The sequence below is a fragment of the Leguminivora glycinivorella genome, chromosome 19 (genome assembly GCF_023078275.1).
Source record: "Leguminivora glycinivorella isolate SPB_JAAS2020 chromosome 19, LegGlyc_1.1, whole genome shotgun sequence".
Taxonomy (NCBI): Eukaryota; Metazoa; Arthropoda; class Insecta; order Lepidoptera; family Tortricidae; genus Leguminivora; species Leguminivora glycinivorella.
The window spans coordinates 9,400,225-9,544,403 of NC_062989.1; the positions used below are offsets into that span (position 1 = coordinate 9,400,225).

General features: G+C 37.5%; 8 protein-coding genes and 1 non-coding gene across 11 annotated transcripts in view; 5 read left to right on the forward strand and 4 right to left on the reverse strand.

Annotated features, from left to right (window-relative positions):
* Positions 1 to 4,263: 4,263 nt before the first annotated feature.
* Positions 4,264 to 29,896, forward strand: LOC125236595. 2 transcript variants are annotated; one of them, XM_048143454.1, is made up of 7 exons: positions 4,264 to 4,337; positions 4,498 to 4,606; positions 8,659 to 8,815; positions 10,740 to 10,857; positions 12,911 to 13,045; positions 28,236 to 28,449; positions 29,422 to 29,896. In XM_048143454.1, the coding sequence occupies exons 2-7, from the start codon at positions 4,537 to 4,539 to the stop codon at positions 29,574 to 29,576; spliced, it is 849 nt and encodes a 282-aa protein (XP_047999411.1). In that variant the 5' UTR covers positions 4,264 to 4,337; positions 4,498 to 4,536; the 3' UTR covers positions 29,577 to 29,896. The 2 variants fall into 2 exon arrangements, with proteins under 2 accessions (XP_047999411.1, XP_047999410.1); XM_048143453.1 differs by lacking the exon at positions 4,264 to 4,337 and having other exon boundaries at positions 4,362 to 4,606.
* Positions 29,897 to 40,026: 10,130 nt separating this feature from the next.
* Positions 40,027 to 44,536, forward strand: LOC125236763 (alpha-tocopherol transfer protein-like). Its single transcript, XM_048143687.1, has 5 exons — positions 40,027 to 40,192; positions 40,762 to 40,978; positions 42,880 to 43,066; positions 43,487 to 43,703; positions 44,382 to 44,536. Exons 1-5 carry the CDS (start codon positions 40,132 to 40,134, stop codon positions 44,534 to 44,536), a joined length of 837 nt encoding a protein of 278 aa, XP_047999644.1. The 5' UTR covers positions 40,027 to 40,131.
* Positions 44,537 to 44,930: 394 nt separating this feature from the next.
* On the forward strand, positions 44,931 to 53,454 carry LOC125236366 (alpha-tocopherol transfer protein-like). The gene is made up of 7 exons (XM_048143147.1): positions 44,931 to 45,186; positions 45,521 to 45,692; positions 48,891 to 49,102; positions 50,229 to 50,426; positions 50,956 to 51,172; positions 52,511 to 52,696; positions 53,254 to 53,454. The coding sequence occupies exons 1-6, from the start codon at positions 45,175 to 45,177 to the stop codon at positions 52,663 to 52,665; spliced, it is 966 nt and encodes a 321-aa protein (XP_047999104.1). The 5' UTR covers positions 44,931 to 45,174; the 3' UTR covers positions 52,666 to 52,696; positions 53,254 to 53,454.
* A 935-nt stretch (positions 53,455 to 54,389) lies between these two features.
* Positions 54,390 to 54,461, reverse strand: Trnat-ggu. The gene has a single exon. It is a non-coding gene; the product is annotated as a tRNA-Thr (tRNA).
* Positions 54,462 to 55,031: 570 nt separating this feature from the next.
* Positions 55,032 to 62,172, reverse strand: LOC125236369 (alpha-tocopherol transfer protein-like). Its single transcript, XM_048143151.1, has 7 exons — positions 62,086 to 62,172; positions 60,411 to 60,561; positions 59,387 to 59,546; positions 58,880 to 58,994; positions 57,281 to 57,412; positions 56,921 to 57,134; positions 55,032 to 55,469 (listed from the first exon to the last, which is right to left on the reverse strand). The coding sequence occupies exons 2-7, from the start codon at positions 60,559 to 60,561 to the stop codon at positions 55,324 to 55,326; spliced, it is 918 nt and encodes a 305-aa protein (XP_047999108.1). The 5' UTR covers positions 62,086 to 62,172; the 3' UTR covers positions 55,032 to 55,323.
* Positions 62,173 to 66,854: 4,682 nt separating this feature from the next.
* Positions 66,855 to 78,893, reverse strand: LOC125236764 (alpha-tocopherol transfer protein-like). The gene is made up of 7 exons (XM_048143688.1): positions 78,855 to 78,893; positions 77,467 to 77,611; positions 73,824 to 73,983; positions 68,927 to 69,041; positions 68,655 to 68,786; positions 67,694 to 67,907; positions 66,855 to 67,134 (listed from the first exon to the last, which is right to left on the reverse strand). The coding sequence occupies exons 1-7, from the start codon at positions 78,891 to 78,893 to the stop codon at positions 66,983 to 66,985; spliced, it is 957 nt and encodes a 318-aa protein (XP_047999645.1). The 3' UTR covers positions 66,855 to 66,982.
* A 3,674-nt stretch (positions 78,894 to 82,567) lies between these two features.
* Positions 82,568 to 91,404, reverse strand: LOC125236368. Its single transcript, XM_048143150.1, has 6 exons — positions 91,206 to 91,404; positions 90,402 to 90,558; positions 87,101 to 87,215; positions 85,469 to 85,600; positions 84,642 to 84,858; positions 82,568 to 82,869 (listed from the first exon to the last, which is right to left on the reverse strand). Exons 1-6 carry the CDS (start codon positions 91,366 to 91,368, stop codon positions 82,715 to 82,717), a joined length of 939 nt encoding a protein of 312 aa, XP_047999107.1. The 5' UTR covers positions 91,369 to 91,404; the 3' UTR covers positions 82,568 to 82,714.
* Positions 91,405 to 113,854: 22,450 nt separating this feature from the next.
* On the forward strand, positions 113,855 to 133,142 carry LOC125236367 (alpha-tocopherol transfer protein-like). 2 transcript variants are annotated; one of them, XM_048143149.1, is made up of 8 exons: positions 113,855 to 113,970; positions 127,399 to 127,574; positions 128,192 to 128,348; positions 129,314 to 129,434; positions 130,753 to 130,884; positions 131,745 to 131,958; positions 132,597 to 132,760; positions 133,023 to 133,142. In XM_048143149.1, exons 2-7 carry the CDS (start codon positions 127,406 to 127,408, stop codon positions 132,749 to 132,751), a joined length of 948 nt encoding a protein of 315 aa, XP_047999106.1. In that variant the 5' UTR covers positions 113,855 to 113,970; positions 127,399 to 127,405; the 3' UTR covers positions 132,752 to 132,760; positions 133,023 to 133,142. The 2 variants fall into 2 exon arrangements, with proteins under 2 accessions (XP_047999106.1, XP_047999105.1); XM_048143148.1 differs by having other exon boundaries at positions 132,597 to 133,142.
* Positions 133,143 to 138,044: 4,902 nt separating this feature from the next.
* LOC125236677 overlaps positions 138,045 to 144,179 on the forward strand; it is an 8,871-nt gene continuing 2,736 nt past the window's right edge. The window contains exons 1-4 of the mRNA XM_048143580.1: positions 138,045 to 138,129; positions 141,402 to 141,568; positions 143,249 to 143,405; positions 143,944 to 144,058. Coding sequence (XP_047999537.1) covers positions 138,128 to 138,129; positions 141,402 to 141,568; positions 143,249 to 143,405; positions 143,944 to 144,058 — 441 coding nt within the window. The 5' untranslated portion in view covers positions 138,045 to 138,127. The remainder of the gene's footprint in view (positions 138,130 to 141,401; positions 141,569 to 143,248; positions 143,406 to 143,943; positions 144,059 to 144,179) is intronic.

Below are 144,179 nucleotides of genomic sequence, written 5' to 3' on the forward strand. Positions count from 1 at the left end.
TATATTACTATTCAGAATCAATGTTTTTAGTATTTATATACATTATTCGTTTTTTATTCCGAGTTTAGGTATATTTAGATGACCCCCGTAAACTTGACCATCACATAATTTTTATTTTAATATGTAAAAGAACTTAAATGCACATAACATAACATCTGTATTAATAGCAATTGTCCTTTCCGAGGACTCCAGAGATAATTTTCGACAACTTCTGTACGCTACAGAAATATCTATGTATAAAATAACTTGTTTTCTGCGACAAGGAGCGTATGTTTTTGTAGTGCTGGCGATGTTGGTGGAATGCTGGTTATTAATTTTGGTTGGAAACAGTTCCTTCCGCACCAAGTTAACCGATAAATTTTGAGTCTGCGGATCAACTTTTCAAGCTTGGCCATTATTCCTCCAGGAAGACACTGTTCAGTATGACAACCAACAAGACTTTTTCCAGAAACTGTAGCCTGTTGATGTTATAAGTGTGGTGACTTTTTTTTTCTAAACCATTTACTTCCTCAGAGAACATTTAACTACTCTGCTATTTCAGGGTAAACCATAGGAACGTAACTGGAAGAAACTGATAGCCTCATTGTACCTCACGCAAAAGATATAGCGGAACAGGGACTCACGCGTATCATCACATCTTCCGATACAGATGTCTTGGTATTTAAATAAAAACCACTGGAGTCTTCGGGTGAAGGATAGACGTAAAGTCAGTGGCCAGATTCGGGTTTGGACCTAGCTTAGAGCCTCGAAAGGTCTTTGCCTCATGTGAGGCCTCGAGTGAGTTCAGGGTGGTAACGGATGCTAGAGTGTCCCATGCCCTTCGTTGAGTTTATCTCGCAGTTTGTAGCCGTGGAGGCTTTCAGGGCGTTACGTGCGAGATCGGACGTGATGTAAATGGAGGCAGGAATTTCAGCAAAACGACACTTTACAAGCCGCCAAACCATACCGGTAAACAGGCCTGAGTCCATGCTTGCTCACTAAAATATGTGTTAAGAACGGTCCCAATTTGGCATTTAAGCATGTGATCTATGGAGCTAATTATATTGGAAAATTTCAAATTCTTATCTAGTATATTTTCTTAATACTTCAAATGAGAATAACCTACCGGAGTATAAGTTATAAAGTAGCTAACACTTTGGATCTTAGAAGACCGACTGCTATTCATGGTTTTTACACTTTTTACGCCTTTACGTCTGACACCACTTCTTTTTTCAATACAAAAGGAAAAAATCATGTTCTAAAACATTGTTTGCACACACACTGAAGTTATACCAGCTTTGATAGAAACATCGCAGTAACTACAAATTCTTCCTGGAGGAATAATCGCCATGCTTGAAAAGTTCACCTGAACTTGGTGAGCAAGAAACTGTTTACCACCAAAAATTAATTAGTACCTAACCAACATCGGCAGCACTCCGTGTCGTATAACAACGCCCCATATTCTGGATATTACTTCTGTGCCTATGCCATCATCCTGGGGTTGGAAGACATACAATGATAGTTGGGTACTGCAGTGGTCTGAAAACAGGGAGATATGGTATGAATATGTATACTTGGACAATTGCGGTTGTGAAAAAGGCTGCGAAACAATACGCTGTACGTGTTGTGGGTTGTGGGTCTACCCTGCGCGGCGCAATGCAAATAATGCAATGTATTAATAATGTTATATTTGCAAAGGCATCTGCCAAAATAAAAACTATTTTGCAATTATTATGTTATTATGTTATCATTATTTCCTTGTATTTTGATATTATTTTGTATGACTCTTTTATCTTTCAGTATAACCTAGACGAGAAGCAAAAGGTATGTTTTGTATTAATATATGTTTCCGTAGGGGGCTACAGAAGTTGTCGAAAATTATTTCTTGAGTCTTCGGAAAGGACAATTGCTATTAATACAAATGTTATGATTGTAATGTTATGTGCATTTAAGTTATTTTACGTATTAAAATCAAAATTATGTGATGGTCAAGTTAACGGGGGTTATATAAATATACCTAAACTCGGAATAAAAAACTAATAATGTATATAAATACTAAAAACATTGATTCTGAATAGTAATATAGTAAGTTGTGTCCAAAATAAATAATCAGTCTTGCCTGTATAGCGGTACCAAACGATACGATGCATCACATATCAAGTGCAAAGACGTCTTTCAACCCGCGCGCTTCATTTTCAATGCATATAGTTCAAAAACTACTGAACGGATTTTAATGTTTTTTGTTTTATTTTGCAGATGTTAATATAACATTTTATTTAAATAAATAAAAATGTGTCCATATGGTAGAAAAACTATTTGTAAATTTCGTGAGAATAAAAAAAAATTAAAATTTGATTTTTTTTTTATTATTCGGCCGCCATCTTTATTTTTTAGATGATTTTAATTTTTATATAAATAAATGTTTTAATACAAACTGATAGCTACCCCAACCATTAAAATCGGTGCAGCCGTTATGATTCCAAAATTGTTTACATCACGTGCGAAAACGTCTTTCAAGTCCGGGCGCTCCATTTGAAATGGGTATAGTTCAAAAACTACTCAATGGATTTTCATGATTTTTATTTTATTATGTAGATAATATTATCAGGTTTAATTTAAGCATATAAAAATGTGGCCATATCATAGAAAATTTATTGGTAAATTGCACGAGGATGAAAAAAAAGTTTGATATTTTCATATTTTTCTTATTATTCGGCCGCCATCTTAAATTTTTTTATGACTTAAATTTTTATATTAATAAACGCTTCAGTACAATACGATAGACACGCCAACCATCAAAATCGGTGCAGCCGTTACGATTCTATAAATTTTTTAAAATATGCGGCCGCCATTTTGGAAAATGTCCGCCATCTTGAATTCTAGTGGATGAAAATCGTGTTTCCTCGGATGAAAACGTTTGTATTGGTCCCTAGTATCACTGTGCAAAGTGGCTTGCTTTCTGCATAAAGTGCAGCTTTTGACCATAATTTCGCCGTAAGCCCTATGACTATCTCTTTCGTAGCTATCTATCTCTATCACTCTTGCATATTGGCGCGACAGAGCCAAACTATATTTTCTGCGGCGTTTCGCATCGCAGAAATACCATTCGGCTACAGTGCCTGTTCCTGTATATTTGGCGCTTTGGACGTCACAATGTATTTGACGCTGACTGTATGTACGAGTATGAGAAGAGAGACCGTGCGTATGTCCTCCCCCCCTTTTTTTTAAAATGCGTATGTTTCTCCCTGCAAAAATGGCAGAAATATTTTTAAAGGAAGATAGCACTTGTCCGACTTCTCAAAAACATGTCTCTCGAACATAAACATTTATTTTGCCGTAAGTATACAAGTATAGTAAGTATAAAGTTGTACGAATTACGCCCTTATTAGGGCGAACCCGCAATACACGAAGATAGTTTTCAAGCCATGATAAAAAGCTATCAAAGTGTGTGAGTGAATCTTCTAATGTATAATATCATTATCTAGTCTGATATATTATCACCATGTGTACAAAACTACGAGTCTTATAATATATTATGTAGAATAACACAGGTACCTATCAACAAAATACGTAAATTAACTATTGCATAAAATTAACTAGAAGTAGGCTTTAAGACAACCTCTAAATAAAAACGTATTAATGAGGACTGAAAATTGCTATTTTATCGAGACCAAGGTGGCGAATTTATAAGCTAGTTCCCAAATATGTTCCCAAAATACAACGTTGTCACAACTCACCACTGTCACAACTCACCTCGGTCTCCCTATATCTATCAAATAAATTCTTCACGACGCTAGGCAATTTCCAGGCTAAATAGGTACATAATGAATCTACGGCTGTACTCACGTTATTATATCGCTATTGCTGCGACATGTTTCGGGCCAATTTGGAGGCCCCTCTTCAGGCATATAGTTCACGCGGCGGCTAAACTCCGTGGACTGTGTTAAACGTGTCACAAAAAAAGTGTGTTAAAATTTAAAGTGTCTAAATAGGTACGGATACCTATCAGTAATAGGAAAAGAATTTGAAACCTTCCTTTTTTGTTACCAGATTTCTATACATTTTCGCTAACAAAAAAGGAAAGTTTCATACAATCAACCTAGGACATTTTGGGAAACCTAGTGGATCTTGCTCAGCATCATGGACTCTTTCAGCCTTCCAATTTTTATCCAAATCGCAGACGTGATCCAAATGTACAAACTTAACGGGAATTGCTGATTTATTGATCTTATGTTAAATTTTATATAAGATAAATATGTTGACGTCTTTTTCATCAATTGCAGTGTTATTCAAACAACTAACGCGTGTGGTTGACTCATAATACCGGTCTCAAGGATACGTAAATAGGTATCTCATAGGTAAGCGTGATCCACCGTAGACCGCATCATCACTTACCATCAGGTGTGATCGTGGTCAAACGTCTACCTATTCATACTTAAAAAAAAAAAAAAAACGTTAAAAATCATGATAGAAGTCCCAGAAATGATCATGTTACATATAAATTCTTCCACTATCCAGGATGTTAGAAAAGAATATAATTTGGACAAACCGGGAATTATGGAACAGTCTGTGGATATTTTGTACGATTGGATTCAAAAACAGGAACACTTTGTGAAGAAGGATTTTCGTAAGTTGCTATACATATATAATATAAGAGTCGCTATTATGAATGTTATTCATACTTACTGATTTACCATATACTATTTAATTTAATATTATTAATGGGAAAGTGTGTTTGTCTGTTTGTTTCTCCGCCTTTTACGGCAAAACGGAGCGACGAATTAACGTGATTTTATATGCGGAAATAGTTGAAGGGATGAAGAGTGACACATAGGCTACCTTTTGTTTCTTTCTAACCCCCCCACTTCCTTTAAATGTGGGTGGAAATTTTTGTGGAGTATTCCGCAATTTTCGAATTTACCGAAAAAATGAAAGCTATCTAAATTTATGTAAAAAAACAAGAGTTTATCGGGTCATGTGCAGAGTAAAAAAAGATCTTTTTTTTTTTTCAAAACCCAAAAAACGGGTCCATAGAACATGTTTGCTGTTTTGCGGACTTCATACATCACATGGCGTTTTAAAATTTTTGTTAATATATACCGGGGTATTTACGTATTAAAATAAATGGAAAATCCCATTCCGCTAGAAATAAGTACTTAAGGTAACGGACGCAATCATGGAGAGTTTAAGAAAAAAATTCGCCTGTTTTTGATATTTCACTGATAAATGTAAAAATTCTACCGCTAAGCGTGTTAAATCTTGAATGTCCTATCCTTCTTTTACATTTCAAGCGTATTACCGAATAGATACTCCTATTGGTTTCTTCATAGTTAATAAATTAAAACTAGGTGTTTTTTCTCCAATCATGGACGGCAGTCATCCAGTAATGGATCCCCCATTATGGACAGTGAAATAAGTTTAAATTTTTACTTTTAAAGCCAACTGATACTCAATGAGTCAATTTTATGTGCCATAAATAAAATTAGTTTTGGTTATTTCAACATAGGATTGTTTCTTGTAAATTTTGGTTTTGTAAATTGTTCCTTGTCCATCATAAGAGGTACGCAGTTTTCCGGTTCCAGTAATGGACACTCGCAAAATAATGCTATTTCTTTATATCTTTGGAGCAACAAACTAGTATGTTTTATACCTTATCTCATGCTTAATGCAGTAAGTAAAACTCATTCAAGTTTACACAGAGTATTATTTTTTTATTATTTTTTACATGAACTCAACTCTCTTAGCAACATTACTAAGAATTCGTCTTGATATTTTTTTCAGTGAACTGGTGAATTTTACCTTGCCGCCAAATCCTTCAGAAATAACCGAATTAATTGAAAGTTCAAACTTAAACAGCTCTACAACTCTAGTTTATGGTACATTGCCGTCAGTTTTTAATGGCATCACCGTCCATTATAGGGTATATTACTTTTATACCTACAGTGTGGAAAGATAAGTCGGGCCCTGGAGGGAAAGTACCAAAACCCCCATATTCATAAACGTGCTCTAAAGTTATCAAACCGATAAAGGTCGTTTGTCCCTTTCCGACGTATTGGTGTGATAGAAAAGGACAAACGAACTTTATCAGCTTGATAGCTTTAGAGTACGTTTATGAATAAGGGGGTAAATCGATGTAGGGAACAAATCAAATTATTTTATTGAATATTTTTTGAATTGTTTTTTTTTTTAAGTAGTAACACTACTGTATATAAATTATAAACTAAAATAGATACCATATACTAAAGAAAAAGCGATCAAGCCCACTGGTGGCGAAGCCGGGAATCGAAGCCGGGTCTCCAGCTATCGCGGCTGACGTGTTCGACCGCACCACCACCCCGACCGCGAAGGGGGTAAATCTTTAAGCTGGATCATTTTACTTAAAGAATACATTCCATTATTTTTTTAAAGTTAAAAGAATCAACACTCTATTCAAAATTTTTGGTCATCTTTAAGTAAAATGAGCTAGCCAATGGATTTAAGGTAGTTTCTCTCCAGGGCCTGACTCACCTTTCCACCCTGTATATTATGTAGGTAGTAATATACTAGTCAAGTAGTTAAATAACTTGAATTTTTAAAGCTACTTCTAGACGTAAACATCATTATTTCCATTAACAATTCAATGTCACTTCTGTAACCGGTTTGTCTATAAAAAAAACTAGCATTCATTCCACCTACAATATAAGTTTTGCGTTATTTTTTGTATAAACTTGAACAGAATAATAGTTATTTGTTATACAAGAGGGCAAAGTTGTATTTTAACGCCGAGTGTGGAATTGAAAAACGAGCAAGTGAATGGATTCTATAGTTGAACCACGAGCGAAGCGAGTGGTTCGAGAATAGAATCCTGAACTTGCGAGTTTTTTTTTACACGAGAAGTAAAATACATTTGCACCCGAGTGTAACACAAAACTTTTCCCCTCACTATAGCGAGGAAACTACAACGCAAAAAATGCGTTTATCACCGCTTCCAGTAGTTCCACAGGTGGTAAATCATCTTTATTACTAGATTCACCTACTTTTATCAATTTTGAAGCAGTTAATTTGACTTTATTCAAGGTCAAATTACTTTACCCACTAGTGGATAAAATGCGTTTTTACCCGCTGGTATTAAAGGACAAAACACGTGTTTCCGAGCTAGTGAGAGGAAAATAATAAAGTTTAATTTGTCCGCATATTTTACTAGTTACAAAATAGTTCAACTAATCCAAAAATACGGCATGTCTTACACTATTTCCCCAATTTGGTCCAGAAAAGTTTGCATAGATTTACCCCCTCCCTTCCAATATTTTTTCATTACCATTTATAATTTAATTACTTGTTACCCTTTATTATTACCTATGTATAATTAATTAATTATTTATAGTCACATACGTCGAACGCGATTAATTAACATTATTTTACCTTTTTTCCCAACGTTTCGGCCAGGTTGCACTGGCCGTGGTCGCGGAAGACTGACGTCCCAGCAAAGTGTCACCGGAGATGTAAACACCACAAAACTACCCGATATTAATTTATATAAATGTTCGGGGTAGACAAATAAATATAATCTACCCGCTTTTAGTTAATGTTTATTTCCCACCGCACGACACACAGCACTCACAACATCCGCGCACTGGTCCGAAGATAGATCTTTTGGTTTGAACATTTGAATCACTGGCCCCATGTTGGCGATAATCTATACCCATCTTCCCTGTTAAAGTAAGTAAGTAAGTAAACACTTTATTGTACAGGAAAAGAATAATACAGCACATAATAAGTTTTTAGGATTTTTTTTTAAAGGTAAAATAATCTAATACTTTTAAACGAGCAATTCTTGTATATTTATTTATTTATTTATTTATTTATTTATTTATTTATTTATTTATTTATTTATATATTTATTTACACTGACGATCTCGGAAACCGCTCTAACGATTTCGCAGAAATTTGTTATGTGGGGGTTTTTAGGGGTGAAAAATCGGTCTAACTTATCCTTAGGTCCCGGAAAACGCGAATTTTCGAGTTTTCCTGCGTTTTTCTTCGCGCGCCATCTCGTGTGCAGTAGTTGTACTGTTAAGACAGAATTCTTTCGGTCGATGTAAGTACTATTTATTGCAAACACTAGATGGCGACACAGGTCTAGGTTAAAACGAATAGAAAAATACACTATTTGAGTTTTTGTAGCGAAATGCGCGCCATCTCGTGTGGAGTAGTTGTGTTGTTAACACTTTCGAAACCGGGCTCTACGCGGCGCTACGACATTTTCGCTACATACGGGGAAACCCATGTAATCGGCTACGCTTCTACGAGCGGTGTACCCGACAGTCGGGTTCTTGGTAGCGAAAGTGTTAAGGCTGAGAATTTTTTCGCTCGATGTAGGTACTATTCATATTTGAACTAGATGGCGACACATGTCAAGGATACGAAACAGAACCGAGCGAAGCTCGGTTGCCCAGATTGTTAATTAATCGCGTTCGACCAGTATGTGACTTTAAATATGTGTACCTACAAAGCGCGAGAACTTAAAGTGTTATATCGTCACTACTTTAAAAAAAACTTGTATCTTCGTTTGTCAATGAAAAGAAAATTGTAGTAAGTATATATGGAATGCATATAGACTTACTGCGTTTTAACTTTGAGGAACAGCGTGAGATACGAGATTTTTTAAAAGTAGTGACGATATGTATAATTACTTTCCAGATAGAGACCATTTGGAACGCATTATCATTTCTACAAAAGGATCCGTAGAAAAAGCGAAGAAACGAATGGATAAAGTTTGCACCATGCGGTCTTTGGTGCCTAACTTATTCCAGAAATGCCACGCAAAGGATGATTTTGCCCAGTTACATGATTGGTAGTAAGTATTACATTTTTAACCGACTTCAAAAAAAGGAGGAGGTTCTCAATTCGACTGAATTTTTTTTTGTATGTATTGTATGTTACTCGATATCTCCGAAAATCGTGGACCGATTTTCAATTTTTTTTTTTGATCGAATAACCGGTATAACCCCGAGATGGTCCCATTGGCACCAAGTCGGGTCGGGGTCTGATGATGGGATCTTGAAGAAATCGAGGGAACTCTTCAAATGTTATAGGCACATGTAATGTTTTTAGTGTATTTTTCAAAGGTACACCAGTATTTACGCCTGATGGTAATAATTTTATGTGGCTGAGCTGATGATGGAAGGTCAACTCCTCAATGGTTAGGAGTTAAAGGATAATTCTTTCACTATTGTACATATATTCGGACTGATACATATAATATCACTAGGAACCACTAAAAATCAACAAATAAATAAACTTTTTAACAAAAAATAAAACCGCCTTCAAAAATAAGCGTGTAACAAAACACGGAGAAACTAAAAAGCCAAAATTAGAATATTGCAATCCGATAAGAAATCTGAATTCAAAGGTTTATTATTTTTGGCTTTTTAGTTTCTCCGTGTTTTGTAACACGCTTATTTTTGAAGGCGGTTTTATTTTTAAATAGTGACTACACTCGGACAGAGAGGAGGGAATCCCCGCTCCGAGTCGTTCTTGCAGGGCGATTATGCTCGCAATTTTATCATTTACCGACGTGGATAAGCATCCGTCACGTTCTGGCAAGTATGTCAGTGTGAGAGTGACAGGTGTCTTATCCACGTTTTTCTACTCCCGAACTTAATATTCGTCATTTAGGGTCCCCCCACATCTAGCGTCTCGCGAGCGTCGCGTCGGGCCAACTGTATGGGCAAAGCCTGACGCCGCGTCGACGTCGCGTCGACGCGGCGTCTTTTTCCATACAGTTGGCCCGACGCGACGCTCGCGAGACGCTAGATGTGGGGGGACCCTTACAGGGTCGAGCATATTTAAAACCCTACACAATAGTCTATTCCCCAAAGTCAGCGTCCGCCGGCTTTCCGCACATGCGCGCAGTAACGAAAAAATTGAAAACGCATTGTTTGGATCTGTAACCATGGCAACGCATTGTTATAACAATACTGCGCGTGATATATTATATTACCAATAGCTGTTTTTAGAATCATTATACACAGATTTATAACTTCCCATTATTTTTAAGTATAAGATTGTGTGTCGTAATCACATTTCAGAATTGTAAACTACCCATTAAAGAATCACGGTTTTGTTATTGATCATCGATGTTTCAATAACAAAATCGTGATTCTTTAGTGGGTAGTTTACAATTCTGAAATGTAATTACGACACATAATCGTATACTTAAAAATAATGGGAAGTTATAATGATTCTAAAAACAGCTATTGGTAATATAATCTATCACGCGCGTGCGCGGGATGGCTTGGGCAGCTGCGCTGAAAATGCAAACCTTTGGCGTCTTTATTAACAATTTTCGGCTTCGCCTCAAATTGTTACCCACGCCACTAGTCTTTTTTGACCTCCTTTAAACGCCTGTTACATAAAATACTATTATAAGTGATAATTAAAATTGGAAGCATGATAGGCCGGCTGATGCCAAAGCTTTCCATAGTAATCCAGCGCGGAAATGCTGTGACTGCCATTGGCACCTTTGACCTTTTAGGACGCGTTCCTAGCACACATTCTAAGCTCGTGTAGGTAAATGCGTACAATTGCATGTGTGAGTGAGATATGACAGGTCGACTGTTGGCGTTTTTGACAGGCGGTAACTGTGAGGTAGCCGAGAGGGGGTGGGTGGCACTTTTTGCGGGGAGCGGGAGTGGCCATACTGTACGATAGTACTCTTTATTATATTGTGCTTTTACTGTGGAAGTGTGGTGAAAATATTTAAAATACTTATGTTTCAGCATCAATCTTCCCATGCCAAAAATAACTGATGACAATTACAGGATATACATTGCAAAAATAAGTAACAAACCACTTTCGGCATCGGTGTTAATGGACGCGTATCAATTTTCCGTTATAGTAAGTCATTCATAAACTATTTTTTTTTTGACGACCGGTTTGGCCTAGTCGGTAAAGACCTCGCCTGCTACGCCGTGGTCCTGGGTTCGAATCCCAGTAAGGGCTGTGTGATGAGCACAGACATTTATTCCTAAGTCATGGATGTTTTCTATGTATATAAGTATTTGTATATTATGTATATCGTTGTCTGACTACCAACATCACACGCCTTCTTGAGCTTACCGTGAGGCAATCTGTGTAAGGATGTCCTATAATATTTAATATCTGGGCAACCGAGCTTCGCTCGGTTCTGTTTCGTATCCTTGACATGTGTCGCCATCTAGTTCAAAAATGAATAGTACCTACATCGAGCGAAAGAATTCTCAGCCTTAACAACACAACTACTCCACACGAGATGGCGCGCATTTCGCCACAAAAACTCAAATAGTGTATTTTCTATTCGTTTTAGCCTTGACCTGTGTCGCCATCTAGTGTTTGCTATTGCATATTTATTAATAGTACTTACATCGACCGAAAGAATTCTGTCTTAACAGTACAACTACTGCACACGAGATGGCGCGCGAAGAAAAACGCATGAAAACTCGAAAATTCGCGTTTTCCGGGACCTAAGGATAAGTTAGACCGATTTTTCACCCCCAAAAATTCTACATAACAAATTTCTGCGAAATCGTTAGAGCGGTTTCCGAGATGGTCAGTGTAAGTAAATATATATATAAATAAATAAATAAATAAATATACAAGAATTGCCCGTTTAAAAGTATAAGATTTATTATTTATATATTACTAGCTTTTGCCCGCGGCATCGCTCGCGTTAGAAAGAGACAAAAAGTAGCCTATGTCACTCTCCATCCTTTCATATATTTCCACTTAAAAAAATGACGTCAATTCGTCGCTTCGTTTTGCCGTGAAAGACGGACAAACAAACAGACACACACACTTTCCCATTTATTATATTAAGTATGGATATCTATTTATGTAAAAGTATGTGTAGTCCATACATATACTTTGATTTTCTTCTTAGTACATCACCTTTTTCTTTTCTCTCTGCACCATTTGTATTGAATCTCTGTTTGGCCCTATGGTTGACTGGTAGAGAATGCCTTTTGGCATTAAGTCCGCCATTTGTACATTTTTGTGTATTTTTGTGCAATAAAGTTTAAATAAATAAATGAATAAATAATCTTAATATTTAATTACTACCTTTTTTATATTGCTCTACTTTAGCTAGAAAGAACCTAAGATATGTCTTAGTGGTATGTAGCTTTAATTCTAATAAATTCGCGTGTAACTAAGGCGTACTTACTTAGATAAGTATATAGGTTAGGTATGTATATAGGTTCTAATATGTATGTAGGTTTATTTATTGTATTTGTGTATATTTATTTTATAATACTTAGTAGGTATCGACTTGTATTGAATCATTACAATCTCATACTGACTTTATAATCTTGTGCACCAAACTAACTACTTATCTATGATTTGCCCAATGGTTGACTGGTAGAGAATGCCTTAAGGCGTTAAGTTCGCTATTTGTACTTTTTATTGATAATTTGTGCTATAAAGTTTAAATAAATAAATAAGTAAGTACCTTAATTGAAACAGGCCTGATATTACCTAGTCAAAGGCCTTGTATAATTCCGCCCTTTAGTTATTTTTGTAAACAAATGAGGTTTCGAATAGTACGATCACGATAAAATATAAATTCTGTGACAGCGGTCGTATCAGTACGTAGGTATGCGACGAACAACTCTCACGCATGCGTCACCGCTCGCCCGTGAGGCCCTACTGATTTGCCCCTCGCGAGGGGTACTTACTGTTCGACACGCGCGAATGGGACAGGCCTGGCGCGGGGTGTGCTTGTCAAACAATTGAAGCTCGTACAAGTTTAGTGTCCTTAGTCAACGTTGCGTAGGGTAGACGCACGCTCGCTCGCACCGCTGCACGCCCCGGCGAATGCTCCACTCAGGCCACAGACCACTCAAGGTGGGTGTTCTGTGACTCAGGCCATACACTAGATAAATACCTACATAAAATACTTTTTCTTTGATTTCAGCTGTCTGAATACATGAAACTGTACGATTATACTAAGGGTTACCATGTAATATGCGATTTTAGAGATGCCAATGTTTTGGATTTGGTCACCAAGATTGACTTAGTGGATCTCCGAAATATAATGACATTGTACACTGTAAGTATGTTTTTCTACATCCATATGAATATATTATAAGTTCTCTATAATATGCTTAGAAGCGGTAAACAAATTTAATGATGGTCTTTATTAAGAAATGTGATTATGAGTCTAAAGATGACGTAATGTTATTCAGATCTTCCAAGGTGGTTCAACATCTCCCATTTATTTAGTCACCGCACACAAGAACTAAATAAAAATATGCGCATACATCTTCTATAAATTATCCATCGTCGCGGTATTGAATGAAATACATTGTTTCATACAGAAATCATGGACAAATCCATGTGAATTTGTTATTAATTTTACGTAAATGTGCGTGCCAAATTTTGTGTACAGACACAGAGCCGTCATATTTCGCGCATTTTTAGTTGACATTGTCATCAGTGACACTTGGCTCTTGACAAGTAATTATTAAAGATATTGATTTAGTTAACTCAAGCAGCAGGCCTATGATGCTTGCAATTTTATCACTTACCAACGTGGATAAGACACCTGTCACTCTCACACTGACATACTTGCCAGAACGTGACGGATGCTTTATCCAAGTAGATAAGTGATAAAGTTGCAAGCATCATAGGCCGGCAGACTCAGAAATAATGACGCATTATGTCAATAAAGATACATATCGTGTATTTCGACACTGCTAGTGTAAATCGAAATGGCATCTCGGTCAAATGCACCGACTATGAAGCAAGAGATCCTGAGTTCCATTCCAAAGTTGTTTTTAATCAATTGAACTTTTTTTGTATTTATTTAGTTTTTTTTTATATTTTTTTAATGGAATATTTGCTATTACTTTATTGCTTCCCTATTTTTTTTTCATACAAAAATACAATACAATCCTTTATTATGCCTTTGTTGATAAAATAAAATATTACACGTCAGGTACATAGTAGGTCATAGTGTGGGCATAGTATTAGTAATGTGCTGTACTCCTTGCATTTACTGAGCTGGTTGACCTATGTTATTTTTGTGTGAATGTTTTTCTTCAACAACTAAATAGTTATGAAATAAAATTTATGGAAACATTGGAAACGGATTAAATCGCGTATAATAAATTTAAAATTCATCCCGACGTTTCGAACACTTTACAGCGTTCGTGGTCAACGGGTGACAGAGGAAAAATTACAAGAAATGTATGTATGTGGGTAGCTTTTGCATATTGTAATTTTTCCTCTGTCAGCCGTTGACCACCAACGCTGTAAAGTGTTCGAAACGTCGGGATGAATTTTAAATCCATTATACGCGATTTAATCCGTTTTCATAGTTTTATTTCATGAGTACCTATCGCGATAACCGTAGACAATATTAACTAAATGGTTACAAATAATAATTATCATCAAATTATCATCAATATAATCTGGTCCAGGAGTACTAGCTTTTGCCCGCGGCTTCGCTCGCATTATAAAGAGACAAAAAGTAGTCTATGTCACTCTCCTCCATCCCTTCAACTATCTCCACTTAAAAAACACGTCAGTCCGTCGCTCCGTTCGGCCGTGAAATACGGACAAACAAACAAACACACATTATCTTTGGTGAAACAATGAATTCTTCCACTTCAGATTATAGAGTAATTTGACATTATTATTTATATTTAAATAATTATGTATGTATAGCCTAATTTCGTCGGAAACAGCGTGTTATGTAATGGCGTCGTTGGTGAACAGTCGTCTGTCACGCCGTGAAGCTGCGTTCGAATCCCAGGTTTATAACATTTTTTGTATTTTTTTTTTAAATATAAATTTTCTATTTTTTTATTGATCGAGCAAGAAGGGAGAGCCGAAGGTATCAATTTTATCTTAGAGAACATATTGACTTTTTATTGTCATTTTGATTTTCCATCTACAATATTAAGTTAAGATATAAAACACAAGTTTTAATACCCTCGCTCAATATAACATTTTCTCGAAATTACTCGTTAGATAAAAAAGACAGAAGTCCACTTGAGTTTTTAAAGCATTACGTTACTCAGTTAACTATTGCATTTTCATTTACTAAAGCGATTTGAATACCCTTGCTCAATCGAAAATAAACAATTAGAAAAAAAATAATTTGAATCGTAGTTTCACAAACCACGCATTTATAAAACTAAAATTTATCTATACTTTTTCGAAATTTTTAAAATATCAGATTAGATATTAGATAATTATGTTAGAAATTCTGAGTTGGACGAACCCAAAATTTATTACGATTTAAGAGAATAGGTTTTTAATCTTTTTTGTGGAAAACGCTTAGTAACTACTGTACATAATATATATTTATGTATAATAATAAAAAAAAAAAAGAGAAAATACTGGATTCGAACCCACTCCACTTCCATGCAAATCTTGCGGTGCCACGTATTTACCGCAATGCTATTTAAACAAGCTGTCGCCGCGTGAAATTATCGACTAGAAATCATACAAAAACACTGTTTGCATGTGTGAGTGATACTTAAAAATAGTGTAAAATTGTGAATTAAGGGGATTTACGTTACAATAAAAAGTTTAATGTTTGTTTTAATACGTCAATTTTAATATTAAATGTTCGCGAAGCATACTTGAAAGTATATAAATGCCTGTACGACTTCACAAAAAAAATAAGACTGATAATTTGCAGATGTAACGCCATCTAACACAGCCCGAGCTTCGCGTAACCTAGGCGAACCACCTTAAGACGATACGGTAGGGGTCAATTCTCCATACAAACGCTCTCGACTATTTCCTCCCTGGTTTTTGAAGATAGAGCAATGATTTTGTCAACACAGATTGTTATTATTTTTATCTGTGTCGGACCGTTTCGATTTTTTTGATATTCTGCTTTTTAAAGATTCTAGAGCCAATCAAAAATTTCCAATAACGGCCTTTTTCATTGAGGCGCAAAAAAAGGTGTGATACTCAAGATTGGTAACAATTAACCAAAAAAGCTAAACGGTCTGACATAGATTATTTCATTGTTATTCAGATTCTCAAATTTCGTTCAGATTGATTAAGTTTTGAAGGAGGAAAGAGTCGAGAGCAGAACCTCGATTTTAAAGATTTTTTTGATATATCTTTTGACTGAGTTGTTCTTAATGGACAAATATTGTTCGATAAATCTAGTTAATAACACTTGTATTTTTAACTAAAATTCCCAAGTTGAAAGGGGGGCTCCTTTCCATTTTAAAATTTTCGCTACCGTATCCTCTTAAACTCTTCTGTCCTTATTTTTTTTCTATGCCTATGACCTAATTCTGCAATACCAGCACTAGAGTCTGTAGTACTATAGGGTAAAGAGATTTAAAGTTTACTTTGGAGAAATCGTTTATAGCCTTGTTATCGTTTTAATAATAAAAGAAAAGAGTTACAAATGTGGGCTGGCTACGAGAGGACCCGTGGTGCAAAAACCGTAAAAGGGTCTATCCGCGGCAAGAGTAACACGAGTCACGATTTTATGGCATGTTCCATTTAGTCACGACGCAAGTTCTAGCGATAATCTATCTCTAAATAAGTGTTACTTTCCCGATATAGGCATAGATCTTTTAATTTGCAGCTGTTGTTCAAATAAACACTCAATGAAGTGACTCACGTTACTTTTACGTGGATTCACCCAAAAGATAGTCTGTACTTAAAAAATCGTAATAAGTATCTAATGATATTTTTTTAATTTACCATGTTACTTCACGTACCTACTTAGGTACTTATTTTAAAAACTCTGAAAATGTCTATTGAGTTTCTGTCGCAGACCACCATGTGGCTTCTGCATATTCTGCGCTGTGATAGAGTTGCCATAGTAGGTATGTATACCTATCTTATACTTTTAAACGAGCAATTCTTGTATATTTATTTATTTATTTATTTATATATATATTTAATCTGGGCAACCGAGCTTCGCTCGGTTCTGTTTCGTATCCTTGACATGTGTCGCCATCTAGTTCAAAAATGAATAGTACCTACATCGAGCGAAAGAATTCTCAGCCTTAACAACACAACTACTCCACACGAGATGGCGCGCATTTCGCCACAAAAACTCAAATAGTGTATTTTTCTATTCGTTTTAGCCTTGACCTGTGTCGCCATCTAGTGTTTGCAATATATAGTACTTACATCGACCGAAAGAATTCTGTCTTAACAGTACAACTACTGCACACGAGATGGCGCGCGAAGAAAAACGCATGAAAACTCGAAAATTCGCGTTTTCCGGGACCTAAGGATAAGTTAGACCGATTTTTCACCCCAAAAACCCCCACATAACAAATTTCTGCGAAATCGTTAGAGCGGTTTCCGAGATCGTCAGTGTAAATAAATATATATATAAATAAATAAATAAATATACAAGAATTGCTCGTTTAATCACAAGAATTGCTCGTTTAAAAGTATAAGATTTACACTGACGATCTCGGAAACCGCTCTAACGATTTCGCAGAAATTTGTTATGTGGGGGTTTTTGGGGGTGAAAAATCGGTCTAACTTATCCTTAGGTCCCGGAAAACGCGAATTTTCGAGTTTTCATGCGTTTTTCTTCGCGCGCCATCTCGTGTGCAGTAGTTGTACTGTTAAGACAGAATTCTTTCGGTCGATGTAAGTACTATTTATTGCAAACACTAGATGGCGACACAGGTCAAGGCTAAAACGAATAGAAAATACACTATTTGAGTTTTTGTGGCGAAATGCGCGCTATCTCGTGTGGAGTAGTTGTGTTGTTAAGGCTGAGAATTCTTTCGCTCGATGTAGGTACTATTCATTTTTGAACTAGATGGCGACACATGTCAAGGATACGAAACAGAACCGAGCGAAGCTCGGTTGCCCAGATTATTGTATAATAGGCAATAAGAGGCAAAAAACATATTGTGCTAAAATATTTAAAATACCTACAGTCATTTCCGAAACGTGTGAATTCATGTCAATACTTTCTTTTATCAGTATTACACGGAGTAGGTAAACGTTTCGTGGCAGCGGCAGCGCACACTGCAGAGAGCGCACGTGGACACCGGCGCGGCGCCACAGAATATATAATAGCACAAGTAAAGAAGGCGCACTGCTTTGATGTTTCCGAAATGCCGCCTTTTTAAATACCTACAACATTCTTACAAAGAAACGAGCCGCACGTGCGCGGCGTCCGGTGATAGGGTTACCAATGGATCCAAACGAATTAATACTCACATTAAATGTTATATTATTATATTCAAGTCTTGAGTACTTTCTAGGTATAGGTACGCTGTATTTATATATTTTTGTTCAAGGTTCCAACATCACAAGCCTTATTGAACTTTTCCGTGGGACTTAATCAGTAGTAGATCTGTATAAGAATATCTTTTGGTATTTATTTTATTCAATATGTCTATTTAATTAAGTATTATTAGCCATTCCACCCGCGGACATCGCTTCCTCGCGACGTAAAGTAACAATAGAAAGTGCGAACGTGCATTCCGTGAGAATGTGCGCCACTCCTGAGTAGGCCGCGAACTCGCGGCCACAGCTCGCAGCCGCCAGGATATACTTGTAGCGCGGCGATAGGATAGCGGAGTGAGCCGCCCCTGGCGGCGCCAGCGGACGCGTCTGTGTGCGTGAGCTAGGTATGCATACAACTACAACTGCTGTAGGCACCGCCCCCCTCAGCGCGTCCTCTGCGGCGCGGCGATAATCACCTAGCCCTAAGGCCCTGGTTTCTCTGGCCCGTCACACGCGCCCGGCGGCGTTTGGAATGTTTGGATGTGAGCCGCATGTGCCGCTGTGCCACACGCTGTCGGTCGCGGGTGCGTGGGTTTTCTGACCCTTGGTCACCCGTCGTCGGCGACGGAACTCAGAAGCTCTGGTAGACTGATTTTTGAACTGTTGTGTTGTGCTCTGATCAAAATGAATGTAAAAATACTTACATTGTAATTCTTAGAGGAAGAAGATTATACGCGACTTAATCCGTTTCCATATAAATATTGATATTACCCAAAAAAGAGACAGTCAAACGATATTTTTGTATGAAACCGGCAAAAAGAAAGTGAAATTTTTAACTTGGTACTCAAAAAAGAAAGTAAAATTTTTAACTTGGTACTCAAACACTTTCATTGTAGTAAAGAAAAATTTACATCATATATTCGATTAAGTATATCGAAAACAGTTCACAGAAGTACAATTCATCCATTGAATTACTATGTACTAACATACTAGAAATTACACCCCAAACAAAGTCTGTGCTCCGGCCGGCAGCGCGCGGCGCATGCGTGGGGAGGTACCGTGTCATAGAGTAAGACTTGACCAATGACCACCTAGACGCGACACTCTTAGTGTAGACCTTTTTTATACTTTTTGTAAAAAATGCTAACCCCTTATTCATAAACGCACACTAAAGTTATCAAGCCGATAAAGTTCGTTTGTCCCTTTTCGGCGTATTGGTGTGATAGAAAGGGACAAAGGAACTTTATCGGCTTGATAACTTTAGTGAACGTTTATGAATAAGGGGGTAAGTAGTTTAATTTTAGCACTATCATACATTGTGCTATGTTTAAGTTCTACTAAGTGAAACAAAAATACATTATTGATTTTTTTCATATACCTACTTTAATTGCCCTTGAAGAAAATCATAGGTTATTATTGTATGAAAATATCGATTACAACTCGTGTTAGAACTGTGTAGTATTCATAAGTATAACGTGAAATAAATTTAACATTTCTCTTTTTACCCGACTACGGCAACGCAAAAGGAGGGTTATGATTTTGACCGGTATGTATGTGGGTATGTATGTATGTATGTATGTATGTTCATCTGTTCCCTCATAACTTCTAAAGTACTCATTAGAATTTGACAAACGATACGTCATTCGAATTGTCTTAATCGTCCGCTGGTTATAGGCTATATGACGTCACCGAAAAGGAAACATGGCGCCCTCTAGAGGTCATAAAGTAACGAAGCAAAAAAATAAAATGAAGTTAGGATGACATGTTGTATATCATTTGAAAGGTCTTGATTAGCACATTTCAAATATGTATATATTATTAGCTTTTATTCCCAGCTTTACTTGATTACACCTGATAATTCATTGATTTCTCGGAAAAATTGACTATTTGCAAATCCGCAACGCCGACTGCGTTTACACAAGAAGGCTTTTGCCAAATAAACAAATTTGCCTGCTTTGTATATTAATTTTATTAAAGATTTGCAATATTTTTCGACCTAAAGCTCAATTTCGTACAGCAAATTGTCATGATAAGAACTAGATGAAGTTTGACGCTGTTTTGACATTCTGACGTGTATCGTAGACTGCAGGAAACCCTAGACGAATGGTATGTTACGTCATCGTGCCAGAATGACTTTCTACTACGACCATATATTATTGAAAGCTAGTTAATCATCTAAAGTTATTATAATTTTCACAAAGAGAGAAAATACGGTACCACGATACTGATTGCCAGCTATAACTGTCTCTATCAGTATACGGTATGCTTTATGAGGTTGTACATACCGTAGACGCGGTCCTAAATCTACTTAACGAGTCCTTACAGAGTTACGTCCTAAACCAACTTAAAGAGGCCTTCGGCGCCCTCATAGGCTCATATTTAATGTGTCACGCAGTCCTAAGCTCTAACTTAAAGTGTCAGGCGAAGCCCGGCGCACGCGCACCTAAGCCGGGCGCCTTCGGCGCCCTCTAACTTAAAGTGTCGGGCGAAGCCCGACGCACTCGTGCCCAAGCCGGGCGCCGAAGGCGCCCTCTAACAAAGTGTCGGGCGAAGCCCCGCACTCACTCCCAAGCCGGGCGCCTTCGGCGCCCTCTAACTTAAAGTGTCGGGCGAAGCCCGACGCACGCGGTCTAAGCCGGGCGCCGAAGGCGCCTCAAACTTAAAGTGTCAGGTAAAGCCCGACGCACGCGGTCCTAAGCCGGGCGCCGAAGGCGCCCTCTAACTTAAAGTGTCGGATGAAGCCCTACGCACTCGCTTCCAAGCCGGGCGCCTTGGGCGCCCTCTAACTTAAAGTGTCGGGCGAAGCCCGCGCACTCGCTCCCAAGCCGGGCGCCTTCGGCGCCCTCTAACTTAAAGTGTCGGGCGAAGCCCGCGCACGCGGTCCTAAGTCGGGCGCCGAAGGCGCCCTCAAACTTAAAGTGTCGGGGAAAGCCCGACGCACGCGGTTCTAAGCTGGGCGCCGAAGGCGCCCTGAAACAAAGTGTCGGGCGAAGCCCGACGCACTCGCTCCCAAGCCGGGCGCCTTCGGCGCCCTCTAACAAAGTGTCGGGCGAAGCCCGGCGCACGCAGTCCTAAGCCGGGCGCCGAAGGCGCCTCAAACTTAAAGTGTCGGGAAAGCCCGACGCACGCGGTCCTAAGCCGGGCGCCGAAGGCGCCCTCTAACAAAGTGTCGGGTGAAGCCCTACGCACTCGCTTCCAAGCCGGGCGCCTTCGGCGCCCTCTAACTTAAAGTGTCGGGCGAAGCCCGGCGCACGCGGTCTAAGCCGGGCGCCAAAGGCGCCCTCAAACTTAAAGTGTCGGGCGTAGCCCGGCGCACGCGCTCTAAGCCGGGCGCCTTCGACACCCTATAACTTAAAGTGGCGGGCAAAGCCCGACGCACGCGGTACTGAGCTGGGCGCTAAAGGCGCCCTCCATCCTAAAGAGTCGGGCGAAGCCCGACTGCCTCCTTCCAAGCCGGGCGCCTTCGGCGCCCTCTAACTTAAAGTGTCGGGCGAAGCCCGCGCACTCGCTGCCAAGCCGGGTGCCTTCGGCGCCCTCTAACTTAAAGTGTCGGGCGAAGCCCGGCGCACTCACTCCCAAGCCGGGCGCCTTCGGCGCCCTCTAACTTAAAGTGTCGGGCGAAGCCCGGCGCACGCAGTCCTAAGCCGGGCGCCGAAGGCGCCCTCAAACTTAAAGTGTCAGGGAAAGCCCGACGCACGCGGTCCTAAGCCGGGCGCCGAAGGCGCCCTCAAACAAAGTGTCGGGAAAGCCCGACGCACGCGGTCCTAAGCCGGGCGCCGAAGGCGCCCTGAAACTTAAAGTGTCGGGCGAAGCCCGGCGCACTCGCTCCCAAGCCGGGCGCCTTCGGCGCCCTCTAACTTAAAGTGTCGGGCGAAGCCCGCGCACGCGGTCCTAAGCCGGGCGCCGAAGGCGCCCTCAAACTTAAAGTGTCAGGGAAAGCCCGACGCACGCGGTCCTAAGCCGGGCGCCGAAGGCGCCCTCTAACTTAAAGTGTCGGGTGAAGCCCTACGCACTCGCTTCCAAGCCGGGCGCCTTCGGCGCCCTCTAACTTAAAGTGTCGGGCGAAGCCCGCGCACGCGGTCTAAGCCGGGCGCCAAAGGCGCCCTCAAACTTAAAGTGTCGGGCGTAGCCCGGCGCACGCGCTCCTAAGCCGGGCGCCTTCGACACCCTATAACCAAAGTGGCGGGCAAAGCCCGACGCACGCGGTCCTGAGCTGGGCGCTAAAGGCGCCCTCTATCCTAAAGAGTCGGGCGAAGCCCGACGCACTCGCTCCCAAGCCGGGCGCCTTCGGCGCCCTCTAACTTAAAGTGTCGGGCGAAGCCCGGCGCACGCGGTCTAAGCCGGGCGCCGAAGGCGCCCTCAAACTTAAAGTGTCAGGGAAAGCCCGACGCACGCGGTCCTAAGCCGGGCGCCGAAGGCGCCCTCTAACAAAGTGTCGGATGAAGCCCTACGCACTCGCTTCCAAGCCGGGCGCCTTGGGCGCCCTCTAACTTAAAGTGTCGGGCGAAGCCCGACGCACTCGCTCCCAAGCCGGGCGCCTTCGGCGCCCTCTAACTTAAAGTGTCGGGCGAAGCCCGCGCACGCGGTCTAAGTCGGGCGCCGAAGGCGCCTCAAACAAAGTGTCAGGGAAAGCCCGACGCACGCGGTTCTAAGCTGGGCGCCGAAGGCGCCCTGAAACTTAAAGTGTCGGGCGAAGCCCGGCGCACTCGCTCCCAAGCCGGGCGCCTTCGGCGCCCTCTAACTTAAAGTGTCGGGCGAAGCCCGCGCACGCGGTCTAAGCCGGGCGCCGAAGGCGCCCTCAAACTTAAAGTGTCAGGGAAAGCCCGACGCACGCGGTCCTAAGCCGGGCGCCGAAGGCGCCCTCTAACTTAAAGTGTCGGGTGAAGCCCTACGCACTCGCTTCCAAGCCGGGCGCCTTCGGCGCCCTCTAACTTAAAGTGTCGGGCGAAGCCCGGCGCACGCGGTCTAAGCCGGGCGCCAAAGGCGCCCTCAAACTTAAAGTGTCGGGCGTAGCCCGACGCACGCGCTCCTAAGCCGGGCGCCTTCGACACCCTATAACTTAAAGTGGCGGGCAAAGCCCGACGCACGCGGTACTGAGCTGGGCGCTAAAGGCGCCCTCCATCCTAAAGAGTCGGGCGAAGCCCGCGCACTCGCTTCAAGCCGGGCGCCTTCGGCGCCCTCTAACTTAAAGTGTCGGGCGAAGCCCGGCGCACTCGCTGCCAAGCCGGGTGCCTTCGGCGCCCTCTAACTTAAAGTGTCGGGCGAAGCCCGACGCACGCGGTCTAAGCCGGGCGCCTTCGGCGCCCTCTAACAAAGTGTCGGGCGAAGCCCAATGCACTCGCTGCCAAGCCGGGTGCCTTCGGCGCCCTCTAACTTAAAGTGTCGGGCGAAGCCCGACGCACGCGGTCCTAAGCCGGGCGCAGAAGGCGCCCTCAAACTTAAAGTGTCGGGCGTAGCCCGCGCACGCGGTCTAAGCCGGGCGCCGAAGGCGCCTCAAACAAAGTGTCAGGGAAAGCCCGACGCACGCGGTCCTAAGCCGGGCGCCGAAGGCGCCTCTAACAAAGTGTCGGGTGAAGCCCTACGCACTCGCTTCCAAGCCGGGCGCCTTCGGCGCCTCTAACTTAAAGTGTCGGGCGAAGCCCGCGCACGCGGTCTAAGCCGGGCGCCAAAGGCGCCCTCAAACTTAAAGTGTCGGGCGTAGCCCTGCGCTCGCTCTAAGCCGGGCGCCTTCGACACCCTATAACTTAAAGTGGCGGGCAAAGCCCGACGCACGCGGTACTGAGCTGGGCGCTAAAGGCGCCCTCCATCCTAAAGAGTCGGGCGAAGCCCGACGCACTCGCTTCCAAGCCGGGCGCCTTCGGCGCCCTCTAACTTAAAGTGTCGGGCGAAGCCCTACGCACTCGCTGCCAAGCCGGGTGCCTTCGGCGCCCTCTAACTTAAAGTGTCGGGCGAAGCCCGCGCACGCGGTCTAAGCCGGGCGCCTTCGGCGCCCTCTAACTTAAAGTGTCGGGCGAAGCCCAATGCACTCGCTGCCAAGCCGGGTGCCTTCGGCGCCCTCTAACTTAAAGTGTCGGGCGAAGCCCGACGCACGCGGTCTAAGCCGGGCGCAGAAGGCGCCCTCAAACTTAAAGTGTCGGGCGTAGCCCGGCGCACGCGCTCCTAAGCCGGGCGCCTTCGACACCCTATAACTTAAAGTGGCGGGCAAAGCCCGACGCACGCGGTCCTGAGCTGGGCGCCAAAGGCGCCCTCCATCCCTAAAGAGTCGGGCGAAGCCCGGCGCACTCGCTCTCAAGCCGGGCACCGAAGGCGCCCTCAAACTTAAAGTGTCGGGCGAAGCCCGGCGCCTCGCTCCCAAGCCGGGCGCCTTCGGCGCCCTCTAACTAAAAGTGTCGGGCGAGGCCCGACGCACGCGGTCCTAAGCCAGGCGCCTTCGGCGCCCTCTAACTTACAGTGTCGGGCGAAGTCCGACGCACGCGGTCCTTCGGCGCCCTCAAACTTAAAGTGTCGGCCTGTCGGGCTTCGCCCGACGCACGCGGTCTTAAGCCGGCCGCCTTCAGCGCCCTTATATTTAATAAATAAAATGTAACCCCAAAGTAAGTCAAATAAAAAATAAGTTCAAAAACTAAAACCCGACTACTATAAGTAAAATGTGCTCTAAAAAGTATGAAACAAGATAGAATTACTTTATGAAATTATCATGCATGATATTCACAGATGTGTATTCTTTTCAATACGTTAATTCAATGTTATAATAAGTTTGTAAATTTTAAATATACTTGCAAAGATGCCGAAGATAACCGTGGTCGTATGCCACTTATGTACTTACCTTTATAATTGTGGCATACGACCACGGTTATCTTCGGCATCTCTGCAAGTATATTTAAAATTTACAAACTTATTATAACATTGAATTAACGTATTGAAAAGAATACACATCTGTGAATATCATGCATGATAATTTCATAAAGTAATTCTATCTTGTTTCATACTTTTTAGAGCACATTTTACTTATAGTAGTCGGGTTTTAGTTTTTGAACTTATTTTTATATATTACAAACAGAATATAATCACAATTACTATACTTCATTACCTACATGTCAAGTCTGTGCGATTATGATGCGATTAATCTATGATTTCGTTCAACAAAATGGCAGCGATAGCTTCGCGTTTGAGGAGCGCGTCCCTTCATTGAAATAATTACTTAAATAAAGATCGAATAACATAGCGTGTATACTAACCGATGAAATGTGACACGTCAGTTTTATTCGATTTTCTCGTATGGCTTAAACAGCATCTTGTTGCGCAGGAAGGCATTTTTACATTTTATTTGTGTGCAGGCAGAAACATAAGTCCAATGGACTTATGTTTGTAGCGCAAACGTTTTGCTCGCAGTGTCCTCTCTAGTATTATCTCAATGAGTTCATCATTATCTTTAGTGAAGTCAGTCATTTTCCATATCAAGACGCCACCCGCCTCGGAGGAAATATAGACTGGAGTAGCCTTCATGTTGTGTCTACGTACAAATAATTCTGCCAAGATTCGCGGGAGGTGAGGAAATAACACATGTAAAGGAGTACTCACAAATGCAAAAAATATTATTGTCAATACACACGCACATTATGATAAAAAAATAACACATGCTCATTATGATGCACACAGACATATCACACATGGAAATACTTCGTAGAAACACAGTGTATACGGACACTAAATGCGCACGTGTGTGTCTCAAACTATAGGGATGAGGCAGGCATCGATAACTGAAGTCGATAATAATTAATGAAGCAAATTATAATTTTAATGATGTCGTTGTTTTTTCTAGATCTGTTTAATGTTTGGCACTATTATAATCATATTAAGATTCACTAATGACAATCCTGGGTAGTAGGTATCACGCGGGTGGACTAGCGATGGATAATAGGATTAGTAGGTAAAGAAATATTTGACATTTTGATAAAACATTAATTTATTTTTCCAGACTAACTAATCAACAACGTTTACTGCGGTTGGTGGTACTAAATCATTATAGACAAACTTGGTTAAATAAATAAACTAGAAATGGTTTAGTCTTCATTAACTGTTTTCAATACTGGTAGTTCAAAGTGTAAAGTTTATTAAGTACATGTAATAAAACTCAAACCATTCTCTTTCGGAAAATTGCAAATATATTTCAAATGAATTGTGTGATCAAGGTTTGCAAATCATACTTTTTTATCGATAGTTGGTATTTCATCGACCATGCCCACATCTCTACGACGAAGTCTCGGTCAAATGATTTTTCTAATTTTCAATTTTATTATCCTTGTCAATATTATTATAATATATGCTCTATTCTAATTGAAATTAGGTTAATTCTTACAAAATATATAAATGAAGTCTCGTGGGGAGTGCGTCTTTTTATGAATAAATTGATATATAAATATCGACCCTATTGTAAACCACATTAGGTATCTTCTTAAACAGCAAAAAATCGAAGTCTCGTGGGGAGTGTTCGTGACGTAATTTCTACCCACCAACAAATTTCAAATCGATTGCATTCGATCACATAAATCGATATTCGATGACGTATGACAAAAATATTATCATTTAGAGAATAAAAACAGTAATATAACAATATTAAAATTAAATAAATATAAATAAATAAATAAATATTATAGGACATTCTTACACAGATTGACTGAGGCCCACGGTAAGCTCAAGACGGCTTGTGTTGTGGGGACTCAGACAACGATATATATAATATATAAATACTTATATACATAGAAAACATCCATGACTCAGGAACAAATATCTGTGCTCATCACACAAATAAATGCCCTTACCGGGATTCGAACCCGGGACCGCGGCGTAGCAGGCAGGTTCACTACCGACTGCGCCAGACCGGTCGTCAAAATTACTTACAAATGGAATATTATGCCATCTTTTTGCAAACTTGAGGTATTTGAGCGCTTATTACAAGTGTTCACAGCACACGCGGGCATTTTTAATTACCAGTGATATGTGTCGTGGCGATTCTGTGAATGAGCATGAATCGATTGTGAAATTGTATTTACGTGACTTTATGAACATTTGTTCAAGTTTTTTGGCAGAGGGGTAAGTAACTGAAAGGCTACTCCAGTCTATATTTCCTCCGAGCCACCCGCCGTCCGTTGCTATTGTACAAAACGAATACAGACCGTCGCGTGCGGCGTGTGACCTTCGCCCGTCGAACCACCCGCCACCGGCGACGTTTCAAAGAAACCACCCTCAAACATTTTCGAACAAAACATTCGAACGTCGTCAGTCGCGGACCCGCGTAAAAAACCACAACACGTTCTATGAACATTGGTCAAGTGCGAGTCGGTTTTCGACTTTTCCATACAAAGAACTCATGAGCGCCTGAACGACTGTGATGGCAAAGTTAACTTTTCTTTTCGCACTTTCAAGACTTTACGTATATATCTCGGAAACGATAAGAGATAGAGCAAAATGGACTTTAGATTTGGGCTGTCGTTGCCACAAATTCTATGTTTTCGTCAACAGAGACCTTTTTTTGGACCGATTTGAACAAAATTTTGCTCAGTCCACTTACAAACGGTCTTAAGCGCCTCCTTTTTAGTAGGAACTTAAGTCATTTTGGCAAATGAAAAAAAAAAATTGAACAATTTCTAAAAAGAAAAAGACAGAAATGAATTTCTTTCTACCTGTCCATCACGCTTACAAAATTTTAAGACGTTTAGTAACTGCTTGCAGCGTCAGTGAGTGAAAATCTTAATTTGAGTTTTTTCTCGTAAGTCCGACTTACGCTTGACTGTAGATTTCTAATAGGTTTTCCTGTAATCTACAGGTAGAGGGCTATCTCGTGTATTTTTTTGAAAATTTTACGCTAAGTAGTTTCGGAGATAAGGGGGGGGAATGGTCATTTTTTGTCTATTTTCTTAAATTACTTCTAAAGTACCAAAATTAAAAATTAAAAAAATATATATTTTAAAAAAACGAAATTGCATATAAGATAGATTCTAGGAAAAACATTGTTTCTCTTCTCTATTCCAGCTAGTAACCCTCGTGTCTCTTTTCAGGATGGCTACGGTTTCAGAATAAAAAACATATTCGTTTTATCGAACTCGTCCATGATTGGTACTTTCGTCGACATTTTGAAACAGATCGTCACTGCTAAGATCGGTCAAAGGATCTCCGTTTGCAAGAGTACAGAAGCATTGCACGAAAGTCTACCTAAGCATTTGCTACCTGAAGATTATGGTGGAGAACAGAAATCAATTTCTACAATTTATAGTAAGTAAAAGAATGTGATAGATGTAATGACTAATGACCTCTTTTAGTTAGTACCTAATTTATAATAATACAAGACATACCCAGGGTATTATACAATATAAATATCATGAGCATATCACAAAATAAGTAATACAGATGCTGGCAAGAATAGCCCAAAACACTGTTCTAATATGACGAAAGCCTCAAACGGCGCAAACACGCGACCATAGACTCTGGTTGCATGTTTGAGCCGTTTGGGGTAGAGACCCTTACACCCTGGGGACCCGGAGCACACTCTGTTTTCAAGCTGGGAGCTCATAGATGCTACGGGTGACCAGAGGGTTGGTTCCTTTCTTGCGCAGCGGATAAGCGATCCGACGCGGCAATACTACCAGCCTTCTGGGCACCCTACCATCCGGCGCCGAGCTTGCTCCTGTCTTTTATTTGTAAATATATTTATTCCGTGTTAGATTAAGTTTAGTTTACCTGTGTGGTGACGGGTTAAGAATTTCACCACCCCCTTTCTTCCCGTGGGTGTCGTAGAAGGCGACTATGGGATATGGGTTAAATTGTGGCGTAGGCGAGAGGCTGGCAACCTGTCACTGCAATGTCACAGTTTCGTTTTCTTTCAACCCCTTATTTGCCAAGAGTGGCACTGAAGCTTTCGCTGTTTCATGTGTTCTGCCTACCCCTTTATGGGATACAGGCGTGATTGTATGTATGTATTAAGTTTAGTAGTTTAAGTTCTTTTTGTGTTTATACAAATGCAATGATTAATAATCACAAGAAAACACCCTTGAAAAAACATGTGTGTTCATCAGTTTTATACACATAAATACATTTTCAAAGATTTAAAATGAGGCTATGGAATTAACAGGCAGGATCATCAATTGATATTTTTCCCAGTTATAGTAAAAAACTGAAGTGGCTAGAAGGGTTTTTTCGAGATGGGCCTTATCATAACCTTAAAATAAATGCATTTTTTTTTTTCAGATCAATGGGTCGAAGAACTATCATCAGACAAGCATGTGGCATACATGAAAGAAATGAGAGGAGCATGCACCAATGAAACACTGAGACGTCCGGACAAATTCAACGAGGACTATCTTGGAATGCCTGGCTCCTTCAAGATGCTGCATGTGGATTAGATACTAGATAGGGTCAAGTTTCTAAGCTATAGGTACAAAGAAAATTAAAAATATATGGGTTGGTTAAAGTATGGTGACCGGAAAGCTGGCAGCTTCCTGGCACAAGTTCGAATTAGCATTTGATTGCGATAAAACCAGGAGCCTCCATTATTCTTGTTCTCATGCCAAAAAATATGCCCTATATTTTAGATATCTGCAATAGGTACATATAATAAAAATGGTTAGTCGTATGCTTAGTTTTAGTGTTGGTATGTAAGTACGTTTTCTCGTTATCTACTTTTTGTGACTGTTAAATAAAATAGCATTTATTAAAGGGCTGATTTTTCATTTCATTTCTTAGATTTCGATAAAGTTCATAGATAAAATTCATAACAGCTCAGATTCCTACTTTGCCCTTCTGCCAATTGGGTATTTTAACGGCAGGAGTAACACGAGTCACGATTTTATGGCATGTTCCATTTATTCATGATGTAATTTCTAGTGATAATCCATCTCTAAATAAGTGTGACCCTCCCGATATATGCATAGATCCTTTCATTGGCAGCTGTAGTTTAAATAAACAATGAAGTCGTGACTCACGTTACTTTTACGTGGATTCACCCAATAGGATATGAACCCATAAAACAGATCACGTTTTTCGCTCGGTGGCAATGTCAAAATGAGTGGAAAATTGGTTAGCCTTGTAGCAAGGATTATTTATATAGGATTAACATAATTCATACAAAAAATGGTACCTCGATTTTTTAGCGCCACCTATTAAATACTAGCATAACTAAAAAACAAACAAAGTTCATCCTCACTTTCTCGACACGTGGCAAACCAAGAACAAACGGGCCTCCCGCTCGTTTTTGCCCAGAACGTGCAAGTTGTGGAATGAGCTACCTTCTGAGGTGTTTTCCTTGCGCTATGACATGGGGTTCTTCAAGAAGCAGGTATTTAGGGTTCTCAAAGGTCGGCAACGCATAAGTGGCTCCCCTGATGTTGCTTAATGTCCATGGGCGGCGATGACTGCTTACCATCAGGCGGCTCGTCTGCTCGTTTGCTGCCTATTTCATAAAAAAAAAACTACACTGATGATGCCTAAATTTTTTTTAATGTGTATTGACGTGATATCATGATTTTAAAATAAAGAAATATGCCATTTGTTCTTATAAAACATAAAAACACGCAAACATATTTGGGGAAAGTATGATTTTGGCCACTTTCAGGCAGCGACCAGCGCCATCTAGTTTTAAGCGTACAAGGCCCATACATTTCAGGGCCTTTTTGTCTGGGCTTTGTCAGTCCAGTAGGTATTAAATCGTTCTTGCCTTGTAGTTACCATTGGAGCGCATGAAAATTGTTTTAATTTCTGACTTATTTTAATGGTCCTTGATACTAATTTCTGACTTATTTTATAGGTATTAAGTAGGTACTTGATACTTTTAAAGAAATTGACATATAAGTATTTTGATAATTGACAGCATTTCATATTTTTGAATACTACTTTTTATTGTTTGGTTTGAAAGAACTCAATACTAAAAGATACACGTATTTTTTTATTTTTCCAAAAACTGCTATTTTAATGAGAAAATCCCTTCTTATTACTACTTCGAGCAGAAAGAGCGTAAGTTACAAACGTCAAGACACAGCTTTATGACGTCACATGTGTTGTTTCATACACCTAAGAAAACGACAAAATCATTTCTAAAAAAAAAGTTTTAACAGTCAGCTTAAACAGTCCGGTATGTCTGACTGTCAAGTGTCACTGTCAACCAATAGTGAATGACTACGAACCATAGACTAAGCCATGAAATTTTTAATATCTTTGCTACGAACTGTGATAAGTGTCACTGTCAAACTCAAGTGACATCCCAACTGGAAGATTTTTTTGTTATAGTGGCAGCTCTAAATCAGCTATTTGACGTCACTTCCCCTTTAAACTATTTTTAAGATTTTTTATACTAAAAATACGGAAAAAAAAATTAAAAAAATTATTTATGTGATCTACAAGCGTATATCTCGAAATGGTTTTCGATTTAGGGACATTGAAAATTTTGAAACGTTGTCAATTGCCTATTGCCTTATTGCAATTTTCTTAAATTGTAAAGGGTCTAACAATAGGTAGCCCTATACGAGTGTGCACCACAAGGTTTAAAAAAATAATACCTACTCGAAAGTTAAAACAACACCAACCTCGCTAATCGGCCCTACCGTATTACACCTCGCCTACAAAATTACGATCTTCATAGCGCAACTTCGGCAGTTCCACGTTCCTGGAAAACTATCAAACGTGCCGACTAGCCGGGAAACACTCTATTTACTGCCCAGACGTGAGCTTCGTGGTAAATAAGCTGGTAGGTTTAGCTTAAAGTTAGCACCTAAGATATGCTGACCGACTGAAATACTGTGAAGTTGGCATTTTCAGTTACCTACGGAGTGAAGTAGTGACAGATATCATGTGCAGAAATACTATACATACATACATACATACATAGATACATACAATCACGCCTGTATCCCATAAAGGGATAGGCAGAGCACATTAACTACTAAAGTTTCAGTGTCACTCTTGGCAAAAAGGGGTTGATAGAAATCGAAATTGTGCCATTGAAGTGACAAGTTGCCAGCCTCTCGCCTACGCCACAATTTAACCCAGATCCCACAGTCGACTTCTACGACACCCACGGGAAGAAAGAGGGTGGTGAAATTCTTAACCCGTTACCAGAAATACTATAAAAATGTATTATGACGTTTATATCTAATGCCTCTGAAATTGTTCAGGGTTACGTAGTCGAATGGCACAAACGCTCGCGAAACGAAACGCTCGCAGATATCTATCTCTATCGCTCTTGCATATTGGCGCGACAGAGCCAGACTACCTTTCGCGGCGTTTCGTTTTCGTTTCGCGTCGCAGAAATGCCATTCGGCTACGACACCTGATCAAGTCGGAATAGTTTGCTTTGATCAAGCTGTAAGGTATCAAACTAAATCAAATGAATGTAGTAAAGTAAATATTACATACGTATACAGTGTGGGGCCTGTAACAAAGGCGAAGAATTGAACTCTAGGCTATTCTCCTTATACTGATCAACTTTTGATCGGCGACTTTTAAAAATAACTTGTATTTTGATTTTTATCACCCTTGAAAGTTTTTTCTAAGAGGTAATGTATTGCGAATTCTGTTAAGTCTAAAGTGTGACAGACAACGTCAGTGACAACAATAATGGCGTACATTGAAGCTAATATTTATTTTGTATGAAAAATTAAAAATTTAAATACTTCATAATTTTTAAAAGTCACTGAACAAATGTTGATCAGTATAAGGAGAATAGCCTACAGTTCAATTCTTCGCCTTTGTTACAGGCCCCACTCTGTATACATATATTTATTCCTGTATTCTGTTAGGTTGGCATATAGTATGATACTGCTCACGGTTCAGTGGTACTCTTAAGGCCACTTAAGGGCACCAACGAAAATGGAGGGTTAAGCCGAGGGTTAACCCACCATTCTATATGGAATTTGACGGATGACAGCCCACTAACCCTGAGTTAAGTGGTCGGTGCAAGCGGGCGTTAGACATTAAGGGCCACTTGTACCAACGAAAATGGAAGGTGAACCTGAGGGTTAAGAGGATACGGTAGCGAAAATTCTAAAATGCAAAGGAGCCCCCCTTTCAACTTGGGAATTTTAGTTAAATATACAAGTGTTATTAACTAGATTTATCGAAAAAAAATTGTCCATTAAGAACAACTCAGTCAAAAGATATTTCAAAAAAATCTTTAAAATCGAGGTTCCGCTCTCGACTCTTTCCTCCTTCAAAACTTAATCAATCTAAACGAAATTTGAGAATCTGAATAACAATGAAATAATCTATGTCGGACCGTTTAGCTTTTTTGGTTAATTGTTACCAATCTTGAGTATCACACCTTTTTTTGCGCCACAATGAAAAAGGCCGTTTTTGTAAATTTTTGATTGGCTCTAGAATCTTTAAAAAGCAGAATATCAAAAAAATTGACCCGTACCGTATCGTCTTAACCCACCATTTTATATGGAATATAATTATGGAATTTTATATGGAATTTGACAGCTGACAGCCCATTAACCCTGAGTTAAGTGGTTGGTTCAAGTGGGCCTAAGGGGTTGAAAGAAAACAAAATTGTGACATTGGAGTGACAGGTTGCCAGCATCGTGTCTATGCCACAATTGAACCCCTAGATATCTCTCAGTCGACTTCGACACCTACAATTTATCATTCTACCAGCCAAAATAAAGAAACAGCTCAGGGGCCTTATTCGACTCGCATTAACTTTCAAAGCTACATCATTTCATCATACCTGTCACTGGAATCATACAATTTCGTTTACTTTCAACTCCTCAACTGATGAAACTGGCGTGTTGATGTATGTTTGTAGCAACCTAACAACGTCTGCCGTATAGTTCGTTTTTTAATACTACGTCGGTGGCAAATAAGCATACGGTCCGCCTGATGGAAAGCGGTCACCGTAGCCTATGGACGCCTGCAACTCAAGGGGTGTCCCATGCGCGTTGCCAACCCATTAGAAACTTGAACACTCCCCTTTGCTGTGTTAAGTATACCTACAGCAAAAAGTATTGTATAGAATTATCAATTTACTCGAAGCTAATTCAATACTAGTGTACTGAAAGTAGGTATTACTTATTCCCAAGCCCAGCTACAGCTACAAAGAAAGTATTATCGCACCCGAGCTTGCTGAGATGCATCTAGACAGAAGAAACTTGGCGTAAGTAATTGAATTTCATTTTCAGTGTTCCGTGGTGGAATGGAAAATCTCGAATTTACACTGTCGAAGAAGACTGTAGATAAAGCAACAGTCAACCTTGGAACCCTAGGCCACTCTACAACCATGTCAAAATGACAAACAGTAAGAGATTTCTTACAATCTCATTTATAACGTCACTTTGACATATTTCTACAGTGGTCTAGGGTTCGATTGGTTGACTGTACAATGATGTAAAATATTGTTTTCCTCTTACTAGCTCGGAAACACGTGTTTTGTCCTTTAATACGAGCTCGTAAAAACGCATTTTATCCACTAGTGGGTAAAGTAATTTGACCTTGAATAATGTCAAATTAACTGCTTTAAAATTGATAAAAGTAGGTGAATCTAGTAATAAAGATGATTTACCACCTGTGGAACTACTGGAAGCAGTGATAAACGCATTTTTTGCGTTGTAGTCTCCTCGTTATAGTGAGGGGAAAAGTTTTGTGTTACACACGGGTGCAAATGTATTTTACTTCTAGTGTGTTAAAAAACTCGCAAGTTCAGGATTCTATTCTCGAACCATTCGCTTCGCTCGTGGTTCAACTATAGAATCCTTTCACTTGCTCGTTTTTCAATTCCACACTCGGCGTTAAAATACAACTTTGCCCCCATGTATAACAAATAACTATTTCTTACCAATAATTTAATGAGGAGGCACACTGACATTTTACTTATCCCGCCACGCCATCGCCAGGCGGTGCCTGTGCAAGTGCCTAGGCATGTCACTGTCATTCATATGTGAGAGAAAGAAAACCACCACCATGCTGAGTCGGGACCATTTCGTGGCAAATATTAAAAAAAAAAAATAGGGACACCTTACACAGATCAACTTAGCCCCAAACTAAGCAAAGCTTGTACTATGGGTGCTAAGCGACGATATACATACTTTAATAGATAAATACATACTTATATACATAGAAAACATCCATGACTCAGGAACAAATATCTGTGCTCATCACACAAATAAATGCCCTTACCGGGATTCGAACCCAGGACCGCGGCTCAGCAGGCAGGGTCACTACCGACTGAGCCAGACCGGTTGTCAATTATGTATGTACCTATGTTTCTGTGTTATGTGTAAATAATTTCTGTTGTCACTTGTCACGAATAAATGATTTCTATTCTATTCTATTAAAAAATATATCAATTTTTTATCTGTGCTATCACTAATAAGGTGGCGCCATCTGTCATAACCTTTGAGTGTGCCTCCTCATTGCGGAAGGTGAACCATATATTCAATCGTTTTTTATGTTGAATCATTTTTATGGTTCCGTACCAAAAAGATACATAAGGAACCCTAGAGGGTTCAATTAGCAATGTGACTGGCAGATCAATCATATTACAAAATATATCTAGAACTATTTTTCACATTTGACGATAGAGGATAAACTAGTAGGTATATTTTTTTTTATTATTATAAACTGGCCAGTGATGGACCTTAGTCGTACCTGATGGAAGACAACGCCGGAGTTGTAACTCACTGGTTGACAGCAATATGGACAGCCTCGCCAGTGAAATAGTTATTTTAAACATTAAACATTTTTAAAATAATGACTTTTAGTAACCCTTACACATCCCGCTTAGGGATTGCAATCCGGTCTGATATCCAATCCGGCCGGATCCGGCCGGATTGGCCCTGAGGATTAAAAGTGCCCAAATAGTCAATTTTTTGCATGTTTCAACATAATATGAGAAGTATGATGGTATTTTGCTTAACGATTAATAAACCAACAGTTGCAAGCTTAGAAATCAACATTTTTACCAGGTAACAAGTAAATTTTACTATAATAATCAGTCGCAAATCAAATTCGTTTGTTCTTTTTAAACTTTCATAGGATAACAAAATTATTTTTACTGTATTGTTTTACAATTATACCTATAGAGCTTGTTAGATACGATTAAGAACGGACATTATAATATTTAACTAAATGCATCATGAGATCGGTGTTTAAAAAAAGATATGTATTGTGTAATTTTACAATTAACTTTACTCACATGCAAAGTAGAACAAAAAATATTACTTACTTATTACAATCATATATATTAAGCATAACTATTAAAAGTCTTTCTCAGTATGTATAAAAATATCCAGTCTCGGATTAACAAAACCACAGTAGCTAAATTGAAGTCAGCAACAGTAATTTACTATTATTATTTCCTTTATTTATCTTTTCTCTTAGATTAGGCTATTTTATAATATGATTATAAAAGTAAAATACAAAAGCACATACAAAACAATACAAAATATATAAACACATTATAAAAAACCTAACCTAGGGTGCCGCCAGCAGCGGGGCAGGGCCCAAGCTGCCGGTGGTTAGGACCGCAGAGAGAGGAACCGTCGGACTATACGCGCCGTGTCCAAGATCACCGCCTTCTGCATTTGGCCCTTGATCCAGCCACCTAGCGAGAGTCTCTTAAGATGTTGGTCGAGACTCTTCGCTATGAGACCGTTCGCTGAAACGACTATAGGGACAATGATCGTTGAATCAACATCCCACATGGCGGTTATCTCGTGAGCCAAGTCTAGGTACTTACTGGACTTGTCCTTCTCGGCTTTCACGAGATTCTCATCATGGGGGATGGTGATGTCAACGAGCACGGCCCGGCGTTGCGGTCGATCTATTATCACAATGTCAGTCTTATTGGCTACAATAGTCCTGTCAGTGATAATAGATCGATCCCAATAGAGCGTGGCACGACCATTTTCAAGAACTGGCGCAGGTAAGTACTTGTAGTACGGTACTTCGCGGTCCACAAGACCGTATTGAAGAGCAAGCTGTTGGTGAATGATCCGGGCTACGAGATTATGTCTGTGCAAGTACTCACCGTTAGCAAGATGAGAACAACCGGAAATGATATGTCTGAGTGACTCTCCGGGACGGCGGCATGCCCGACAAATGTCGACCGTACCGTCCTTCAGGATATATTTCCGGTAGTTGTTCGTCATCAGAACTTCGTCCGCAATTGCACAGGCAAAACCCTCGGTTTCTCCGAAGAGGTCCCCGAATCGTAACCAGTTCACCGATGCGAGCAGATCTACATCGGGTCCCGTGAGGGCCTTGTAGAACCGCCCGTGTAGCTGCTTGCTCTCCCATACCGCCTTGCGGTCCGCAGTATTTAGTACCACAGGTTATTATTATTATTATTTATTATTTATATGGAATTGACCTTAGTATTATTTGCTATTGCTGAATCCACAATCTTACCGGATACCTTTTAAAAATGTTCATCTTTAAGCTTTGAATTGTTGTTTTATTTCTTATATTCTCAATACTCCTCATATTATGCTGAAAACATGTTGTTGTTCTTGGAGTCCTATGTCACCACAGAGGTGCAAAGGGCCTTCACGAGCTCACACCACGCCTTACGATCTTCAGCTACCCTCGTGGCCTCGCTCTAGCTCGACCCGGTCGCTTGTAGTTCATCCTCGACGGACCGCTTCCAAGAGTTTACAGGGTTCCCGGAGCCACGGCTTACATTTTGCGATTTCCAGCCGAAAGCAATGGTTGCGTTATTTCGTTAGAGGGCACTCTTTCTTTATATCTAGGTCTTGATTTCGGATAGTGTTTGGCCAGAAGACGCGAAGAATCGACCTCAGTGACATGTTAACGAAAAGTTTTTTCGTATCGCGCTTTGTCACTCTACGTACTCCACATTTTGCATCCAAGTAAACAATTGCACAGATTTCACTACGGATTCAAAGATGGAAATGTTGACGCGTCACTTGAGCACATTATTTGACTACCAACGGCCTATAAGTGCAAAGAACATACGTATTAAATTATTTTTTTGATTGGAAACCAGACCGGATTGTAATCCCCTATTGAGCGACGTTCAAATGTTGGCGTAAATTTTAATTTCTTGCACAATTTTAACATATTAAGTTACACTACCGGATCCGGTACCGGATCCGGCGAATTTCACCGGATCCGGTAGCATGTAAAAAGCACCGGATCCGGCTGGATTACCGGATCCGCCGGACCGGATTGCAATCCCTAATCCCGCTATAAAAATCGCTGCCAACTTGGTAGGTACTCACACAACTATCCTGTCCTGAAACAACTTACAAAATTATACATCTCCAAGATTATTAGTTACATCTGTCGATTTAGATTAAATTGCCGGTTGTATTGTTATTTGCCAATTGACAGCGGAAACCAGCTATTGTTGGGTAATTTTCCCTAATCATCGGTGCCTCATTAGATAAACATACTCGCTGTCAAAAGTGACATTTATTTGAGTGGTGAATAGATTTTATAGACTGCACTGTCTAGCTAAAATATTGTCGTGAGTATTATACAGGGTGGGCCGCAATGGGAAAGGTTCAAATAAACATTTTTTTTACCGTAAAAAAACACTTTGAATGGAATGTAACACGTCGTTAATGTTGGGATGAAGAGTTACACAATACGTTAAACAGAAGTATTGACAGCTTCTTATTTTTGAGATATTCAATAATAAAATCAAAGTACCAATAATATTTATTTAAATCGATCAAATATCATATTATACAGCTTTGAAAAAAATGGTCCACCTAATTGTGTTGTGCCGATATCTTAGCGGATATAGGGTCTGGAACATACCTTATTTGACAGTAGGCAATCTCGATATTATGAAAATCTTTAAGTTCAGAATGAAAATCACACAAATTTATTATCTTATCGGAAAAATAGCGCTGAAAATATATGGAATAATTAACTACCCGATTTTTATATTGGGCTATGATTTAATCCGTAAATAAAGGGAAGAAACTGACCCCTTGTGCATTTTTTTTACTTCACTTAAGTCTAGGGTCAGCTTACTTACTTACCTGTACTAGTGTAGCTGCAAAATTGCATGAAGAAATTATGAATGTGAATTCATTGATAAATTCGCCATGCATTCTTGCAGCTGATAGTACAAGGAATTTCATTCATATTGAGGTGTATCGACCGTGAACTTCTTAGTGTAACATCAGATCGTAAACAAACATGTACAATATTGTAAGTAGACGTGTTATCAAGTCAAAGTGGTAGGACTTATTAGATTTGTGTAATAATTTCCTAAACCATTTATTTTAATACCACCAGGGTGATCTTTTGAACCGGTATACTCGTATTGACTTAATATTAAATTATGTGTAATAATGTGTTTGATTTATTTCAACACTAATAATAACAACATTTTGCAAAACATAATGAACAAAAGAAGTTTTATTACATTACCGAAAACCTGCGACCCCTTCGCTTCATCAACCCTTCTAGAATAATTTTATTTTTATATCAAAGTATTTATTATATACAATTCTACAATTACTCTGGCAATGTCTACTGTGTTGTTAGTACAAAAATATTACAAGATTACAAAATAATGTTATTTTAATTACATTATTTTGTCATAGGCTGCTTATGATACTGGCGGAAATTGAGAGTCAAACTATAATCCATACTAATATTATAAATGGGAAAGTGTGTGTGTCAGTTTGTTTGTCCGTCTTTCACGGCAAAACGGAGCGACGAATTGACTTAATTTTTTAGGTGGAGATAATTGAAGGATGGAGTTACTTTGACATAGGCTACTTTAAAATCTCTTTCTAATGCGCCCAAAAAGCGACTTCCCAGCCGAATGGGACAAAAGCTAGTATAATATAAATAGGAAGTTTAATTTTTACTTTACAGAAAGAACATAAAGATTTAGCAATCAACTCAAGATTACTTCTAAATTCTGACAGAGGGACCTTAGAACAACTTTTCCATGACCTTAGTGTTGACCCAGCCTCCGTTGACGAGATGTTGAGGACTGTTCATGAGTGGTACCAGAAAGAGCCGCATTTTCCAGCAGGACAGTTACGTAAGTTTTTGTTACCTTGAGAAAAGTTACATATGAACATTATGGTCGTGCTGAAATACTTCAGCTAGATTCAGATTTATGAACCATTTATAGGGTTTTAACCGTAGGAATTTATAAGATTGTTGCAAGCGATAATAATTCTGTGGGCCTAGTGAAAAAGGATATAACTCAAATTGACTCGGTGAAAAAGGGCACAAGGCACAAGTCCGAGGTGGAACTTATGCCCTTCTTCACCGAGTCAATTTGAGTTATACCCTTTTTCACTAGGCCCACAGAATTGGAGTCATGCGTGCAAAATGGCCCAATCACAGATACTAAGTATTCTACTAAAGATCGAGTTAAAAACACTCTGTCTCTTGTCTTAGAAGCTTAGAATGCTACTTGAGACCTTTCAATATTTTACATACATGATTTTGTTTTCAATTTTCTTGAACTAACCTTACTTTATTTAAAATATAATAAGAAACGGGAACCAACGGTGATTGTTGAAATTCACATTATTCTCAACAATCAAACAACAGATTCCCGTAATGTAAATAATTATACTAAATATTTATTACTATTTCCAGATGACCAGTTCATTTCCAGACTACTAGTAATGAGAAAATTCAGTATAGAGAAAGTAAAACAAAAGATCGACAACTACTACACCGTGAGGCCGAAGTTGCCGGAATTATTGAGTAAAAGAGACCTAACGGATCATAATTTGATGAAGTATATAAGAGACGGTTTCTGGATAACATTACCGCGAACAACGGAAGAAAAACACAGGGTTACCATATTAAGGTAAAATAATTATGTGTATGAGCGATGTACAAGATCAAGGACAAGATCGAGTTTATTATAATGTCTTTCTCATCACGGAACAATGGTATTCCGGACCTTTGGGAGGCGTGCGCGGAGCCGAAGCCAACGCGTAGAGGCCCTTTCGAAACTTTAATGAAATTTAAGGGGTACACCGAGCGGATGTTGCCCTTGCCTGTATCATGGGACACACGCAGAGGCGACAGCCGCCAGGGTGTAAGGACTATTTGAGAGTTAATGGAATCTAAAATGAACTGGTCTATTTTGATGAAAGTGATGGACTAAATACTGGGCTATGTATAAAAAACCGGACGCCTGCCTAATAAAACGGTATCCAATTTTATTTCCGGCAGACGGTGACTTGTCCCCACAAGATGGGCCCCCACAAAAAGCGACATCCAAGATGGCTCAAGGGCAACACCGCTGTGAGAACTCAAGGTCTAGCCAGCCTAACTCCGCCCAGAAGCGCAGGACCCTCCTGGTGTCTCCACAGGCTTCTCGGAGTGACCTCGTCGTTTTGAGGATTTGAGCCCGTTGTGTGTTCACTCCCTCGCATTACAGGATGACGTGGGCGACCGTTTCTTCGGCCGACAGGCACGCTCGACATAGAGGGCTGTCGGTCTTACCTATAACATGTAAATGTTTGTTAAGTGGGCAGTGTCCAGTAATATTGCCTACGATTATTCGTAGTGAAGAGCTATTCAGAGTTAGTAGGCGCTTTGTTAAGCGCGCGTCCGGGTGTGGCACTACTTCCCGGGAATGTCTACAGGTACTCAGCCCATTGCTCAGCGTGTTGTGTTCTGGTTTTTTGGCGCATCCATGACCTCAGTTGACCAAACGGTAAGGGAAGTATCGGGATTGGCCCAGTCGCTTTCCGGTCCGAACCTTTTCTGGCCAGCTCGTCTGCTGCGTCGTTCCCTAGAGAGCCGCTGTGCCACTGTACTAACTCGCGTCTTATGCAAATTTTCACTTCCACCCCTGGGGCATGTAGCCCTAACGACTCCACTCTAGACGGCCAGCCAAGGCAAGCCAGAGGTAGAGAGTCCTGTTCCACCCACCCGCCTTACGGGTAACAGAACTCCCCAGGAGCACTCGGGTACGTGGGGTCGCTGTTCCCCAACAGCTCGCCACAAGCTGCCCTGCGTTGACTGATTGCACTGGTAAAACCAATGGGCGATGGGGTCGTCACATCCCTACGCCATATTATAATTATTATTACAAAATTCCAAGGCCATGGGAGAAATAGTCAGCAAAAGGAAGAATGGAAATAAGAGAGTTCTTATCGTAGCGTCGTGGTTTTAAGGCTAAAAAAAAGTCATAACTAATATTCATTGTGAAATTTCTAGAATAATAACCAGGACAAAAAGTCCGTAAGCCATACCTTAATGGTAAATTTGACGAATTTGAGGAACGTACTGTAGGACGTACTTTATTATTAGCCTTTATCTGTGTATGATAAGAATCATTTTGATGTAGTCAAGGTGACGATCTTTGCGCTACGACAGCAAAACGCTGTCTGAAACACAAGTGAGATTGAAACGCAAACATATATTTATGTTCGATAAGGAGCATTAGAAATGTGAAGTAAAAATTGGTTTTAACCGGGCGATACTAGATGTCGCTAGTGGTATCTGTTTGTCAAGTAAACTTATAGCAAATATTTAAGTGTTCCCGTAGTCTTAAAATTCTAAAACCTAGTGCAACATGTGTTAACGGGTGCCTAGAATTTTAAGACTACGGGAACACTTAAATATTTACTAAGTTTACTTGACAAACAGATACCACTAGCGACATCTAGTATCGCCCGGTTAAACTAAACTTGTTTGCACTGATTTTATACAAATTTGGTAAACGTCCGCGTTATAGTATGATTTTTATTTCAGAGTGCAATACAGCGAAGGCGTCTCTGTTCTAGATTTGGCCAAAGTGCTAACAATGATTGTAGACTATAGAATGTGGAACGACAGTGTATTAGGGGAGCAAATCATTTTCGACTACACTAACGTCACTTTGCCATTAGCGATGCAGTTTACTCCAGTTTTCATACAGAAATCTGTTTATTATTTCACTGTAAGTAAATACTTAATCATTTAAAAACAAACTATATTTATTTAATCATGACCAAAACTTTTACCACGACTTTTAGGCGTCTTATACTCATTTAAATATTTATTATATTTTAGTCGGTAACGTAATAAACGTTACAGAAAATGTTATTTGTTGTATGGAGAAAGTTTTTGTCTCCACGGTAACGGTTTGGTTACTAGAATCAAAATATGTATACATAATAATATATTTACAGACTTTATCAACACTATCGATTAACTTATTAAAAACTCATGGTAGCCATAAATCTGTATTTCATTCTATGACTAAATTAATTTTACATAATTAAAACCAGTATTTTAATAGTTTAAAGATATAGTAGTTTTACATTACTGATAGTATATTTTTTACAAATGATCTATAAAACAACATTTAATTTTGCAGGAATGCCTGGGTCCTAATATAAAGGGTGTGCATATTATAAATCTACCCCCATTTGCCGAATTTATTCTGTCAGCAGTCAAAAAATTACTTAAACCAAAAGTGGTCCGAAGGATACACGTTTACAAAAACTTACAGGAGGTTTTAGAAAAGTTTCCAAGAAACATCATTCCTAGAGATTTGGGTGGTACTGACGATGTTACTTGTCAGGATATAGCCGGTAAGTAAAAATATATAGCAATATAATAAATAAACAAGTATGTTTTTTTTTTTTTATGAAATAGGCAGCAAACGAGCAGACGAGCCGCCTGATGATATGATAAATAAGTACGTTGGCAATATGTGTCATTCCATGGAATAATATACCTTATGGCGGTCAACACTTGAGTCGCATTGTACCGCATTAGTATTAAAACCACAACTGCAGAATCGCCATAAAGTAGCTTTACCCGAGAGACGTAACGTAATTATAATTATTTATTATAGAAAAATATTTTTTTTGTAATACTCGTCCTTTAACATCGTCTTATACTCGTATTATATTCTATTCTAAAATGTTCTCCTTTGACTTTGATACACGAAACAAAAACCTTTACAACATTATCAGCAACATGAACCTTAAAAAATATGTCGACATATTTTGGGACACCCTGTATGTTTATTTAGATCATCCTTTCGTTTAACCGACATATTGTAGCAATTAATGCCTGTCTCAAACCTATGATTAATCTTTGTTTTTATTTATATTTAAACTAATTTCAACACTTCGCATTATTTAGAAATTTCATCAATTTATGTGAGCTTTGCCAAACTTGATAGGACCATTACATTAAATTTCTGAGTGCACCGCACTATTCCTACCATCTTTTGGTTAAATTTTGTTAATTTTTACTTGCAGATGCTTGGGAAAAGACATTGTGTTCTGCCTCATGGAGAAATTACTTTAAACTACAAGACTCAATTCATACTGACGAAACCAAGAGAATTAAAAAGAAGAATTTCCAAGAAGACTTTGGTCTTGACGGCTCTTTTAAAAAACTAAACATAGATTAATCGTTGAACTTACAAAACGTTTTATTATAATAAAATTATGTAGATTTTTTTTTTGTAGTGGCATCATAATTGCTTTTGACTGAAAATGTTTTTACTTAATAAAATTTAGAAGTAGTTTTGATGACAGCAATTATGTTCAATTATTACGTGATATATTTTGCTATTACCCAATACTCATGTAAATAAAATTGATTTGGAGCTTTGACAAACTATTCTTATGACGCTTTGGTAAGCAAAACTATATTTTAACTGCCTCAGGGTGATTTTGCCTCGATGACTCAACAGTTCACAATATAGTTTGCGCGCTATTTAAATAGGCCCTAAATGACAGTTCAGCGGCCTCTTCATATTTTTGCTAAAAGGCGGACAGCCTAACAAAGCCTACATACAAACAATAGATTTTTTTTAATTAAAAAAAATCCAAAGTTGTTTAACAATGTTTATTGTAATGCACTATAATCACGATTGACAAAAGTTTTTTTTAATACTTACGGTGTTAAAAAAAACTAAACAAAGGTAGGCTTGGCAGGTAGGTTATAAATCTCATTATAATATTGTAGCCTATATTAATTAGGGGTACCTAATGATTTATTTTATTTAGAATTTTTCAGTCATGTGACCAACAACACCAAACAAACATGTACAATCTTGTAAGTTTTGTTATTACTTTCTTTATTTATCTTAATTCTCTTACTACTTTACTAATTAAATGTTACTTTAAAACACATTAAGTTTTATTTTTATTTTTTTATCGGCCCATCAGATCTACATCTCATTTTCTGTGTCGATCTCTCTCAAATTCAATATTTTAAAAACTCCTGTCTCATAAATATCAATCATTTTATTTAAATACTTACATTAAAAATGTTCAAATATAATGTGTGCTCATCGTTCAAAAATCTTTACCGGGATTCAACCACAAGGCCTTCAAGCTTCAATAAAATTGTAAGAATTTTCTTTTTATAAGAGTTTTCTTATTTACAGGAAGCAAAAGAAGATTTAGCCATTAACTCAAAGCTGTTGTTAAATTCAGACGAAGACACGTTAGAGAATTTTTTCCTTGAGCACGGTTTTAGTCCAGATTACGTGCAAGACATGATCAGGGCTGTTCATGAGTGGTACAATAAAGAACCACATTTACCAGCAGGCCAAATACGTGAGTCTCCATAAAATTTATTTATACATATGTGACGTTATCTGGGTAAAGGGACCTTATTGTCGATGGCGCTTACGGCGTTATGAGCGATGTTCATATACAAATACTACGCCGCGGGACGTAAGCGCCTTCACCAATAAGGTATCTTTACCCAGATAACGTCTCAAATTACTTAGCTACCATGAATTACTTCCTTCTAACTGGGCGATTGTTGTGGGTAGAATTTATATTTAATAAAATCTGTTGTCATTCAACCCGAGTTTAATTATTATACACAACATTGTGACAGCGCTGGGAGACGGCATCTCAATAATCGCCTTCACTTTAGTGCAGTCGATGATCTAAAATTGATCTTGGATTCCGACACCAAAGACCGATGCTTCCCTATTCGAAGCAGCTGTTTAAGTATTATGTCGGAAGTCGGAACTGATTTCACTAAGGTCTTTTAGCAATTCGTTTTTCCATCGATATTATGACGTCCAGGGGATCATTTGGCCATTTGAATTAGTACGGCAGACACCAGTTTGTTGAATAGTCCTTCTATATAGTAAAGAAAGGTAGGGCAATCAAAAATTTGGAAGAACCTAAGATGGGCTACCAATTAATCAGTAAAAAATTCCCTAGGTACCAACTTCATTTATGATATCATAACATAACATTTTATTTAATTGTGCATCTAAAGCGTGCAATACTTGGCAAGGGTACACAGCGCATTTACTTGGTCGGCCGACCTTTTATTTATTTATTTATTAGCTCAGGATACAAGTATATTTATTTTAAGCGCGCACACATACTATTTTTTTACACATACAGGCAGTTATTTTAACACACATCCTTACATCAAAACCTTCCATGTGTCCAAGGCGTCCCCACGATTGATACTCGACCAAATCATGGTCAGACGGCCAAGGATTCCGTGCCTGCCTTGTATCCTGGCGTACCCTTGCTAACCTAATCGCACAACACTGCCTCTCGGGCCATCGTTGATGCGATAGGCATATTTATTTATATTCACTTTATTCCTTTCGCATTCACAAAAAAAAACATTCACAACCCTAACATATAACTCAACACCGTGAAAGCTTTAACACACAAGAATTTCAACAACTCTAAGTTGATCAGGCTTATCGTTCTTTGAAAAACTTATCTGCTTCAGCTTGCCCAACCACTGCTATCGCACCATCTATGCCTTACAAATCCATTCTCCATAAATTAACGCTTCCATTCAAAATCCAACATTGTGAAAATTAAATCGTCTTTCTCTATAATATTTTCTCATAGTATATAACACACAATTTGAAACACAAAACCACTATCCATAAAATTCAACTTTAAAACAAACAACCAATTTCTGCATATACCGAAATTAAATTATACATAGTTCTCTTCAATTTTCATTTCTGTTATTCAAAATACTGTACGTTTTTTTAAATATATATTTCAATTCATAAAATCCAGTTCCGTTAGTAAAAAATCTCAAATCCGTTATATCAATTACAAATATTTGTCATTCTTAATAAAATATTACTCGTATCGTTAAAATTAAACCAATCTTAATTATCATTATTTAAACTAATCAATAATGTAATAGGTAGCCTAAGTAAATATTATAGGGTTAAAAGTGGCAACTGTCGGTCTTTTAATAAGAAATGTGATTGCAAAATTTACATTGTAATCTAAACAGGTGCATAATGATACAAATGTTTACTGTAATTTGAGCCGTAATTACAGACAGCGCATACCTACCAATCATGGTGGCAGCGTGACTAAGTTTCTGATGAAATTACTTGTAAGGAACTTGCGCAATGTATTTGGGATACTTTTTAAACAAACATGGTGTAACATCGAAATGAAACCGGATTACCAAATATATCTGAAATCAAAACAAAATAGCTATATTTTAAAAAAAATGACATCATATAGGTACATTTAACCATAATAGAGTTTCATCATCATGCGACGTACTTAGTATTCAACCTTACCCGCTAAATATTAATTACCTCTCACTAATATTTTCTAAGAAGACATACAAAAGCTTACTTTTCTTCAAAAATCTAGACACGCGGTAGCGCGGTAGCGTGTCCAACCAAGTTCAAGTAACATAATACTTTTTACCTGAATAACTACCACAATATTTTTTTTTTCTTGTAAATATTCCTCGATGACACTCATTATTTTAATTATCACTCAATAAGGAGTGACGCATTAGCGTTAAACTAAAAAATGTTTTTAATTTTCCATATAAAACACTATAAGAAACTAAATACAACCTTATCACACTAAACTGTCCTTTATACTCCGAATGTACCACTCCACTGGAATAGCTTCTGGTCCTTCCACCTGGAGTCAGGTGCACGAATTAGGGCCAAGGACACGAGCAATCTCAGACCGAGGCCTTTCCCAGCGACACGAACAACTCCCAGCAGCTACCATCATCACAAAAGTTCTCTAAGTCCCAATTGTTGTTTTATTTAGTCCATTTTCGCTTAATGCACTTTTACATTCACTGGCTGTTTTATTTGTCCTGACACATACTCGTAGTTTGTATACCTCACTGCCAAAGAAATATTATTTCGTAGTAAAACTGGATTGCGCAAAGTTTGTTTAAGTTTTGAGTGTGTCATAGTCAGTTATTTTAACTTATAATTATATTTAATCACCACAGCTTGTATATATGCACAGTAGGTATTTAGGTTTAATTGTCCAGTTGTTGCAGTTTTAATTGTGTCCACTGAATTTCACTATACTTTTTCACAATAATTGTCCAATAATTTATGAATAACTAATTTTCATCTTCTGACTGGCGCGCGCGCCGCCAGTGCAGCGCGAGGCCGCACTGGCAGGGTCGCCATGTGATGTGGGGACTAAAGGAGAACTCACTTATATGAGATATAGGTTTATTGTGTATAAGATTACAGTGTGCGATAACTTATATAGCATGGTTAGGAGTAGTAGTGTGAGTGTGGCCTGTCACACTACAAAGCGATCGCAGTGCTTGCGGTGGTCAAAATCGACACTGATTGTGGTTGTCATCTATCAAAACTCATAAAATATAATGGTGTAATGTTTGATAAATATGGGGTTGCAATGTTGTTTCGTGGTTAATTGTAAAAATAATGGCATAAATAGTCGTTATAGGGATAGGTATGTGATCGTTAGTGAAGAAATGAATTGCATTTAATTAATTTAACTTTACAGACGATCAAATGATTGCTAGACTACTAATCGCGAGAAAATTCAGTATTGAGAGAGTGAAACAGAAAATTGACAATTATTTCACTGTGAGACACAAAATGCCAGAACTTTTGAGGAACAGAGACCCAATGGCACCACATTTGAATAAAGTTTTAAAAAGTGGATTTTGGATAATATTGCCCCAGAAAACGCCAGAAAACCATCGAGTTACAATGTTAGCGGCATGAGGTAAGTTCATACAGTTTAAAATTAAAAAAAGTCACACACTCTTATTTCTTGGTTTTATTCCATCTAAAAATGTTAAAATAGATCAAGTAATCGCATTTTGTGTTGTTTTACGTACTATGCCTATACTGCCCTCCTAAGCTGAAAAGCGCTATCTCAAATGAAAATCCATAGCTAAGTTATATCCCATTTTCAAAATCAATTGGTTTTGAGATAGCGCCACTCGGCTTAGCAGGGCAGTATAGTGACAAACTACTTTGATCAACTCATACCGCTAGATGGCGCTGCTAAAATCGTTGCCGCTTCATTGTATGGGAAACGTCACAATCTGCACGTATTGTAAGTAAGTAAATATTCTTTATTGCACCACAAGGATAACAGTATTGTTTATATAGAATTTGATGCTAGTATCGATTAGTTGGTCATAGCAGGTGCGCGTGCTTCCTTTCGCTATGTCACGTTGGGGCGACGATAAAACACTAAAAATTTGTTACGTTATACCGTAACCATGAATGCCTATGGAATCCGCGTATACCGCAATATAAAAACAAAATGCAGCATTCATTCAGCAAAATGACTTGTTCAGTTCCATACGGATTTCTTCGTTTTCCATGTTAGAACTAGCAAAGAGCAAGCTAGCGAATAGCATGTGTATTGAAGTGTTTGCTTTGAGCATGCTTATTCGAAAGCATACTCAAAACTAGCCTGCTTATTCATAGCAAATGTAAACTGCTCGTGAGCATGCTCATATTGAGCATACTCAATAGCACGCTTTTTAGTATACTATTTTATTGTAGTAGGAAGTAAAAGCGCATCATGTTTTTTACTATTTTTATTAAAATATATAAGTAGATAGTTATTATTTCATTGCGACACTTTTACCTACATATTTTTTTTTTATATCCTGTGCGGTAAGGGGTTCAGAATTTCACCCCCTATCCTCTCGTGGGTGTCGTAGAACTCGGTTAGAGTGTGATCTAGCAATCAGATCTGTGATCAGAATTCCGTTTCAATTCAACTAAACTTGAGCAGTTTCATGGTGTGCCTTTAGACAATCTAGGCGTGAGTTTAAGCGAAGGTGTTTTAAATATATTTGCTGTGATTATCCTTTTTGTTTTTAGAGCACCGTATAGCGAAGGAGTTATCATATCAGATTGTTTCAAAGCGATCTTCATGATGATTGACTACAGAATATGGAACGACAGTGTGATATTTGAACAAATCATTTTTGACTATAGCAATGCTACATTTTTACCAACAGTGATGAAGCAGCTAACTCCAGCACTCATATGGAAAACTGTACATTATTTATCTGTAAGTTTTTACTCTCTTTCTGAACTTCGTTTAGTTTTAAAATAGAAATTTAACCCTTAGATGCATCGTATAGGTTTCACTTTTAAATGACTTAAGAATTGATATTGATCTCCATATCAATTTCAAACTTGATTCTGTATCAATTGACGTCAATCTCATATCTAGTTTTGGCATTTCAATTGTATCGTTTCTGATACCATGTCCATCTAAGGGTTATCGACCAGTCTGGCTGGTTTGCTAGTGTGGTGACGGGTTAAAATATTCAACATCCTCACCATCCCTTGTCATTTAGGTACTTATTGCATAAGGCAAGTATATAGGTAGGTATTTATCGATATGAGTAATTAGGTATGTATGCATATAATGTGTCATGTCTAGTTGAAGATCCATCTTTGTCGCTTACAATATGGATGAGAATTGCTTAAACCTTAAGACGATCAAGAAACATAAGAGAAACACCATAATCTATAATTAGTTTTGGCCTAAGTCGATCTGTGTTAGATGTCCCATAATATTTATTCATTTGCAGGAATGCCTGAGCCCTAATATAAAAGGCATACATATTATAAATCTACCTTCGATTGCCGCACATGCTCTAAATTTCATAAAAAAAATGATCAAGCCAAAAGTCGCCGAAAGAATACATGTTTACAAGAACGTCCAAGAGGTTTTTAATAAATTTCCGAAAGACATCATTCCTAAGGATTTGGGTGGGACCTATGATGCTACATGCCAAGACATCGCCGGTATGTATCTACAATACCTCTAGAATTATTATGTATGTATTTGTATAAGTTATACCTACCGCAATAAGTTTTGAGTCGAAACTCCGAAAGCATTACAGATATAATTATAAGACCAACTGCCATCGGTTCTTCAATCTTTTATATCTATTCGTAAGCGCCATATTTTGAAAAAAAAAATGCTTATTTATTATGATTTTTTTAAACATGGTCTAAAAAACACTTTAATCGAAATTTGATTTTAGTGAAGGAAGGAAGGAAAGTAAATTATACAATTTATATATGAAATCGACATATTTGGATTCACCTTTGACTTTTCTAAAACTTCGAGAGATATATTAATTTTAAAGTAATTAAATTGACCATAAGATTTTTCAACTTTGATGCCAAATATCACAGAAACAATGAGCTGTGAAGTAATTATGACATACTATTTTGCTTAAAGACGATGCTGTTAATATCACATGCTTTTGATGTGTGGCTTTAGAAACTATCATAATATCAGTGGATTCAAATCGAAGGTCATTGGCGTAGGGAACGCCCTTAAACGGTACGGTATAGTGGCTATGCGAGTCACATGAGAGCGCACCAATGAAATGCGCACCAAAAAAATGTTTTTCAAAGTTGTCCACCCCACTTTTTTTTTTGGATTTGGAAATTTTTATGTGGTTTCCACTCAGATCGCGAGCTCTTTCAATTCTAATAGGAGAAAAAAGTATCCCAAGGTTTTTTCCAATGTTTCCCATTCCGTTACCATTTTTTCATACATTTTTTATGGCGGTAACGGAATGGAAGGTTCGAAAAAATGTATGGAAATCTTGGGACATTTTTTTCTCCTAACAGGATCGAAAGAGCTCGCGATTCTGAGTATTAATCGCGTAAAAAATACCCATGTTACTAAAAAAGTGGGGTGGACAACTTTGAAAAAAAAATGGCCCAAATCGGTCGGGAAAGTATACGAGTACAGTGGTGCTCCAACATTGGCTATCCTAAGTTGATGGTTCATATTATGTAAATCATTGTAATTTTAATATCGAAATTATTCAAGTATAAAATGAGCTAGAGTAGAACAATTTTTAGTACACATGGTGTTTGTTCCTCTCACTAGTTCAAAAAGTAGTAGGTACATTTTTTTGTCAGGTGTAAACTTCAAAGGGCCATTTTGTACATACAAAATGGTGTACTAAACAACGTCGCATGATACACGTGGGAAAAGGGAATTTCTAACTTGCGTCTATTTAAAAAAATCTCTTCAGTCGTGTTTAATTTATCGCTAATCGTTTCTAACAATCAATATGTCGTCATTATTTTTTTAAGTTAATTTTTTTCTTTCTCTCACAGATGCTTGGGAAAGAACATTATGTACACCACAGTGGAGGAACTATTTTATACAACAAGATTCAATACATACTGAAGAATCCAAGAGAACGACGAAGAGAAATTTCCTGGACGATTATGGTCTCGACGGCTCTTTTACGAAACTTAATATTGATTAATTTCTATTTATTTATTATAAATGTAAATAAAAAAAAAACCGGCCAAGAGCGTGTCGGGCCACGCTCAGTGTAGGGTTCCGTAGTTTTCCGTATTTTTCTCAAAAACTACTAAACCTATCAAGTTCAAAACAATTTTCCTAGAAAGTTTTTATAAAGTTCTACTTTTGTGATTTTTTTCATATTTTTTAAACATATGGTTCAAAAGTTAGAGGGGGGGGACGCACTTTTTTTCCTTTAGGAGCGATTATTTCCGAAAATATTAATATTATCAAAAACGATGTTAGTAAACCCTTATTCATTTTTAAATACCTATCCAACAATATATCACACGTTGGGGTTGGAATGAAAAAAAATATCAGCCCCCACTTTACATGTAGGGGGGGTACCCCAATAAAACATTTTTTCCATTTTTTATTTTTTCACTTTGTTGGCGTCATTGATATACATATTGGTACCAAATTTCAGCTTTCTAGTGCTAACCGTTACTGAGATTATCCGCGGACGGACGGACGGACGGACGGACGGACGGACGGACGGACAGACAGACATGGCGAAACTATAAGGGTTCCTAGTTGACTACGGAACCCTAAAAACACAAACAATATTATAAGGCGTGGTGGCGGCGTCACAATCGCTTGGGATGTGGATGACAAACAATTGAATTTCACACAAGTGTCCTGACTGTCCTGCGTACGTAGCCGAATGGCACAAAAGCTCATGAAACGCTCACGAAACGAAACGCTCGTAGATATCTATCTCTATCGCTCTTGCGTATTGGCGCGACAGAGCCAGACTACCTTTCGCGGCGTTTCGTTTGTTTCGCGTCGCAGAAATGCCATTCGGCTACGGGGCCTGAGTAGACGCTGCATAGGGTGGATTAATTAGTGATGTGCAAGTTTCTTAAACTATCAAAAAATAAACTTAACTTTCTTGAAAAATTCACGATTCATTCACGAAAAATAAAGGGAATTTAAATTTATGAAATTGAAATTTCCATTCATACAATTGTCCATACAAAATATGGAACGTTTCCGAATTCTGTCGAGGTATTCCCGATGAACTACAGTATAGGGTTCTTCAAAGTAAGAGTGTACAAGTTTCTAATGGGTCGGCCACGCGCACGTGTCACCCCTCGAGTTGCGGGCGTCCATAGGTTACGGTGACCGCTTTCCATCAGGCGGGCCGTATACCTGTTTACCACCGACGTGGTATAAAAAAAAAGTTTTCCTATGTGAAAGTTTCAGAATTTTGGGAACTTTCCGTCGGCACATTAGTAAGGTGGACGCACGCTCGCCTGGGTGGCTAGCCGAATGGCACAATCGCTCACGAAACGCTCACGAAACGAAGCGCTAGTAGATATCTATCTCTATCGCGCTTGCGTATTGGCGCGACAGAGCCAGCGGCGTATCGCTTTCGTTTGGCGTCGGAGAAATGCCATTCGGCTACGGGGCCTGCCCCACTGCTCGCCCCGGCTAACCGCAAGTCCTTCGTAAGCGTATCGTTGCTAGCTCTCCCTAATCCCTATCGCTGTTATGTAGTGGGGCCATTTTTTTCAAAGCTGTCCACCCCACTTTTTTTGTAACATAGGTATTTTTCTAAGAACAAATTAAATTATTTTCATAGAAAATATTTTAATTTGTATTTTTTTAAGTAGTAACACTACTATTATGTTATAAACATTAAATAAATGTCATATACAAAGAAAAAGTGACCAAGGCCTCCAGTGCTCCGAGCTGGAATCGAACCAGCGTACTCCGCTTACCGGGCGAATGCCTGAACCACTCGGCCATCGGTGCACGAAGGCAATGGTCGAAATTTCCAAGTATATGACATTCCCGAAGGCTCGTGGCGCCCTCTGCCATCCCTGAGGTAGAACAGTGTGGCTCGACCTCCTAGCTGAATCAACTCAGGTGATTACAAGCTAGCGAATGATATTATGAGATGGGTATTTTTTACGCGATTCATACTCAGAATAGAGAGCTCTTTCGATCCTGATAGGAGAAAAAAAATGTCCCAAGATTTCCATACATTTTTTCGAACCTTCCATTCCGTTACCGCCATACAATATGTATGAAAAAGTGGTAACGGAATGGGAAAAAACCTTGGGACACGTTTTTTCTCCTATTAGGATTGAAAGAGCTCTCGATCCTGAGTGGAAACACATAAAAAAATCCAAATCTAAAAAAAGTGGGGTGGACAACTTTGAAAAAAATGGCCCAGTGGTGCGACAGAGCCAGGCTGTGTTTCTATCGCTACATAGCTCCAACGATTGTCACTTCGGCTAGGACCAGCCGCTTTTTCAGCAATTGGATGGATGCTGCAGCCAATACAAAACTTTGGGAGTCTATAAGGGAGTCAGCAGGAACATTTTAAGGAGGAAATTTATTAAAATATATAAATAATAAGCAGTTAATAAACAGTTAAGATTAATTGACAATTCATATATTAAAATCTTTTAATATCCATACTAATATTATAAATGGGAAAGTGTGTGTGTCTGTTTGTTTGTCCGTCTTTCACGGCCAAATGGGGCGACGAATTGACGTAATTTTTTAAGTGAAGATAGTTGAAGGGATGGAGAGTGACATAGGCTACTTTTTGTCTCTTTCTAACGCGTGCGAAGCCGCGGGCAAAAGCTAGTACTTAATAAATTCTCAATTAATCTAGGTTTAGTTGTTTGAACGTTCCCGCTAGTTCTTCGTTCTTATTAACACCAGGTCTCTTCTTCTCGTCTGACACTTTCTTGCAACTGTCCAGTAAATATTGCAAAGTTGTACCGCTTCGAAACTCGTTTTGATATAAATCTGCAATAAATCAAAATACTATCATGAATTCACGGTTCATGGAAGCCTGGGGTCCGCTCTGACAACTAATCCCAAGATTTGGCATAGACACTAGTTTTACGAAAGCGACTGCCATCTGACCTTCCAACCCGAAGGGTAACTAGGCCTTATTGGAATTAGTCCGGTTTCCTCACGATGTTTTCCTTCACCGAAAGCGACTGGCAAATATCAAATGACATTTCGCACATAAGTTCCGAAAAACTCATTGGGGTTCGAACCCGCGAGCTCCGGATTGAAAGTCGCACGCTCTTACCACTGAGCCACCAGCGCTTCAAAAAATACTATCATGAATATTTGAAATATTTTAGTGGGTCACTCACGATTCTCACGAATGAATTAAGTCGAAACAACGCTCGACTAGTTTCGGTCCATTTTCGAGGATCTTATTCAAGTACTTAAAGTATACAGCCATAAATAATTGCACATCGGCTTTTCGTCTTCGTAGAGCGTTGTCTCTTTCTTGCTTATGTGACGTTAATTGTCTCTTTCCAAAGACCGATGTGCAATATTTATGGTCGTTTAGTGTAAGTAATTTCTTTTAAGAGGATACGGTAGCGAAAATGCTAACTGCCCTTTCAACTTGGGAATTTTAGTTAAATATACCAGTGTTATTAACTAGATTTATCGAAAAAAAATTGTCCATTAAGAACAACTCAGTCAAAAGATATTTCAAAAAAATCTTTAAAATCGTTGTTCCGCTCTCGACTCTTTCCTCCTTCAAAACTTAATCAATCGGAACGAAATTTGAGAATCTGAATAACAATGAAATAATCTATGTCGCACCGTTTAGTTTTTTTGGTTAATTGTTACCAATCTTGAGTATCACACCTTGCGCCACAATGAAAAAGGCCGTTTTTGGAAATTTTTGATTGGCTCAGAGTCTTTAAAAAGCAGAATATCAAAAAAATCAAAACGGTCCGACACAGATACAAATAATAACAATCTGTGTTGAAGAAATCATTGCTCTATCTTCAAAAACCAGGGAGGAAATAGTCGAGAGCGTTTGTATGGAGAATTGACCCCTACCGTATCGTCTTAATATGTTTGATGAGTCTCACGGGAGTTTTATAGTCAAAACAACCCGCCCTAAGGGATAAAAAAAATATCCACCCCACTTTTTTGTAACATGGGTATTATTTACGCGTTTCATACCCAGAATCGCGAGGTCTTTCGGTTCTGATAGGAGAAAAAAAATGTTCCAAGATTTCCATACATTTTTTAGACCTTCCATTCCGTTACCGCCATACAAAATATATGAAAAACTGGTAACGGAATGGGAAAAAAACATAGGGATACTTTTTTTCTCCTATTATGATTGAAAGAGCTCGCGATTCTGAGTGGAAACCACATAAATTTTGCCAAATTAAAAAAAAAGTGGGGTGGAAAACTTTGAAAAAAATGGCCCAACTAACCTTTAAATTCATCCATACTGTAATCATCTCCCCCGTAGTCCTTAGGCAAATACATCTTTGGCAAAACTTTGTATAGTTCCTCTAAAGTTCCGTGCACCATCAGTCTTTCTAGTAACTTGGGCTTGATAAATTGCTTAAATAAATTATATATCTGTCGGCCGATAGACGGAACATTTAGAACGTGGATGCTAAATACTCTGAAGCCGGATCCTTCCTGAAATATTAAGAAAAAGCTTTTAGTATTTAATAGTAAAGATACAAGTGTGGAAATAATACCTTACGGTACAAAATGTGAAAAGTAGGAAGTTCGTAAAGAGAAGCGATAAATTAAAATAAAAATATGAAATAAAATATATTTACTTGAAACATTTGTGAAGCCCTCTGTACCACCATGGGGTTGATTCTCAGGAAATGGCCCAGTGTAATGTTCTTGAGGTCCAAAAGCCATATTTCACCCAGCATGTAATCGTATTTCAGTCTTAAGTCACCAACCTGAAATTATTAATTAATAGGAGGTGTACTTTTTGTAATAAAAATTACGTACAAAATAGGACTAAACAAACCAAGCAGGTATCGTCAAATGGGGTGAATCAAAACTGAGAACGTGACTTACCTGTACTCCTAGAACTTCATTTACATACTTATAGCAAAGAAGATCGAGTTACTGTCAAAGTAAAATGTGTAATCACAGTGCAGTCTATGCACCATCTCTCGACACAAGTTTAAAACTTTTGAATCTCAGTTTTGGCACAGAATATACAGCGTGTGTATTCCATACGGGCGAATATTTGAATAACGATTAGTATTGGACCTAAGGAGCCTAACTACATGGTTTTTATATTGAATAGATGAGATATTTTTTTCATACATAATAATTCAGCACGGTGGTCAGATTTAAAAAAATAATTACTCTTAATTAATAACACTTTTTAATAAAATGATTATCCTATATGATTCGTATGATTAGATACTATAACTGAATACATTATTCGCCCGTATGGAATCCACACGCTGTATAATAGTACAAGTGGTAAGTAGTGGTTTTGGCAATTTGACCCGTATTTTTAGCTTGATGTGTTAAAATGTCAAATATTAATATTAGCGCCATCTAGCCGAGCGTTCCCCAAAGGTGTAACGCCATCTAGGCCACCGTACTTTTTTCTTTAGGGCTTTGAGGTAGGTTTTTTTCTCTGACTTTTACCGTAAAAATACTATTTCTGCAGTAATTTGTAAAGAAATTGACAAGAAAATCACATTTTAAGGTTCGTCCCTACTGCACCCCAGCCATCCCTATTCACCCCATTTGAGATCTATAAATAAGTAGGCTATTAAATAGAGTAGAAAAATTAGTTGTTCTTTGTAGAATAATATCGAAGCCTTAAAATTCTCTTGACGTATTATATTATTGTGACATAAGGAAAAAACAACGAATTGTGTGCCGAATAGGTAGATAATAAACCTTGAGAGCAAAACCCACGACACACGTGTTCATTATACAGGTGAAATAAAAAGGACCGTTCAAACTTTGCATAGTGACTTTGGGGTCATAATGAACAACCTTTATTATGGGACCAATGCTGAAATCGCGAAAAAAAATTTGACTGTTCCATAGAAATGAGCGGCATCATGACAGTCGCAATGTAATGAATCAGCCAAAAATTTTTTCGCAATTTCAGCATTGGTCCCATAATAAAAGTTGTTCATTATGACCCCAAAAGTCACTATACAAAGTTTGAAAGGTCCTTTTTGTTTCACCGTGTATTGATACTCGCATCTGCGGGCCTAGCACACTAATGTGATATAGCTTATCGCGTCGATGCATCCCTTTGGCTACTAATACACGTGCAAAAAAGATGCACAAAGCTGGCCGCTCGAGTGTATGCCCTTAGATTTGACAAAACTTGTCGTCGTGATTGACAAGGTCTGATGTAACATACAAATCTTGTAGAATATACCTACCATGTAAGAATTTCTGAAAATTTCTTCAATTTTGAAAGAGCTTGGATTAGGATCAACGAACTTTAGTGTGGTGATTCTCTTTCCTTCATATAATTTCGTTGATATGGCTTGACGACTGAAAATATATTTAAAAAAAACATTTACTTATTTAACTGGAGGTATATCGAATTGTGTGAATAAAAGCGCTGGTAAACCTGGTAGCTTAGCGACATTGACTTTCAATCCGTAAGGTGCAGGTTGAAACCCTGTCTTGCAGTTTTATTTGATACTTGTCAGGTTTTTTTTTATTATAAATGGGCTTACTCTTGGCCACAGACTAGCCAAAGGTAAAGACGTGGCCTACGATGGAGTGAGCTCGCCCAGAAGATGCCTGTTCACTCTTGATTTGAAGGTTGCCGGGTTATATGAGCTCGGAATTATAGCCGCCGGCAAGGAATTCCACTCCTTTCTTCTCTTACAATATAAGTATTAATTTAATCATTGTGACATTAAATACAATTTACTTACTAAAAGGTGAAAAAGTCTTCATCTCCTTTTAACACTTCTATTCTGCTGTGTATCAAATCGGGAGACAAGCCTCTGTATTTGTAAAACTTATCTATTTTACTTTTGACTTTTTCTCGGGAACCTTTAGCCATTATTAGCATTTTGACTATAACTTCAGAATCTGAAATAAACATATTAAATTAAAACCTCTTTGAATAAGTTATCATTCGGCTAAAATAGAAATTAGATATGTATTGAATATGTCAATAATACAGTTTCAATCCACTGACGTTTTTAACCCCCGACGCAAAAACGACGGGGTGTTATAAGTTTGAGTCTGTGGCATCGTAGCTCCCGAACGGATGAACCGATTTCGATTTAGTTTTTTTCATTTGAAAGCTGTGTTAGTCGGGAGTGTTCTTAGCCATGTTTCATGAAAATCGGTCCACTATGTCGCGGTCGGGGGTTTTTTCAAAATTTTAAATTAAGGTTATTGTTAAACAAATGTCACTTCTAACTAAATCTGTCACGATTATTACTTTAAATAAATATGAAAGATATGCTTTTATTTACAAATTATCGTTGATACATCATTTTATCGACATTTCCAATCACTAGTAATTGTCTGGTTATATTTAAGCCAAACTTCACACGCTAAAAGGTTGATCTGTGTAAGGTGTCCCCCGGTGGCGTTTTTATTTTCTTTATTTAGGTCATTTGATAGAATCTTAGATATTAAAAACGCATCAAAGTTACCTAGGACCGATTCTACTCAAGCCAAATAATTTAAACAATTAGATTTTTCAGATCAATCATAGTTTTTTGATAAATCATCAATACTTTTCCATACTAATATTATAAATCGGAAAGTGTATGTGTCTGTTTGTATGTCCGCCTTTCACGGCAAAACTGAGCGACGAATTGACGTGATTTTTTAAGTGGCGATAGTTGAAGGGATGGAGAGTGACATAGGCTACTTTTTGTCTCCTTCTAACGCGAGCGAAGCCGCGGGCAAAAGCTTATAGTAATAATATAATTATCATACCTATTCCTGCTTCAACCAAATGCGGTTGTCTTTTAAACCAGTCCATGATTGCTTCTACATCTTCTTTTATACCATTTTCAGTAAAACCAAATTCTTTAATCATTCTTCTTCTTTCCTCTGCGGTGTATGGAAATATTCGTATTTGTTCCATCTGCAAAATTAATACACAATTAGACTGTTTCATTTCATTATAAGTTTAATATGTACTTTCCATCAGGTGCGACTAAGGTCTGGCCAGTTTTTAATTTAAAAAAAAAACGTGTGGATTCCGTCATCATCCTCCTTGCGTTATTCCGGCATTTGCCACGGCTCATGGGAGCCTCGGGTCCGCTTTGACAACTAATCCCAAGATTTGGCGTAGGCACTAGATTTTACGAAGGCGACTGCCATTGCCATCTGACCTTCCAACCCGAAGGGTAAACTAGACCTTATTGGAATAAGTCCGGTTTTCTCACGATGTTTCCTTCACCGAAAAGCGACTGGCAATTCCGAAAAACTCATTGGTGCGAGCCGGGGTTCGAACCCGCGACCTCCGGAACGAACGTCGCACGTACTTACCGCTAGGCTACCAGCGCTTAGCGTGTGGACTCCATACGGGCGAATAATGTATCCAGTTATAGTATCTGATCATACGAATCGTATAGCATAAGTATTTTTAATAATTTTAGAACAAAACGGGACTTATGTTCGTGGTGTCTACCCGTGACCACGAACATAATGTGATGTTCGAAACGTCCGCGATTAAGTCCCTTTTTGTTCTAAAATTATGAGTGCAAATCGTGTTAGTCTAAATCAATACATAAGCATTTTGTTAAAAAGTGTTATTAATTAAAAGTATTTTTTTTTATCTGACCAAGCAGCAATGTACGCCGTCCAACTTAATTTGATTTGACATAAACGTCATGTCGTAATGACGTTTAGGTCGATACGCTAATTGATGTGGACGTAATACATTGCGTGCTGAATTATTATGTATGAAAAAACATTTCTTATCTAGTAAAAAAAACATATAGTTAGCCTCCTTAGGTCTGATAATATTAAGATATACGCCCGTATGGAATACACACGCTGTATATTTAAGTCTACAACGCATGTAATTCGCATGGAAGTCTCTTTCTAACTTGTTATATTAGACATTGGGCCCATTTCTCGAAAGGTACAAGCCTTGTATTACAAGCGCGCGAACTGTCAAATCGTATGGGTTGTCATGGAAACACACTTGTAATACAAGGCTTGTACCTTTCGAGAAACGGGCCCATTGACTACCACTTGTAAATTCTAACTTGTAGCTTCGAGAAATAGGCCCCAGGTGAGCAATGAATAACATGCGTATTCGGATTTTAATTATTCGATGTGGATCTCATCTCATATGTCATTGTCACAAGTGATTGTGAAGAAACGTAACTCTTTCTCTAATCAGAACCATATCTGATACGTATTTTATAACGTACAAATAATATCCAAATACACGTGAAAGACTTTCAATAAAGTTATTGATACATTATCGAGTTGTTTTTGTTTTCATTATTACTTATAATTTGTACAGGCATTTTTTTATTGTCTTAATTTTGTTATAATAAAAATATAGGTATTTCCATACTTTTTAGAATGCTTAAACAGTTAACTCATAGGTTAAGTATCAAAAAAAAAAAAAGATAAAAACAAAATATTTTACCTTCCTTTCTGCGGCCGTCACGTCCAACCATCAAAACAGTACACTCACCTTTAAAGGACGGTTCAAAATGACCAATGATCTTGTTACAAAAACCGGTTTGGCGAACTGGTCAAGTTTTGCCATATAAACAGGAAATTGAGCTTAACAACGGTATAGCATGATGAACATGTTAAGGAAAATAGTTATCATCTTAGATTTGATTGAACTAGTAAAGACTCAATTCGAGATTTAAGATACGTTCAATATTAGCTCTAGATACGATATTTTTAAAATAATTATGTCAAAATCAATATTTACACTTGGCACCGACATATGATATGTATCGGAACGTCAGTGTCAAAAGTGACGTTTAATAAACGTATTTTAATGTATGTAATAAACTATGTATTTTTGACATTGACTTGACACATATCCGATTCAATGGGTTTTCCTAGAGCTAGTTTTTGAAATATCTTAAAGTTTGAATCGAGCCTTTAAAAGAAAAGTACCAAAAGGTTTTCACTTTAATTATTTATAGTAATTATCTAGTATTTAGAGACATTTCAAGCAAAATTACATTACAAATTGAACTATTCATGAACGAATTTTATGTAGACATTTTATGCATTACTGAACACTGGTTAAAAAACAATGAATTAATGCCTCAATTTAATAATCACCAGGTGGCAAGTTCGTTCACCAGACATAGTTCCATACATGGTGGGTCGTTAATTATAATAAATAGCCAGTTAAAATTTAAGGAACGTAAGGATATTGTTTCCATGTCTGTTGAACGGACTATAGAACTAAGTGCTGTAGAATTGGAGCAATTTATTGTTGTCTGTGTGTATAGGCCGCCATTAAGTAATTTTGAAACTTTTGAAAAAATTATGGAATCTGTGCTACTTAAAATATCATCTTCTAGTAAAAAAATACTTATATGCGGCGACTTTAATGTAAATATCTTGGAAAATTCAACAATAAGTATCAGATTGTTGAATCTTTTCAAATCATGTAATCTCAATCATATTTTTATGGAGCCTACTAGAGTGACTGCCACTAGTGCCACCTGTATAGATAATATTTTCACTGATATTTTTCCTACTACTAAAGATGTAATTAGCAACTTAGAATCAGACCATTTAGGCCAATTGATAGTATTTGAGACATTAAGGAAAAATACTTTGAGAAAACAAATAACTTTTGTACCAGTAACCTCCGACCGCGTGGAACGAATGAAGCAAAGTTTGGTTCAGGCGCTACCCTCCCTGTCTTCCGATATGAGTCCTAATAGTATGTATAATTCATTCTTTCACACTTTTCTGCAACATTATAATGCAATATTTACTTCAAAATCGGTCGTAGTTAGTGGTGCATCAGTTTTTAGTGAGTGGGCTACTGCAGAGTTACATCAACGAAGACGTGCATTGTATGCCTTGTATGAAGAACGGCGGTTTAATACGAGTGATGAATTTAAAGAACATGTTAAGCAATATTCGAAGAAGTTCAAGATAGATTGTCATATCGCTAAGCGAAATTATCTTAGTAATAAAATAAAAAATAGCTCTGACATTATTAAAGCAACGTGGAAAGTAATTAATGTGGAAACTGGTCGCTCGAAACACGCAGTAAAAGATATTAAACTGAATATTGATAACAAAATTATAGATTCCAATTTTGAAGTAGCAACAGAGTTCGAAAAATTTTTCACCGAGATACCAGCATTCACAACTAAGGATTTAAATTCATCACCCTTATCTGCCGTCACATTATTAGAGGAAAACGTTCCTGAGTGTTGTAGAGACCTTTATTTTGAACATGTTTGTACCTCAGATATAGTAAAGGCATTTAAATCAATTAATGTCAAAAAAACTAGTGACCTCTGGGGGTCTCCGTCCATGCCGTAAAATCCTTAGTTGAGGTTGTAGCGCCTGACTTAGCAGTTATATTCAACAACAGTGTTGACTGCGGCGAGTTTCCTGATCTAATGAAACATAGCAAAATAACTCCTTTATTTAAATCCGGCAGCCACTCTGACCCCACTAACTTTAGACCAATATCTGTGCTGCCAACTTTCAGTAAAATATTTGAAAAATTAGTTCTTTCTCAATTAGTACGACATTTTAACGTTAATAATTTAATGCATAATAAGCAATTTGGCTTCACACGGGGTCGCTCGACAACCGATGCTGGTGTTGAGCTAATTAAGCATATTTTCGATGCCTGGGAGGAGTCACAAGATGCTTTAGGTATCTTTTGTGATTTATCTAAGGCCTTCGACTGTGTTTGTCATGAAACATTGATCAGGAAACTACATTATTATGGAGTCAGAGGATCAGCACTAGATTTACTCAAGTCCTACTTAAATGGTAGAATACAAAGGGTAGATGTCAATGGACAGAGATCAACTGGGTCATTGGTCTCTATGGGTGTACCACAGGGATCAATATTGGGGCCTTTCCTGTTCCTTATCTACATAAATGACTTGCCATTCCTTGTAAAGACCCACCATGATATAGTATTGTTTGCAGACGACACCTCACTTATTTTCAAACTCAAACGACAGCAACAAGCTCACAGTGATGTAAACAATGCTATCTCTAAAGTAGTGAACTGGTTCAATGCTAATAATTTATTATTAAATGAAAAAAAGACTAAATGTATTAAGTTTGTCACTAATAGTAACGTAAGGAATGAGCAAACAAGTGTCGTTGTGAAGGATGAGGAATTAGAACTGGTAGATAGTACAGTTTTTCTTGGTATAACTTTAGATTCTAAACTTCAGTGGGGTCCCCATATTGTTAACCTCTCGAATAGACTTAGTTCTGCAGCTTTTGCAGTGAGCAAGATCCGTCAGTTAACAGACGTGAAAACAGCTCGATTAGTTTATTTTAGTTACTTTCACAGCATTATGTCATATGGTATTTTACTTTGGGGCAGTGCTTCAGAGATAAATACCATATTTATTCTGCAGAAGAGGGCTATTCGAGCAATATATAAAATGAACCATAGAGACTCACTTAGAGATAAATTTAAGGACATTAATATAATGACAGTGCATTGTCAATATATTTATGAGAATATTATGTATGTACATAAAAAAACATTTGTAATTTTAAGAAAAACTGTGATGTACATAATATAAATACTAGAAATAAACATAAACTCGCGGTGCCCTTCACACGGCTCTGTAAAATTAAAAAATCATTCATGGGTAATTGTGTTCGATTTTATAATAAACTTCCGAATCATATTACTGACTTGTCAATTAATAAATTTAAGAATCATGTAAAGCGTGTACTCATTTCCAAAGCTTATTATACAACACAAGACTACATGAATGATAAAACAACGTGGGATTAATTGTTATTCGAAATGGTTTCTTATTTTTACGTTTATTATTATTATTATTGTTGATGAAATTAATATTGTATTTTTTGGACATTGGATTTTTCCTAGAAATATTCTAGACATGTATTTTTATATATACATATACCTAATTATATATTTTTTGTTTAACGATTATTTTTATATGAAATTGTATATTATAGACTCAATATTATTATGAACAATAATTTACAACAATAAATTGCTCTGATAATTAGGTTAGATTAAGATCATAATATATATGTAATGAACTATTCATAAGAGCTTGTAACTAGGCCTACATGAATAAAGATATTTTGAATTGAATTGAATTGAATATTACATTCTGTTGGAATGTGATCGTAATCGGCAGCAAAGAGAAGCTTTGCAAAAAAAATTGTTTAAATAAGTCTATTTAAACAATTTTTTTTGCAAAGCTTCCATCCAGTCGGATGTAGGGTATGTTCAGAGTATTCTGAACAACCCTACATCTGACGCAACCTTGTACTTGTGTAGTTTAGTGGAGAGCCGCCAGTAGATACATAAGGGCTTCTAAATATTATATTATAAAATATAGCCTGTCAACCAAATTTTGGCAATAGCAATGTACATCAAACTAAAGTATGGTATCCCTATGAAACGAACAAAAACCAGCAATGTACGTCGAACAGCCACAGATTTTTTTTTTCAAGGGGCTCGCTCGGCTCCTTCCTTACGAATTAGATAATGTATTAAAAAGGGACGGATATGTGCTAGTTATTTCTCTTTTTGGTAGGGTGGAGATTTCCACAGATAAGATACAAATGACACGCGAATTTCCACCGATTTTCAAAACTAGTGTTGCTAGCCCGCGATTTTTCACATTTGCCGCCATTTTCTAGTGACAAGATTTGGTTGACGGTCTATATGTGTATGTCTAAAATCTGCTGATTAACAACTATTTTTGAAACGATGGAGCTGCCATGTCAAAAAGACAAAAGCTCCTAAATAAATAAAGATATAAAAAAAAGAGTTGTTGGTCGAAGCGAATATCATCGGCGTAACAAAATCCCACAGACTTCGCTGGTTCGGCCACCTACCTAATGGGAGAGGATCGGGCTGCTAAGAGGGCGTATCTGGGAAGACCAACTGGTGGCCGCCCGGCGGGTCGGCCCAGATACCGCTGGGGAGACAGCGTGATAGCGGATCTGTGTCAGCTACAACCCGATGATTGGCAAGAAGCTGCGCAGGATCGGTATAGGTGGCGTGCACACTGAGAGAAAATACAACCAGTTTTCATGTTCGTTCAACAAGTTTTTTGGTTAAAATAGCGCCTACGTGCTCTTTGGTTCAAACAACAAGCTACTTGTCATTTGAATCGGCAATATATTTGAATCAACAAGTCGATTTTATAAAAACAACCTGACACATATTGTTTTAAACATACGTTTGGCTGATTCAAACGAATAAACCGCAACAAGTCGAACTTGTTAAATTCACAATGCAAATTTCTCTCAGCGTGCTCTCGTTTCGGAGGCCAAGATTTTCTTTGGATCAATGAGAGCGATATTAGTTAGTCTATGTTTAGTTTCTTAAAAGTCCCAGACATATACTCGTAGTTGTTACAGTCGGAAGCTGGTCTCTTCTTTTCATTTGATACATGATTACACGCATTGAGTAAAAATTGCTTCGTTGCTTCACTTCGCAGTTCTTTCTCACATATATCTGCAACAAAATTAGATAATACGGCTAGTAAATCGGGTTTGGCAGAGCACATTAAACTGATCAGTGCCACTCTAAATTGATTGAAAGGAATTGAAAGAAAAGAAAATTGTAATACTTATTACAGTGATAGGTTATCACATCGCCCACATGTACCATAATGGAACCCATATCCTACGGAGTAATTCTCCGATACCCACGGCAGGAAACGGGGTTGTAAAATTCTTAACCCATCACCGTACATGTATCCGTAACCTTACTTATCAATACTTCCGTACTAATATTATAAATGGGAAAGAGTGTGTGTCTGTTTGTTTGGCCGTCCTTCACGGCAAAACGGAGCGACGGATTTTATTTTAGACAGACGTGATGTTTTTAAGTGGAGATAGTTGAAGGGATCGAGAGTGACATAGGCTAATTTTTGTCTTTTTTAGTCCCCCATTTCCCTAAAGTGGTTGGTGGAAGTTTTTATGGATCATTCCGCAATTTTCGAATTTAACCGAGTAAAGCCGCATGCAAAGCTAGTACTAAAAAATAGGTATTTTGATTTTTTGCTTGTTACCTGTATACTCTTGCATACTCCAGCTATCCCCTCCAAAATCTTTTGGCAGATATTCTTTCGGTATAAATTCGTGTAATTCTTCGACACTACTGTGAATCATAACCCTGTCCATGATTTTTGCTTTGACAAATTTTCGAAAGAAGCTTAATATTTGTTGTCCTATACTCGGGAAGTTTAAGATGTGGATTGCATGCACTTTGAACCCAAGTCCGTCCTGTAACATTTTTTTAAATAACATGTAAAAATATTATATTTTAATTATTAATTTATGCTAGACCGAGCAAAGCGGCGCACTCTTGTATTGGAGGCCATATCTACGAGCGGGTAATTTCAACTAATCGAAATATATTCCAAGTTTTATACTATTCACTTGAGTAATCGGGCCATTTTTTTTTCAAAGTTGTCCACCCCACTTTTTTGCAACATGGGTATTTTTTATGCGATTAATACTCAGAATCGCGAGGTCTTCGAGGAAAAAATGTCCAAAGATTTCAATACATTTTTTTCGAACCTTCCATTCCGTTACCGCCATACAAAATGTATAAAAAAATTTGTAACACAGTGGGAAAAAACCTTAGGACACTTTTTTTCTCCCATTAGAATTGAAAGCCGATTCTGAGTGGAAACCTCATAAAAATTTCCAAATCCAAAAATTCACCGAACACGCGTACCACGTATGACCAGTCATCATCATTCTGCTCTTATCCCATTCATTTGGGGTCGGCGCAGCATGTCTTCCGCTTCCATACCTCCCTATCATCCATCATGTCACACTGTGGACACTATTTTAACAATATGTTCATTGGAAAATATGAAAAAAAAAAATCAATTAATTGAAATTACCCACCAGTCCAAATCGCCTCCCTATACCTTAACTATTTCACACATACATATACTCAAATATTTTGTCTTACTTTTAGTATTTTTCATAAATAATAATTATATTATTTTTTAAGGTTACCTGAAATATTTGAGCTGATCTTTGAGCCATCATAGGATTTACTCTTAGGAGATGGCCGATTTTGCCATCTTTGAGATCAACAACCCATATGTCACCTTGAAAACAATCGTATTTAACTCTTATATCATTCATCTGAAAAAAATACAAAACACTTAGTTTTATATTATTATTTAACAAGACTCACGGATCACTTTTTACTTTTTATCATACAAATATAAAAAAAGCTTTAATACTATTTGCCCATTACATATATTTATAAAGAAAAAACTTACCATGTACAGATTCCTGAAAACTTGATCAGCTAAAAATATGCTTGGGTTTGGTTCGCAAAGCTGGATTATAGTGATACGTTTTCTTTGATAAAGTTTAGGTATTGCTGCATATCGACTGAAAACGTTACAGATAAATGATAATTAATAGTAAACTTAACATGTAAAAGCATAGATTAAATATAAAAAGATCATACCATCCCATACATTAAATGCGACCGCATAAGAACGCGCATACGCTACACCACAAAGATGCCTGTCGTTAGCCATCGATTATTTGTAGACGGCGATAAGTGTCACTTTCGAGACATAAATTTATGGCTCAAAAGTGACACATCGCCATCTACAAAATAATCGAAAGCAACAAAGACATTTTTTATGGCGCCATCTATGTGTGGTGTAGTGTATGCGCGTTCTTAGGCGGTCGCATTTTAATTAAATTAAAAAAAAAAAAATTAAAATTTATTTATTTTAACACAACTCATAATTTACAATAAAATATAAAAAACACAATCACACACATTAAAAACATATGGATGGAATGTATGGGATGGTATGATGTTCTTATATTTAATTTATGGTAAAAGACATAAACATAAATCAAACATAGAAAAAAAATACTAATTCTATGACCCTTGTCTTTCCTATCACAAGGTCACGACACGTAACTGAGCTATTAGTACATACATACATACATAATATGTACTGGCACTGAAACTTAGTATTCATGTGCTCTGCCTACCCCTTTATGTGATACAGGCGTGATTATATTATAATGGGCATGGCAAAAATGGGTTGTAATAAATCCAAATTGTGACATTGCAGTGACAGGTTGCCAGCCTCTCGCCTACGCCACAATTTAACCCATATACCACAGTCGACTTTTACGACACTCACGGGAAGAAAGGGGGTGGTGAAATTCTTAACCCATGACCACACGGGGCTATTAGTATACCTATTTATAGCTACAGAACCCTTTATTTTACGAATCTAATGCGCACTTGGCCGATTTTTTTACATTTGATAATCAATTTTGAAGAATATTTTAATAAATCAAATAATTCTGGTTTTTTACTTATTCATTACCTTATGTGTTAATTAAAACCTCCTTAGGTATTTAACAACAATAAAAGGGAGGTGTCATTGTCCCTGTCTGTCATTTATTGACGACCAGTATTTTTAAAACAATATATTGTTACAGTATTGTCTTTCCCATCACGGAACAATAGTGTTCCGGACCTTTGGGAGGCGTGCGCGGGGCCGAAGCCAACGCGTAGAGGCCCTTTCGACACTTTAATGAAATGTAAGGGGTACACCGAGCGGATGTTGCCCTTGCCCGTATCATGGGACACACGCAGAGGCAACACCCGCCAGGGTGTAAGGACTATTTGAGAGTTAATGGAATCTAAAATGAACTGGTCTATTTTGATGAAAGTGATGGACTAAATACTGGGCTATGGATAAAAAACCGGACGCCTGCCTAATAAAACGGTATCCAATTTTATTTCCGGCAGACGGTGACTCGTCCCCACAAGATGGGCCCCCACAAAAAGCGACATCCAAGATGGCTCAAGGGCAACACCGGTGTGAGAACTCAAGGGTGTCGAGAGGTGTACACCGCTTTCTGCCCAGTGGCCGTTAAGCCACTGTACCAACTCGCGTCTTATGCAAATTTTCACTTCCACCCCTGGGGCATGTAGCCCTAACGACCCCACTCTGGACGGCCAGCCAAGGCAAGCCAGAGGTAGAGAGTCCTGTCCCACCCACCCGCCTTACGGGTAACAGAACTCCCCAGGAGCACTCGGGTACGTGGGGTCGCTGTTCCCCAACAGCTCGCCACAAGCTGCCCTGCGTTGACTGATTGCACTGGTAAAACCAATGGGCGATGGGGTCGTCACATCCCTACGCCATACAGTATTGTTATTGTTATATATTGTTGTGTGTGTTATTTGTGTTCAGTAAATATGATTATGGTATGTGTGTATGGGTCAATAACATGAAGAACTAGTTGTTTGTCTTTATTACAAGCTTTTATTCAACTTGCTTACTGGCCTAGGCCACTGTAGAACTATGGCACAATGACGTTATAAATCAGATTGTAAGAAATCTTGCTTCAAAGATGACTTTTTGAAGCAAGACGATGACGCTTTGAGTAGTGACCTACTTGTCATTTTGACATGGTTGTAGAATGGCCTAGGGTTCCAATTGGTTGACTGTACTCGTAAATACATGTAGCTTTCCACTTATAGCACTGAAAAGTTGTGAGTTCATTACCTGACGCCACCATTTAACCCATATCCCATAGGTAGTTGAAGTCGATACACCATAAACATTAAATAAATGTCATATACAAAGAAAAAGTGACCAAGGCCTCCAAGTGTTCCGAGCTGGAATCGAACCAGCGTACTCCGTTAACCGGACGGATGCCTGTAAAACCACTCGGCCATCGGATCACGAAAGCAAGGGTCGAAATTTCCAAGTATATGACACAATTACCGAAGGCTTGGAAGGCTTGGTTTTTCTTTGTATATGACATTTATTTAATGTTTATAGTATAATAGTAGTGTTACATTTTTTTTTTTAGGTATTTATTAATTTTATTTTATATTGTATTACACAAAGTACACTAAAACATAATAAATATTAAACTAAAACTAACTTAAACTATAAATATATCAAAAAAACTTATACAATAAAAAAAATACAACAACTCAATCATAAAAACTACTTAAAAATACAAATTAAAATATTTTCAAATGAGAATAATTTAATTTGTTCTAAGATTCGATACACCATTTAAAATGGTCTGAATACATACATGCATTCAATCACGCCGGTATTCCATAACGCGTTAGGCGGAGTACATGAAACTACTCAAGTGTCAGTGCCACTCTTGGCAATTAAGGTTAAGGCAGTTAAGGGTTTCAAGAAAAACGAAATTGTAATAACATTTCAGTGACAGGTTGCTAGCATCGCGCCTACGCCACAATTTACTTAACCCATAATAGAATCGTACCACGATAAGTCTGCATAGATTTTAATAGCCCCGCCTCTGCAAGGGTTAAGACGATACGGTAGGGGTCAATTCTCCATACAAACGCTCTCGGCTATTTCCTCCCAGGATGGCTAGCCGAATGGCACAATCGCTCACGAAACGCTTACGAAACGAAGCGCTAGTAGATATCTATCTCTATCGCGCTTGCGTATTGGCGCGACAGAGCCAGCGGCGTATCGCTTTCGTTTGGCGTCGGAGAAATGCCATTCGGCTACGGGGCCTGGTTTTTGAAGATAGAGCAATGATTTTTTCAACACAGATTGTTATTATTTTTATCTGTGTCGGACCGTTTTGATTTTTTTGATATTCTGCTTTTTAAAGACTCTAAAGCCAATCAAAAATTTCCAAAAACGCCCTTTTTCATTGTGGCGCAAAAAAAGGTGTGATACTCAAGATTGGTAACAATTAACCAAAAAAGCTAAACGATCCGACATAGATTATTTCATTGTTATTCAGATTCTCAAATTTCGTTCCGATTGATTAAGTTTTGAAGGAGGAAAGAGTCGAGAGCGGAACCTCGATTTTAAAGACTTTTTTGAAATATCTTTTGACTGAGTTGTTCTTAATGGACAATTTTTTTTCGATAAATCTAGTTAATAACCACTTGTATAAATGAAAAAAAAAATGAAAATGAAAATGAAATATTTATTTTTCAAGTAGGCATATTACAATGCGCATATGAACGTCAAATAAAGCTACGCCGGCTCTAACCCTACGCCTCAGCCTCGAGAAGATTTCAGTCCCCCCTCAGTTGGGTGGGGGGTATCCACTATGGGACCGGCAAGAAACTCGGCGGGCAACTTCTTTTCAAAACATTACATCTTATAATTAACATGCATTAAATAACAAGATACAATTTAACATGCAAAAGTATTCATCAAAGAATATGAACAGACTAGGTACTCTATGGAAATTAATTTCAATAAATTATATTATTGCTTAATAATACGTCGTTCTTCTTCAGAGAAAACATATCAAATTGTCACAGAAGAAAAAGATAATATGAATCTCAATATCATTAAATATGTAATTTACCTACACAACATAAAATATAAAATATTTGATGTGCTTTCTTATCTGAACTGTGTCCTCTATACATAATACAATTATTTTAATTGCTATTCGTTTTTTGTAGTTTCTGGTTCGGGCCATGCATGTTTGTCTGTCAAATAGTCCTCGACTCTGTAATAAGCCTTTAACATCAATGTTTTTTTTTAAGTAGTTCTTAAGAGCTGGGAGGGGTAATCTCAAAGCAGTGTCAGGTAACTTATTATAAAAATGAATGCATTGCCCAACAAATGACTTCTGTACATTTAACTAAAATTCCCAAGTTGAAAAGGGGGCTCCTTTCCATTTTAGCATTTTCGCTACCGTATCCTCTTAAGTAAACGTCATAATTTCATCAAAGTCTGACATTTAAAATAACATCTGCACTGGATTACCTATAAATAACCCAAGGCAAGCCTATGTCACTCGCTCGCGGTCGCGTACCTACCCGCTAGCAGTTGCAGGCAGGCAATTATGGTCGCGCGATAAAATATCAGGCCGTCCCTATCGCACTATTTGTAAGTGCGATAGGGACGGCCCGATGTTTTGTTTTATCATTTATCGCGCGACCATGATTGCCCTGCAGGTAACAAGTGTCCGAGAGGCGCCACGCGCCCGCCTTGTGCAGTCGCGTGGCGTAGGTACCTACTATTTTTCTGAGTTTTACGTAGTAACTTATTAATAGGTATTAGTTAAATAAAGCTTAGGTATTTGTCGTTTTGCGGGAAAGTGAAGGATCTGTTACGTTAGTAACTTGTTAATAATCTGTGCCCATGGTCTGAATAATCATAAACTCACAATGTAGTCCAAAGTTTCTGGTCACTAGACAACGCTTGGATCCTGCTCTGAATCAACTCCGGTGCCAATCCTCTATATTTGTAGAAATTATCGATTCTACGTTTAGCTTTTTCTCTAGAACCTTTATTTATTAAGAGAAAAGTTCTTACAACATCCGGATCTGGAAAATAAATATAAAAATATATTACCAATCTAGCCGAGGCGAAGACGAGGCCTACGATGGAGCGAGCTCGCCCAGAAGACCGGTGTCTATTTACCCTTGATTTGAAGGTTGGAAGGTTTGGAAGGGTTACATGAGCTGGGACTTAACTCCTTTAATCATAAAAAAGTTATTAAACTGATTAGTTAAACAGTGTATTGTCCCTTTCTGTCATGTTGACCTTCTATTTGTGAGAAAGGACACAAACGCTTTTTAACTAATCTGTTCAGTAACTTATTATGAGAAAAGGGGTTAATTATATTAACTACTAAGGGCCAATTGCATCACCCGCTTAACTCAAGGTTAGTAGGCTGTCATCTGTCAAATTCCATATAAAATGGTGGGTTAACCTCGGGTTAACCCCTCATTTTCGGTGGAGCAAGTGACCCTAAATAATTGACAACATTTCATATTTTTGAGTACTACTTTTTATTGTTTGGTTTGAAAGAACTCAATACTAAAAGATATACGTATTTTTTTATTTTTCCAAAAACTGCTATTTTAATGAGAAATTCCCTTTTTATTAGTGCTTCGAGCAGAAAGAGCGTAACTTACAAACGTCAAAACACAGCTTCGTGACGTCACATGTGTTGTTTCATACAGCTAAGAAAACGACAAAATCATTCCTAAAAAAAAGTTTTAACAGTCAGCTTAAACAGTCCGGTATGTTTGACTGTCAAGTGTCACTGTCAACCACTAGTGAATGACTACGAATCATAGACTAAGCCATGTTTTTTTTAATATCTTTGCTACGAACTGTGATAAGTTTCACTGTCAAACTCAAGTGACATCCCAACTGGAAGATTTTTTTGATATAGTGGCAGCTCTAAATCAGCTATTTGACGTCACTTCCCCTTTAAACTATTTTTAAGATTTTTTATACTAAAAATGCGGAAAAAAATAAAAAAATGATTTATGTGATCTACAAGCGTATATCTCGAAATGGTTTTCGATTTAGGGACATTGAAAATTTTGAAACGTTGTCAATTATTTAAACCAAAACCCAACTTCACAGTAGGGAAATTGACTTTATACTTAAAATAAAATAAAACACCATGCACAAAATAAAACATCAGATAAATATAAGAAAAACACGGATAGATATTTTTAAATCCAATTTCTATTTAATAAGAGAGGTAGAAATATATAAAGTAACTGACTTGACCGTGACGTCACTCGATTCGATTTCATATTAATTCCTTATTGGCAACACGTTGAAATTCGTTTTGACAGTTCTTAAAAAGAAGCTGGTTTGACTAGGAGTCAAGGTAGCCTATACCAAAGAGGATCAAGTATTATAGAGAGTTACTGTCAAAGTAAAATATGTAACCACAGTGCATAGACTGCCATCTCTCGACACAAGCTTAAAACTTTTGGACCTCAGTTTTGACAATTTGGCCCATATTCTTAGCTTGATTAGCGCCATCTAGGCCACTGTACCTATTTCTATATGGTTCTGAGGTACGTGTTTTCCTTAGCCCTTAAATTGTTTTTGTCCGTTTTAAATGACGTCCTATAAAGTCTAGGCTAACTCAGATTCCTAGGCACTCTGGCGCAGGTGGCGTGATCCATACGGTCTAGCGACTATTCCTTTTATTTTTACGCACTTTCGCATCGCTTTATCTTATCAAAATTTGAAAAAAATACTTAGTTTAAAAATTACAACCGTGAGGTTTTTTTGCGCTTGTGACAAATGTCGTTGTTATGTAAGTATTTTAGTAATTTGTGCGTATTTTTCACTGAATTTTATTGAAATAATAATTAAGTTACTATTTAGTGTCATTCTTGTGAATAAATGACAAACATTTCATTATTATTTTTGAAGTTATAATATATGTCACTTTAAAGTGACACTGCCAGTTAGTACTAAATATTGTGTTTTTTCCATTTGTCACTTGTAACGGACATTGCCAACTTATTTAAACGAATATTTTTTTGTGTATTGTTAACATTAGGTGCATTTTTACAACAATATGGCTGGGCAACGTTTGAGGTCAAAGAAGATAATAGCTCTTCTACCACCTCCAGCTTCTAAAGACTCCGATTTAGAATCAGACAACGAAGAAAAAATAAGAATCTTAGCTAGAGAGTTTTTAGAGACGACTGCAGCAGTAAATCTTCTTCTCCTAAAAGTATAGGTACCTGTTTATTTTTGCCTGGACTATATTTTTATTTTATTTATTAGGAAAACTCACAGATAAAGTTACTATTAGGCTTATAACATAGAAACAACGAGCCAATAACAAGTTTCCACAGATAGAAACTGGGCAAAGTACATCCGTGCAAAATTACAGAAAATTGTGTAATTTATTTAAAGATTATGTAATACATATCTATATATGAGTTCAAACAATGATTGAGAGCAAACAATAAAAGAAAGGAAAAAAGCAGTAACTTGTTATAGTGTTATTTGAGAGTTAACAGTGGGTGAAGTCTTGGGTCAGTAGTTTGCGTACTGATATAAAACTGTCAGAGATCAGATCGATGGCGTCATGATCAAATCAAATTTGATTGAAATATTTAGTGGATCTTATAATAAAGGAGTTTTTTCTGAAGTTAGCATTAGTGGCGAGGATATGGAATATTCGTTTAGTGCGAGACGCAAGGCGTGAGGGGACTACAAAGTGGGAACTTCAAGCTAGACAGCAGATCCGGACAGTCAACATAGTTTTGAGCATTTTTCATGACGTAGATTACGTTAGAGATATTGCGCCGGACATAAAGAGGTAGCACGTGTAGTTTCGGACAATGTTGAGTGTAACTTATTAAGTTTACGTTTTATTCTTCTATGTTAGCAATGTGCATGTGTAGTTGGCAATGTCCGTCCAAAGTGACGTCTTTATGTTAAGCAGTAGTTGGCAATGTCATTTATAAGTGACGCTTAAAAAAAACCATTTCCAATTTTTTTATGTTTTTTTTTCACACATTTTCCCCTTAATCTACCCTAACTGAACCTAAAACACCAATTTTCATTATAAAAATCCTGCGCGATCATAGAGTGGCAATTTAAGGGTTAGACTGTAGCCGTCTACACCCTGTTTTTATTGAATTCCGCTAACTTTAAGGGAAGATTCATTACATCAAATACAATTAATTTCTCTAAGAAACTAGCGTCGTAACTCTTGCGGTTATCGAGTTATTAAAAAAATGAAGATAATTGCTGACTACGTGTGTCACAGCCTTTATCAGTTCCTAATGTTATTTGTTTTGACATGTGCCGTCAATCACTTGACACTAACTTGAATGTTATTCTTAAGGGTCTCTCACACTAATAAATTAATTTATTATGTATGAAAATGATGAATTTTTTTTTTTGCGAATTTAACTAAAAGTGATATACAGGGTGGTTCCTGATAATGAACCTAACAACGTGTCGAATTTAACGGAAAACAAAAAAACATGGTGTAGGTATACGGAGTTACATATGTCTTTGCCAATACTCACCTATTCCAGCATCAGCCAAATGCGGCTGTTTATAAAACCATTCCATGATGGCTTCCACATCTTCCTTCAGACCTTCTTCAGAGCATTCCAAGTTTTTCACTATCTGCCGTTTTTCTTCCTCGGTATGTTGAAATAGTTTCGCCATCTGAAAATGATTCGTTAACAATTTGTTTACTTATACACCGTGTTTTTATTTAATTCCGTTAACTTTAAGGGAAGATTATTTAGATCAAATACAATTAATTTCTATAAGAAACTAGCGTCTTCACTCTTACGGTTAGTTATTAAAAAATTAAGATAATTACTGAACTCGTGTGTTCCTGAACTCGCCTTTACCAATTCCTAATGTTATTTGTTTTGGCATTTGCCGTCAATCACTTGACACTATCTTGAATGTTATTCTTACTAATAAATTCATTTATTATGTATGAAAACGATTAAATTGTTTTTGCGAATTTAGCTAAAAGTGATATACAGGCTGGTAGTAGTAGTAGTAGTAATCACTTTATTGTGTACAACAGTTTATATACAATTTGTAGGTATAGAGATACAAAGGCGAGCTTATCCCTATAAGGGATCTCTTCCAGCTAACCTTGGAGAAGATGAGAGGATCGTTCCAGTACGTAAGATAGACAAACTTACAGGAGTACAATAAAGGTCAAAAGTAATCCAAAATATTGCTAACAATTATATAAACTACATAAATACAAAATGACACTATTAAATAAATTACATACTAGAGTACATAAATAAAATACAAAATAAGTACCTAACCAATATATAAATATATCAATACATACATAATATATATATAAAATTCCCAACCATTATCATACTTGTTCAGAAAGCCAAAGTTTCTTCAGATTCACCTTGAGTGATGTCACAGACTGAGACCGTTTGAGCGACAGAGGCACCTCATTCCACAATTTCACAGCGCGCACCGTGAATGATTTTGCGTACGTACGTGTATTATTCATAGGAATAGCAAGCGTGAGATTCGCACTTGAACGTAAACGGTGTTCACTGCCCTCAGCCAGATACTTAAATCTCTCGGTAAGGTGAGAAGGAGAACAGGGGTTATAAAGTACGTTGTAAAGTAAGGACAGAACACGCACATCTCTACGTCGGCGGATCGGCAACCACCCGAGCTGGGAGCGAAAATCAGAAATGTGGTCATATTTGCGGAGGCCAAATATGTACCGGATGCAAACATTCTGTAATCGCTCGAGCTTGTCCAGCAATTCCTCGTTGAGATCAACTAATGCAACGTCACCGAAGTCAAGAAGGGGTAGCAAGAGAGATCGTGCAAGAGTCAACTTGGTATGGAAAGGGAGGAAATTCTGCAATCGACGAAGAGAATGAAGGGACCCAAATATACCTTTACTCACTTCAGCAATATGAGGAGCCCAAGACAGCGTCTGATCCATGGTGATACCTAAATTTCGAACAGTAGAGGAGAGAGGGATAGTGCACCCATCAAACAAAATTTCAGGTATCACCATGTCTGAGAGCTTGCTTACGAAGTAAGGGCTGCCAATGACTATCGCCTGTGACTTAAGAACATTAATTTTGAGCCCAAATCTGCTCGCCCAATCCCGTATGGACTCTAAGTCACAATTCACTTGATGAATCAGCGAGGGAAGATCGTCTAAGCCAGCCGCTGCATAAATCTGTAGGTCGTCTGCGTAAAGATGGTATGATGACTTAAGTGCACTAGTGATACCGTTGATAAAAATGGAAAATAAAATTGGTGAAAGAATCCCCCCCTGCGGAACACCAGCGGAGAGCTCGCACCAGCAGCTCGCAGCTCGCTGCAGCTGCAGCAGCTCGGGCTGGTCCCTGATAATGAACCTGGCGCGTTGAATTTAACGAAATTAAAAAAAAAACACGGTGTATGAAATTAGAGTTATACTAAACTAGCTTTTGCCCGCGGCTTCGCTCGCGTTAAATTCGCGAAAATTACGGAATGCTCAAAGAGACAATAAGTAGCCTATACGTCACTCTCCATCCCTTCATCTCTCTCCACATAAAAAATCACGTCAAATCGTCGCTCTGTTTTGCCGTGAAAGACGGACAAACAAACAGACACACACACTTTCCCATTTATAATGTTAAGTAGGGATTATAGAATACGTACCTAATACTACAATATTTTTACATATTGCATGGGCAATTTATGTCAAAGTGACAAGGTTTAAAATCGAATATAGAATATTCGTTGTTCAAATTGAACTTTTATGATTTTGACATAAAGTGCCCATGTCGAATACTAGTTCAGTGTCGAGCAATAATAGTTTCACCATAATGTAAAATACCCTATAATGGACGGTGATGCCATTATGGACAAAAAAACACAATTCCTTAAAATTAAGTATCTAAAATTAGATTCTAAAAACTGACGGCATTGTACCATAAACAAGAGTCATAGAGCTGCTTAATTTTGAAGTTTAATTTAATTCGATTATTTCTGAAGGATTTGGCGGCAAGATAAAAGTTACCAGTTTACTGAAAAAAATATCACGACGATTTCTTAGTAATGTTGCTAAGAGAGTTGAGTTCATGTATAAAATAATAAAAAATAATACTCGGTGTAAACTTGAATGAGTTTTACTTACTGCATTAAGCATGAGATAAGGTATAAAACATACTAGTTTGATGCTCCAAAGATATAAAGAAATAGCGTTATTTTGGGAGTGTCCATTACTGGAACCGAAAAACTGAGTATCTCCTATGATGGACAAGGAACAATTTACAAAATAAAAATTTACAAGAAACAATCCTATGTTAAAATAACCCAAACTAATTTTATTTATGGTATATAAAATTGACTCATTGAGTATCATACATACATACAAACTATCACGCCTGTATCCCATGAAGGGGTAATCAGAGCACATGAAACTTCTCAAGTTCATTGAGTATCAGTTGGCTTTAAAAGTAAAATTTTAAACTTATTTCACTGTCCATAATGGGGGATCCATTACAGGAGAACTACCGTCCATAATTGGAGAAAAAACACCTAGTTTTAATTTGTTAACTTTGAAGAAACCAATAATTTTGCAATACGCTTGAAATGTAAAAGAAGGATAGGAAATTCAAGATTTAACACGCTTAGCGGTAGAATTTTACACGTATCAGTGAAATATCAAAAACAGGCGAAAATTGTTCTTAAACTGTCCATGATTGGGTTTGTTACCTTATACCTATGAAACTTTAAAAAAACGCGAATTACGCCAGCATAATGAATAACAAAATTAGATAAATCTATTATTCACATTAATTAAGTTAATAATTTCAAGTTAAATTTTATTATGTGTTATTTTATGTGTATGTTTCTTACAATTGTGTCGCTAAACTTCAAACCTGGGTAAATCCATTCTGTTTTAAGATTAAATATATATAAAAAATATAATATGATCTGAAAGATAATCAACCTTATATCAGAATGGATTTACCCAGTTTTGAAGTTAAGCGACACAATTGAGAGCACTAGTTCTATCACAATAAATCAAAACAAAACTCAACATTCAAATTAAATACACTTCCATTAATAATGAACAAGTTTGACCAGTTATATTGCTATCCATTTCTTGATTATTATAATAGATCTTATCTTTATACTAATAAAAATTGTAAAATAAACAAATTCTTACCTGTACCCGCGGATACGCGTACCTTCTCGTGTCAGTCACTATACTGCACACTGTATATACTTAATTAAGCAACAAACTTAAGAAAAACAAGTAGGTAGGTATTTTGTTACCGGTAGAAAACCTGATATATTGCTATAAAAACAAATGACAATAGTAAACTTGAATGAATTAAAGCCTCGCTGTTATAGATACACGAAAATAAAGATAAAGAGAATACAGCGTGTGTATTCCATACGGGCGAATATTTGAATAACGATTAGTATTGGACCTAAGGAGCCTAACTACATGGTTTTTATATTGAATAGATGAGATATTTTTTTCATACATAATAATTCAGCACGCAATGTATTACGTCCACATCAATTAGCGTACCTACTTAAACGTCATTACGACATGACGTTAATGTCATGTCAAGTTAATATGGACGGCGTACATTGCTGCTTGGTCAGATTTAAAAAAATAATTACTCTTAATTAATAACACTTTTTAATAAAATGATTATCCTATATGATTCGTATGATTAGATACTATAACTGAATACATTATTCGCCCGTATGGAATCCACACGCTGTATAAAATATAGGTACAAAAGCAATCGTACACATTCTAATTACTTAAAGTAATTATGATACAAAAATCTTTCGATGCGGCATGGTATAAATTAAATAAAGAAATTCATTTTTCACCACACCGACTGGTAAAGCCTCTCTTTGCTATTGAAAAACAGATAGCAAAGTTGCTTTTAATCCACAAAGAGAAAAGTAATTTTAACTTGATAGACGGCTGGTAGATTTTACCTATAAATGATGATTTTGAATAATAAATATTGAATAAATTGATGGATTTGATTAAGTTTGATGTTTTACAGTCAGTATTTCGTTGGTGTTGGTGTGGTGAAAAAAATTGTGTTTCACTCTGTGGCAGAGTTTGTTAAACCTTAATGCCTTGAAACCCTCGCAAGGCTCAAGATTCCACTTCTTGAACCACTCGCTACGCTCGAGGTTCCATATTGGAATATTTCGCTTGCTCGGGAATCAATTTTGGCACCTGCGGTTAAACAACAACTTTTCCCCTTGTAAAAAAATAACTATTTCTGTTATTTTATAATAACTAACTATTTTAGCTGGCTTCGGACTTACTTAATAACATTCAATATAAATGTAACAAATGAATATCGAATAATTAAGTACAGATTAGTCATATCAGAAATATATATTAATAAGATAATGGTTTGGTTTTCATTTATTCAGTTAAATGTTATTACAAAATTTGTTAAATAAAAAATGTTAAATGCAAGGGTTTATTTATTTATTACTTTAAACTAGACTTAGATACATCTAAAAAGTTATATATCCTAAACCATAACAACAAAATACAATACTATATCATTAAGAATGTACACCAGGTACATTACGCGGTAAAATGCAAACGACTAAAAAAAAAAGCCCACTTGACACTGCTCAAGATACAGTGCCACTTTTAGCAATTATAGGACTGAAAAAGAAATAGTGATTTTGAAGTGACAGGTAGTAAAACCCATATCCCACAGTCGACTTCTACAATGGCATGGCAACTCAATCTTGAAACTATGGTATTTAGTCTACGCACAAACTTTTGAAGGACCCTGGCATGCCGGAATACTCTTCATTGAACGAAGCCTTTATTCTCTGTGATTCAATGGTGACAGCTGCGTCGAAATCTTTCATCCGCGCTAGGTTCGATTCTGAGCAGAGTTCCTTGAAGTATTCATCTGTAATAGTAGAGTTATAGTTAAATAAATAACATAACTAAATTCAACGACAAAGAAGCGGGGACGTGGCAGGCCTAGGCGAAGATGGCAGAACGACTAGGACCTTTATGAGTGACTGGCCAGAAAAAGCACATCAGAGGGAGTAGTGGAAATCAAGCGGAGAGGCCTTTGCCCAGCAGTGGGACAGTACAACGGGTAAGTTAAAAAAAAAATCAAAAATAGACCTAAGTGAAATCGGCGCCCTTGAAAACGAGACGGCTTTGAATAAGTAGATAAATATGGCGATCTTTGATGCTGGAGGCCAAGATTAACTTCGGGTCTTCGAGCCAAAGCAATACCTACTTTAAAAATGATTTCATGTTTTAGGAAAACCGATATTCGTGAATGTATAGTATATGTATAGTAGGTCGTGTGTTGACGGGTTAAGAATTTCACCACCCCCTTTCTTCCCGTGGCTGTCGTAGAAGGCGACTGTGGGATATGGGTTAAATTGTGGCGTAGGCGAGAGGCTGGCAACCTGTCACTGCAACGTCAGTTTCGTTTTCTTTCAACCCCTTATTTGCCAAGAGTGGCACTGAAACCTGTAGTTTCATGTGCTCTGCCTACCCCTTCATGGGACACAGGCGTGATTGTATGTATGTATGTATGTATAGTATAGGTATATTATTATTCTTATTATTTATTTGTACATATATATTCCTCTTTATTTCTTTCAAATCTTAGGCTAGGTTATTTATAATACGAATATAAAAGTAAAATACAAAACCACTTACAAAACAATAAAAAAATATAAACATATTATAAAAAACCTAACCTAGGGGGCCGCCAGCAGCGGGGCAGGGCCCAAGCTGCCGGTGGTTAGGGCTGCAGAGAGAGGAACCGTCGGACTATCCGCGCTGTGTCTAAAATCACCGCCTTCTGCATCTGACCCTTGATCCAACCACCGAGCGAGAGTCTCTTAAGATGTTGGTCGAGACTCTTCGCTATGAGACCGTTCGCTGAAACGACTATCGGGACAATGATCGTTGAATATATATTATTATTATTATTATTTATTAATCAGGCAGGCAGTTATAACAACTGATAGTTGCCTGTATCCAACAATTCTTTCTTAAGATGTGTTCTTTAAATTTGTTAAGTAGTTATCTAGTCAGTTCTTAAACTGGTTAACATTCAGTGCTGAGATCACGTCCTCTGGTAGTTTGTTCCATGTTTTGACCACTCTGTTGCTGAGAAAATGTTTGCGAGGGTTGTTTTTAGACAGATATATTTTGTATATCTAGATTATAGATATATAAGTCAAAGCGGACCCCAGGCTCCCATGAGCCGTGGCGAATGCCGGGATAACGCAAGGAGGATGATGATGATCATGAAATTATATATGTACACACACTTATTATATCTATTACGCGAGTCTTTTTTTCTATGGAAATCGAATTATCAATCATAATGACAAAGGATTTTTTTCCTTGTACTCAACTTGCACTCAATTTGATTCAATTTTATCGATGATTGTTGAAATGTAATTATTTTCTTGCAAAGCGTGACAAAGAACAAGAAAAGTGTGTTTGAAGACTCATTTTTTGTGCCAAATTCGATAATTATGAGTCTAGTAGCCTATTATTTTTTGCCTATAGCAAATAGTACAATAGTACTCTTTATTATACTGTGCCTATAGTCACCTAAAGTACTACTACTCAAAATACTTCTTAAAACCTCAAAGATAATATTTTAAGACCTTTAAAAATATTAAATATTTGTAAGAGAGTTACCACATATCTCCTTTAGACTCTTCTTATATTCTCCACCAATTTCTACTGGCAGTACAGATTTGTCAAAAAATTGGGAGAGTGTATCATGAGAATGATGTATGTGTATCCTCTTGTTCATCTTATCGCTTAAACACTTCCGAAATAGCAACATAACTCCGTCTAAGATTTTGTTGGAGGATATAATGTGGATTGATCTACATCTGCTTCCAAAAGTTTGCTGGAAAGAAAATTGGACTTAGTATATATTACATGTGAGGTATTTATTTATTTGTTTATATATTTAAACTTTATTTCACAACCAAAGAATTATGTACAAATGGCGGACTTAATGCCAAAAGGCATCCTCTACCAGTCACCATTGGGTTAAACAGAGACATATATTATATGTTGGTGCAGGAGAAATAATAGCTAACACAGACAAATATAATCGTGACATGAAACATAAATTTACAAAACTACGGTTGAATAATAATACTTATGTATTTTTTTAAATACTTATAAATGATATAAAGGTAAGTAAGTAAGTAAGTAATTTATTTGCATAAAATAGTGTACAGTAAGATGGTCAAGAGGTACAATTTCGTTCAACTATTTTGCCTATAAAAAGCGTGCAAATATGATAGACTAATATATATAATTACATATACATGATGATGGTATAATCATGTGTAAAAATATGGGTGCACAAAAGTTGCTCAAAAATAATTATGTTCCATAGACCTTCTGTTGTTTTATGTGTTATATTAAAAACTAACTTTTCCAAACAAATATCATTTTCTAAACTTACTTAAACATCTAAAAGTACAGAGTTAAGTATTTTCACTTACCAACAGCATCGTTATTCCTTTGTGAAAGTCAGTAAAACTTATCGTGCTCAACATACTGAAGCTATACTCTCTCAAATCGACGATGCATTCAATTCCTGCGTAATAGTCATTGCAGAGACTGTACTGGAACATCTGTAAGAATATCCAAATTTTAAAATATTCAAAATATATTTATAAAAAACATTGTGGGGACACCTTAGATCAACCTTGCTTGTCCCAAACCAAAGACATATGCAACTCCGTATAGACGGATAGAATATGGACCAAATTGTCAAGATGGCAGTCTATGCACTGTGATTACACATTTTACTTTGACAGTAACTCTCTATAATACTTGATCCTCTTTGCCCCAAACTAAGCAAAGCTTATAATATGTGTGCCTGGCGATTATAATTATATATAGTACGTCTATGGATAAATACATTACTTATACTATACATAGAAAAAATCCATGATTCTCAAACAAATATCCGTGTTCATCACAGAAATAAATGCCCTTACCGGAATTTGAACCCAGGACCATCGACTTGGCAGGCAGGGTCACTACCGACTACGCCAGATCAGTTGTCCAGTTCGATAAATCTGCTCGTCATTGTAAATAAAGTAAAATCCATAATCCTACGGACCAAATTGACAAGTAAGTGTGAACAAATGTTGCCACAGTTTGGCCAGTGTCGTTCTTATCGATATTAAAATTATTATTATATCGTATATTTAAGGTGCACTCAGACGGCACAATAAAATTGGCAATTTGATCAGATAATCAATATACCAACTTTTTCTGTGATTTCAACAGATCAAAAGGTCTGTAGACCCCTAATTAGAGATATTTTTTTATTTCAAAGCAGCAATAGATATTTATGATATACTTTCCATGGCGTGACGAATACTTTATCCCCATAGATATGTGATAAAATTGAAAGCATAATACACCCGCTGGTAATGAATAATATTTTATAATAAACTAGTAAAATTATCGTCGGACATGGTATTTTATTTTTTACCTACAGGCTCGGAAACCTTTTTATGTTTTAAAACTAGTGGGTAAAAACGCATGGTGTACATGCACTACCTCGAATATAAAACAAACCAAAATGTGTACCACTTATTTGAAACTAATATATCTACTTATTCTTGATTTAAACTTGTCTGTTATATGTACTTTACAACTTGTCGATATATTGTTATCGAAATATACCCTTTCACTATTTTTATTTTGCTGTTCCTGGTAAGACTTTACCCGTCAGTCATTTGTCAATTTCGTCCGTAGGATTGTGGATTTTACTTTAAATAAATAAAGATTGACTGAGGCCCACGGTAAGCTCAAGAAGGCTTGTGTTGTGGGTTCCCAGACCACGATATATATATTATATAAATACTTATATACAGAAAACATGACTCAGGAACAAATATCTATGGTCATCACACAAATAAATGCCCTTACCGGGATTCGAACCCGGGACCGCGGCGTAGCAGGCAGGGTCATTACCGACTGCGCCAGACCGGTCGTAAATAACACAGGATCTGGCCATTTATTTAATATATGTTGCGTTCTCGCGAATAGAAAATTAACATTTGCACCGTCAATGCTGTTAATCTCGCTTTTAAGTTAGCTTCTTATAGTTTGCTCACCAGATATGTATATTTGAATGTATCCGTTACATTATAACTTTCGTCAGATTTAATGAACGATTCATATGTGATTCTGTAGTTGTCCTTTGTTGGTTTTGGGAGAACTCCGATTTGTCTGTAAAAATAAAAATAGTGTGTGGAGTCCTTCAGCGCATAAGAAGTGAAACTTCGTAATGTGGAAATGAAAATAGGAAGGGGTATTTCAAAATTCGAGTTGGCAACACTGATCGTTAAACGTTTAACGCTGTCAGTGAGAGTTAACGGTTAACGCTGTCAGTTGGAAGTTGCATTATAAGTTTCACTTCAATAATCAGTTATAATCCAGGATTACCGGTAAATAATAGCCGCCTTTACACAGACGCTCTATCGCGCGTGATACAGCAATCGCGTGTGAAAGAATGCGCGTGTAAATGTAAAGCCGACGGGAGGGGATCGCGCGCGCAACATGGCGGACATACGCTCGTGGACTGAAGAATTAGTGGCTGACTTATTTTCTCTTTACAAACGCGGTCTATCGCGCACGATTAGCTTTTACAGGCACGCTCTTTCCGTTCTCAAAAACTTCGACGCGGAATCACGCGCGAAAGAACGTGAACCTTATTATTATTATTATGAGCCTATTGTGTCCCACTGCTGGGCAAAGGCCTCCCCCCTCTTTTTCCATTCCTCTCGGTTTTGTGCGACAACTGACCAGTCTCTCAAAAAGGAGTCTAAGTTATCCCGCCATCGCCGACGAGGTCTGCCGGATCCTCGATTTGACTCGAGAGGCTCCCACTGCGTGGTATTCTTGGCCCATAAGTCATCCGGCATGCGACAGACGTGGCCAGCCCAGTCCCACTTTAACTAACAAACCTTAATTAACAAAAAATAAAACCGCCTTCAAAAATAAGCGCGTTACAAAACACGGAGAAACTAAAAAGCAAAAAATAATAAACCTTTGAATTCAGATTTCTTATCGTATTGCAATAATCTAAACATCCAAATTATAAACAAATCAATTATTTTTGTAGTCGGTACCAGACCTGTTCGTCGCCTTGCTATTGCCTGTTTGCCCCACCCAACCATACACAGGCTGGTACCGACTCCAAAAATAATTGATTTGTTTATAATTTGGATGTTTAGATTATTGCAATACGATAAGAAATCTGAATTCAAAGGTTTATTATTTTTTGCTTTTTAGTTTCTCCGTGTTTTGTAACGCGCTTATTTTTGAAGGCGGTTTTATTTTTTGTTAAAAAGTTAATTTATTTGTTGATTTTTAGTGGTTCCTAGTGATATTATATACATGTATCAGTCCGAATATATGTACAGTAGTGAAAGAATTATCCTTTAACTCCTAACCATTGAGGAGTTGACCTTCCATCATCAGCTCAGCCACATAAAATTACTACCGTCAGGCGTAAATACTTGTGTACCTTTGAAATTCTCGGAGATATCGAGTAACATACAAACATACAAAAAAAAAAAAAAACATTCAGTCGAATTGAGAACCTCCTCCTTTTTTGAAGTCGGTTAAAAACTAATAACATTTCGCAATCGCGCGCGATTACGCGCACAGGCTTAAGCGCGCGCTATTCTGTACGCTCTGGGAACGCGCGATAGAGCGACTGTGTAAAGGCGGCTAATGAGTAGGTACACTAAATAAAGGTAAATATTAGAGTGGTCCACGTTTGTATGGGAAAACTCATTTTATTCAATGGGCCCCTTTTTTTACAAATATCATGTGTATACCGGGTGACCTGTGTGGCGTAACAAGAATGGATAAGATAAAGAATGAGTATATAAGAGGAAGCCTGAAAATTGCACCGATCGTAGAAAAAGTAAGCGCGAATCGTCTGGTATGGGCATATGATGCGAAGGGATGAAAGTGACGAGAAAGGCATTGCGAATGAGTGTGGAAGGAAGTAATGGGAGAGGAAAACCGAGGTAAAGGTGGATGGATTGTGTGAGAGATGATATGAAGCGAAAACAAGTGAATGATGAGATGACTGACTATAGGGAGGTATGGAAGCGGAAAACATGCATGCGCCGACCGCAAATGAATGGGACAAGGGCAGGCGGATGATGATGATGATGAGTCATTGATGACCGGGTGTCCTGCAAACCAACTGTGGTACAGTCAGCAGCAGAAGTTCGTAGCGGGCAAGGTGTTCAAAATTAACTTGACACGATCTTGTTTTTAAGACAATAAGAACGTGTTAGGATCATTGTGAACACCTTGCCCGTTACGTAACTTCTGCTGCTGACTGTAGGATACCCCCCATTAGCTATCATACTTTGCGAATTTCATCTATAAGACAATACGGTACAGGTCAATTCTCCATACAAACGCTCTCGACTATTTCCTCCATGGTTTTTAATGATAGAGCCATGATTTTTTTCAACACAGATTATTATTTTAACTATAAAACTCCCGTGAGACTCATACATATTTAAAAATATTTTAAGCGGGTTACTCACGTATTAAGTCGATATAGCGTTCGACATGTATGCGTGAGTATGCGTCGCGCTCTCGACATGTAAAGGCGGGGTGTCGCTACTCTTGAGAAAGGCTCTCGAAATTGAGCCGAAACATGTCGAACGCTATATCGACTTAATACGTGAGTAACCCGCTTAAAATATTTTTAAATATATACAGATTATTATTATTTTTATCTGTGTCGGACCGTTTTGATTTTTTTGCTAATTTTATTTTAAAAGAGCTGGAGCCAATCAAAAATTTCTAAAAACGGCCTTTTTCAAAAAAAGGTGTGATACTCAAGATCGGTAACAATTAGCAAAAAATTCTAAACGATCCGACACAGATTATTTCATTGTTATTCAGATTCTCACGTTCCGTTTAAATAAGTTTTGAAGGAGGAAACAGTCGAAAGCGGAACCTCGATTTTAAAGATTTTTTCGCAATATTTTTTAACTGAATTGTTCTTAATGAATGTATTTTTTTCGATAAATCTAGTTAATACACTGGTATATTTAACTGAAATTCCCAAATTGAAAGGGGGGCTCCTTTCCATTATGGCATTTTCGCTCCCGTAGCGTCTTAATGAAAATGTCATGGTTTTTGAGACCTACTGCGTTTCGATTGGCACCTAGCGTGAACGATTGTCACTTCGGCTAGGCCAACTGGGGGGTAACCATGACGTACTAAAGACGTTCAGTTTAGGTTGAGAGAAAGGGACACAGCTATAGCAGTTACATAGCTCCGTCCCTCTCTCTCAACCTAAACTGAACGGCTTTAGCACGTCATGGTAACCCCCCTGGGCTCAATTATGTCGCCACCCTGTGTTTAAGTAATACTTACAAAATTTTATGTAAATTGTTAAAATCATTCAAAATGTCAATGTTGCACATAAATTCCGGCATAAGGTTCCGTAGAGTGCAGATTCTGTCCAGACGCTGCTTGGCTCTTTCTATAGACCCCTTGTTAGTAATAATCATGCGTTCTAGATACCCTCGATCTGTAAAAAAGGTTTTCAAGATAAGTTAAACTCAGGCTAGGATAAAGTTGGCAACAATATTGAGAGGCTCGCCCTTGCTTAAAATAAATAAACGACTTAAGTGATTTAATTGAAATTTTACCTTTAAAATAACATTAAATTTGCTCCGGAGAGACTGTTATAGTACATTACGGAATGTGCGGAAAAGAGAGATTCCGAAACTAGTGGCCAGAAATTAAACCACGACCGAAGAAATTGTTTTAAATCGACACGAGTTACGTTTGTTGCGAATTCCCTCTTCGGACATGTATCGTACGACGTTTTACAGACCATTTCAATTTTTGACATAGTTGCGTGTTGTGTAATGATCGGTAACATAACGGCATAATAGATCTATGTACTGTAAAAGTCGTTGCGAAAGTATCTTTGACTGACTGTAATTTAATCCGTACTAATATCATAAATGGGAAAGTGTGTGTGTCTGTTTGTTTGTTCGTTTTTCACGGCAAAATGGAGCAACGAATTGACGTATTTTTTTAAGTGGAGTTCGTTAAAGGGATAGAGAGTTACAAAGGCTACTTTTTGTCTCTTTCTAACGCGAGCGAAGCCGCGGGCAAAAGCTAGTAGGTAATATTCTAAGCGAAACCTATGAAAAAAAAAAAACTCACCATATTGTTTGACAGCAAAATGATTCTGCTTCTTAATCCAATCTTCAAACGCATCTATGGCTTGATTCATTTGTTTTGCATCTTCATAAACATTTATTGTTCTAACTTCCTGTAATTGGTTAGCATTAAATTCAAGCACAGGATTTGAAGGAATAATTTCCATGTCAACTTGACTTAAGAATTTGACTTAGGATTTGACTTAAGAATAACTTGAAAAGGATGCTTCTTGTCCGATAATGTAGACGTAAATGATCTAGGAAATGGTTTTACAAGGAATACAATTGTTATAAAAAAGATCACGAGTAAGAAATGGTGTGAGAAAATTATGACACGTTGAATATTTTGCAATGCATTGTTCTAAGACACGCAGAGAAGCAAGTAGTGAAATGGTACACAATGACAGAACTCTGGTTAGTAAGTACTAATATTGATTATTACATACATACAATCACGCCTGTATCCCATGAAGGGGTAAGCAAAGCACATGAAACTACTCAAGTTTCAGTGCCACTCTTGGCAAATAAGAGCACTTTTGACATAAAACGAAACTTTGACATTGCAGTGACAGGTTGCCAGCCTCTCGCTTACGCCACAATTTAACCCATATCCCACATTGATTATTCTCATTAGCAAAGTTATGCTATATCCAGGTACGGGAAAATAGAATGCTGCTAAAGACCGCTCAAGATCGAGCCAAGTGACGTGCTCTTGTGTTGGAGGCCTAAACTCATTTTGGGTTATCGCGACAGCCAAGTACGAGGAAGTATACATACCTTTTACTTACGCAGTTGATGTCGTTTAGAGAAGAGCTGTGTCCTACAGCCATGAGAGACTAGCATAGCGTCTTCCAAGCGTCGGAGTCTAGCCAACTTTATACTACTTAACGCAACTTTGGTGCCACTGCGCAGGGGAGATCTAAAACGCCCAGAAGACGAGACGCTCTATTAATTTATTTTAGAATGCATTTATTTTTTGTTTTTTCTCTTCTTGTATATTTTAAACTTTTATCTCTAGGTATAACAAACTCAGTGTAAACTACAATATGCAAGCATGTCGCTAGAACGAATGTACAAAAGGAAACATTTGATATTCCGAAGATCACATGACACTTTCTATAGAAATTGACATACCGGCCTGTCCTTTCTCGTTCTTTCGTCAGTTCATTCCGATAATAATCTCCTTGGCATTTGTTGGCTGCAAATTGTGTACAACGCAGCTTACGGCATATGTGTGAAATTGGCCAGGCGTTAAAAACAAGTCAATATTTATGATTTTTTTTTGAAATGACAATATGACATAAAAAAATGACAAAAAAAAAAAAAAAAAAAAAAAAATATGACATGTACCAAGTTTACAGTCGTTATCAGAAATATCGGAAAACGCCTCTATTGTCAAGACGATCCAGTGCGTTACCCGATATTTTGTGAAATCTTTGGCAACTCTGATATACATATCTGATGGGTTAACTTTTTTTTTGTCAGAGTGGGGAATGCGTTACGCACCGTCCCCCCAGCCGCGGGAAGGCCTTGTGTGGGACGGCTCCTTCGGCCCCCTCTCTTATCGTGAGGGAGGGAAAGAGGTTTACCCACTAAACCTCTACTGCTACTCTACAGGTGTTGTGGTGTACATGTAGGTAAATAAAGGCATTTACCTCTACCATATACATAAATAATAAATAAATAAATAAGAATCTTTTATTGTGCCAGAAAAAGTGCTTAAACTACTTACATTTTTATTTGTCGTAACTATTTTATGGTAAAAACCAAGACAAAGTTAAGTAAGTGTATTTCTGACCCCCGATATATCTTTAACGTCTTAGAATACGTTGCACGATAGCTTAACATCACAGAAAATGTATCTTATATTTGACTAGTAAGTAACGGTGCACCAAAGTGCGGGACGTGGGTGACGTCATTTCCAAACTCAAATGGAATTGGGCGGGACATGTTACCAAGCAGAGTAATGGCAGGTGGATGAGGTGCACCAAAATGTTGACCTAAGTGATCGACCACACCAGAGCGTCGCGTGTCTCGGGGCGCGCAACGGACGTCCGCGCCACGCCACCTGAGTGTAATTCAAAAAGCGTCTCCTCAGTACATTTTGTATAGGAAGGACGTAAGACGCGCCCCAGGTAGCGTGGCGGCGGCGTGACGCGCGCCGCGCCGCTTCTGACCGGAATAAATGGTGTACACGAAGGGAGGCCTATGATCAGCAGTGGGCGATTAAAGGCTGCAAATGCTGCAATGATGAAGTAACCGTTTGAGGGCGCTGTTCGCTTTCTCTCTATAATACACGATCCTCTTTGATGTAACTAATGTAACTTTATATTTTTCTACGATTACGTTAATATAGTTTGTCCTTTACCAAACATCAAAGTCGTCAAACTCGACTAGATTCGCAATAAAACGAGAATTTTATGGAAATCACCAGGATATAATCAATAATAATGATTAGGTACGAGTATATAGAGGTACAATTATAAAAACTACGTCACAGTGGTTGCTTAAAACCGGACACAACGGCAATATACACACGACAATATAATGACTTAATGACAACCGGTCTGGCGTAGTTGCTAGTGACACTGCCTGCTAAGCCGCGGTCCCGGGTTTGAATCCCGGTAAAGGCATTTATTTGTGTGACGAACACAGATATGGTGCATTAGTGTAATTCCGAATGACAAAAATGCTCTGGTAATTCCGAAAAGGGAATCTTGATATGATAGAAATAATGGTAGTTTTTATGTGACTTTCGTAATTAAGTAGACGACTTTAGGAATGTGTAACGAACACAGATATTTGTTCCTGAGTCATGGATGTTTTCTATCTTTTTATAAGTGTATATTTATCTATATAAGTATTTATATCTTCGCCTAGCACCCATAGTAGGTACAAGTTTTGCTTAGTTTAGGGCTAGGTTGATTTGTGTAAGGTGTTCCCCGATATTTATTTATGTATTCATTTATATGGAAGCCTATACATGTTCTAATACATTTGGAAAGAAAATCATCGTGAGGAAACCGGACTAATTCCAATAAGGCCTAGTTACCCTTCGGGTTGGGAGGTCAGATGGCAGTCGCTTTCGTAAAACTAGTGCCTACGCCAAATCTTGGGATTAGTTGTCAAAGCGGACCCCAGCTTCCCATGAGCCGTGGCAAATGCCGTGATAACGCAAGGAGGATGATGATCATGACATCTTCCAGTACAAAATACAAGGTAATATTTTGCAATATTTTTATTTTTGGAGTTTGTGGCGACGGATATCTCCAACATTTCGTCGTACAATCCGGACAACGTCGACGTCAGATGCTTGTTTAAGGAAATCGTGGCCCTAAGAACAAGTTTAGCCGAAATGAATACGAAGTTTGAAGCTAGCCTAATTACTATTTCTGAGTTACGTGAAGAAATAAAATGTTTGCGAATTGCCCCAACTCAGACAGCGGCTTCAAATTTCAAGTCTGATAATCGACCTGCGCTGACAAGTCGGTTTGTTTGCCTGTTGCCGGCGCAGTAAAATGTGTCGCACGCGCCGATCCGCCGCCCGCGCGCCCCGCGCGTCCGGCCACCACATGTCCCAACGAACTCGCGTCAGCGTGCATATGCTGACGTTGAAGGTGAGTCCGTCGCAACGAACGTATCACGGGCTCCTATTGTGGAAAAGTCTGCCCGCACCAATGTGGATGAGGAGGGATTCACATTGGTGCAAAAGAAGAGCAAGGCGCGCAGGGCGCCTCGTAAGACTATGTGTGGCAATGCGGAACCAGTGAATTCAGGTCTACGGATTGCTACGCCGAGTAGGGCGCTCTACGTGTCGCGCTTGCACTACTCCGCCGGGGCTGATGAGGTGGTGGAGTATGTTCGCCAGAAGACTGGCTACACGCTGAGAGTGTTCCAGGTACAGTCAAGCCACTACGTGCACTTCAGTTCATTTGTGTTGCGAGTGCCGCGGCCGCTGCAGGACACCATCGCGAGTGCAGACTTCTGGCCGAAGGGCGTGCTGTTTCGGCGGTTCCGGGGCAACCTGCCGAACCCTACGCCGTGTCAGACGACGCAACGGAGCCACGCTGTTACGTCGTCGCCTAAATAGAATATTGTTTTTTTTTGTCTGATTTTTACTGTTTTATGTGCTATACCTATTGTTTTTATTTTTTAGTTTCACAGTGCTTTGGTTTTACTGTTATGCTGTGTAACTTATTTGAATAATAAATAAATAATAAATAAATAATATTTTACAATACCAATACAAATGACCTGACTCAAGAATCCGTTAATACACCGTGTAACATGATGAACCCGAAAGATTTCAACTTCTCATTTCTGTGGCCCAGAGAATCCCCATGAAAAAAGCACGTAACGAATACCTAATAGGTTGTTTATTTTTAAATGGTATTAACTCTGAAACCGGGCGAAATGAAGTAATGATTTTAAATTTTTAATGATGTAACACTAAAACTAGGCTACACTGACCCTAACCGTGAATCATTCAAAACTTTTCACTTTTTGAACCACCAACGCCGTATTTGACCAACGCCAAAATCACAAAAAAAGCACCAGCCTTACACTTAACAAATAAAACAATCTTTCAACCCTTCTCCCCCTACCCTGATAGGTTTACAAGGGGAGATACAATTGTCCCATCCACAAGCCCATAATCATAATGTTTAACATTTTAACTTTTTCGAGGGACCCGTTCCTTGAATTTACACCTTTTGCTAATTAAGATAATGCCTGGGAACAAAGGTTCTTAACAATTCTTGTGAAATAAAAGGGTTGGAAATTTGTGTATTTTGCTTATTTTATCGACCATATCTGAACTTTGGACAAAAGTTAAGCTTCTTAGTGGAATTTACAGGTTTTATCACTGTATTGTTAATAGGTAGCGAGTATTTGATATTCTAAGTTACAGTTTGACGCAGTGATGTTAATTTGAAAAACTTGAATTTAATTTCATTGAAGTTAATTTGAATTTTCTTAAAAACTACATTTTTCGAGATGTTTCTTGACAGTTTTTGGAATTTATCAATAAATATTATACATTATTCCCTATAATGTCAACATCGCCATCAGAAAAACATCTTGTACTAAAAAATAATAATGAGTAGTTTTTTTTTTTTAATGGAGCTCTAAAACTAGCCAAAATCCAGAACTTTGTATATGACATTGAAATGTGCTTAGGATTACGCTATTAAAATTATTCGTTTTTCTAGTGTTACACGGTGTATATTATAATATTTTTAATGCGATACCTTTTAGGCTCATCCTTATAGGCTCACGTTTCCCCTTAAATATAAAATATTCAATTCCAACAAAAACCACAAAAGGCATTCGAAAACATAAAAATAAATAAAAGTAATTTACGTTTGTACTTCCAATATTTATAGTAATAACCTTCCTTTAAAATGATGTAATCGTTGGACTAAAAGGATGCTGAGTCGTTGAGAAACTTCCAAATTAATCATTGGCAGTGACATTGACCCGTACAAGATATGTACTTAAAAAATCTGGACCACTTTTTTTGCAATCTTACACATAGTAATGTTATATTTAGCAATGCTCTTAAGACGGTACAGGAGCGAAAATGCTAAAATGGAAAGGTCTTTCAATTTGGGAATTTTAGTTAAATATACAAGTGTTATTAACTTGATTTATCGAAAGAAATTGTCCATTAAGAACAACTCAGTTAAAAGATATTGCGAAAAAATCTTTAAAATCGAGGTTTCGCTCTCGACTGTTTCCTCCTCCAAAACTTAATCAATCGGAACGAAATTTGAAAATCTGAATAACAATGAAATAGTCTGTGTCGGACCGTTTAGTATTTTTGGCTAATTGTTACCAATCTTGAGTATCATACCTTTTTTTGCGCCATAATGAAAAAGGCCATTTTTGGAAATTTTTCGTTGGCTCTAGCGTCTTTAAAAATAAAAATATTAAAAAAATTAAAATGGTCCGAAATAATAATCTGTGTTGAAAAAAATCATAGCTCTATCTTCGAAAACCAGGAAGGAAATACCCCTCCTATATCGTCTTAAGAGTATTTTAAAAAGATCATACAATGTTTTCGGTAGTTTTTTCTGTATATTTTAATACAAACTTTCTTAGTTTGGGTGTTTATGACAATTAAGGAGTCCACTGAGCCCCTGACTATCTATTATCATCCAGCAACCTAAGCCTCCAATGAGGTTTTGACGTGTTAGGTTAGGCTGCGTTACCACAGAATTGTGCGTGGGGCAGAAATATTGGACACAAGAGCTAGTTAGATCGCGACGGCTCAACGAGACTAAATTTTACAATAGTTATTCTTACGCCCTGAGTTACACAAAATGTTTTTCGTCAAACTTGCAATATAACAAAAATGTAAAAAGATAAGAAAAAGTTTAATACCTACGGTACAAGAAATTTCATAATTACCTAGAGAGAAAAAAAATCTATAACTCCCGCTCCACCTGCGTGCAATTTGCACATTTAAACACAAACTGTTGGATTGAGATGAAAATAAGGTACGTACAGAAGGAACTCGTCCTACAAAACCAATGTTTAAGAGCGGTTCAGAGTCGAATAGTCGTGTGCTTTTCTAATGCATGGCACTATCCCTTTCGACTATTTAGGGTTGTTGAAAACCAAGTACTTATCTTATTTGAGGTAGCGCATACAAAGGGCCGCGACACGAAGGAACGAATTCAAATTTCATGGTAGTCGCTTTTAATCCGATATTAACACTTAAAGCTTTTGTAAATCGTTTAGTAAGTAAAAGTTGTGAGGCAAAATTCAACTCTGTACAAATAGGACTGTTTCAAGGGGAAGGTTGCTTGTGACGATATTCGACTCGAAATTCAACTTCCTCTTCTCTGCTCTTGTATCGTAAAGTACCTACTTTGTTTATATTTATGTGTCGATGACAAGACGACGAAAAGAGTACCTTTTCAACAGTCAATGACCGAAGAATGTAATTTTAATTTTGATTTTTTTTTATACCACGTCTGTGGCAAACAGGCATATGAATCATATGATCCGCCTGATGGAAAGCGGTCACCGTAACCTATGGACGCCTGCAACTCAAGGGGTGTCACATGCGCGTTGTCGACCCATTAGAAACGTGTACACTACTTTTTTGAAGAACCCCATACTGCAGTTCATCGGGAGCATTCCACAGCCGGAGCGTCCATGAGAGAAAATTCCTCTGAAACCGCACGACCATTTATTTTTTAGTGGGTATGTCATCTAAGTTCCTAAGACGCTACAGGAGCGAAAATGTTAAGGAGCCCCCTTTCAATTTGGGAATTTTAGTTAAATATACTCGTGTTATTAGTAACTAGATATATCGAAAAAAATTGTTATCGTATCGAAGCGCTGGTAGCCTAGCGGTAAGTACGTGCGACTTTCGTTCCGGAGGTCGCGGGTTCGAACCCCGGCTCGCACCAATGAGTTTTTCGAAATTTATGTGCGAAATGTCATTTGATATTTGCCAGTAGCTTTTCGGTGAAGGAAAACATCGTGAGGAAACCGGACTTATTCCAATAAGGTCTAGTTTACCCTTCGGGTTGGAAGGTCAGATGGCAGTCGCTTTCGTAAAAACTAGTGCCTACGCCAAATCTTGGGATTAGTTGTCAAAGCGGACCCCAGATAACGCAAGGAGGATGATGATGATCGAAAAAAAATGTTCATTCAGAACAACTCAGTTAAAAGATATTGCGAAAAATCTTTAAAGTCGAGGTTCCGATCTCGACTTATTCCTGCTTTAAAACTTAATCAATCGTAACGAAATTTGATAATCTGAATAACAATGAAATAATCTGTGTCCGACCGTTTAGTTTTTTTGGCTAATTGTTACTCATTTTGAATACCACACCTTTTTTGCGCCATAATCAATAAGGTCGTTTATGGAAATTTTTGAAAAAAAAAATCGTCTAAAAATGAGAATATTAAAAGAATCAAAACGGTCCGACACAGATTAAAATAATAATAATGTGTTGAAAAAATCATTGCTCTATCTTCAAAAACCAGGGAGGAAATAGTCGAGAGCGTTTATATGGAGAATTGACCCCTCCTGTATCATCTTAACAAACGAATATAATTATAATAAATGCCCTTTTACGTGACGTTTATGCTATATAATATAAGAGGTAGACTCTCAGGGAGAGAAAAAATAAAATTTTACGTGTGGTCATGACAATTTTGGTCCCCAAAGCATCACATAAGTATAACCACATTTTTACACGAACTAAAATCATGTATCCGTAATAGATGCTAAATCTTACAAGTGCGTATAATTATATTTACACAAATTGTTAGAAGACAATTATTTCTTATAGTCAAACACTACATAGTCTAAAAAAATGACAAAATGTACCTTATGCTTGTATTTTAAGACACAAAATGGAAATCATGTTATTACACTCAAAAAAAAAATTGGTTGCTCCTATCAATATTTTGATAGTCGTAGTCAAGCATCTTGATTCCATACGAGCCTGATAAGATCTTAGACAAATCAAATAAGGTAATTTTGATTGCTCTTACTTTTCCAACGTAACTGAATCGATTAAGATCTTGTTCAATAATTCCATGAAAAATAATTATGCTAACTAAATTACCTTAGTAAGTTCAACTAAGGATTGAATCAACCTTATTACATAGTTATGCCTAACAAGTTAATAATTGATTCAAGGCGTACAATGGTTAGGAATAACAAAACACCTAAGTTATTAGTTCAATCATACATTCCCTTGTTGTTTTTAGTAATCAGCTTTATTTGAATTATATAAGATCGTAATTGTAGTGATTAACTTAACGTCAACTAAGAGAAAACTGCTCTTAGTTGGTCTTCATTTTTTAGAGTGTATGTTTACCACCATACTGCGCATTTTCATCCAAGTGTGGAATAGAATCGACATACTATTACAACGTTACAGATATGATAATGCCTAAAAAGATACGACACTCACTATTAAATTAAGATTTCAGAGTAAATTGTTCGGTCCGTCAACCAAGCAGAGTAATGGCAGGTGGATGAGGTGCACCAAAATGTTGACCTAAGTGATCGACCACACCAGAGCGTCGCGTGTCTCGGGGCGCGCAACGGACGTCCGCGCCACGCCACCTGAGTGTAATTCAAAAAGCGTCTCCTCAGTACATTTTGTATAGGAAGGACGTAAGACGCGCCCCAGGTAGCGTGGCGGCGGCGTGACGCGCGCCGCGCCGCTTGGACCGGAATAAATGGTGTACACGAAGGGAGGCCTATGATCAGCAGTGGGCGATTAAAGGCTGCAAATGCTGCAATGATGAAGTAACCGTTTGAGGGCGCTGTTCGCTTTCTCTCTATAATACACGATCCTCTTTGATATAACTAATGTAACTTTATATTTTTCTACGATTACGTTAATATACCTAGTTTGTCCTTTACCAAACATCAAAGTCGTCGAACTCGACTAGATTCGCAATAAAACGAGAATTTTATGGAAATCACCAGGATATAATCAATAATAATGATTAGGTACGAGTATATAGAGGTACAATTATAAAAACTACGTCACAGTGGTTGCTTAAAACCGGACACAACGGCAATATACACACGACAATATAATGACGACCGGTCGGGCGTAGTTGGTAGTGTACCCTGCCTGCTAAGCCGCGGTCCCGGGTTTGAATCCCGGTAAAGGCATTTATTTGTGTGACGAACACAGATATGGTGCATTAGTGTAATTCCGAATGACAAAAATGCTCTGGTAATTCCGAAAAGGGAATCTTGATATGATAGAAATAATGGTAGTTTTTATGTGACTTTCGTAATTAAGTAGACGACTTTAGGAATGTGTAACGAACACAGATATTTGTTCCTGAGTCATGGATGTTTTCTATCTTTTTATAAGTGTATATTTATCTATATAAGTATTTATATCTTCGCCTAGCACCCATAGTAGGTACAAGTTTTGCTTAGTTTAGGGCTAGGTTGATTTGTGTAAGGTGTTCCCCGATATTTATTTATGTATTCATTTATATGGAAGCCTATACATGTTCTAATACATTTGGAAAGAAAATCATCGTGAGGAAACCGGACTAATTCCAATAAGGCCTAGTTACCCTTCGGGTTGGGAGGTCAGATGGCAGTCGCTTTCGTAAAACTAGTGCCTACGCCAAATCTTGGGATTAGTTGTCAAAGCGGACCCCAGCTTCCCATGAGCCGTGGCAAATGCCGTGATAACGCAAGGAGGATGATGATCATGACATCTTCCAGTACAAAATACAAGGTAATATTTTGCAATATTTTTATTTTTGGAGTTTGTGGCGACGGATATCTCCAACATTTCGTCGTACAATCCGGACAACGTCGACGTCAGATGCTTGTTTAAGGAAATCGTGGCCCTAAGAACAAGTTTAGCCGAAATGAATACGAAGTTTGAAGCTAGCCTAATTACTATTTCTGAGTTACGTGAAGAAATAAAATGTTTGCGAATTGCCCCAACTCAGACAGCGGCTTCAAATTTCAAGTCTGATAATCGACCTGCGCTGACAAGTCGGTTTGTTTGCCTGTTGCCGGCGCAGTAAAATGTGTCGCACGCGCCGATCCGCCGCCCGCGCGCCCCCCGCGCGTCCGGCCACCACATGTCCCAACGAACTCGCGTCAGCGTGCATATGCTGACGTTGAAGGTGAGTCCGTCGCAACGAACGTATCACGGGCTCCTATTGTGGAAAAGTCTGCCCGCACCAATGTGGATGAGGAGGGATTCACATTGGTGCAAAAGAAGAGCAAGGCGCGCAGGGCGCCTCGTAAGACTATGTGTGGCAATGCGGAACCAGTGAATTCAGGTCTACGGATTGCTACGCCGAGTAGGGCGCTCTACGTGTCGCGCTTGCACTACTCCGCCGGGGCTGATGAGGTGGTGGAGTATGTTCGCCAGAAGACTGGCTACACGCTGAGAGTGTTCCAGGTACAGTCAAGCCACTACGTGCACTTCAGTTCATTTGTGTTGCGAGTGCCGCGGCCGCTGCAGGACACCATCGCGAGTGCAGACTTCTGGCCGAAGGGCGTGCTGTTTCGGCGGTTCCGGGGCAACCTGCCGAACCCTACGCCGTGTCAGACGACGCAACGGAGCCACGCTGTTACGTCGTCGCCTAAATAGAATATTGTTTTTTTTTGTCTGATTTTTACTGTTTTATGTGCTATACCTATTGTTTTTATTTTTTAGTTTCACAGTGCTTTGGTTTTACTGTTATGCTGTGTAACTTATTTGAATAATAAATAAATAATAAATAAATAATATTTTACAATACCAATACAAATGACCTGACTCAAGAATCCGTTAATACACCGTGTAACATGATGAACCCGAAAGATTTCAACTTCTCATTTCTGTGGCCCAGAGAATCCCCATGAAAAAAGCACGTAACGAATACCTAATAGGTTGTTTATTTTTAAATGGTATTAACTCTGAAACCGGGCGAAATGAAGTAATGATTTTAAATTTTTAATGATGTAACACTAAAACTAGGCTACACTGACCCTAACCGTGAATCATTCAAAACTTTTCACTTTTTGAACCACCAACGCCGTATTTGACCAACGCCAAAATCACAAAAAAAGCACCAGCCTTACACTTAACAAATAAAACAATCTTTCAACCCTTCTCCCCCCTACCCTGATAGGTTTACAAGGGGAGATACAATTGTCCCATCCACAAGCCCATAATCATAATGTTTAACATTTTAACTTTTTCGAGGGACCCGTTCCTTGAATTTACACCTTTTGCTAATTAAGATAATGCCTGGGAACAAAGGTTCTTAACAATTCTTGTGAAATAAAAGGGTTGGAAATTTGTGTATTTTGCTTATTTTATCGACCATATCTGAACTTTGGACAAAAGTTAAGCTTCTTAGTGGAATTTACAGGTTTTATCACTGTATTGTTAATAGGTAGCGAGTATTTGATATTCTAAGTTACAGTTTGACGCAGTGATGTTAATTTGAAAAACTTGAATTTAATTTCATTGAAGTTAATTTGAATTTTCTTAAAAACTACATTTTTCGAGATGTTTCTTGACAGTTTTTGGAATTTATCAATAAATATTATACATTATTCCCTATAATGTCAACATCGCCATCAGAAAAACATCTTGTACTAAAAAATAATAATGAGTAGTTTTTTTTTTTAATGGAGCTCTAAAACTAGCCAAAATCCAGAACTTTGTATATGACATTGAAATGTGCTTAGGATTACGCTATTAAAATTATTCGTTTTTCTAGTGTTACACGGTGTATATTATAATATTTTTAATGCGATACCTTTTAGGCTCATCCTTATAGGCTCACGTTTCCCCTTAAATATAAAATATTCAATTCCAACAAAAACCACAAAAGGCATTCGAAAACATAAAAATAAATAAAAGTAATTTACGTTTGTACTTCCAATATTTATAGTAATAACCTTCCTTTAAAATGATGTAATCGTTGGACTAAAAGGATGCTGAGTCGTTGAGAAACTTCCAAATTAATCATTGGCAGTGACATTGACCCGTACAAGATATGTACTTAAAAAATCTGGACCACTTTTTTTGCAATCTTACACATAGTAATGTTATATTTAGCAATGCTCTTAAGACGGTACAGGAGCGAAAATGCTAAAATGGAAAGGTCTTTCAATTTGGGAATTTTAGTTAAATATACAAGTGTTATTAACTTGATTTATCGAAAGAAATTGTCCATTAAGAACAACTCAGTTAAAAGATATTGCGAAAAAATCTTTAAAATCGAGGTTTCGCTCTCGACTGTTTCCTCCTCCAAAACTTAATCAATCGGAACGAAATTTGAAAATCTGAATAACAATGAAATAGTCTGTGTCGGACCGTTTAGTATTTTTGGCTAATTGTTACCAATCTTGAGTATCATACCTTTTTTTGCGCCATAATGAAAAAGGCCATTTTTGGAAATTTTTCGTTGGCTCTAGCGTCTTTAAAAATAAAAATATTAAAAAAATTAAAATGGTCCGAAATAATAATCTGTGTTGAAAAAAATCATAGCTCTATCTTCGAAAACCAGGAAGGAAATACCCCTCCTATATCGTCTTAAGAGTATTTTAAAAAGATCATACAATGTTTTCGGTAGTTTTTTCTGTATATTTTAATACAAACTTTCTTAGTTTGGGTGTTTATGACAATTAAGGAGTCCACTGAGCCCCTGACTATCTATTATCATCCAGCAACCTAAGCCTCCAATGAGGTTTTGACGTGTTAGGTTAGGCTGCGTTACCACAGAATTGTGCGTGGGGCAGAAATATTGGACACAAGAGCTAGTTAGATCGCGACGGCTCAACGAGACTAAATTTTACAATAGTTATTCTTACGCCCTGAGTTACACAAAATGTTTTTCGTCAAACTTGCAATATAACAAAAATGTAAAAAGATAAGAAAAAGTTTAATACCTACGGTACAAGAAATTTCATAATTACCTAGAGAGAAAAAAAATCTATAACTCCCGCTCCACCTGCGTGCAATTTGCACATTTAAACACAAACTGTTGGATTGAGATGAAAATAAGGTACGTACAGAAGGAACTCGTCCTACAAAACCAATGTTTAAGAGCGGTTCAGAGTCGAATAGTCGTGTGCTTTTCTAATGCATGGCACTATCCCTTTCGACTATTTAGGGTTGTTGAAAACCAAGTACTTATCTTATTTGAGGTAGCGCATACAAAGGGCCGCGACACGAAGGAACGAATTCAAATTTCATGGTAGTCGCTTTTAATCCGATATTAACACTTAAAGCTTTTGTAAATCGTTTAGTAAGTAAAAGTTGTGAGGCAAAATTCAACTCTGTACAAATAGGACTGTTTCAAGGGGAAGGTTGCTTGTGACGATATTCGACTCGAAATTCAACTTCCTCTTCTCTGCTCTTGTATCGTAAAGTACCTACTTTGTTTATATTTATGTGTCGATGACAAGACGACGAAAAGAGTACCTTTTCAACAGTCAATGACCGAAGAATGTAATTTTAATTTTGAGGTTTTTTTTTAGCCGCCGGCAAGGTATACCACGTCTGTGGCAAACAGGCATATGAATCATATGATCCGCCTGAGGGAAAGCGGTCACCGTAACCTATGGACGCCTGCAACTCAAGGGGTGTCACATGCGCGTTGTCGACCCATTAGAAACGTGTACACTACTTTTTTGAAGAACCTCATACTGCAGTTCATCGGGAGCATTCCACAGCCGGAGCGTCCGTGAGAGAAAATTCCTCTGAAACCGCACGACCATTTATTTTTTAGTGGGTATGTCATCTAAGTTCCTAAGACGCTACAGGAGCGAAAATGTTATACTCGTGTTATTAATAACTAGATATATCGAAAAAAATTGTTATCGTATCGAAGCGCTGGTAGCCTAGCGGTAAGTACGTGCGACTTTCGTTCCGGAGGTCGCGGGTTCGAACCCCGGCTCGCAACAATGAGTTTTTCGAAATTTATGTGCGAAATGTCATTTGATATTTGCCAGTAGCTTTTCTGTGAAGGAAAACATCATGTGTTGAAAAAATCATTGCTCTATCTTCAAAAACCAGGGAGGAAATAGTCGAGAGCGTTTATATGGAGAATTGACCCCTCCTGTATCATCTTAACAAACGAATATATAATAAATGCCCTTTTACGTGACGTTTATGCTATATAATATAAGAGGTAGACTCTCAGGGAGAGAAAAAATAAAATTTTACGTGTGGTCATGACAATTTTGGTCCCCAAACATCACATAAGTATAACCACATTTTTACACGAACTAAAATCATGTATCCGTAATAGATGCTAAATCTTACAAGTGCGTATAATTATATTTACACAAATTGTTAGAAGACAATTATTTCTTATATTCAAACACTACATAGTCTAAAAAAATAATAAAATGTACCTTATGCTTGTATTTTAAGACACAAAATGGAAATCATGTTATTATGTTTACCACCATACTGCGCATTTTCATCCAAGTGTGGAATAGAATCGACATACTATTACAACGTTACAGATATGATAATGCCTAAAAAGATACGACACTCACTATTAAATTAAGATTTCAGAGTAAATTGTTCGGTCCGTCAACATCTCCAGTACTGTTTCCTGGGGATAGTGGGGATGCCTCGTAGGCAAAACACGTATCACGTTTTGTACTTTTTCAGTACTTATGGTGTTTTTTTACGCACTAGTGGGAGAAGTGGCTCATTATATGTCAGGTCGAAACTTCAGCTGGTCATCTGTACTGAAAAACGTCGTACGATACACGTGCGAAAAGGAAATTCGTAACTCGTGTTGATTTAAAGCACTCCCTTCGGTCGTGTTTTAATTTACCGCCACTCGTTTCGAACTTCCTTTTTTACGCACTTGTATCGTAATGTACTACTGCATGGCATAAAAAAAACTTTCAAGTATAATGGTTTAGCACAAGTGGATAGCACGTTATCTGTTCACGGATTACAAACGTAATTTTCTGGCTTTTGAAATTAATATTTTGTAAATCTCAATTTCTGATGATTTATAATCAAAACTTGATTATTAGTAGGATAGAGACAATCGTTTCTATGTATGGATAATTTTCCTCCCGGGCTATTGACATTACGGAAAATAGTTTAATCCATTTCATGTACTTTTGCTACGTAGGTATTTTTTTTTTCAAAGCTAAATTCAAGAGTTTGGGCATTTAAAGATTTGTCGGTAATCAGCTTTTCGCTCAATTATTTTTTATTATAAAAAATAATGAATTGTTTGTTTTTTATGGTATATCTACAATTTTCTTTCATCTGTGACAAATCCTTGCCTCTGTTGACACATTATTATGTTATGTACTACTTATGTAATATCGTGATTTCTTATTGTTAGTTTTCCTCTTAAACGCATACCTACTACAGGAGGTAGGGCATAGCGAATGATATTCCGCTTTGTGTGGTAGGGCACAGCACAGCGGATATCGTCTCGCTCGAATCTAGAGCAGAGCCCAACTGGGGTAGTACCTCCGCCTTACAGAAGACCACAGCCAAATAGCACTAGACCCTACTCATAGTGTTGTGTTCCTGTCGGTGAGTAAGGCTGCCAGAGCTCAACGGGGGTGCGGTGTGCTGATGACGGGAGGACTTAAGGAACTAACTTGTTCCGTTTATTGTCCTTTGAGTCGTCGGCAACCCGAACCCTCCTTGGAGCTTGTGCACTCCTTTTTGCTGTGTACTTAACACAGCAAAAGGGAATGTACAAGTTTCTAATGGGGTGGCAACGCGCATGTGACACTGTTTGAGTTGCAGGCGTCCATAGGTTACGGTGACCGCTTTACATCAGGCGGGCCGTATACTTGTTTGCCACCGACGTAGTATAAAAAAAAAAAAAAAAAATACCTACACTTAAATAATAAATAGTAATAACTTAGAATCTTATCCTTTATCCAATTATAGTTTTATATAAGTACTGAAACCACGGACATAATAATAATATTTTAGTACCAACAGTTATTTTAGCTTGACAATCCAGCGAGGAAATGCTGCCAGCGTCTTCGGTACTATGCCACAGGGCCCGTTTTTAGATTTACTTTAGTCTAATTTTAGTTTTATTTAGTTTAATTTTTTTTTTATTATTTTATTTTAAGTTTAATTTTAGATTTAATAGTTTAGTTTTATTGTAAGATAATTTTATGTCCCTAATGTTTTATTATGTTATAATAAATTAAATATTATTTCGTACCAACATAAAAATATTAATTTTTTCTTAAATGAAGAAAGGTTTGTAAAAATATAAATATCGAGTTTACAGAAAAGGTACAATCAGCATTCCAAATTCACGACATTTTTCCTTAAATTAAAAATAAGATATAATAAATGTACAGTCCGACAAAAAAAATTGAAAATTAAAAGCTAGCAAAATAATTATATGCGTATAAAAAACGGGACCACACTACAATTTTGCCACATTTTAATTTATTTTTATTGATTATTGTTAATTTTAGGGATAACCTATTTAGGTCAAATACAATTCATTTCTCTAAGAAACTAGTATATTAAATGTTACTGTAATTAAGTTATTGTAATCAATAAATTTAATGACAAAACAAATAACATAACAAACAACATTTACTACTTCCTAATGTTATTCAATCGCACATCAAAACTAAACTCTCCACCGTAGACCGCATCATCACTTACCATCAGGTGAGATCGTGGTCAAACGTCTACCTAATCAAACAAAAAGTTTTTTTTTTTATTTAAATAAAAAGCGATATTACCAGTTACTTAGCTTCTTTAAATGAGCCTAACGTCCTGTTATATTTAATGGAAATTCAAAAGCTCGGGGTATATAACGAGTTTTTTTTGTTTTCCGTTAAATTCGACACGTCGTTAGGTTCATTATCAGGAACTACCCTGTATATCACTTCTAGTTAAATTCGCAAAACAAAAAAAATCATCATTTTCATTTATAATAAATGGATTTATTAGTGTGAGAGACCCTTAACAATAAGATTCAAGTTAGTGTGAAGTGATTGACGACACATGTCAAAACAAATAACATTAGTAATTGGTAAAGGCTGTGACATACGTGTTTAGCAATTATCTTTTTTTAGGGTTCCGTACCTCAAAGAGGAAAAACGGAACCCTTATAGGATACATTTGCAACTAAGCGATCGGACACTTTTGAGTGTCGAATTTGTAGGTGACAGTGTATCTAGCCTCGTGGCGCCGAATGTACTTTCTAAAGTACATAATGGTTTCAATGGAATTTTAACTCTCATAAACAAATAAAATATAATTTCTTTTGTTTATAAAATTTTTCGAATAACTGAAATTGAATTCAATCTCAAGTACAATAAGAATCAAAATTCCCCAGGAAAAATTTTGTATGGTGGGCGCCACGAGGCTCGGGAAGTTTTTAAATTGATGTTATCGCATCGATCTACTGAGGGGGGCGGTGCCTACAGTAGTTGTTGTAGTTGTATGCATACCTAGCTCACGCACACAGACGCGTCCACTGGCGCCGCGCCGGTGTCTGCGTGCGCTCTCTGCAATGTCTCTGCAAATTCTATGCACTGCACAGCGCAGAATATGCAGAAACCACATGGTGGTCTGTGGCAGAAACTCAATAGACATTTTTAGGGTTTTTAAAATAATTACTTTAATACCTACTACCTAAAATTTTAAAAAGTGTGAAAATCTCGAAAACCAGGCGACTTTTACTAAACCTTAATGTCGATTTTCTGTAAGGTGCCCTCTTGGTGGTTAAAAGGTCGTCCACTAATTACCGGGCACGTGCACCCGATATATTTGTCAAGCAATTTCTGACGTAAGAAAGCGCGACTCATTCGCGCAGTCGGCAAACATCTCTCGTTGTCGTACAATCTGACATTATTCAGCTACCTTTTATCGCTTGGCTTTAGTTCGCATATACAAGAGTACCTATAGGTACTACAAGGTCCAAGGCAAAATACAACAATAGATAATGTATTTAGTAAATAATATTTTTAAATTTAAAAGTGGAAAATGTCTGCCTTAGGTGAGACTTGAACTCACGGCCTCTGAATCGATACTCCAGCGCAGACGTTTCTGCTAATCAGAAGTTAAAATTTAAATAATATTTATTTAGTAATTTCCCGCTAGAAACTTGCGTTATACAATTCTGTATACTTTTTCAGCTACCATAACCAAATTTGGATTAGATTAAAAAACCTTTAAGTAGATAAAACTTAGAACCTTTCAGATTGTTTTACTCACCCTTTCTGATGTTTACCATACTTATACTTACCCAGTTATTCATAAACGTACACTAAAGTTATCAAGCCGATAAATTTCGTTTGTCCCTTTCCGACGTATTGGTGTGATAGAAAGGGACAAACGAACTTTATCGGCTGGATACTTTAGTGTATGAATAAGGGTGTTAAAATTTATAGCTACGAAATTTTACATAAAACACCTACTTTAAAATAAAATAAAAAATGTTGAATTTGGTTAACATTATAAAAGACCTCACGCAAGCTGTGCTAATTAGTTCGCGAATTCGTCGAGAGGTGGCGCTAAACACAATTATGCTATTTATGCTCATTAGAGAACCTATACTTCTAGCCTAGCCCAGTCTTTAGAATTATGTGAGTAACGTAAAAGTTTTGTAGGTACTTTTTTTTTAATAACTCGATAACAGCAGTTTCTTAGAGAAATTAATCGTATTTGATGTAATGCATCTTCCCTTAACGGAATTCAATAAAGACCGGGTGTATATTTTTATTACACTGCATGTACATCGGCGTTCTCAAGTTAATATTATTGTTCGTACTTGACCCTCACTAACATATTATTATTTTCCATGGGCATTATATAGTGCAATTAAAAGCAAAGGTATTAAAGTCAATGTCATTGCATTTTCTTTGTTTATTTATTTTCTTTAACCATTTTCATCACACTTGCACATATCATATAGGAGAAGGTTTTTTTAAAGCGTTATTTTTTTTAATACTTTCGTTACTTTTGATGCTGATGGTACAAAAGTACACGGTAACAAAGAAGCCCAGCAATTTTACCCATCAACTGGTTAATTATTTTTAAAGCCATTTTAGGTACCATATTTGTTTTTAAAGAAAATGTTTAATGATGTCTTAACAGTTTTGCCATAAATGTCATAATTATCGTTTTTTTATGTATCTTCATTTATCTTTTTAAATAAGTATCGGTTATTACTGTAGTCAAAGTTGATGACTTGGTAATTTTAATAAAGATACTTTATTTCACTTCAATTATTTTGTCTTTTCCGCATTTATCTAAAGGTTAGCGTTCACTTGCAAATTATTTTCGAATATGATATTAAACTTTTAAAGCTGTAGGTAATGACACCATACAACTTAACTTTAGTAGATTGTACATAAGTACAACGTGTTTCCTGTATCACTCAAAACCTCAGACACCCCAACTGATTTTTATTTTTTTAAACTCAACTAGAGTATTTATCTTTTAATCTGATGGTTATTTTTTTTATTGTATTTTTAATTTTCTGTACAGCTCTACTTGACTTTTAGCTCTACACTCAATAAAATAATTGCTAACTACCATCATAAACCATTAAACTATTTATTTGTGTTTGTTACTGCAACGACACAAGGTTTACCAATAGAAAGCTAACATGTCACTGTAAAACACTTTAAAGCTTTGGTCACAGTAAACTTCAAATTGGACAGGTAATCGCAGTAAGCAAATTTAAACCCAATATTCAAAATGACAAGGTTGCAATTAGGTACGAGTTCCATTTGTTATGACTTATGATAAACATTAAGATTGAACTGACAAACAACGTCGTAGCGGAAAAAATAATCGTCCAAGTAACCAGCCAGTATTAATACCCCTAAATACTGAAAAAGGTAAACAACCTCTAGCAATGCGATATACACAATGTTGTATTATGAATACAATAGAATAGGCACATAAAAAATAACTAATAATACAAATTTAAATAAAAATATTACCCCCATCAAGATATAGCTCAATCGATTCTACTCTTGATTCTGAACAAACGGTTTTCAGGTTTTTAGTGTTAAGTGAAACACGGTGTATAAGTAATTAAATCTGACATGAAAATTTAGGCGAAATCATACGCAAATTGAGTGACCCCTTAACATCTTTAGTTTTTAAACAAATAATTATACTTACTATGGGTCTGGGTACTGGGTGACGGTATAAACATATCCACACATACATAACAGATATATATATATATTTTTACATAATTAGGTACCTACTTAAAATTAACCTAAAACCAACCACACAAGAACAAATGGGACCTTTTTAAATGGCATCTTTTCCCTTCATTTGAGTTTTTAAACAGAATTTATGCTTATTTTCTCAGAATTCGTAAAAATAAAAATATTTATAAATTACCAAAATCATAATTTATGTAGGCAAAATTAAAATGTTTTGTAGAAAAATAATAAGTAGGTACCTACACTTTACCAGTTTTCACCGACAGTGATAGTATTGGACTATTATAATAGTTTGGTAGGTAATTTTCGGGTAAGTGAACTCTAGCCTTTAAGCAAAATGAGTCGTTGAATTTTATAACTTTTACCTTTTTTATGATTCAATATAGGCAGTCCATTGCCATTCAACGCGGTAACGCGGCGAGTGTAATGGGCACCTTTGCACCAGTAAGTTTTCTTTTTTTTTATATATATAAGTACTCGATGTATGTTTTTTAGTTTTAGAGTTATTTAGGTTTTTAGATTTAATTTCATTTTATTTGTAGGCTAATTGGTACCCATTTTATACTTTAAATTGAATAAATTAAGTATATATAACCGGCATTAAAACATATATCAGTATTGACGTCAATTTAGTCTAAGAAATACTGTTTTTAGGATTGTCATATCGTCGTGATGAAACCATATCATCAGAATGATGAATTAACATAACATGTATAGCGAATTTAAGCATTCTAAGTAACAAAAAAAAACCGGCCATGTGCGAGTTGGACTCGCCCACCGAGGGTTCCGTATCCGTACAAACTTACAAAAGTTAAAATAATCTCCTGTATCTCATATGTACAACTTTAAAGATTTGACTATAATTACCAACAGGTACAGCGCCATCTCTCGGCGATTTCGCTAAGTTGCGCGACCTGTTTAGTACGTCAGTTTTTCAGGGATAATTCTTTATAATGTTAACCGGTTTGGACAGTTTTTTCTTTATTTAAAATAGATTGTTTTACGTTTATTACACTTATATTGACCGGGATATAGACCGTGATTACTCCAAACGTGATTATTCAAAACTCTTATTGTTTTACGTTTAATCTTGTATTAATTTGAAGTTCGATATAATCCGCAAGAGTGGTTAAGTTGAAAGTTAAAATATGAAAAGTTTTTTGTGAGTTTAAAAAAAGTTTCCAAGGTACGGACACGATTTTATTTTTCCTGCAAAATTTAGCATAAAACCAATATTTCGTAAAAAATCATAATTTTTCGTTGGTAAACTTCGGAGAAAAGGGGGGGGCGTTATTTTTTTTTTACATTTTGCTTCATAATTCTTTTTTTTTTTTTACCAACAAAAAAATTATGAAAAATAGTTTTGATATGTACAATTTCAGCTCTTTCTAACGATATCCCACTTGACCTAGTGACTTGACATTTACAGTTTGCCCCACTTCCAATTTGGCCATTTTCTATAATTAATATTAATATATTTCAAAAATAATAGTTTCAGCTTATAGAGGTTAAAAGTGTTCATAACTGTTCCAAATTTTAAATCGATAGCCTAAGTAGTTCTCGAGATATTTAGAGATGTAACAGACAGACAGACAGACGGACAGAGCGTCGCCATAAGGGTTCCTTTTGTACCTTTTTTGTACGGAACCCTAAAAAGTTTTAATTTTCCAACGATATGTAGGATAACCAAATCCAAAGCAATATTTGATGACGATAATTTATAAGTAGGTATATGCATTTTATTAATAAATAATTGACGGTCGCAAAATTAATTAAGTAGTAATCGATGATATATAATAAAGTTTTATATTCCAAAATAAATACACAATAACATTTTCACAAAGATGAGAAAAGAAATCCCGCCATCAATATACCATATGACGCACACTGACGTCACAAAGCGGGAAAAACTAGTTTCCGTAATATACTGGACTTGAACCATCGTATCATATGGCATTCACTTGTGTTATCCTCGCGCGGATAAGGCCACCACCAGTCTGTTACAAAACGTCGAACTGTTAAGGTTTTTTATAGGTAAAGTGTTTGATAAGTTACGGGGAAAGGATAAGCTTAATAGATCGGAATCGAGGTAATTTAGTTTAGTCATGCTTATTTTTTTTTCTTTTTTAATTTCATTATCTCAGTTTCGTAAAGTATCGCACATAGGGGTATTTCACTAAAAATCATATTTCGATTGAGAAAATGGAACTAGGTACTTATAGAAATGTATATAAATAATTTTGGCCAGCTTTTTTAATGAAATACCCCTATATGTGCCGGTTTGAAATTAATTATTTTGTTAACAACTGTTTAACAATTTGTTTTTTAGTTTTGTTCATTTTAAGAAATGTTTGTGCAACTGTAAAATATTTTGTGTTCAATAACTGTTTATGAAGTAGGTACATACATTTTTATCTATTTATAAAATTACCTACTCAATGCGTTTGGTTATTTTTTTTACCACACGCCATCGACATAAATACTAATTGTTAATTGTGTCGCTTAACTTCAAAACTGGGTAAATCCATTCTGCTATAAGGTTTATTTTATTTTATTTTATTGATTAGGGAAACAAACAGAATACATAATTTCTTATAGTCTACAACGATATGTTAACACATTAGCCAAAACAGTTTCCACTGAAAGTTAGTACATACAATTTTGCTCTGAGAGACAAACATGCGATTAGATATGTTTAAGTTTACATAAATGTAACACAAGGATGTAAAAAAAAAAAGTAGGAAAGAAATAGGACTAAACAATGAATTACAAACCAGTATAAGTAGCTTGTGCGCTCTAACTGCTAATTCTAGAATGACTTACATTAGTTTAACATTAACCAAATGAAGGAGTACCTATCAGATCATATTATATTTTTTATATATTCAACTTTAAAGCAGAATGGATTGACTCAAGTATGAAGTTAAGCGACACAATTGACAGATTAACTTTAATTTGATAAAGTTTCTAAAATATAAAACACAAAATGATCTAAGAAGTACTCTGACAAACCAGCGGACATCATCATCCTCCTTGCGTTATCCCGGCATTTGCCACGGCTCATGGGAGCCTGGGGTCCGCTTTGACAACTAATCCCAAGATTTGGCGTAGGCACTAATTTTACGAAAGCGACTGCCATCTGACCTTCCAACCCGGAGGGTAACTAGGCCTTATTAGGATTAGTCCGGTTTCCTCACGATGTTTTCCTTCACCGAAAAGCGACTGGCAAATATCAAATGACATTTCGCACATAAGTTCCGAAAAACTCATTGGTACGAGCCGGGGTTCGAACCCGCGACCTCCGGATCGAAAGTCGCACGCTCTTACCGCTAGGCCACCAGCGCTTCCAAACCAGCGGACATACCAGTTCGATAAACTTTATCGCATCGGTTCGTCCCTATCGCAATTACAAATAGCGCTAATTGACGGCCGCGTTTTATATCGTTTTCATCACATTTGCTGTTTGAAGGTATCATTGCGTCTACGTGTACTGAAGCATAATGTACTATTTTATTCCCAAGGGAATAATGGATTTAGTTTTAAAAATTAATATAATCCGTACAATACTTCAGGCAAAGGATGTTTCAATCTGCCAAGGATTTTTATTGCACAACCAAAATTTTACTATTAAGCTGTAAAATATATTATACGGTATGAAAAATGCATTTTATTTATGTTTTACAATTATTTCAGTGTGTTTTGCATTTATTTCGTAAAATTTAACTCAGATAAATTGTTATAATTTACAATCTGACAATATGCTCTCTACTCGCGCTTGACCGCGGGCGTACGCGAGGCACCCACCATTGCCTATCAACGGAGAGTACAACAGATCAAAATAAAGTAAAATTTTAGTTCAATTATATGATTTATATGCTTTTTTGAACGTTGCATTTAATTTATATGCAGTATTTTGTGGTTAGTATTTCGTGTTTGTTTTCGTTCAAAAAGTGTTTGTTATCAAAAACAATGGATTTTTTTTTTTTTTTAGGTATTATAAAGGTAGGTTTTTATTAAAAACAATCAATAACACATTAAAACAATAAAAACACTTATACTAAAACCTTATAAAATATAAACACTAATGCTAAAACCTTATAAATAAAAAATTTGGCTTAGGTCCTCGCCGGCAGGTAAGGTGCCCAGAAGGCTGGCCGCATTGCCCCGCTGGATAGCAATGCTGATCCGCTGAGCAAAATATTGGCCAGCCCTCTGGTCGCCAGACGCCTCTATGAGGCGCTTGGACAGCTCCTCATAGAGGCGACACGCACTAGGCCCCCACGGCCCCAGGGTTTCAACCCCAAACGCCGCAAACACGTAGCTGCTGCCGAGGGTGACATACTTGCGACGTTTGAGGTCTTCAGCCGAGGATGCAGCCGCACCAGCAACAACTTTGGTGCTTGGAATATGGGACGGCGCTAGGGTATCTACACATGTAGCATCCCAGACAAGTGGCCGACCCATACTCCAAGGCACCAGCGTCATTCCATCAGGCCGCTTGCCATCAACCCTGACCAGGCCGTTGGGTTCGAGGACGGCCGGCACTTTTGCACTAGCAAGGGCCCTCCGGATGACGTCATTGAGGCTGGCGTGGCGAGGAAACCTACCAGCACTTCGGCTGCACGAGAGGCCGTGGTGGCCAAGACTGTTCACCATAGCTCCGCACTGACAATGGATTTAATATGAATAATCTGATGTAGATCAAGATACACTACTGGTCGCGCCGCCGGTTGAAGGTTTTGCCTTATGACTGTTTCCTCTGTATTTTTCTCTCAAATGTGATGAAAAACATTGTGTGTAACTCGGAGAGTATGAATATTACTAACTCGAGTATTTAAATCGCTCCGGCAAGCCGTCGCGATTTAACTTACTCTCGTTAGTAATATTCAACTTCCTCCCCTTGTGGCACAATGTACTATTATCATGCAACCATGCTTCCCTGCCTGGATTAGAAAAAAAACATTGCCACACTCTATGGCCATCTACTTATTTATCGTATTCCTTCATTCAAGAGTCAGCATATAGATTATTTTTGGCCGTTATTTATTATCAGCTATTTTTTAATTTTCCTGTCACAGTTTTCTGATTTTTTTTTACTTTTTTATAATTACGATTCTTGTGATCATTACTATAGGGGTCCGCAAACTTTTGATAATAAGAGCCAACAGCAGGAAAAATCAACAATTTTACAAATCTCAAATAGTTTATTGATTTGAGGGATCTAAGTGTTAATTTTCGCTCTCTAATGGCAAAAAGTTTTGATCAATTTGAAGAGGACTTTTCCTCCTAAGAACACAAAAAGTACACCCTCGGAAAAGTACAAATGATTATTTATGGTATTAAATTAATGACATAAAATTTTCATTTATTAAATTGCAACTATTTTAGAAACTTAAACTTAACCTCCTTACGTAATGCTATCTTTAATGTCAGCAATCATGTGAAAGACGAAAATAATACAATTTTTTTTACTTTTTACAAACCATCAACTATAATATGATCTTTAAGTGAAAAGATATTAAAATATATTCGGAATGGGTACGTGTTATATTACTTAAATAGGCACTATTTTGACGAAATCATTAGCATTCGTGTCGTCAAACTGTTACGTGATGAAAATAGAAAAAGTACTTAGTAGATCGAACAGCTTTGTTTTTTCTTTTTCGGTGACATTGTCCTTAAACAAGGGACAACAGGCTCTCTTTTCACTCTTAAGCGTTCTGTTTTTTGCTTGTATAATTATTATCTTGATATGATATTGATTGGACGTCAGTGTTAAAATGACGTCAGGTAATACCTATTTGTCCATAGAAACATAAATTTTATTACTAATATCGCAGTGACATCTTAGTTACAGTTAGAAATAATTTTCGAATACGATAGCCACAATAATGTACGTAAATATAGTTTAGTTTAGTTTTATTTATTTCATAATGAAGTATGACATTATAAATCATGCTATGTTAACCTACATAAATTTAATTATGATTGTCAATATAATTATAATTATTTCACATGCATTCATTCAATTACATAATGTCAATAATAATAATGAACACAAAAAGAGTTAAAATAAAAACAAAAACTATCAATTCACTCGATCAACTGCACTTACAGATAGTCAAACTAAAAATATAAATATATAATGGAATACAATACATGTCAAATGAAAAAATCTAATAGGTAAGTACCTATAGGTATCTCATAATGATATTACTTGAATTAAATACTGATCAGATCGGGTTACCTTTGCTTACACTGCGGACATCCCGGCGTCAAGACCTCATTGAGGATATGATAAGAGTCTTCTAAACTCCCAAGTGCACAAAAAAAATACTTACACTCTGTTTGGCCCTTAATACGTTATTTCTACATACATATGTGTAAATATTGCTCTTAAATATTTAATCAATCTAATCTTTGCGACTTAATTGATCGCACTAAATAAAATAAATAGATTTTTACGTTTATCTTTGTTTAACGCGTTAAGGTTGACAAAGACAATGCGTTTTTATCCCATGATCCATATAATTGCTATATCATGGACTTTCCGGGCAATTATCCAAATACCGGACATTATACGGAAATACTGAGTCACAGGTAATACTTAGATAAACTGTATGTCCTTTTGTTAAGTAAATACTTGTAATGTTTCTTAATATTATGTTGTTAAGATAAAAAACTCTTTTTTTATCATCTTTATATTATGGAAATACGCATAAATGTTGGCATGTTTAAATGTATACCTATGCAAATACATTTCATTTTAGAAACCCCTAAATAACAGGTTGACGTCATCATGATACCAGCTCTTTTCGTTACGACAATATATATGAATGATATGAGCCAGTTGCTCACAAAATTCATATAATTTTCTTAAAGTTGGAGAGGAAAAGCGGTATCATTGTACCGATTGTAAATCGAGTAGAGTAGCTATTGTATATGGAACTATTTTATTTTATTTCAACTTTCCACAATTTTGCAAAATTGCACGACACAAACTTGTATAAATGGCGGACTTAATGCCTTAAGAACATCCATGAGAACATTCGCAATTTTGGAAACCTCTTCCATTAAAAAAAAAAATATGTTTATTTCTAAGAAACATACATGCATTTATGAACTTAACTGCTAATCTTAAATTAAAAAGATTATTTGAGTTAAGGAGTCTAGGTAGGTACATTCATTGCTAGCACGGAGCACCGCTTCATGTGATTGTGTAGGATAGGGTGACTTAAGGATACATACACATTTGAATTGGGCATAGTGCCTTCGTCTAAATTTTTTTCATACGTTTAAGCTGTCTTGTCTATAGTATGTCGATATACATTGACTTTACTAGGTGCCGGTTTTGGACCACGGCCAAAGGTTCAAGTCTAATGTGGTCTAACCGGAATATCGATTGACGCAACCGGTACCAATTTGAATATTGTCGAATTTTAACATTCGAATAAATTTTAATCTTCATATTCATTAATCATAATTTTTTCGACCGGTCAGGATTAGCGGGTAGTGACCCTCTCTGCTTAGCCGCGGTCCCGAATTCGAATCCCGTAAGGTTATTTATAGTTTTGTGTTATGAGCAGATGATGTAATCTAGAGCAGAGCCCAACTGGGGTAGTACCTCCGCCTTACAAAAGACCGCAGCCAAATAGCACTAGACCCTACTCATAGTGTTGTGTTCCTGCCGGTGAGTAAGGCTGCCAGAGCTCAACGAGGGTGCGGTGCTGATGACGGGAGGACTTACGGAACTAACTTGTTCCGTATATTGTCCTTTAGAGTCGTCGGCAACCCGAACCCTCCTTGGAATTTGTACACTCCTATTTGCTGTGTACTTAACACAGCAAAGGGGAATGTACAAGTTTCTAATGGGGTGGCAACGCGCATGTGACACTGTTTGCGTTGCATGCGTTCATAGGTTACGGTGACCGCTTTCCATCAGGCGGACCGTATGCTTGTTTGCCACCGACGTAGTATAAAAAAAAAAAAAAAAAGCATAAATATTTGTATTATATCTGTCGTTGTTTGAGTAGGGTAAATCTCACCTCATTCGGTGACACGCCTAATTCGGTGATACAAGCTTTACCCTACCCATAAGTTTACCCTACCCATAATCCCCCTACCCCCTACCCTTCTTGAGCTTACCGTGGGACTCGGTAAATCTGTGTAAGAATTCTAGAAATGGAACAGAACTACACTCCTAATCGAGCACTTACTAGAACTAATAAGTTTTTTGCAAAAAATTCATTTTTGGCACAAGCTTTTATCACCGACTGCACCTTTCTTTCAACGCTCATCTACTGCTCTTCGAGACGTTTCTAAAACCCCTTACTCGATGCGGATACGACATTTCAAAACAGAGTTCCTATGACCATCATCAGATCAGCTCCATGATACCATAATATTGCATTGTCACGTGATTTACATATGTGTGCAAATTTTCAACTCAATGGGAAACCGGGAAGTAGGTCAAATTTAGCTTCTACGTTTTGAAGCACACTAACATACTTTTTTTTTGTAATGATCTGTGACTTCCGAGTCCAGTCCCCGCCAATGATACGGGCGGCTGAATTCAATGAATCTTTTAACTACGAGTAACATACTAACAAGACAAGTTGAATAAAAGCTTGTAATAAAAATTACGAGTAGGTATGTACCTACAGGTACATAGGTACTTTTTCCATAACGTTACATACACGAACACAAAACAAACATTTTACAAAGTGACAGTGGAGTGTATTTTGGTCTAAAATAATATGATACCATCTAGAAAAGTTAATTTCCTTGACCTGGCCGTGAGTCTAACCTGCACAGGGTCATATAACATCTGACACATACTCGTACGTAACGATGTTAACGCAATTATGACACCCATGGGCGTGTGAGCGAGACAACACGATGTACATATAGCGATAGCCTGCTTACACGCATAGTTTGCAGTTCTTCGTAAACGTGCCGTGTCCTCCCTATAGCCACACCTCGGATACAGGCGATCAAATATATGAGAGGCGCGTTCCTAGCACAGTCTAAGCTCGTGTAGGTGACAGTGGCGAGGCGTGAAGATTTTCATTGGTAAAGCTGGAGGAGTTTTTGGTATCTGTTTTGTATATATAAATAATAAAACGGTTGGTGTTGGGAATCGAGTTGTATCGAAGCTACGCCACTGGTAGGTGAACGCGTACAACGCTTGTATGAGTGAAATATGACAGGTCGACTGTTCGCGTTTTTGACAGGCGGTAACTGTGAGGTAACCGAGAGGGGGTGGGCGGCACTTTCAGCGGGGAGCGGGAGTGGCCATACTGTATGATATTACACTGAGAGAAATTTGCATTGTGAATTTAACAAGTTCGACTTGTTGTGGTTTATCCGTTTGAATCAGCCAAACGTATGTTTAAAACAATATGACTGTGTCAGGTTGTTTTTATAAAATCGGCTTGTTGAGTCAAATATATTACCGATTCAAATGACAAGTGCCTTGTTGTTTGAACCAAAGAGCACGTAGGCGCTATTTTAAACAAAAAACTTGTTGAACGAACATGAAAACTGGTTGTATTTTCTCTCAGTGTACTCTTTATTATACTGTGGTAGTGGCGCGACAGAGCCAGACTACATTTCGATTGCCACGTAGCGTCAACCGAACCATAGATTAAATATAAGAAGATCATACCATCCCATACAATAAAATGCGACCACCTAAGAACGCGCATACACTACACCACACCTAGATGGCGCCGTTTTTTAACTAACAAGACATTGTTTATTTTCGAACTTACGTCATCGGCTAATGTATTGTCATTGTCAATAAGAAGTGGATACATGCGTCCAAAGAACACCCACGTCACAGTATCTGTCAAGTGCAAAATAAATGAATAAATATTAACATTTGTATATTGTGTCCATCTTACGGCCCGGCCACGACATTGATGTAAGCGCGACAGCGGTGAGCGGCGGCCATACAGCGCGGATCCAGCTTCGTGCCCAGAAGGGGGGGGGGGGGGTCACGTTGTAAAGGCCCAGGCCCCAGACGGGGAGTCACGTGGTCTATTTATATGACCAACCTAGGCTTCCTATGACCCCCATGACCCCTCCTGGAACCGCGCATTGAAGCGAGACACAGCGAAGGGACTTTTCATTCGCAGAGCAGTTCCCGAATATTTTGTACATAGCCACGTCAGCAAATTTAAGTTGATCCTATTTTTAACCGACTTCAAAAAAGGAGGAGGTTCTCAATTCAACTGAATTTTTTTTTTTTTTTTTTTGTATGTATGTTACTCGATATCTCCGAGAATCGTGAACCGATTTTAAAAAAAATTTTTTTAATCAATCGGGTACAACCCCGAGATGGTCCCATAAGCACCAAGTCGGGGTCTGATGATGGAATCCTGGAGAAATCGAGGGAACTCCTCAAATCTAAAAGGCATAAATATAGTGATTTTTGTGTTTTTATAAGAACAGGATGCATTTACGTCCGGAACAGTGACATTTGCTGCAGTGAAACTGCTGATGAAGATCAGAACGGAACTCCTTAAATCTGAACGGCACGCCTATAATGTATTTGGTATTTTTATAAGAACAGCTTGCATTAACGTTTAGAACAGTGGCATTTGGTGCAGTGGAACTTATGACGGTGATCAGAATGGAACCCCTCAAATCTGAACGTCACACTTATAGTGACTTTGGTATTTCTAAAGAACAGCTTGCATTTACGTTCAGAATAGTGACATTTGGTGCAGTAGAACTGCTGATGATGATAAGAACGAACCTCCTTAAATCTCCACGTCACACTTATACTTAGTGACTTTGATATTTTATAACCGACTTAAATAATAAAACCGACTTCAAAAAAAAACCCACAAAATGATTTACATAAAAAGGGTTCAGAAACAAAATAAACCTGCCCTAATCAAAAACACACAAAAAAGAATCTGCCTTAAACACTAAAAAGAACACAAAAAAACCCCACAAAATGATTTACATAAAAAGGGTTCAGAAACAAAATAAACCTGCCCTAATCAAAAACACACAAAAAAGAATATGCCTTAAACACTAAAAAGAACAAAATATTTTTTTTCACACAAAATATTTAAGCTACGATAATTTGAATCTGTGCTTATGTTATATATTTACAACATAAACAAATAAGACTTAACCGCAGACTGCTTTTTCATCAATAATATTGTACACGTCAAATATATGTGCCTAATCTTACGCTTAATTATTATTTACCTATAAGAGATATTTACAATATTTATTTACATAACAGTTCCGACTGCTTAGACGAAAGTATTACAATTTAACACGTATTTACATTTTTACAATCATTATTTATTTAAGTTTGGAGTCGGTGCCAGCCCGAACCTGAATTTACGCGAGCTACGGCCCCGCTCCCGCGCGCGCGGCCCGCGGCGTGCGGCGCGCGGCGGGGGGCAGATCCCCGAGTGTTTGACCCGAACGCGGGCAGACGCGTGAGGGCAGACGTCGTTGACGGTAGTCTCTAAATAGCGAATTTTTGTATGCGCTTATCCAAATTGAATTTGTCGTTTCTTGGTGTAGGATTATAGAATAGGTTTTGAAGTAGTTATTTGTGTTAAATATTTTGTAGTTATAGTTAGGTCTTTTGTTATTAAAGTATCTGAATTACGTATACTATCGTATCGTACTAATTAAGTATACTAATTTCTTTTTTCTTAGTTTGGCTGGCACCGACTTCAAACATAAATAAATAATGATTGTAAAAATGTAAATACGTGTTAAATTGTAATACTTTCGTCTAAGCAGTCGGAACTGTTATGTAAATAAATATTGTAAATATCTCTTATAGGTAAATAATAATTAAGCGTAAGATTAGGCACATATATTTGACGTGTACAATATTATTGATGAAAAAGCAGTCTGCGGTTAAGTCTTATTTGTTTATGTTGTAAATATATAACATAAGCACAGATTCAAATTATCGTAGCTTAAATATTTTGTGTGAAAAAAATTATTTTGTTCTTTTTAGTGTTTAAGGCATATTCTTTTTTGTGTGTTTTTGATTAGGGCAGGTTTATTTTGTTTCTGAACCCTTTTTATGTAAATCATTTTGTGGGGTTTTTTTGTGTTCTTTTTAGTGTTTAAGGCAGATTCTTTTTTGTGTGTTTTTGATTAGGGCAGGTTTATTTTGTTTCTGAACCCTTTTTATGTAAATCATTTTGTGGGGTTTTTTTTGTTACCAACATTTAGTAATATAAGTCGACTTTCGTAAGATATATACAGGATAATTGTTATAATTTCATCCGTTGTACATGCCGACATTGTGCCCATACTTTACGGAGCCAATCTAATTGCCTTAACTAAAAAAGACGGTGGCGTGAGGCCGATCGCAGTTGGTTCAACGATTAGGCGTCTCGCATCCAAAATTTCTGGTAGACACATAATTTCCAAATTGCAGCGCAGGTTTGAACTAGTCCAGTTAGGTTGTGGTTTGTGGTACTAAAGGCGGCTGCGAGGCCGCTGTCCACGCACTTCGTACTTTCCTCAAGAACAGCCAGTGCCAAGTTTTATTAAAAATTGATATCAAAAACGCTTTCAACTCTGTAAATAGAGAGACGCTGCTGACGGAAATCAGGAATAACATCCCAGAGCTTTATAATTACCTCCTTCATTGTTATGCTGATCCTTCCAAATTAATGTATCGTAGCCATGAAATTTCTTCAGAAGTTGGATGCCAGCAGGGAGATCCCTTAGGTCCGGCAATTTTTTGTTTAGCAATCAACCCCATTATTCAAAATTTATCCTCAGATTTCAACGTGTGGTATCTAGACGACGGGACTTTAGGAGGCAGCTTGGCATCAGTGCTTTCTGATCTCTCTCTTCTTAAGTCTAAATTTGAGTCCATAGGGTTAGAATTGAACAGTAATAAATGTGAATTATATATTCACGATCCATCTGTAATACACTCGGACGTAACTGCAAAATTCAATTCTATAACACCTAACATTGCCACTGTCACAAAAGATTCCCTTAGCCTCCTAGGCACTCCAATTTTTGAAAATTATTTTCCATCTTTCATCAATAAGACTGTATCAAAATTTCAAAATCACGCCGATCGCCTTCTAGAAATCAGCCCTCATTCAGCCTTAATTATTCTAAAATTCTGCCTTTTCATCCCAAAATTAGTATACGTGCTTCGTTGCAGCCCGCTTTGGAAACATCAAAATTTACTGCTACCTATAGATACCATGATCCGGACTAACCTAGAGCAGATTCTGAACCTAAAGCTTTCTGATCAATCATGGGTACAAGCGTCTTTACCCGTACGGTACGGTGGACTGGGGTTGCGCAAAACCTGTAGCGTGTCACTGCCGGCATTTCTATCATCTGCCCACAGCTCTGCTGATCTCGTAGGAAAAATCTTAAGGGTTTTACCCATAAACTACGAGATCTCAGACTTGGGTGATGCTAGAAATGCCTGGCTATCAGCTTGCCCGGGCCACGACCTTCCACATAATCCCAAATCACAGAGGAGCTGGGATAATGTTTTGTGTAAAACAATTTATACCTCCTGTTTAGATAACAGCGAAGGAGCTGAACGCGCTCGGTTGCTCGCAGCCGGCTGTAGGGAGGCCGGCCATTGGCTTAACGCTTATCCTTCGCCGAATTCTGGTACACACCTCGATGGGAATACCCTCCGAGTGGCGGTCGGGCTGAGGGTTGGGGCTGTAATTTGTGCTTCCCACAAATGCCACTGCGGGAGCGAAGTGGACCAGCTGGGGCGCCACGGCCTTTCTTGCCAGCGAAGTGCGGGGCGTATGTCGCGTCACGCCGCGCTTAACGACATTATCCGACGGTCTCTTACCTCTGTAAACGTGCCCGCAATATTAGAGCCGACCGGTATAGCGCGGGATGATGGTAAGAGACCCGACGGAATGTCGCTGATACCGTGGAGGATGGGACGAGTGCTGGTGTGGGATGCAACCTGTGTGGACACACTGGCCCCGTCTCATCTTCACAGTACCACAAAGAAAGCGGGCGCGGCTGCAGAGGCTGCAGAGACGAATAAAAGACGTAAATACGGAGGTCTCGACGCCAATTACAACTTTGTTGCTTTTGGCGTCGAGACCCTCGGTCCGTGGGGTCCGGGCGCCCAGATTTTATACAGGGACTTGGCGAAGCGGCTGACTGAGACTACGGGGGACAAAAGAGCTGGCAGCTTCCTCGCTCAACGTATAAGTATTGCGATTCAGCGAGGAAATGCTGCCAGCATCTTGGGCACTATGCCTCAGGGGCCCTCTTTAGACTTAGATTTTTAGTTTTATTATTATTCTTTTTTATTGCCTAGTTTATAATATTTATTGTACCACATTTTTATTTGAGTGTTATAAATAAATGAATTTCAAATAATTCACAATTCAAATTAAAACATTAAGAAAATATAGATATTAGAGAACCTTAATGACGAAATAAAACTTACTGAAATCTCAATTCATCAAAAAAATGTTGGTAACAAAATACGAATAACAAAAACAAATTTAACTTTTTCCTTAAGTTTTGCAGAAACTTTTCGAGAACTGCTGACGTATGGCCGTCGCTAGCCACTGTCGCGCTTAGACCAATGTCGTGGCCGGGCCGTTAAAATAGGTCTTAAATAAACAGTTTTATTTAAACGATTAGCCCATGATAAGTGCCTCATACACATTAGTCTCTCTTTTCCATGAACTTTGGACGTTTTAGAACACTATTTGCTAGCGTAAATGTCAAGGGAAGATATTATTTGTATGGAGAAAAATAACAGCGCAACTAATTTGTTACTAAAACCAAGAATTACATACGTACATATTCCGTTATATTTAGGTACGTTATGGAGTTGCCTATTTTAAAACATCACAAATTCTTGATAGAGGCTATAAGAATAAATTTTAAATTCAGCATATTATTATTGTTTTTTAATATTTTTCACACCGTCAGAAAAAGGCAAAAATCCCTGCATAATCACAAATACTACGAGTTAGAACATTGATTTATTTCGATGCTAGCGCTATCTAGCGAAGGGGTTGCATACTAATATGCCAAGCCATGAAAACGCAAAAACGAAAATAACATATGAAAAATAGAAATTAAAAATCAATAAACGCAGTAACGAACGGTCGCATAAAAAGCATCTGATATTACATTAGTTGTCTATGAACCGTATTTTTTGGAATATCACTTGACGTCACTTTTGTTTACAAGATAAGACTCGTAAGGATGATAATAGATTTTTCCAAAAAGTCCTTACTGTTATTGCTGGAACTTGGCGTGCGCACTACCGTGCGCTTAGATTACCCAATGTGGCAACAGGTTAATAATTTTACCACCACCAAATCTCCCGTGAGTGTTGTAGAAGTTGACTGTGAGTTATAAGGTTCAAACCAGTCAATGTAATTTCAAAGAGTTGGCCTGGAACTTGGATTCTGCCTGCCTCTTTAGGGAATATGGGCGTCAGTTTATGTATGTATCTTATTCCTTGAATTTAAAGACATTATCTACTTGTCCACAGCACAAAGATGGCGGAAATAACACATATCAATCCATTGCTGTACGTCACGGAGAAGCAAATACAAGGTGTTCGTGCGTACTGCGACTTGGACGTGAAACAATTGAGAGAGTCCATCGATGCAGTTCTGGAGTGGTGCTCCAAGGAGCCACATCTTGAAGCAGCTGTGCCGATATTGAGTAAGTATTTTTTTTATTATTATAAACTGGCCAGTGATTGACCTTAGTCGCACCTGATGGAAAGTGACGACAAGACCGAGGTTGTAGCTCACTGGTACTATACACCCAGATTGTATTCGCCCGGGAATACAGATGAGGAAAGCATGTTCCATTCCTTAGCAGTTCGCATTAGGAAAGAAGAGGCAAACCTCTTCGTGCGAATGAAAGGCAGGTCGACAACGTAAGGGTGAAACCGCTCCCCACGCCTGGTTGGGGGTACTCTAAAACGCTCCTTGAAACTAGGTACATAATATATTAGTCTTGTGCCGATTGTCCGCGCGGTTGGCCCTCGTGGCACTAAAACCAACCAAATAGTTAACATTTTTTTTATCAGGTGTGATCGTGGTCAAACGTCTACCTATTCATACTCAAAAAAAAGCTCACGAGTACTCTTATAGCGCTGCTGTAAGTAGCAGATTCTTTCGAGGCGGCCCTATTTTAGTTATTCCATGTTTCCGATAAGATAATGATCATTCAGTGTCAAAAGTAATGTTTTGGTTGAAAAATGGTTCACTAATGTCTGTATACGTTAAACTTATTTTTTATTGTGACTGAAAATATTTACCATTGTTTTCCAGAAAAAATCCGCTTGATCGAACGAACTCTGCTAATCACAAAAGGGTCCATAGAAGAAACCAAGAAGAGAATAGAAGCAGTCCTGACTTCAAGAGGGATGATGCCTGAACTGAGTCACAATCGGTCCGTCGACGAATTCAAAACTATCCTGGGATGTGTGTAAGTAAATTTGTTATTGTATGTTATAAAACGACAACGACAAATAGCTCTAAATAACCTCAATATGTTTTTTCAATATATAGTACATGTGTATATTTTTTAAGATAAGCGAGCAATACATATTTAGTAATGGAGTCTGTACGGAAAGAAAAGAGTCGTTAAATCATAATCTTCTCATTCTCATAAACTATAAATGGTAATGTTGACACGGAAGGTAAAGTTGCCACGTGTTAAGATACCTCAATGTACAATGAACGTATGCAAATCAATTAGGTCGATGTAGGGAATAAGAGCGCCAAATAAAAAATGCGAATGAAAAACATTGATATGTTTAATTTACTTAGCTACATATTGTGGCTAACGAGATAAAGCGAATATTACTAACACAAGAAAGTTTTTTTTTACTTTTTCAAATTGTGAAAAAAAAAGATACAAATGATGAACTGTAGACTGTAGGCCCTAGGACATGAGGGGTTTTAAACGTTGTATCCAGTTTATGTAGTTTGAAAAATGAATACTGTATCATCCATACTATAATATTATAAATGGGAAAGTGTGTGTGTCTGTTTGTTTGTCCGTCTTTCACGGCAAAACGGAGGTGATTTTTTTAAGTGGAGATATGTACTCGTACAACTAGGGAACAAATCAAATTATTTTATTGAATATTTTTGATTTGTTCTTTTTTCAAGTAATCACACTACTATATATAAAGGTAGGCGGGCGTGTGGTCTAGTGGTAAGGACGTTAGCCGCGTAAGCTGAAGACCCGGGTTCGATTCCCGGCTCGGCCACCAGTGGGCCTTGCCGTTTTTTTCTTTCGTATATGATATCTATTTCAATTTATGGAGATATGTAGTTGAAGGGATGGAAGACATAGGCTACTTTTTGTCTCTTTCTAACGCGAGCAAAGCCGCGAGTAAAAGCTAGTAGTAAAATATTGTTATTTGATTTAATTATTTGTTACAGAAATTACGTGACCTTACCAAAATTATGTCCATCAGATAACTCCAGAGTGGTTCTAGTAAATTTCAATAAGGAGAACATCGACGATTTCACTCTTTTAGCTTACTTCAGATACGCATTTTATGTAAGTGTTATATTTGTTCATACCTATACAGTGTGTTATCACCATGCGGGCATTTACTGACTTAAGTACTTTGTTGGCGCGACGACCCAAAGTGAGTATTGGCCTCCAACACAAGAGCACGCTACATTATGCGGTCCAGAGCAACATCTCGCCAGCCCTTAACGACGCTGAGTTCACAGAGATCTCGGGGTGGGGCTCGTAAGAGATGGTCAAACTGTGTGAAGAAGTCGACTGGCGGCAGCCTATATCGTGCAGTCCACATGGCTTATGACCGCGTTCAATGGAGACACGCTACTTGTGGTCGCGATTGAGGGCATGAGGAAGAAGAAGAAGCCTCCACTCTATCCACTCAACAATATTTAGGATGGCCAGCAGGACGGCGTCTAGTTGGACAACCCAGATAGGCCTGCTTGACTGCCCGATCCTCACCCATCCGTATAAGATGGCCAAGCCAGCAGAGACGATGTGTCTTGGTCTCACGTGCGGGCATTTATTAAAACCAATATACCGATATGTACACTGAAACATATTGGTTCTCTATGTCAATGTGCTGGTTCGCATCTGCCGGGACGCATCAATAATATTGCACTCATCCCATCACTGGTCAGAGTTCTGATTGCATGTATTAGCTCTAGAATTACCACAGTTATCCAAGTAACCGAGTAAGATCTAAGGAACCAAAACTGATATATTGAGCCATTCGCGGTATCGCCTTAATACGGCTTGCACTGAGACATGCATGGCTTAATCTTTGAGACAAGCATATAACTACTGGCAGGATCAACCAGGGAGCTGCCGTGTTTTCGTCGCGTGTGAGACACAACGACAGAAATACACTAGCGCCGACACGCGTGCGCCGCCCTCCCTCTATCGAAATCGTCGTTCGTCAGAAGGATGACACCGCACGCGCGCAAGACACGAGTCCTATACGAACACACACCATTCGGATATACCGAAATTGGCATGGCGTATCGTAGTAGTAGACACTAACAGATACGTGTTCCCACCAAAAAGATGAGACTCTGTTTGTAAAAGCGCTCTCACACGCACACCGTGCGTGCAAAACGCGCCTTAACCGAACGTTCTTTTTAAACCAGACGCGAATGTCACATATTTATTTAATTTTTATTAGTTTCATTTAACATTGTCGATTTGAGACAAAGTCGCTCGCCCGGTTAGTTAAATGTTAAAGAATTGCTTGTCAAACATGTGAAGTATTTTTTGAGTACCTACACAATTCATGCCCTTGTGTAGGTATGTACTTATATTTTTAGCGAAGTATGTATATTTTTGTTAATATTACTTTTTTTCCTTTCAGATAGGAGAATACAGATTATACGATGACTACTCTATAAACGAGAGACACGTGATTGACCTTGAAGGTGTTAATTTAGGAGTACTTACTAAAATTAACCCAATTCTGTTGAAAAAAGCAGAACTATTGGCCACCGTAAGTATTATGAAATGCTTTCGGAGACATTTTTTTATTAGTAAGGTACAGCGGGGTAAATCTCGACTGGGGGCCAATTGTAACTGATCCATTTTTTCCATTACACTATGATGTTGAGTTCTACGTGTACACTGAACACGCCCACCATATATAACTTGTGAACACTCTATTTAATAATGCAAACATTGTAAAACATGGAAAACGGACCAGTTACATTTGCCTCCCAGTCGAGATTTGCCCCGCTGTACCTTATTAAAATCCGGGCGACCACTGCACCCGAGATCCTAATTTGTCATTTTTATTTCATGCTGCATTTATGAACATAATATTATGTATATCTGTACAGATTTTTAGCGTAATGAAATCGGGAAGTGTCAACTAACTTAAAATCGTCGTCAATAGAAATTGTCAACAATGTAAACAAACCATTCTATAAAATATCAATATTCTAGCACATTTTATTACTTTAAAGGTTGAGGATCATAATGTGATATGAATTGATTAAAATAACACATGGATTTAGCCAGAATCTGATGAGTTAAAATAAAAACTAAAGACATTTTGACTACAAGGTTTGTTTACATTGTTCACAAGTTCTGTTGACGGCGACTTTACACATAACATTCTTTTACTAAACTTTTAGATCTGCCGATTTCAAAATTGAAACTACGTTGAGTATGAAGTCAATTAATACCATACACATTTAAATATTTAGAATGAAAAATTGCAGAATTATTCCAAGGGGTCATATTTAACGCCTATAATTTGTGAGAGACTAGACACTGTGACAATTTATGTGTTACTCTTCTTTACTATATACACCCTTCTAACAACTAATACATTTAAACGTTGTATTACAGGAAGGCTATGGCACCAAAATTAAAGGTATCCACATACTCAACGCCCCAACTTGGGTAGACAGATTCGTGTTCATCATAAAACAGTGCATGAAACCCAAGGTGGCAGGTAGATTGCACGTGCATAACTCCATCAGTGACTTTCAAAAACACGTGCCTAAAGAAATCTTACCTAAGGAGTATGGCGGTGATGAGCAGTCTGTCAAAAAGATAGCTGGTAAGTTCTTGGACAACCTTTTTGCATTTATTGGGTAGTTCTTTTAAACTCTAAGGAGTAAATTATTTTATGACATCTTCAAAGATGATCACCAGATCCACCACAAAAGCAGAGAAATGTAAAGACGTCAAATATATTAGTAGAAGAGTTGTACGAGCATTTGTATGGGAGGGGTCATAATAATTTCCACAGAACCGACATTTGTTTCTTTTTAGTTCTTTGTGTGTGTCTTGTTGACATACCTACTAAAATATAGTAAAATATATTTGTGCAAAATGCGTTTTTTCGACCGCCAAAAGTTGTATGAAAAAGTACTATGAAAAAAATCCTAAAATTTAAAAATCGTCTCTGTTATCAACTTATGGGGAAAAAGAGGAGGCAAAAAATTTTATAGCGTTGATGTTTAGCAAAAATATAGCGTTTTTACACTATTTTGATAAAATGAAAACTGATAAAAATATTTTTCTCTGTGGCCACAGCCAATTTTCTCCAAAACTACTGAACCGCATAACTTGAAATTTGTCACACATATTTTTATTAATGTATGACTTTCAGTTCAAGTTTCCATAATTCATTTATAACATTATTCTATTTATATTAAAACAATACTTCCACTCAATTTTTTTTTAATATTTCAGACGCCTGGACTGACTTTATGAGCAATGAAGAGACAAAGCAAAGAATAAAGGATCTAGACCAACTCGTCGCTGATGAGTCCAGAAGAACAAACACCAAATTCAATGACGAATACCTGGGCATGCCTGGCTCTTTTAGAAAACTTAGTGTTGATTAGATTATGTATTTGTATACATGGGTGAATCAACTTTTTCTTGCCTGTTATTGCCATGGTTACGTTACGGTCCCCTGAGTCACGCTGGTTTTATGCAAAAAATATGCTACTGAAATTATACAAGCATGCATGCAGTCCATGTTTGTACGTGGCAAATTAAGGAAAGGGCTTGTTAACACTAGAAAAATTCATGTTTGCATAGTTTAAGTAAAACCAGCGTGACTCAGGGAGCCGTAACCATGGCAATAACAGGCATGAAAAAGTTGATTCACCCACATACATTTAGATCTGGATAGAAGGATTACTTTAGTTTTAATTATAATTGTAGATCTTTAAGTTTTATACTTTTATGGTGGTATTTTGTCAATAAAATAAACTAATCTGTATCAACAACTTTACACATTTTTTTTTAAAATGTTACAATATTTTAGATCTACTTATCTATGCGTTTCAGTATTCTTCTTTTTTTTTGATATCTTTAATTTGACTGATGAAACAGTCAGGAGGTATACGAAATTGATTTCATCATAACTGTTCTTTTAATAAAAGAGTTAGGTTTGAATAAAATAAAAAAGCAACGTGAACATAATATTAGTTTTACTTTTTCAACTTTTGCCTTTAGTATCCCAACGATTCTCACAATTCACTGAAACCAAGGGCAATACCGGTTTTAGTGCTACGAACCCATACAACAAGTAATTATAAGTTTGGTCCTAACCGCAGGAGCGTAATGAATTAAAAAAAAAATTGAGCAGTAATTTATTGTGTGCACTTAAATGTTTAACATCTCGAAGACGCGGAACTATTTGACAGTTTATACGTCTGTCAGCTAACAAAAACAGCTATTCAGTTCGTGCTGAATTGTTTTGTATGAAAAAAATAATAGTAGCATGTTTAAATCATATATTATGAAAATATGTTCCGTAGGGCATATGCCAATAAAACATTAAATATGAGGTAAAATCCAAAATACATCCTGTATATTGTCAACTTTGATGTACCGGGCAACGAGGCAATTTTGCCTTTTGGGGTTTTATTAGGTATAGGTAAAGTTGTCAGAGGTCCAGTCAAAAAGATAGAAATCTATAAAAGTCTTACAATACATAATTAAAACGCATTTAAGTTACTTTGACCTACAACAAGTAATTATAAGTTTGGTCCTAACTCCAGGAGCGTAATTAATTAAAAAATATATTGAGCAGTAATTTATTGCGTGCACCTAAGTGTTTAAGTGTGTAACATCTCGAAGACGCGGAACTAATTGACAGTTTATACTTCTAGTCAGCTAGCAAAAACAGCTATTCAGTTCGTGCTGAATAGTTTTGTATGAAAAAAATAATAGTAGTATGGGCAACGAGGCAACTTTGCCTTTTGGGGTTTTATTAGGTATAGGTAAAGTTGTCAGAGGTCCAGTCAAAAAGATAGAAATCTATAAAAGTCTTACAATACATAATAAAACGAATTTAAGTTACTTTGGCCTAATTGTTTTAACTTTTACTTAATATGAGACATTTCTATTAACAACTATTAACACTTAACGTTAAAGTTACCACAGATGGTAAAGATTCCACGTTTGAATGTAGTTTCAATCCAAAAGGTACATTAATAAGTAAAGTATTTTCCCTCAAGCCAACCCTTTAAAATAAACATGAAACCATTCACGACATTCGTCTAAAATCGTGACACGAACAAAATGCCAAGGGACTATGCCTTGGCTTAAAAATATGTGACTCCACAGTCAGGTGTGAGGCTGAATAAAATATAGCTGTATCTATTACTATAGATTAGAGAAACATGAGATATGACAGTCTGACTAAATTATGACAATACTTAAAATTGTAGTGACTGCACACTTACCTACATGAACTTACGTATTCCCAAACTCAGAGCACACAAAACTGCTCAAGTGTCAATCCAATTCTTGACAACGAAAAAACTAAGGGTTGAAAGAAAACCAAATTGGGATTTTGCCGTGACAGGTTGCCAGCCCATCGCCAACATCGCAATGGAATTAGTGTGTTAATCGTCAATTATACCAAAATTTAGGAAAATATAACTCATCGACATGTGTATCCTGCCTATCCTAACCTATGGTGCTCAAACGTGGTCATTAACGGAGGCTTTAAAGTCCAAGCTCAAGGTTTGCCAGCGGGCGATGGAGCAGAACTGATTGATGATATAGGTGTTAGCAGAACTGATTGAATCAGAAACACGGAATTGCGCTCCACAACTCGAGTAGTAAATGTAGGGTGCCATGACCGCTAAGCTTAAGTGGGACTGGGCTGGACACGTCTGCCACATGCATCCTGAAAGGTGGGCCAAAATGGTTACCAAGTGGGACCCACTGACTACCATAGATGGTATGATGCCATAGATGGTATGGATGATGGATGGTATGGATGGATGATGTAGGTCGGGGTTCAGACAGACCCGAGAAAAGAGATGGTGCGATGACTTGGAAATTTTTTATCCGAACTGGAGGGAAAATGTGAGTGATAGGGTCGAGTGGAGGAAGAGAAGGGAGGCCTTTGCCCAGCAGTGGGACGCTAATGCGGGCTAAGGAAAATGCGGGTTAAGTCGGAGATAAATTAGCTTAGAGTTGAGAGAAATGGATCGATTTTTATCCACGGTAAGGCTTGCTATTAACTCGTGATAGGCGCTATTGCTAATTCTCCTGAGTCATGAAAGCATTTTTGTTTTTAAATTTGGAACCTTTTCATACTCAATAAAAGTTTAATACTGGAATATGTACAGGTACACGAGGACTGAGAAGGATAATATTTTTCTTCAAATGTATAAATTGTAATACGCCCGCTAAGGTAACTCCGATATATTTAAAATAACAGCTTGAAAAGTGTCAACATTAGGAAGATAAATAACTTTTCGAAACTTATTCGATTTAAAAGGGGGTACCTAAGTGTAACACAATACATCTCGCCACAAAAATGACAATAGAGTAATAATTTATAACCCAAAATCGTATTCAAATAAATGCGTTTTTTGTTATCTACGCTATGTCTCTATGTATAATATTTCAGTTACTTATACCTACGATATTGTCGTATCTGCCATAGTATGTAGTCTGCGCTACTACTATTCTCGAACCGACTCCTATCACTCTTTGAACTTTGTGTAGCTTTAAGGATTTCTCCAGAGGTCTCTAATTTTAGGTGGGTTCTGTGGTACAGCTGTGTTATAAGCAAAGACATCATTATGTAACTCCGTATAGACAGCTAAGGTCTAAGAAAAAAAAACGTACCTCAAAACCATACAGAAAAAAGTACAGTGACCTAGATGGCGATACACCTATGGGGGACGCTCAGCTAGATGGCGCTAATATTAATATTTGACATTTTATTACATATCAAGCTAAGAATATGGACCAAATTGTCAAAACTGAAGTTCAAAGGTTTTAAGCCTGTGTCGAGAGATGGCAGTCTATGTACTGTGATTACACATTTTACTTTGACAGTAACTCTCTACAATAATACTCGATCCTCTTTGGTTATAAGCGGGTGTCGATAAATTAAAACACGACGGAAGAGAGTGTTTTAAGTCGACACTAATTACGAACTTCCTTTCCGCACGTGTATCGTACGACATTTTTCAGTACAGATGGCCCTCCGAAGTTTCGACCTGACATGAAATAAACCACTTCTCGCACAGACAGATAGTTATCATAACTAGATAAAACTTTTAATCGATACCTGTAGTTCCCCGACCTTTCTCAACCTACTACATCATTTTTAGGGTTCCGTAGTCAATAAGGAACCCTTATAACTATCATCCTCCTTGCGTTATCCCGGCATTTGCCGCGGCTCATGGGAGCCTGGGGTCCGCTTTGACAACTAATCCCAAGATTTGGCGTAGGCACTAGTTTTACGAAAGCGACGGCCATCTGACCTTCCAACCCGAAGATTAACTAGACCTTATTGGAATTAGTCCGGTTGCCTCACGATGTTTTTCTTCACCGAAAAGCAACTGGCAAATATCAAATGACATTTCGCACATAAGTGAAAAACTCATTGGTGCGAGCCGGGGTTCGAACCCGCGACCTCACTTACCGCTAGGCTACCAGCGCTTATAACTATATTATAACTATAATTATAACTATATCGCAACTGCGCCATGTCTGTCTGTCCTTCCGTCCATCCGCGGATAATCTCAGTGACCGTTTACGGACTAGAAAGCTAAAATTTGGTACTAATAATATTTATGTATATATCAATCACGCTGACAAAGTGTCAAAATAAATAGTGGAAAAATGTTTCATTAGGGTGACCTCCTACACGTAAAGTGGGGAGTGATTTTTTCATTTCAACCCTAACGTGTGATATATTGTGGGATAGGTATTTAAAAATGATTAGGGGTATACTAAAATCACTTTTAGATAATGCTCATATTTTCGTAAATAATCGCTCCTAAAGTAATAAAAACCGGCCAAGAGCGTGTCGGGCCACGCTCAGTGTAGGGTTCCGTAGTTTTTCGTATTTTTCTCAAAAACTACTGAACCTATCAAGTTCAAAACAATTTTCCTAGAAAGTCTTTACAAAGTTCTACTTTGGTGATTTTTTTCATATTTTTTAAACATATGGTTCAAAAGTTAGAGGGGGGGGGACGCACTTTTTTTTCCTTTAAGAGCGATTATTTCCGAAACTATTAATATTATCAAAAAATGATTTTAGTAAACCCTTATTCATTTTTAAATACCTATCCAACAATATATCACACGTTGGGGTTGGAATGAAAAAAAATATCAGCCCCCACTTTGCATGTAGGGGGGGTACCCTAATAAAACATTTTTTTTCATTTTTTATTTTTGCACTTTTTTGGCGTGATTGATATACATATTGGTACCAAATTTCAGCTTTCTAGTGCTTACGGTTACTGAGATTATCCGCGGACGGACGGACGGACGGACGGACGGACGGACGGACGGACAGACAGACATGGCGAAACTATAAGGGTTTCTAGTTGACTACGGAACCCTAAAAACATGTGCCCCCCCCCCCCTCTAACTTTTGTACCATAAGTTTAAAAAATATAAGAAAAAATCACAAAGACTTTCTAGTTTTTGAAAAAAATACGGCAACCTACGGAACCCTACACCTACCGACACGCTCCTGGCCGGTTTTTATTTTTTATCTGCCATATTTTGTATACGATTGATTTAGAAGTAGATAAAATAAAATGACCTCAGGGTAATCAGATCGAACCTTTGTTGCACAAAAATATCTTATCTTATCTATCTTCATCATGATAATATTATGTTTATTTATTTATTGACTCCTGCCTCCAGGCACACAGTGTTTAATGTGGAGTCTGCAGGACGACAATACACGAAAATTTGAATATATCGAGTGATACATAACCTACAAAATGTAAGTGATCTATTATTTGCGTAATGTGACCGCTTTTACAAAGACCCATGGTCCTTGGTCCTACTTATTGTGTTTAAAAAATATTGAACGTCACTAGTAATTCGAAAACCAAGAAGAAGATGCCTTTCTTCGAAGAACCTTCCTTAAAAGCTAAACTTTGGAAATTTCTTGGAACTGACTTACATTACATTTTAGGAGATTTCGCATCCTTATTTTATTAAGCTAGAGGACACGTCGAGGAGGACATCATCATCATCATCATCATCATCATCATCATCATCATCATCATCAGCATCATCATCATCAATACTGCACGTAACGTCAACAGTCCGCAATGGAACTAAAATCGCATGCGAATTCGCGCACCGTGTAAATGGGACATTAGTGTCAATTGACAAGTGTCGAGTGTCACTGTCAACAAATATTGAATAACTACGAGCTATGGAATGTAGAAGTATAAGGAAGGAAATCTGTCAAAGTATAACAGTCGGAAAATGACGTGTCAAACCCTTATGTAATACCTGCAATTGCAGCGCCACCTAAATATCTATGGTTTTATACATATGTCCACTTCTGATACTTATAAAGCTTTCGCACCTTACCTCTAATCTCCATACTACGAGCGGTGATAAGTGTCACAGTCAAACTCAAGTGGCATCCATACCGGAAGATTTTTTTGGGTATAGTGCATCTCCGAACAACTATATAACGTCACTTCCCCTTTACATTTTTAACTAAAAATATTGAAAAAAAATATTTTAAAATATATTTCTGTGATCTACAGGCGTATATCTCGAAACGGTTTTCGATTTAGGGACATTGAAAATTTTGAAACGTTGTCAATTCTGGTGGGACAACCAGAAAGTAGGAAAAAAGGACTTCTAATTCTCGTTTTGTAACTAAAATCCACGCATTGTAAGAAAGTGTTATAAGGTCAATATGGGTAAGAGTCATAAGGGGAAGTGTGACTGGCCTGTGTCTCTTTTGTTTCCTTTATCCATACTAATATTATAAATGGGAAAGCGTGTGTCTGTTTGTTTGTCCGTCTTTCACGGCAAAACGGCCCATATAACCATAATCGGTCGCCGTTCCTACGCAAATCCTCCTATTTTGTGTACACACAGGTCTTCGGGTCTCAATGATTAGTCGCAGTACGGTCGACGTTTAGGCGCGGCGACCCAAATGGGGACGATTGGTAACAGGCACAAATGGTCACAGAAGTGACAGAAGTGTGCACTACGCGTGCACACATTGTTACCGTTTGGCGACTACTTTCCCAAAATCATTCGTTCATTTCATTCTTTTCAAATGGCGACTGTCAGAGACGTCAAAGTAAAAAAGAAATAAAATCATTTGACATTAAAATGTAATGGCGTAAGAATTTGTTAAAGATAAATATTGTTTGCATTTGTAATATAATGTGGGCTAATTACCATGGCCAATTAAATTGCTCGAGTGATTTCATAAAATAAGTCTAAATTTATCAACGCGCCATCAATTTACCTCAGTTTAACCAGTAATAATATTATTGACTACTCGGTGTTTGCGTGTTATGTATATTGATTGGTGAAGTTTTAGTGCTCCGGTGCATATACTATACTGAAATAATAAAAATAATGCCTAGAAAACCAATAAAGTTGTTAAAATATGGATTAAGACGGTAATATTCCATGTAAAAAACAGTCGCCAAACGGTCACCAAACGGTCGACAAACGGTCGCAAAATGGTCGCAGCGTACACGCGTGACCGAAAGCAGTGAATATTTATTATATTTTCAAAATGGCTTCTTGTACCTATTATTTTTTTCCAGGTATCCTCAAACTTTATAAACAATTAAATATGCCGTCGTACTCAGTTGCCCTCACTAAAGAAGATTTAAAAAAAATTGTAACGTGCGTACCGAGCTGCTGGGTTGTAAAGGATCAGGAATCATATTATTATGGTCTTCTATAGAGCAACTAGTCTTTTGCGGCATTTCACAATTGACACTTGTTGAAGTAGTCGTCATTAATATTACTATCAACATTAATTTCAGCGATCTGTACTTCTTTTGTCAAGATTTTTGTATAGATAAGTGTCTACAAATTTGTAATGTTAAAGAGACGTAAATAAAACGTAGTAGAGTAAATAATGTGTTTTTTTTTGTAACCCAAACAAAATACTTGTAGATACGAGTGCGGAAAAGAGGAAAATCGATACGAGTAGCGATATATTAATACACGAACGAAGGGAGTGTTTTAAATCGACACGAGTTGTGAATGTCCTTTTCGCACGTGTATCGTACGACGATTTTCAGTACCTAAATCTAAGCTAAGAGTTTCGACCAGACAAGAAATGAATCATTGCTTGATTTGCTCGCACTACTGCGTTAAAAAAAGCAGCATCTGTACTGAAAAAAACTATCATTGCGCAACAGAAATTCTATTAATATCACAGTAAATACTCTATTTCATTTGATTCCTACTTTTATTGTGTAAAGCAACACTACACTTCATTTTTATCAATAAGAATTAAAAATTATATATTTAATACATTAAGTAACTATAAAGTGCTTATCTATTTGTATTATCATTCTGCACTTTTCTTAACTTTCCCACATTTCTATAAAATGTCGAAGAGTGCTTAAATGGTCGTCACGTTTATTATTATTTAATTCGCTCATATTTAAATGATTCAAAGCAACCAGTCCACAACTTCACAAGACAGTTTGAGAAACCTTCGTATTTCAGATTGTCATTTGCGGATACAGTGGTTTAGGAGCAGTTCGGTAATCAGACCTACACATGTGTGTACAAATTCTGTCAATGTCACTGTCAGAAACCGTTCTGACAGTGACAATGACAGCCACAAATTCGTCCACATGTTGTTACCGTTATGTGTGCAAACGTCGACTAATAAAGTGTCGTTAAAAGTCATTCTGACAGTGACATTGACAGCCACAAATTCGTACACATTTTGTTACCGTAACGAGTGCACACGACGACTACATTTTGTTATTGTATCAATACGGTCGCATTGTTTGCACGACGTTACCACGCGTTATGTCACATTTGACAGTTAGTTACTGATTTGAAGATTTTGCGACTGAAATGGTTGTATGGGGGAGCGACGAATTGATGTGATTTTTTAAGTGGAAAAAGTTGAAGGGATGGAGAGTGACATAGGCTACTTTTTGTCTCTTTCTAACGCGAGCGAAGCCGCTGGCAAAAACTAGTGTACATTAAAGCTTATACATACATACCTACATACTTAATGCTTTTTAATGCTTACAGGATGTCATTGATAGTCTCAAACAAGAGCCTTTTGGAATTCGATTCCACGACCATAGAAAATGTCAGAAAGGAGTTTGACTTACATAAACCAGGAATGATGGAGCAGGCGATAGATATGTTGTATGAGTGGATTCAGAAACAGGAGCACTTCCTGAAAAAGGACTTTAGTAAGTTGATTTTTTTTTATTGATGTTTGTACGAGTAACTTTGTTTATAAATTAACACAAAATTTACAATGAAAAGTACAAAACTCAATAATCCGTACTAATATTATAAATGGGAAAGTGTGTGTGTCTGTTTGTCCGTCTTTCACGGCAAAACGGAGCGACGAATTGACGCGATGTTTTAAGTGGAGATAGTTGAAGGGATGGAGATAGTGACATAGGCTACTTTTTGTCTCTTTCTAACGCGAGCGAAGCCGCGGGAAAAAGCTAGTCCTTAAAAGTCTAAAATTAACACAAGTAGGTAATACTTAAATATAAAAAACCTCCCTCAGAGCCCCTGCCTCCGGCATAGAGCCCAGAATGCTGGCGGCGTTTCCCCTTTGCTTTTTATTGATTTTTATTAGCTGATTTCGTCTAGACTATCTACATCTACGATATCAGTGAATCTTGATAAAGAAGATAAGGTAATCAATCAGTGTATTTGACTGATAACGACATTGTATAGGTCACTTATGGCGACATTGAATATTTTTAGAGAAAATTGATCTAATTCTTTGTATGAATAATATGATCGGATTGTCACGAAATACACGTTAAAATTTGATTTCATGAGTTTTTTTCCACTAAGGTAGTACTAGGTACGGATTATCTTTTTTCCTACTTTTATTTTGTCTTACTATTCAACTATAGACCGTCAACCAAATCTTGTCTCTAGAAAAAGGCGGCAAATTTGAAAAATCGCGGGCTAGCAACACTAGTTTTGAAAATCGGTGGATATTCGCGTGTCATTTGTATCTTATCTGTGGAAACCTCCACCCTACGAAAAAGAGAAATAAATAGCATATATCCGTCCCTTTTTAATACATTATCTAATTCGTAAGGAAGTAAAGGATGAGTAAACGCGTTTCATATGCTTTTTTTATTAGGGAGGCATTCCAATGCTGCAGGACCAATGAGCACTTGAAAAAAAAATATCTGTGGCTGTTCGACGTACATTGCTGGTTTTTGTTCGTATTATAGGGATACCATACTTTAGTTCGATGTACATTGCTACTGCCAAACTTTGGTTGACAGGCTTTACATGCCGAGTTTTATTTACTTACTAGCTTTTGCCCGCGGCTTCGTTCGCGTTAAATTCGAATATTGTGGAATGCTCCATTCAAATTTCCACCCCCCCCCCCCCTTTTAGGGAGGTGGGGGGTTAGGAAGAGACAAAAAGTACCCTATGTCACTCTCCGTCCCCTTCTACCTTCACTTAAAAAATCACGTCAATTCGTCGCTCCGTTTTGTCGTGAAAGACGTACAAACAAACAGACACACACTTTCGCATTTATAATATTAAGTGTGAATGTATTACAATATGGGTTGATCCAGAAGGAAAGTCAATGACATTACGTAACTCATTTTATTTACGGTACCCTAAGGTTGTATACTATACGAATGATTTTATTTTACCAACCTATGAATCCAATTATTTAGGATATTTCCAATTAATTCATGTACCATATGTAATATATGTAACCTGTCACTGCAATGTCACAGTTTCGTTTTCTTTCAACCCCTTATTTGCCAAGAGTGGCACTGAAACCTGAGTAGTTTCATATGCTCTGCCTACCCCTTCATGGGACACAGGCGTTATTGTATGTATGTATGTAATTCATGTAAATCTGCTACTATTTTCAGGCAGGGAGTATTTGGAGCGCATTATCATATCCACGAAGGGGTCGGTTGAACGCGCAAAGGCAAGAGTGGACAAAATGTGCACTTTGCGCACCCACGTGCCAGAGTTCTTCTCAAAAACCAATTCTAAAATAGAATTTCCAGACCTTCCGAAGTCATAGTAAGTTCATGATTAGAAAAATCAATTGTGAAATATTATCCTTACCCTATCCTATTATCCTTTATTATCCTTTTTGCTGTGTACTTAACACAGCAAGAGAGTGTACAAGTTTCTAATGGGTTGGCAACGCGAGTGTGACACTTCTTGAGTTGTAGGCGTCCATAGGTTACGCGTAACACATATAAAAAAAAACAACTATTTCAGCTATAGATGCATGAAATACAAAGATTATAATTTTAACTGTTGCTTAGACGTCACTGCAACCTTAGTTGCAACCTGTCACTGTAATGTCACAATTTGGATTTCTTTCAACCCTTTAATAAGGAGGCACAATCAAAGGCTATGACAGATGGCGCCACTTTAGTCCATTGCACAGATAAAGGATTTCATACGTGAGAGCGAGAAGATGGTATTTTTTTCTCTATCTCACATATGTATATGACAGTGACATTAAAAAAAAATGCATATGCTCTGACTACCCCTTATGGGAATACTGGCTTGAGTTTATGTGATATTGATACTTACACCTTTCTTTCAGCTTAAATGTTTACTTGCCGAAACTTACTGAGGATAACTACAGAGTGTACGTTATGCAATTTCAAAATGACATCACTACAGCTTTACTATTAGATTCCTTCAGGCTTAACATGATTGTAAGTATTTTATGAACTAAAAACACTTCCTTTTAGAAAATTACGGTGTTCGAAATGTCTAAACGAATTACGTTACAAAAATAAAAACGTGATAATTTTAGATACATCGTGGCCGGCACAG

Excerpts from the sequence above, each read along its gene's own strand:
- LOC125236595 (XM_048143453.1), top strand. The coding sequence starts at position 4,444 with ATGATAGAAGTCCCAGAAATGATCATGTTACATATAAATTCTTCCACT. Across the intron at positions 8,816-10,739 it reads GCCCAGTTACATGATTGGTA|CATCAATCTTCCCATGCCAA; the intron begins GTAAGTATTACA and ends CTTATGTTTCAG. Across the intron at positions 10,858-12,910 it reads CGTATCAATTTTCCGTTATA|CTGTCTGAATACATGAAACT; the intron begins GTAAGTCATTCA and ends CTTTGATTTCAG.
- LOC125236763 (XM_048143687.1), top strand. The coding sequence starts at position 40,132 with ATGTTGAGGACTGTTCATGAGTGGTACCAGAAAGAGCCGCATTTTCCA. Across the intron at positions 40,193-40,761 it reads TTTTCCAGCAGGACAGTTAC|ATGACCAGTTCATTTCCAGA; the intron begins GTAAGTTTTTGT and ends TACTATTTCCAG. Across the intron at positions 40,979-42,879 it reads CACAGGGTTACCATATTAAG|AGTGCAATACAGCGAAGGCG; the intron begins GTAAAATAATTA and ends TTTTTATTTCAG.
- LOC125236366 (XM_048143147.1), top strand. Across the intron at positions 45,693-48,890 it reads TTTACCAGCAGGCCAAATAC|ACGATCAAATGATTGCTAGA; the intron begins GTGAGTCTCCAT and ends TTAACTTTACAG. Across the intron at positions 50,427-50,955 it reads AAACTGTACATTATTTATCT|GAATGCCTGAGCCCTAATAT; the intron begins GTAAGTTTTTAC and ends ATTCATTTGCAG.
- LOC125236369 (XM_048143151.1), bottom strand. The coding sequence starts at position 60,561 with ATGGAACAAATACGAATATTTCCATACACCGCAGAGGAAAGAAGAAGA. Across the intron at positions 57,413-58,879 it reads TTTTCAGAAATTCTTACATG|GTTGGTGACTTAAGACTGAA; the intron begins GTAGGTATATTC and ends TAATAATTTCAG. Across the intron at positions 57,135-57,280 it reads GGGCTTCACAAATGTTTCAA|GAAGGATCCGGCTTCAGAGT; the intron begins GTAAATATATTT and ends TTAATATTTCAG.
- LOC125236764 (XM_048143688.1), bottom strand. The coding sequence starts at position 78,893 with ATGGATCAGACGCTGTCTTGGGCTCCTCATATTGCTGAA. Across the intron at positions 73,984-77,466 it reads TTTGGCTGATGCTGGAATAG|ATCCGGATGTTGTAAGAACT; the intron begins GTGAGTATTGGC and ends TTTATTTTCCAG. Across the intron at positions 67,908-68,654 it reads GATCAGCTCAAATATTTCAG|GACGGACTTGGGTTCAAAGT; the intron begins GTAACCTTAAAA and ends AAAATGTTACAG.
- LOC125236368 (XM_048143150.1), bottom strand. The coding sequence starts at position 91,368 with ATGGAAATTATTCCTTCAAATCCTGTGCTTGAATTTAATGCTAACCAA. Across the intron at positions 87,216-90,401 it reads AACAATTTACATAAAATTTT|ACAAATCGGAGTTCTCCCAA; the intron begins GTAAGTATTACT and ends TTATTTTTACAG. Across the intron at positions 85,601-87,100 it reads CATTCAAATATACATATCTG|ATGTTCCAGTACAGTCTCTG; the intron begins GTGAGCAAACTA and ends ATATTCTTACAG.
- LOC125236367 (XM_048143148.1), top strand. The coding sequence starts at position 127,406 with ATGGCGGAAATAACACATATCAATCCATTGCTGTACGTCACGGAGAAG. Across the intron at positions 128,349-129,313 it reads AAAACTATCCTGGGATGTGT|AAATTACGTGACCTTACCAA; the intron begins GTAAGTAAATTT and ends TATTTGTTACAG. Across the intron at positions 131,959-132,596 it reads GTCTGTCAAAAAGATAGCTG|ACGCCTGGACTGACTTTATG; the intron begins GTAAGTTCTTGG and ends TTAATATTTCAG.